At 38.4% G+C, this 144179-nt stretch overlaps 2 protein-coding genes, 1 long non-coding RNA gene, 4 other non-coding genes and 1 pseudogene across 9 annotated transcripts; 3 read left to right on the top strand and 5 right to left on the bottom strand.

Moving 5' to 3' along the window:
* Window positions 1-1956: 1956 nt before the first annotated feature.
* On the top strand, window positions 1957-2108 carry LOC119871045 (annotated as a pseudogene).
* An 81334-nt stretch (window positions 2109-83442) lies between these two features.
* LOC119869895 lies at window positions 83443-83545 on the bottom strand. Its single transcript, XR_005354882.1, has one exon. It is a non-coding gene; the product is annotated as a U6 spliceosomal RNA (small nuclear RNA).
* Window positions 83546-88313: 4768 nt separating this feature from the next.
* RPS12 (ribosomal protein S12) lies at window positions 88314-91036 on the bottom strand. The gene is made up of 6 exons (XM_038526046.1): window positions 90924-91036; window positions 90761-90811; window positions 90507-90623; window positions 89355-89457; window positions 88822-88923; window positions 88314-88406 (listed from the first exon to the last, which is right to left on the bottom strand). Exons 2-6 carry the CDS (start codon window positions 90772-90774, stop codon window positions 88344-88346), a joined length of 399 nt encoding a protein of 132 aa, XP_038381974.1. The 5' UTR covers window positions 90775-90811; window positions 90924-91036; the 3' UTR covers window positions 88314-88343.
* Window positions 88539-88668, bottom strand: LOC119869914. The gene has a single exon (XR_005354897.1). It is a non-coding gene; the product is annotated as a small nucleolar RNA SNORA33 (small nucleolar RNA).
* LOC119869922 lies at window positions 89009-89085 on the bottom strand. The gene has a single exon (XR_005354903.1). It is a non-coding gene; the product is annotated as a small nucleolar RNA SNORD100 (small nucleolar RNA).
* On the bottom strand, window positions 90203-90276 carry LOC119869906. Its single transcript, XR_005354891.1, has one exon. It is a non-coding gene; the product is annotated as a small nucleolar RNA SNORD101 (small nucleolar RNA).
* Window positions 91037-91224: 188 nt separating the features above from the next.
* Window positions 91225-92032, top strand: LOC111095265. The gene is made up of 2 exons (XR_005353504.1): window positions 91225-91469; window positions 91615-92032. It is a non-coding gene; the product is annotated as an uncharacterized LOC111095265 (long non-coding RNA).
* A 13535-nt stretch (window positions 92033-105567) lies between these two features.
* On the top strand, window positions 105568-129541 carry SLC18B1 (solute carrier family 18 member B1). 3 transcript variants are annotated; one of them, XM_038526044.1, is made up of 15 exons: window positions 105607-105718; window positions 105796-105982; window positions 106821-106960; window positions 111195-111290; window positions 111956-112029; window positions 113320-113467; window positions 116473-116629; window positions 120738-120874; window positions 122732-122833; window positions 123759-123850; window positions 125146-125241; window positions 126875-126949; window positions 128037-128130; window positions 128228-128277; window positions 128499-129541. In XM_038526044.1, exons 2-15 carry the CDS (start codon window positions 105967-105969, stop codon window positions 128569-128571), a joined length of 1350 nt encoding a protein of 449 aa, XP_038381972.1. In that variant the 5' UTR covers window positions 105607-105718; window positions 105796-105966; the 3' UTR covers window positions 128572-129541. The 3 variants fall into 3 exon arrangements, with proteins under 3 accessions (XP_038381971.1, XP_038381972.1, XP_038381973.1); XM_038526043.1 differs by lacking the exon at window positions 105796-105982 and having other exon boundaries at window positions 105568-105718; XM_038526045.1 differs by lacking the exon at window positions 106821-106960 and having other exon boundaries at window positions 105611-105718.
* Window positions 129542-144179: the final 14638 nt, after the last annotated feature.

Here is a 144179-nt window from a genome sequence, read left to right as displayed (position 1 = left end):
TGAATCCTCTTTGTTCTACTATTTAGTCTGAAGATACAGTCCTTCTTTGGTAGTTTGTTCTTCACATGTAGAGAAAGAAGAGTCGAGGGAAAGCCATGTGACAACAATTTCCACAATAACCATTATCTAATTTTAGGGCTAATTTTTCTTTTCTTCCTCATACTCCTATATATGTTACTTTTTTTCTGTAGTGAACACATATGTTACTTTTAAAAGCAGGGGAAAAGAATCACACACAAAAAGAAATCCATTGTATTATACCACATGGCTCACCTCCCGTTTTACTTCCTCCTGATTAAGTCGTATACTGTCGATCTATGATCAAGTGTGTCCTGATGTATCATTGGCTACAAGTGTTGTTGATCTGGTTGGTCTGTCATTCTTTCTCACTGAGTCATGTGTAGACTACCTGTAACACCTTATAACTCCATAAAGTAGGTCTATAAACAGTATCAATTATATTACTGAAGAGTGGCTATTGGTATGGCATATTGCCCAGTGGTTCTCAGCTGGAGATGATTCTGCTCCCCAGAGGTCATTTGGCAATGTCTGGAGACATCTTTGGCCATCACCGTTTGGTGGAGGAAGAGTTTGCTTCTGACACCTAAGTAGATAAAGGCCAGGAATGCTGCTAAGACAAGCTCCTCCCACCTCCCAAAAAATTATGCAGCTGAAAAGGTTAAAGGTACTAAGACTGAGAAACCATGTGGCTCCATGATCGTGTAATTCATACTTAAAAAGGGAACTAGGAATGGTGCAAGCGATTTGACACCTAAGTCTTACAAGCTCAGCCTTCAGACAAGGATGGTGTACTCACATCAATGTAACATGTAATTGAAGACAGTGCTGTTAACTGGCCTCATTGACCAATCAGAATATACATTCATGCATCTTACCATCAGGACTTATGGTCTAAGTTAAAATTTAAAATAATTTAGAAATAATGTCTGAATGATGACTTTGAGATTCAGTCTTGAGAGTGATTGGTCTGGGCTTTAGCACAGGAAATTGACCACATGAGGAGGAAGATTTGGAAAAAAGCAAGGAATGTTATGATGCTTTGTCAGTCTTGAGTAACTTCAATCCTGCAACCATTACCATCATTTGTGTCCATGTGTATCACTTCACCTTCATCATCACCACATATTTAGAAGCATCTTATAATATTTGTCTTACACATTCTATTGTCAAGGTTATTAACTGACTACAATCTTATTCTAAATTTCAAACAAATATTACCTGCATATTTCAATTTTAGAGATCATTTTGTAAAAGATTCCACTTCAAAAATTATTTTTAAATTTTTTTTTTTTAAAGATTTTATTTATTTATTCATGATAGTCACACAGAGAGAGATTGAGAGGCAGAGACATAGGCAGAGGGAGAAGCAGGCTCCATGCAGGGAGCCCGATGTGGGATTCGATCCCGGGTCTCCAGGATCGCGCCCTGGGCCAAAGGCAGGCGCCAAACCGCTGCGCCACCCAGGGATCCCCAAAAATTATTTTTAAATAATTAAAATGTGACCTGTGTTGTCTTTACTACTTGCTACATCTTTCCCTATTCCTTACTTAGAAACACCATCCCACCAAAACTCAAAGGCCTCTTTTGCCACTTGCTCTGTGCTGAAGTTCCACATCTTCACAAAACAGTACATCCTTCACCCCTAGTATGTAGATTAGCATCACACCCATGTAATATGCCCCATCACATCACTGCAGTGAAACCTGTCTCTTGGTGAAATTATGGACTTCAAAAAAAAAAAGAGACTCCTTATAATCTATCTTTGTAACCCCAGAGATTTACAGTATCCAGTCATGGCAGAGGTCAATAAATGATTATGGGTTATGAATTCCCTCAGTGACCAGGTTTAATTAGAGAGAAGGAAGAATGAATTAAAGCTGCTTTTTATTTTAAGGGGTGAATAGAGTAGCCTTTCAAAAGAGCACATATGTATATAGCTTTGCACAGTGGCAGTATTGTAGCCAATGAGGTTTATCTGAGGCACGATTATAGCTAATCAAAAGATATCTATCTATCTGTCTATCCATCTATCCATCTATGTCACGTATGTTGACACACAGGAATGAATATCTGCTGGTGAGATTTCATCAGGAAGACTATAGAATAGGAATCATATTTTGAAGCAAGAGAGGCTTTCTAGGTTCCTCAATTCATTAGGCAATGCCCTATGCCAACGTGACCAGGTCCTACCCTGCTCTAAAAAATAAAGCTACACCTAGGACACTGTTCTTTACTATGTGAGTTCTTCAAACTGAAAAATATTTTTCCTGAAATCATAGCTGATGAAATTCTAACACACATTGCAATGATATGGCTAAAAAATATTTGACTACATATTAACAATATGTAGTTTTGATGTAAGAAATCATTTTTGGTATTTTTTAACATATGCCTGTAGCTTTAGAATTTAAATATAGAACACTATGGTGAAAAGTTTTTAAATTTTACAGTTTATTGAGTTATATTTTTTAAATAAGTTATATTTTTTAAATACTATGATATATTCATTGTTTCTTTTTATTATTTTCAGGTTCAACTTTGATTTAACTTTTTTAAAAACACATACTCTGGCAATAATTGCTCTCTTTTTTCTGTGGTTGTCCTTAGATCCTAATGGCTACAACTTCATATTTGGAATTCTTGGTGACATTGAACTTAGTATTTTATTATATACCTTCTTCTGTTGATCACTAACATTTTCTTATAGATGCCGTATCTCCCACTGAAAGCTCCCTGCAAAGGGTGTTGCGTTGCACGCAGGTATTCTGAACTTAAAAATGGGTTGCATTTCCAAAGCCATGCATGTTTTCAATATATATTTATCAATTATCTATCCTATGCCAGACTCTGCTAAATGTTGGGAATAAATACAGCCTACTTGATTGGAAGTTGATTTTTTTTTTTTTTTTTTTTTTTTTTTTACTTAGAATGCGTTTTTCCATAAAGGCAGTGCTTCAAAATGAGGTTATGTTCCCAGAGGACACTCGTAAATCAATTGTATATACTACATGGTTTTATTGCGTTCATCCTTTGTTCTGAGTTCTGGATCCTAATTGCAAAGGTACTAACTTGCCAGTGCTTTATTCCCTCCAAGAAGAGTAAAATTTAAATTGTGGCACATAACAACGTTTTCCAAAAATGGCAGCAAACTGTACTTCAATACTGCAATGAACAAAACAGAGTCTATGCCCAGTTCCTAAGGTGGATCTTGACTACTTGTCCTCAATTAGCAGATGGTGTTCTTCTGACTACTCCCATGAATCCAAAGGTATAACCAGAATGAAGGGAAAAATTTCTTACATATTTGAAGGAAAGAATTTCTTTCCCCCTCTCCCATTGGGTATGATCCAGGAAGGGACTATCCCTGGCTATTCTCTCACATCCAGGAGAAGAAACAGCCGGGATAGTCCCAGGCCAACTGTGAGGGAAGCAAAAACTCTGGCCCTCAGTACTGCTGCCTCCAAGTTGCTAAATAATTACCCCTGAAGCCTTACTTCTAGGATTTCTAAGATGTGATATAATAATTTTTCTTTGCGTTAAACCAGTTTGTGTCAGGTTTGTATTACTACAGGTAAAACTATTCTGAACAATCCAATATCAAACCCTTTGGCATAGAGAACACTGTAATCTTCTATTCCTCCCATTCTAGTCCTAGCAATAAGAGTCTTTTTGTAATTTCCTAGACCTATTTTTACTAAGATATATTGGGTAGATATCCCTTGCTCATAGAGGAACCATTTTGGGTTACTGTTAGGATCCTTGGCCCCACTTTCTCCTAAACCAGAACAAAATTTCTTCTTCAGATACCAAAGGAAGAAAATGGCATGAAGCCCAAAGACAAGCTATTTTTCTTTTTCCACTTCAAATAATGTTCAAATCTCAGCCAGTTTCTTTTCAACAGTTCATCACCACATCTAAAAGTCTAAACTCATGCTACATTGGTAACTGCCCTGAATTCCAAATTACTCTGAACACCCGTTCCTAATCATAGAGATCTTGATTGGAACTAAATTTGTTCTCTGTGTAGAAATCACTCATGTTCCAAAAGCAGTTTCTCTCTGGTCAAATTAGCTGTACAAATATTACAAGTAAAAATATATGTAAGGGCAAGTGGATTACAAAAAGGTATTTCCTTATAAATGATCTATATGATCCCAAATTATAATGTGTCTTGAAAATAGGGAAAGCCTGGGAAAGATTAGTAGACCAAAATAACTGGTGCCCATAAACTGCCCAGACTCATACACCAAATTCTCATCGGTATAGAGCTTAAATGAATGAATGAATGAATGAATAAATAAATAAATAAATAAATAAATAAATAAATAAATAGTGGGAAGAAACATGGGAAAGAGGGACATTTTGCATATAATACTTTTAAATCCTAAAATACAAGCTGGATTTTGAAAAGCAAGTGGGGAGATAGGATGGGAAGAATGTACCGATTGAGGCTTTATTTGGCTTTTTCCAAATTTCTGCTTTTAGTGTGTTTCCATCCTATTGGAAATGATTTGTTCATTCTTTCAGATTTTTTAAAACAAATTGTGCAATTAAATTTATGTAGTACTTAGAAAGGAAATAAACAAAATATGCCTGACATATTTTATTATTACATAAAACCTAAGGAGATTCTTTAGTGTGGCGATCTTCTCTTCTGAAGAGAAGACTTAAAGACTTAAAAGACTTAAAGGCATAAACATGCACATTTGTAACACCATGACATTCTTCTGCTTTTCTTAAGAAAGTCCTATTTATTCTATGCATGAGTCAGGACCATGAGACACACTGTGAAATCTCTGGACATCACATCTCAATATGGGCAAAAGGTCAGGGATGGAATATAGTTGTTCATGTTCCCTTGTCTCCTTCTATTGCAGCATTCTTTTGGAGTTTGTTCATTTGATCTTAGTCTAAGGAGAAAAAGTATACAAATCTTGCTAAATGTTCAGCCTGTTTCAAACACAACTAGCGCACTGCTTATCTAGTGCTGGACTCTTCGGCTATGATGATTACACTTTTATAACATTCAGTAAGTCCCATGAGCCAAAGAAAGAATTATATATATTTAGACAGAGAAAGTTTCCTAATGGAAAAGTACCAAACATTTGCCTTCTGCCATTTATGTATTTTTAAGCTGAAACTATGACCACGAATGGTGTTTCTTATGGGTGACAAGTAGTGAGTTGATTGTGATTCAGGATGAACCCACCTATTAGAAATTTAAATGTAGATACAAATTTTACTTCAACACTTACCAAAAGAGTTCCTTAACAACACAGCTTGCTATTCCCCTGGGTTTAGCCATTATGCAAATCAGTGCTTTAGTCTTTGGATCAGCACCTAATGAATTATGTGAATTCAAGTTTAGACATTAATTATGGAAATAGCCACCTTATAAAACTAAATACTACTAAAAAATTACTCTTTTAATGAAACTGCTTGAAAAAGAAGGGCTCTGTGTGTGTGTGTGTTTGCTTTTCAAAAAAATAAAGTATCTGTTAGATAAATGTGAGGAAGGAAAGATGTTCCTTCATGTCCGTGTCACATAATGTTTTCATTTTTACTTTTATCCAAGTATTTTATGATATCATGTCTAAATTTCTTTGGCTTCATGTCAAATATACCCCCACTCCCCCACTAATCCAATGGATTTCCCACTAATCCCAAACATTCCCCTTCATTCCAGACCACTCTTTTAATTTACCCTTCCAGATGCCATGCTCAGCTCTGCTATTATTATTATTATGACTTTGTTCCTGCTTTAGAAAAGCTGAAAAGCTCAGCATCACCCCCCACCACTTCTTTTTTACGTGTCCTGATCCTTTGCATTTTAACTGCCTCCTCTCGTGAACAATTTTTTGGCAGTTGAGCCTTACTGATACCTCTCACATGTCTTCATTACAAAACCACACACAAAGTAGTCCCAGGCAATAGGATCTTAACTGCTCTGATTCACTAGTATTAGTGTGCTCTCCCTAACCACACTGTAGACCTACTGAGAGTAAACACTTGGTGCTCCTCAATAGAACATCACAAGCTATCAAACCTTGCACACTGAATTTTCAAAGATATATTTCCTGTAAATCCTAGTTACAGAAATTTGTCCCACAATATATTTTTGTGGAAAAAAACAAGTAGCAGAATAGTATGTAGGGTATAATTTAATTTGTATCTTTAAAAAAATGGAATATTTTTACGTGTTTCTATAGACTGGAACAGTTCTAGAAAGATGCACACTAAATTATTCATAGTAATTACCTCTGAAGAATAAATAACTATGCAGAGTTTTTGCAGGCTGGGGAGAAGTGGTGGGTCTTTTAAGAGACTTTAATTTTCCTTTGGAAAAAATGTTGTGATGTTTGTTTTCATTTATATCTACTGAGCATCATTATTTTTGTAATTTCAAAAAAAATTAGAAGGACGGCATTAATAGATATTGTGTGATTCACTTCAGTCTTTATGAATATTCCATGTTTCTAGAAGTGTTACTCAGCAATTAGAAAGCACAAGGTCAGACCTTGCAACTCAGCGGCCTCCCAGATTGCCACAAACTCAGTCACCACTAATACAACTCCAGTGGAATGCTCCTCAGAGCACAGCAAACTGTTACCTCTTTGAAGAAAAAGTACCATATGAAAAGAAATGTATTGATGATTCATAAAATTCAAATAATTTCTCTGTTTATTTGTTTGAATCATTACCTGTAATGCAGGGGAAAATATAAAATTGTTCAATGAGTGAGAGCCCTCATCGGGTCATTTTCTTTTCTTTTTCTTTTTTTAAGATTTATTTATAATAAATAGAGAGACAGGACGAGTTAGGGGAGGGGCAGAGGCAAAGAATCTTTAAGCAGACTCCCCTGCTGAGCACAGAGCCTCAGGGCTCAATCTCTCAACCCATGAGATTACAACCTGAGCTAAACCAAGAGTCTGACACTTAACCGACTGAGCCACCCAGGTACCCCATCAGGTCATTTTCTATGCTCTAGACTGGAGTGATTCCTTCTGAGACACTAGGCCTAGGACAATCAGTCTAGGTGAGAAAATGTTTGACTCCATATCATTACCATAGAATTCATAGAGTATTTTGATGTTTGCTCTATGGCAATGGTTTTCTAGCTTTTCACCATCAGGAGGATTTGCATTTACAAGTCCAAGGATGATGGTTGATGCTGAAGCCGAAGGTTCAGAACCACTTCCTGTGGGTACTGAGGCTAATTTTTGTCCTTTACTTCTCAAAAAAAATGAGTTTTTCCCAACTTAAAGTCTATACTTTTCAATTCAAATAAAAATTGATATATAGTAAATCAGCCAAGGAACATTTCAATATTTACAGTAAAATCTTACAGTACTATCAGTAAAATCTCTGGAGGCTTATAGTTCCTGAGACTTAATTTCTTTCTTTACCTGATAAATGTCTCTGTCTTGCCACAATGAGAATTTCCAAATTACCATGTACCTACCTTATCATCACCTGCTCTTTTTTATTAATTAACCCAAACCAAAACTTTGAAATTATATAAGTGGGTTAAAACAGGAAAAAAATAAAAAGAAAAACTCCTAAAAACAAATCATCATCATCATCACCATCCTCATCTACTTGGAGGCATCAGTATCACTTGTTAATGGGAATGCTTAAATCCAGACAATTTTCTCCAAGGCATGTCAGTACCTTGGCAGTTTTCATGATCAGCAATAGGACAATTTTATTTCAAATGAACTGTGGCCTGTGTGTTTGATGAAATAATTGGGCAGTAACATGAAAATTGTGTATACTGGCTATGTTCTTAAGATTTTATTTACTTGAATTTAGCTGTTATAAGATGCCTGGTGTCTGTAAGTTAGAAACATACCAGTGCCCAGGGAACGCAGCCCTGCCTGGCCTAGGCTTAACAGAAATGCTTCTGGCGGGACTCATAAAGAAGACTCTGATAAACAACATCTTAAGAACATCCTTTCAACAAAAACTGCAATCGACTCCTCTGCCTGGGTCTCCTTGCCTGCCCCACGCTCACTAAGGGCGTGATGCCAAATGCAGTTCAGTCAAAGTGATCCCACAAGGGGCCAGAGCAATTTGGTCAAAGTATGTAACTGCCTAGCAGATTGGCAAGTATTAGAAAAACTGGAGAAGTTGTTGGAATGCATATCCTTTGGCACCACTTTCCAAATATTATTTCTTGAGACAAAAATCTATGATGATAAGAGTTGGCCAGTTGAAAAGGAGAAGGGAAGGAAGCAAAAACCATGGTGTGCAAGTGTGTGAGTGTCCATCTGTACCCTGCCTTGTACTCTGCTGTCCTGGTTGTGGGAGTGGCCTTTGTTTGTCGCTGAAGGTGTTGGGGTAAGCAGCAGTTTGGGGTGAGAGAAGAAATTATTTCTTCCTTCACTTGTCACCATTTGAAAATGTGCAGACACCTTTGGCCTTGTTTGGAGTTGCCCTTGGTCTTCTGGCACAAGTGTGTATATTCTCCAAGAGAGAACAGTTACATTTCAAGCCTGTTTCGTGGGACTCCAGCTGATTAAATGGTTGCTTTCTGTTGACTGGCCTGCTAAGCCCACATCCTGCTCCTTGGGAAGAGTTTTGCTGTATAAACCCAACAAACTGTAAGGTACCAAAAAAGTACCTTGTAATGACCTTCCAGAGCACTTCCAAATCCTCTATATTGATCTTGTGTTGACAGAGAGGCCTAATAATGTGTTCCACACACATTTGGATATGATCTTATATACTCAGAAACATGAAAAGGAAAGAAAGAAATGCTATGCTGTACCACTGTTTACAAACAAAAAAACATTCTTAAATGTTTTGTGTGTTGTGGACTAGAGAGGTAAGAGAATGTCTAAAAAGGACTAGAAGTCTTGATAAATAGAGTAGAAATGGATCCAGAAATGTCTGTAAAGAAGGCTCAAGAACAAGGTGCTACTAATGGGGTATCCTAAGAATGGAACAACCTTTGCCACTCTCTCAATCCCTTCCCTGTCATCTATAGGGCAGCAAAGAGGAAAATGAAATTTTCCATAAATAGGGACCCACAGTTGTCAAGAATGCCAACCTAGTCTTTCTGCTGGCACATAGAAGAATCAGATGCCCAAACTGAGTGTAGATGTCTTAAATATCCCTTTTCTTTGGGGGGTGGGGTGGGGAATATATATATATCCCTTTCCTTTGGAAACTGGAGAGTTTCTTTAGGGTCTGATTCTCTTTCCAATTTCTACTTTCTTAATAGCTATCCTTTCTTTCCAAGAAAATAAACATATAGTAATTTCTTAATTTTTATTTGGGGAATTAAAAAATCTAACTTGAAATCGACAACTTTGGATTAGATTAACTGTAGTCCAGAAAGAAAGGAAGAAAAGAAAGAAAGAGAAAGAGAAATAAAGAGTAAGTTGTTGCTCAAAAAAAAGACCAAAGTGAGAATAGATTCTTAGCTTTTTAAAACTGTAGTCCTATTTCATTTTCATTTGACATGAAATGTACACATTTATTGTACACATCTATTTACACGAAAAGCAGACACCAGATTGAATTTTTAGGGATGCCTGAGTGGCTCAGTCAGTTAAGCTATGACTCTTGATATTGGCTAACCATGAAGCCTGCTTGGAATTCTCTCTCCCTCTCCCTTTGCTCCTCTCCCCTTGCTCTTACTCTCTCTCTCCAAAGGAAAAAAATATATATATATATATATTGAGGTTTTCAATATCAGAAAACTCTATCCAGAGAAAGTCAAACAAAAGTTAACTTTTGAGTTGATTTATCATGTCAGTCCCACTATATATTGTATGGCAAAAACATCAAGCAAAATAACAGAACATTTAGTATTAAGTGAACTTTGTATGGAACTTATTTCTCTTAAAGGTTTCAAATAAGACCTTGTTAACCAGAAAGTCTCTTTTAGCAGCATACATTTCTGGAAGTTAGGAAACTTAACCCATTCTTATTTGCACTTACACAAACCTTGTACAAAACACAGGCTTTAGCCAGACTGTCTATTATTTATTCCTGGCTATGCCATTGTCTCACTATTGTGGAAAATGAGCTAAATGCTTTGTGCCTTGGTTTCCTCCTCAATAAATGAAGATAGTAACAGTGACCACCTCACAGATCAGCCTGTGAGAGAATTAAATGTGTTAATTCATGGATGATAGCTGAACAACACCTAGCACATGTTCAAAAATTTTTTAAAGTAGTACTTTTTGAAATGTGTACTCCTTGGGTACTGCATCTGTCTGTAATGCACTTTGTATGAATATTTTGTTTGACCTCATAGTCTTCTTATTTAGACACAATTTTTATTATGCCTAAGACTATAATACTTAAGTCAGATAAAAAAAATAATTTATGAAAAAAACAAACAACAGGAGTCTGAAATTGATGGTGAAAAGTCTGTATTCCCCGGAGGGCCCAATCTTAGTCTTGGGCCCTGAGGACAAAACAAAGCTTTGACTCTTAACATGCAAAGACCCTTATGTATTGGTATAAACAGAGAAGGTAGACAAATGGACAGACTGTTCAATAATCTTGTTTTCCCAATCATGAAATGCTCTTAATTTGGCTTCACACACCCTAAAATAATGTCTGGTTGGACAGAAAAGAAATGCAAAACTAAAAAGGAGCCCAGCTGAAAAGTGAAGGGAAAAGAGGGAGACTCCTCTGATCACTTTCACTGCCTCACTGTCAGACATTCATTCCAATACCATGGCAATCCTCTGCTCCCTCACCCCGCCCCCCACTTTCAAAAGGGGAAAGGAAAAATTACCACAGGTGGAAAATTGCTTCTGGCACTAATCTCTCTAGCTCAGATCAAGAATATGGATATCAGTAATCTCCTCTGAAATAGCCATCGTTATTCATTTCAGTACCATAGTGAAAATTCAAGGGGAAAAAAAGGCTTTTTGGCCACTTTCAAAGAAACTCACAGAAGAAGTAAAATGAATGAGCATCTATGCATACTAAAACTTCAATTTCATCCAACTAGATTAAAAAGCAGAAGCAAGGCCTCTTTTTTTTTTTTTTAAGAGTATTTATTCCCTTGGGGGGTTTGCCAGAAGGCAGACTCCTGAGTTATCAAACTCAGAATTTTCTTCAATTCCTTCTTTTTCTAGTTTGCTTCTTGCGGTTAACTCCATTACTAACTTACAGCGATAAACACCTGGAGTCTATCAAAAACAAAGAGAGGCTTATTCAGTGGGTACAGCCCTGCCTGGTGAACACCCCGAGCAGAAACAAACTACATAATATAAGACTTGAGCAGGAATATGTTTTTTATGATGTGCCAGCATAAGGGGGATCAAAGGCTAAAGCCAAATAAATAGCAACTGGGCACCAGCAGAGGAAACATATTTAGACTTTAAAATAATCAAAAACAAACCCAAAGAACACTAACACCCTCCACATTCAGCAGTCATATTTTCCCTCTTTTTATACATGGCTTAAACCTGTCAAGAGTTTTTGAAGCTAATCACTGAAACTAAGAAGAATCCTGCCTTTCACTGAGGTTGTGACAATAACGGAAAGGACTGGGTGTAAATAGATAGACCCTCCCCCCACCCCTACCCCAGCCTCTTCCTGCCAATCCCCCACTCTTTCTCTATTGGCCTATTATTGAATTTACCTTGGCCACATTATGGAATTTGCCGGCTGACATTAACGCATTTATTGAGCTTGACTCCTCCTTATCTAAAACATCTCTAGACAAACTGAAACAATCTGTCTGCCATCTCCTGATTGGCAGGGCAAATTTTTCCAGGTGGTACAACTAGCTCCCCTCCAATGACTTGCCAACCTCCTCTCAGTCTGGGAGAATGAGCAAAGGAAGACCAGGGCAACCATTGTTCACCGCCACTTTTAGTACCTGCAGTGTATTTACATCATAAACAACTGAAAGATTAGTGATACTGAAATAAAAATTGAGAATGGGAGGCCCGGCCCCAGCGCCAAGGGGAGGAGGTAGATATGAGAGCAGAGAATTGACAGGCTCAACCCTGAGGGCAAAAAGCTACATCTGCATTTGATTTGTCAGGGATTTACATTAGTGAAACTTTAACTCTGCAGATGATACATAAGATTACACTTACAGAACAAGCTTATGCAAATCTAGTTTAAACACCATGGTATGTGGCCCAGACAGTGAATTTGGCAGATTTCATTGAGTCTGGTGGCTGGATCTAATAAATTCATTTACATGAAGGATTAGAACATCTGGAAAAGTAGCATGGCGGTTTATTGAAACATAAATAACATTAATTGAAAGGTTACAGGTATGCAAAACACTTCATGCAGGCGATGCAAAATGTTATAAATCAGCTTCCTGACTCTACTAAGGCAAAAGAGAAAAATATCTTGCTAACGTAAACAGAAAAGGTCATTCCCAGGATCTAATTTAAATGTCATTTTAGATACTAAGAGCGAAAGAGGCAGCCCATTCCTTCATCCCACCTTGGTAGTGAACCCTTTTTTCCAAATCTGCACTGTGCTGCCCTCCTGATACAGATCTTATGCACTAATTAGCAGCAGCAAGGTAGTGACATAATTAAATTTATTTTCAGTTACAAATCCCAAACTGTCATACCATTTTGCAGACAGAAAAGCACAGTTGAGGTCTCCAGCTATTTCTTCAATGAGTTTATTTTTATTTTAGTGCTGTAATGTATACTCGCTGGTAATGTGGATTGCCGGTTAATGTCTCATGGAGTTGGTTACCATAAGCATAATAACAAATTACCCAGAGGAAAACGAGCAAAGATTGATATCATATGATTTAAAAGCTGAGAGGAAAGCTCAGGTGGTTCACAATCATTTGAGTACCTCAAGATTAATTTATAACTTGGTAACCCATTCAAACTCCCCTTCATTATTTATCCTCTAATAAATAGATGACTTAAGCTGCTCAGTCATCCCAAATGCCTCCTGCCCATTGCAATGGCAAGTCATTCCTTTTTAAAAGGATCGTTTTCATTATAAGTCATTATCAAAATGCTGACTTTGAGAAGTCATGTAAATCAGGAAGCAGGAAATCTGGTATTCTCTCAGGTATGGAGACTGCATGGAGCCCACTTCAGAAACTCAATGTGGATTTGACATAAAGTAATCGAGTAAAGAGTTGTTTGACCAAAATTGAAAGAGGACCCCTGGCAATTATTTTATGAAAAACAAGATTTAATGTAATGATTGATATGCTTTGGAGAATAACAAGATAAAAAAGAAAAGACAAATATCCTAGATGATCTTGCTTCCCATAATAAGAAAGTAGACAACATGATTTTCTTTCCTTTTAATAGCAGCTAATAAAATCAGAAAATAAAAGTCTTTACTGACCTTACACATTTCAACCCTCGCCATCATAAATATAATTCACAGAATGTATAAAGTTGCAATACTACTCTTGATAGGGCTCCTTCTAGAAATTAAACAAACCCATAGCTGAAATTGGTCAAGTCAATCTATTGCCACAGTAAATTATTTTTCTATGTAGATGTTAAAAAAAAAAAAAAAAAAAGATATTTTAAAAGCAAATGTTGGGCAGCCCTCGTGGCGTAGCGGTTTAGCGCCGCCTGCAGCCCGGGGTGTGATCCTGGAGACTGGGGATCGAGTCCCGCCTTGGGCTCCCTGCATGGAGCCTGCTTGTGTCTCTGCCTCTCTGTGTGTGTCTCTCATGAATAAATAAATAAAATCTTAAAAAAAAAAAGCAAAAAATTTTAATACCTAAATATAATAGACACACTGCAAAAAGATTTAAGTCACAATTTTTAATTACCATGGCTCTCCAAAAAAATAGAATTTGATACTTCCAAATTTTCACACAGAAATGTCATTTCACTGCACAGTGATTAACTGTGAAATATTCATCAGGGAATATATTCTAGATTGTCTTTATCGAAGTAGTTCATTCAGTAGGATGTCTCACTGATGATCTTCACATGGAATAGCTGGCCAGCAGTACTACCAGAATACCGAGAAACACATCCTTATGTATTCTGATAGTGACTAGCCTGCAAATTTAGGGGGAAAAGTGTTGCCTGTAAATGGATCCAACGCTGAAAAGACAAGACGTGGTCCCTTGACAAAAAGTAGTGTGATCTTTACAATACTAACCAGGCTTCCATGGTCATAGTAACTTACATTGTAATGAGAATGACCAGTAAATAGATTAGCCACCCAATTAAATCCTCAATATTATTTAGAAGGGTAGTTTCTTTAGATACTTTTAGAAAAGCTAAAATTAGATCTCAGCCACCAAACATCACTTGATGCTCATCAGAGGTTTTGTATAGTTTTGACACTGAGAAGGCAGTGTTCCATAGGAAGTGCACATTGACTTCCACTAAATCACTGGGTGAAGTTCAGAGGAGAATTCCTCAGCCACAGGGAATTTTAGGAGGAAAAACCACAATGATGAGAGGTGATACAGGTGATACACAAGGCTCACAAAGGTCAAATTCAAGCTTATTTCCATGACGAGTCAACCATAGTATTTGTGAGTTTGATCTTAGTAAATAAAACGACCTTCTCATCTACATGCTTAGGACACTATCTAGATTTAAAGATGCCAAGCACTCTCCATGCTGAAAAACAGTGCTGCTTATTTGTATGACACTACAATTGAACAAGAACAACATACAGATACCAAAATGGTAGAGTGAACAGCTGATTCAGTGCACAGACAGGAATCTGGTTGATGACTTGACCATCTACTAGTTTGGAAACCTTAGGCAAGTTACTCAATGTGTCTTACTCTCCTCAGCCATAAAGTAAGAATAATAATAATGCCTACCTGATGGCACTGCAATACATATTGAATGATTTACTATATACATCATACCCTTAGAATCGTGTGTAGTGCAATTCAAGTCTTTGCTACTGCTGCTTTTGCTGCAGCAACTGAAGTGGCCAGCAGAGCACAGGTCATACTGTGAGCTACCACTCACAGTATGCTAGCTACCACTTACCAATCTCTTCTACTACCATTTCTTGGAGGAGCTAAAACATAACAATAGGTGGCAGAGAGTAATTCATCAATGAAAACTCACTCAATCACAAAACAAATAATAACCAGAGGCCTATGGGCAGCTCACCAATATGGGGAAACAAAAAAGAAGAAGCATTTCTTACAAGGAATTTTGAGATGATTAAGAGTAACTGGCTTATGACATACAACAGAGTGAGAAAAGCCGACTAATGATCAGTCACAAGAGTTAAGAAAAAGAAAGATAAAATTGAGGGAAAAAAGTTTGTCAAGAGGAAGAGGTAGGAATAGTTAAAGAAAGAAACATTAAATCTGATACCAAAAGTAGGGCATATAACCATTAGGGGGAAAAATGTGACTTCGCCAAAGCAGTCTTAAATAGAGTTTTTGGAAGCGTGGTTCTGAGAAATACTGATGGACTGTCAAATTTACCGGACTCTACAAAATCCATTTAAAGCTTGGTTGTTAAGTCCAGAAAGATATATAAAGTACACAAGTATCATCTTAAATAGAATGAAACAGGAGTTAACTTCAAGATATTTTTGAAGGAAAGGAATGTTAAAAGATATCTATTTCCATGACTTCCACAGATACTCCCTATATGTTCAAAAACCTCACCTTGACCTCATCTGAGCTTCAAACCCATCTCAACACCCAGATGTACTTCAGACTCCTCAGATATCACTTGCCCAAGGATGAACTCATCTCTTCCACCACCTCCACCTCCAAAAAACTCCCCCTGGTTTGTCAGCAAATGACATCAGTACATTACCAGGTACCCAAACTCAATGCCTCCCTTCATCTGTGTCATTCATCTCCTTAGCCAATGAAGCAGATGACTCTGCCTCATCCATTGCTCTTAAATCCATCCAGCCCATCTCCTCTTGGCCACTGCTCTAAGACTTGTGATCATTTCACCCCCGCCCCCCTTAAAGTCTCCACTAGCTCTCCTTTGCCTGTAAGTGAAAGTTCAAAGTTCCCAAGACAAACATGGGAGTACTTACAGGGCAGTGTTTTGTTAGTCTGTGAGGTACAATGCTTTGGCTATCTGGGATTTTTTTCTTACTTTAGCTCAGAGAAAAAGAAAAAAGAGCCCCTCACCCATCATATTGTTCCCCATTAAACAGCTCATTAAACTTCTCTCTACCATACAACATGCCACGAATTTTTCACAACTCTGGATATTTGAATATTTGATATTTCCTCTCTCTCCAACTAGCAGGCTCCCACTCATTCATCAAGGTTCAGCTCAAATGCCACCTGCTCAATGCAACTTTTCCCAACTTCTCAAAGCAAAACTGATTCCTCTCCAGTGTGTTCCCATTACATTTTTGTACTTCTCTCATGATGTATATATATTTCATTTAAAATCTCAATAGCCAGGATCTCAAGGGCTAAGCACAATTCAAAGGAGGTACTTAATAAATGTCTAGTGAACAACTATATCTAGAGGTGTCTAAAATGACAATTCCATCAGAAGCGGGTAACAGAGCAAATGGGTATCAATTAAAATAATTTCCTAAAGACAGATATATGGAGATCATTTAAGCAGAAAAGAATTCCCAAAAGATATGGTTGGCAAGAAAACACAAAAATAAGCTGGAAAAGTCTCAGAATAAAAATAATTTGTATTTATATTCATTATTTATTTGTGGTACTAACCTGGAGAACATGTTAGTTGGTCAAATATATTCAGACTTATGGAAAATCTAAATTTTTCATTGTCTGGTACAAGCAAAGCAGTATACCGACTATGCCTTTCCCAATTATTCTTTTAACCCTCAATCTTGTCCACAAAATGTGTCTATTGTCAACATTTCCATACTCAACCCCTCCCTACTTCCAAATCTCAATTCCAGATCGGGTTTTCATATAAGAAAACCATACTGAACTTTTAAGCTATTTTGCTGTATCTCCATGGTTTGGTTAAACAAGTTCCTCTGTCCCTTGTATTAGGGTGATTTGTATCCAGAAGCTCCGGTATATTCTGATTACATCTTTTCAATTCCTTGTTTTGCTAAAAACTGATGCTTTGATGGTTTTCTCAAGACTTTATGTTTAGGGCAAGAAAGGCACATTATATGTTTCTTCCACTCTTATTACCAAGGGGGCAATGACCCAGCTCAGACTTGGTTTCTGACAGTACAACGTCTTGGGCCTTGTGATAACAATGCAGTCTCATCAGACACAGATCAGATCTTCTAAATAACTCTGACTTCTGCTCTGCCTTCCACAAAACAAATAACATGAACTGTTCATTTTGCCAACAATAAAAAAATATGAATAAAGTAAAACAACTGTCTTCAAGAAGATCATACTGTAGTGGGACACAGAAGTGAACATAAAACTTATGGAATAACATGGCAACTACAACTGCAGGTGTACCCGCCTAGGGTTACTTCTCCTTTGACAGTGAATGAAGCTTTCCTTAAGTCATGTGCAGAGGGGCATAGGGTGGTAACTGCACACAGGGACTCTGATTCAAGCTAAGCTACTGTCTGTTCAAATCCCAGGAACTTCAGTTCAAATCACTCAACTTGTGTCTGCTTCAGTATCTTTATCTATGAAACAGAAATAATAAGATACCAGCAATAGATTATTGTAAGGATTAGCAAAATTAATCCATGCCAAACACATAAATCAGTGCCTAAGACACACTAGATATTTGCTTTAATGGATGTTACCATGAAAGTATATAGATCTAATAAAATGCTTTAAATCTCTGTTAAGATGATACAAAATTAGATCTGTACCAAAGAGGGGCGCCTGGGCGGCTAAGTCAGTTAAGCATCTGTCTTCAACTCAGGTCATGATTCCAGGGTCCTGGAATCGAGCCCCATGTCCAGCTCCCTGCTCAGTAGGGAGTCTGTTTCTCTGCTCACTCTGCCACTCCCCCTGCTTGTGCTCTCTCTCTCTCTCTCTTTCAAATAAATAAATAAAATAAAATATATAGACACAGGGCCAGAATAAGAAGTTTATTATTCAGAATTACTTTAGGAACTTGCCCCCACTGTAGTCAAATGATCTTCCCACTGGGCCATTGGAAATGCCTCAAAGTCAAGAATTTCAGGAAAGTCCTGTGGCTGTGGAGAGGTAATGCACCTAGATCATTACCTTGGAAGAGATTAATTTTTCAGATTAGTTGTTTCCTGTTACTCAAGACTCTCCTTGAGTAATCAGATGCTGAAGTCTGTTTGATGTTAGGAGGATGTTATGAATGTTCTAGAGTTTGAAATGTGCCACCAGAACAGATCTACGTGGGATACTGAAATAAAAAGCTATGGCCATCAATGAGTAGCTTGATGCCAGGTATCAAAGATAGGTGCGAACAGATGTACTGAAAATGACCTTCACTGTGTGGTTTACAACAGGTTCTTGCTTCCCTTCTCACCATCAACTTCACAAGTGCCCCATGTGTAGGTAATGTCCCTTTGTATAGTCAAAAACTTTTTCCTTAGCAAGTGCTATACTCAGGAAAGCATCTTGAAAGGATGCTTACACCTTAGTTTTGAAGACTTAAAAAAAAAATTAGAGCGAAAGTTCCAAGCATTTTGGAAGGAATTGGGCTTGTTTTCATCAGGAAATCTTTATCATGCCTTTGGTGGCACAGGCTGTGTTACTTGAGTTCCATTGGATATAGGACATGTACTTGGGTATTTAAATACTGAAGAAAAATCTCCAAACTTAAAAACAAATTGAAGATAGCCTTGTCTGCTGTAGGAGCTATACCTCAGTACAAAGGCTTGCTACTAGCTCTCTATTGCTGTTGCTTTGGGTTTCTCCTATATTAAATAGTTTCTCTAGAGAAAAATCATGTAACTAAAATTAATAACAGGAAACAACACGTGTTGGCGTGGATGTGGAGAAAGAGGAAACTGCATGCACTGTTGGTGGGAATGCAAGCTGGTGTAGCCACTGTGGAAAACATGTGGAGGTTCCTCAAAAAGTTAAAAATAGAGCTACCCTACGACCCAGCAATTGCACTACTGGGTATTTATCCAAAGCATACAAACATAGTGATTCAAAGGGACACCTGCACCTCAATGTTTATAACAGCAATGTCCACAATAGCCAAACTATGGAAAAAGCTCAGATGTCCCTGATGGAGAGGGGATAAAGAAGATGTGGCATATATATATATATTTAATGGGATATTACTCAGCCATCAAAAAGGATGGAATCTTGCCATTTGCAATGACATAGATGGAAATTGAGTGTATTATGCTAAGTGAAATAAGTTAGTCAGTGAACAACAAGTAACATATGATTTCACTCATATGTAGAATTTAGGAAACAAAACAGATGAACATAGGGAAAGGGAAGGAAAAATAAGACAAAAACAGAGATGGAAACAAACCATAAGAGACTCAACTATACGAAACAAACTGAGAGTTGCTGGAGGGGAGGTAGGTGGAGGTTTGGGGTAACTGGGCATTAAAGATGGGACATGATGGAATGAGCACTGGGTGTTATATGCAACTGATGAATCGCTAATAATACACTATATGTTATGAAACTAATAATACACTATGTGTTAATTAAATTAAATTTGAATTAAAAAACAAAAATCATAATGAATGAGCATTCTGATTTAGAGAGATCAAGAAAGAAAATTAGAGATACCTGGGTAGCTCAGTCATGATCAGATTTTGGTTCAGGTCATGATCTCAGAATTCTGGGATAGAGCACCATGTCAGGTTCCCCACTCAGCAGGGAGTCTGTTTGGGATTATCTCTTTCCCTCTACTGTTGCCTCTCTCCCCCTCTCTATAATAAATAAATAAACCTTTTTTTAAGAAAAAGAAATTAATCTAGCTTAGTTTAGTCTACCGCATTGGGTGGGGAGAGAGGTGGTTAGAGAACAGAGAATTGAGAGCAAGGAAGTAAACCATGCCTGGACAGAAAGTTTTCTGATCTGTTTTGTTTTTTAGAATATAAAATCTATTAAGGGAAAGAGATGTTGATGTGTCTGCCTTGGATTTCTTAACCTGGTTTAAACACTAATTTTTAAACACAGTTGTTAAATATTCTATTAAAATCTCCCTAGCCAGTCATTTTCATCACATCTTCTGTATATGGGGAAATAATACTACACCAATTAGGACACCTAACAATTCCTGAAATTATTTAAATGAGAATCTGCCATTCAAATATTAGTAGTTATCCACAAGGAACCTTGCTTAACACTTTCTTGCCTTGTCACAAGAAAATCACAATGTCTAACCCTTGACTGTCTGTATATTTTGTTTAAACTCTTTTTAAATAGGCAGGGCTTCTTCTTTAGGTCCCTGGCAACCTCTGCAGTTATGTTGAAATAGAGTATTTATTTTTCTTGCTTGTTTTTAGGTGTCTAAAATACTGCTGAAGAGAAGCAACATACCTGGAGCAAATAATTTTTAACACCCCCACTCAACAAAATTATCACCAGTAGTAATCATGGAAGGAAACAAATAATATAGCCAAAGAAGAAATTAAGTGGTAGATATTTTTCTTCTATTGAACTTTACGTATATATTCATGTTAGGTAAAAATATAAAAAATAAAATAAGTACAACATTACAAAATAGAATAAAAGGTAATGAATTAATATTTTACACATTAAAGGTATATTAATACATTACCATATCCTTTGAAGAAGAGAAAAAAGCTTATACCTGCATATTGGTCAACCATAGTACTAAATAAGAAACATTATATTTTTTGTTTAGAGGCTTCACATCTGCAAATAGGTAAATGACTTGATCAAAATTGACTGTTGTGTACTCATAGGCATTATGGTCAGATTTTTAAAACTCTACCTTTGCTTATAACTGATTACGGAACAGTTTTGTAATTTTAACTTTGAAAAGTTTCCTTCACATGAGGAAGCAGATGCACAAATAAGACAATTCTTAAACATAAGGGTGAGTATGACAAAGAATCAGAAAAAATACCACTTCACCAGAAATTCAAAATATTGCAATTCTGTTTTTGTTTCTTTGGAATCAAGACTAGATGTTTTCAAATGTCTCCACAAGTTGAAAAGTTTTAAATATAAATAAGAATTCTAAGTGAATACTCAGTACAACTAAATTGCAGCCACTAAAGTTCTGCTTTACCCAGACTTAGTCTTTGTAGACAGACTTCCTCCTGGTGTCTTAGCAACCACCATCCTATCATCCTTTATTTCAAATCCAGTACTTAGAAAACAAGAAAAATGTACTATCAGGATCCATGAATACGAACTGCCTGCAAAGGGAGCTAGAAGGATTTGGAGCCCTCAAGAACTTGCTCTAAAAATGAATCTGTATAGCTGAATCTCTGTGTGTTGAGGTCAAACCATTAAACTGGAAGTTTTTGGAATGAGTTTTCATATAAAAGTGATGTTTATTAAATGATAAACTTAAAAATATTCTAATTTGAAGCTTACACACACCCACACATGTGCTCATACGTAATTAAAACTGAACATAACCATATAAATTGTGTAAACTGAGATAGTTTTTTTTTAAATAGCTTATAACTAACTTTGTTTAGAATTGGCAGCACGTGGTGACAAAACAGATATACTAAAAGTTGGTTATATAATTGTTTTAAAATTCTCTAAGAGCAGCCAGCCCCTTACTGACTTCCCTCAAGGCAGACTGCTCCTGCCACTCTGACTTTAAAATGCTACCAAGGAAAGAATAAAAAGTAGAGATTCATTTAGATTCTTTTCTTACCATGTAAGAAATGAAAGGATATTTCATTGTGAAATGAAATATCCTATGTGAAAGGATAATTATTTAAAACTATAAAATGTTCAATAATATTACTATTGTCTCTATTTTTTTCATATTTGTGCTCATTGGACTTAATGTTAGTAGATTGATATCAGATCAAACAATATCTGGAAAAAATTCTGACACTTCTTGGAAATAACTGAATGTTACCACATCACCATTAGAAAGACTCTGAAAGAAGTAGCAAGGGTTGACAAATAAGAAAGCACTCAATGAATATGTTCCAGCAAATGAACAGATTATGCAAACACTGCCACCAATAGTGATGGGAAAAAGTGATGCATCTTACACAGGGTAAAGTTTCTCTTTCAACCCATCCTAATACCTTCCTTTCATTTCCTTTTTTCCAGTGAGCACAGGTAACCTTCTTCTTGGCTTGTATCACATACAAAAGTTCTGATCAAAAAATATATCTATTAAATGATGAATCTGTATGTATTACAACTTAATTTTCAATAACTCTTACATCATAACATATCCAGACTCAGTCAAGAAATATATTTTTTTGAAGTTGGAAAGGACACTGGATCCAAATGCTTCAGAGTGAGTTCTGTTCTCCTAAGAGCCTTATGAAAGCAAGCATTCTTATCATTCACAGGCTTTGCAAATAAATACTCTGAGCCTCTGAGATATTACCTGGCTTAAGGTCAATATCGAATAGGTGACGGAATTAGATTTGAACCTCTGGTCTTCAGATTTTAAATGAAAGAAGGAAGTCTGTCTACAAAGACTAAGTCTGGGTAATTTCAGACTCGCAAGTTTATACTTTTGGGAAATTAATTGCATTCTTATAGATGAAAAGCGGAGAAATATGTAAACTAAAGATGAAGACGAAGACGAAGACGAAGAAGAAGAAGATGAAGAAGAACCCTAAAGAGTTCTTTCTGCCATAAAGGACAACTATGTTTTGGAAGACAGAGCAGAGATAAGAACAGGTATTTCTAACTTTGGACTGTCTGGAATAGCCCCTTCAAAGAATATTTCACATGGTGTTGGCTGAGCTTATCTGAGTTGATAGATCTATTTTAATTGCCATATAAGAGTAAATATTTTTGTGGGAAACACTAAAGATAGTGATTGATCTTATTAAATCAAACTGGAGTAAGTAAAGAGTTAAGAGAAACCTAGTTAGCTTATCTGCCCTTCCTGGTCTCTTGGGTAATTGAATAAGGAACTAAAACACTTTTTGTAAGTCTAGGTTTAACTTAAAACTTTACCTTCTCAAACAAATTCATAGCTATAGTACTTGTCATATTACTTTATACTGAAAAAATTTTAATTAGTTTTTGTGTAAAAATCTTAGTTATGCCAAGGACAAGGTTTGCTAAATACTAATTTTTAGCTAAGTACTAATTTTAATTACTTTTTCTGATAAAATAAATTATCATTATAGAAAAAGCCATATTCATTAAATAACTTCTTTCCATCTTACATTTAAATTATAACTCTTCTTTGCTGTATTTGTGATTATAAAGGAGTATGTAAATCCCTGCAATTTAAATTTCCATTTTTTAGTCCTTTTGTTTAGCAATGTAGACTATAAAACATGACAATAGCATGTATATTATTGATAAAAAAAAAACACTGTAAGTCGTTTTAGTTCTTTAGATCTCAGTACTTCAATTCCATCTATTAAATCACTGTCTTAAGGGTTTCTATTTTTCGGCATGGGCTGATGCATTGTTAGCTTTCTTTCTTTTAGAGTTTAAAATCTGAGGACACAGAATTCATTTAAAAAAGCAATTCAAGAAAATCCCACAGCTTTGCCTATACTGTAAAGATAATTATATGTAGAGTTTCCACATAGGCTGAGGTTGTCTGGAAAATACTTAAAAGAGGAGGGAGAGATTGAAATCTGTAATCAAAGGAGGGTTGATGTGAAATGCTAGAGTGGTAATAAGAAGACAGAGGACATTCTACATGGAGAGAGAAGAATGATGTGTGAACAAATTAAAGATGTGGGCACAAAGAAGGGAATTCTGGAAGTAGTAAGAAAAGAGTGCTTTGCTCAAGTGGGGAAGAAAATGTAGAAGTGCAAAACAAGCCAGATTCTGGATATTTTGAACACCAGACTCAGAAGTTTGAGTCTGATATGAAAGGAGTCACAGATACTTGAAATCCAGGCTATAAGGAATCAGGCTAATCCAGGCTGTAAGGAATCAGGCTAAGATTGTGGCAGTGAGAAAAGGGAGGGAAGAGCAGCCCGGGTGACTCAGCAGTTTAGCGCTGCGTTCAGTCAGCCCAGGGTGTGATCCTGGAGACCCAGGATTGAGTCCCACGTCCGGCTCCCTGCACGGAGCCTGCTTCTTCCTCTGCCTGTGTCTCTGCCTCTCTCTCTCCCCGTGTCTCTCATAAATAAATAAATAAATAAATAAATAAATAAATAAATAAATAAAATCAAGAAAGAAAGAAAGAAAGAAAGAAAGAAAGAAAGAAAGAAAAGAAAGAAAGAAAGAAAGAGGAGGGAAATACATTTGAATGTCACATATATTAGTGACAGAAAGAATATTAAAAACAGAAGGGAGAAAAATAAAAATGATTCGATTTTCAAACTTGAATAACCATGAAAATGGTTAAAATACAACTAAAAGAAATCCTAGTCCTAAACATTCTAAACTATATGTAGAGTGGACTGGTTGATAGGAATTTGGTCGTTAAACATGGAATTTACCTTGGACTACTGGAATTAGATTTTAAGAGTTCCATTTTTTCATCATTAAATGCTCAAATAAATGCAGGAGACGCCTTTGAAATTACCATGAACTGTAGTAATCTGGGAATATTAGGCATAAATTATACTCATTTAAACAATGAACAGGGCCAAATGCCATGAATATGGAAAGATAGTGATGCTTCACTAAATCAACTCTGGGTGAGAATGAGCATATCAGAAAGCATCAAATATTGGGCGAAATCTTTCAGCAAACTTGTAGATTGTAACTATCTTGGGGTGATACACTAAAGTAAATGGTCAGTCTTATCCTCATAATCATAAAACCCACAATAAATGGACAAGAATTCATAAAACTGAATACAGGATGTTATCATTTATGATCACTTTGGATGTACCACATCGTATCTGAATACAATCGAAATCCATGTTTACAAAAATAAACATTTTAATCTGTATTTTACCTTTAATGACCAATTTCTATACACAATGATTTTCTGTAAAATTTATCAATTTAATCCCTTTCTAGTTTTCAAAGTAGTACAGTTAAATATTTCCATTTTTTTGTTTTTTTTTTTCAAGTTTAACTGAACTTATTTTCAATATCATTTTATAATATAAATCACCAGTGAAGATTTAGCTACTTTATGGGATCCATACAATATCAATTGTTACCTAAGCTGTTGTGGGTTTTTTGTTTTCTGGTAGTGTATGTGTCTGTTATTTGCTCAAGAACAATATCCCGGGCAGCCCCGGTGGCGCAGCGGTTTAGCGCTGCCTGCAGCCTGGGGTGTGATCCTGGGGACCTGGGATTGAGTGCCACGTCGGGATTCCTGCCTGGAGCCTGCTTCTTCCTCTGCCTGTGTCTCTGCCTCTCTCTCGCTCTCTCTGAATGAATAAATAAATAAATCTTAAAAAAAAAAAAAAAAAGAAACAATATCCCATTTGATCCCATTTCACGCATCTAAATTTCAGTTAGAAAAAGAATTGTGTGCAGATTAGATATTCATTCATTTTATTTTTGTTGATTACTTACCAAGACTACATTTTTTCTGAGTCAAAATGTCAGAGTAAAACCATCCTACAATGTTGAGACCAAAACTTTCTGCTTTGTATGATGAGACATCCAGAGAAGAGGCAACCAGCAACGGGAAACACTTTGTGAGTTATCTTGGACACAGGTAGTGTCTAGTGTAACAGCTTGCTTTTGCTAAAGTAACAGGAGTCATAATTCCTTCAGCAGCAAAAATCACCTCATTGGTCTGATTTTTAATTTTCAAATATTTTCTCATCATTTAAGAGCACCCAAACACTATTGATCTGGCAACAATATGAGAAGCAATAAACTCTCTTACAAATCTTGCTTCATGCTATAATTTCCATCAGAAACTTCATCCTAATCCTCTGTGATTGTGTTACATGCTTTCCATAAAGACTCATTTTCCCGGCCTAAATGCTTGATGACTTCTGGGACAACTCTACACTAATTATTGTATGAGCTCTGAATTCCACAGGACCAGGAAAAGTGCAAAAGTAAATTCATAGATTGCACTACTTAAGGATCAGCTGGGCATGGTTCATACTACAGTAAATTGTCTTAGAAATCTCTTTGCCCTACTTTCTAAACACCTCCTAGCAAGCATAATGCTCTCTATGACTTTCACCATCTCAATTATTCACTTGTCACTGGTAAAACTTCTTGAATGTATTTCTCGTCTTTGAGACATAACAAGAGAATATAATGTTTCCCTAGTATGAAGAAATTGGTAGCATGATGGATGAAACTTCAGGAACATTATACTAGCTGGTTGTTTAAGCTTTAATAAAAAACACACTTGGGTCTTCCTTGCTAGATTTGAAACTTACCATGAATTGGCCTGCAAGGAAATTTAAATACCATTTTTGGTACATTTGGATTTTTAACTGTATAATTTACTCAGAAAATTGGATATTTTCTAATGCTCACTGTTGTCGAATTTTTAAAAACCCTAGAATAAAAAACATAACTTGAGGGGCACCTGGCTTAGTCAGTGGAGTATGTGACTCTTAATCTCAAAGTTGTGAGTTTGAACCCTACATTGGGTGTAGAGATTATTTAAAAATAAAATCTTTAAAAAAATAACTTGTTTCTGAAGCTGTATACAGTATTTTTTTTAAAGGTTTTATTTATTTATTCATGAGAAACACAGAGAAAGAGAGAGAGAGAGACACAGACACAGCAGAGGGAGAAGCAGGCTCCATGCAGGGAGCCCGACATGGGACCGATCCCAGGTCTCCAGGATCACACCCTGGGCTGAAGGCAGCGCTAAACCGCTGAGCCACCCGGGCTGCCCTACAGTACTTTTTAAAATGTAGTCCATATTTAAATCATTTCTCATCTCTCTTTTTTAAAAGTTATTGATTATGGCATCAAATGCTATTTTTAAAAGTTATTTCACACATACAGCAAGTGTTACATTTTAATCCAGGTGAAACAGTCCTTCTATAACTCAATTTGGAATAAGTTCTTGAGCTGGTCAAAGCTTGGGAGTTGAGACAACCAAAATGAAATGTATTAAATTAAAAGAAGTGTTAGGTACAATTATAAGCAACTAAATGAAAAACAGTTTTTAAAAAACCAACCTGATAAAAATAAAAAAGGCCTTTAAAAAAGTATTTTTAAAATTTTCTTTTAAAGGCTTTACTTCTATTCTCCAAATCAAGCCTTTTGATCTGTGATGCAATTCTTGCTAGCTAAATGATACTACTTGTGATTTAGCCAATATTTGTAGTATTATGATGGGAACCCTGAAATGTTGTATCAAACACGATTCCAGAAGGCAGGAAGGATAATCATTTAGATGCCAAATCAGGGATGAGAACCAATCTTGGGCATTACAAATTCATTCTTTCCATGTTTAATCCCAAGAAACATTTGAACAATGACTCTTCTTTGTTTGGCAACCATTTACATTAATTAAACCTTATTTAAGTTTAATTAATGGTCCCACCTATTATTTTAGTTCATGCCTTTCATACAGAGATCATAAGCAATTTCAATAAGTAAAAGATCAAACAAAAGAGTTCATATAAAATTATTCACATTGGGTTCAAAATTATTAAAGATATTAGATGATCATTTTTTCCAAATGAATATACTTGTTCCCTTAAAATACTTTATTTTAATGTGTAAAGATAAAAGAAATTATGTTCAACTTGTTAGATGATAATGAACATGCTGTTCACCAGCTTAAGTCAGCTCAGATCTAAGACACTTGTGGTATTTTTCCCAATCAGCTCATACCCAAGAGGGATTGTCATGGCAGCAATTTGTTTCAGATTTACTCTGTCATATCAGCTATTGATGCTTGAGACCACCCTTATCTGAGGCAGAGAATGGAGCTTTTTGTTGAGAGGGGAAAAATGTTTATTATTTTTTAAACCATCTCATTTTTTTGTCTGACACAAGTAAGAGTACTGAATATACTTCTACCAAACTTGAGTGTATTTTAAAGTACTGTTCACATGCACCTGTTTTATGTATTTTGGGTTCTGAAGAATTTTGATTCCACTGATTAGACTGAAAAGGAAAAGCAAAATTTCAAAAACCTTAGTTCTCCCCACTCATCATGAGAGAAACTTGGGCTGAGAACCATGAAAAAATAATAAAGGAATGAGGTTTGGGATGAAATTTTTTTTAATTATATGACTGGATCTGCTGTGCCAGCATTTTGGGAATTTTTCTTTTTTTTTTTTTTTTTATTTTGGGAATTTTTCTACTCTCAATTTAAATGTCATTTTATTTCCAAAAGCTTTGTATAAGAGCAGTATTTAAGTGTTTACCATGTAACACGTTCTTCAATGATATTTTTACCTTTCATCTGATCAATAATCATTCTCAAAATTTTAATCTAAGATAGTCCATGTTATTGCATATTAGCATTTATTAACTAGATGAAATTATTCTACTTTGACTTTCTCTTCTCCCCACCTATGGATAATTGTTTAAATGTCTGAATGCAGTTTTCAAATATGCCAATTCTATATATTTGGTATCTATGTTTAGCCTAAAAGTCAGTGCATAGTGACTAAGTGGTCAGGCTCTTGGGCCATGTATTAACTAGGTGATCTTGGACACAAAAGTTAACCCCTCTAAGCCCCACATTCCTCACCCACTAAGGACAACAGATAATAATGCCTTCCCCATAATGCTGCGTGAGGATTATATATGATGCTATGATGATGTTTTTAAAGAGTTTAGCCTACTGCCAGGGGTGTGATAAACTCTCAATAAATGCAAGTTGCCTTTCTTACTTTTGTTTCATGTTGGTTTTACATCCACAGTTCAGAAATTTCTCTAAAGCTCCTTTGGCACATAGTAGGGAGTCTTAGATGATAATTAATTCATTGTTTCCAAAGAGAATGCTTGTTTTGATTAAAATTCCTTTGTTTGCAAACAACAGAGATCCATTTAAGGTAATTAGGCAAGAAAGAAAAGGAGGAGGAAGGGGAGAAAAGGGGAAAAGGAAAGAGAAGATTATAAGAAAGTACAGGAATGTCTCACAGAATCCAATTGCAGAAACGCAGCTATGCTTCCAGAAAGACTGAGTGGAGACTGGGAGGCTCCTGGGAGCCAGGGGATTGCTTTGTTTCCATTTCTTCACGTTGGTTCTCTCAGCACATCCACTTTCTTCTCTCTTCTCCTTTCTTCTGTTTGCAGTTATATACACCTGACAAAAGTGACTATATCACACCAAGATCACACCAACTGTATTCAGGAGACTAACCCAGACAGACACTGAGCTCTTTTGCATCCTAATGGATATTTCATCACAGCAACAATATGGTGATCCCAGCTTGGGAGCACATATCCATCTCTGAACGAATAAGTTGTGTCAGGGCCAGACTACCCAGGATATTCAAGCCTGCTTTGAGAGCACCTCTAGGAGTGCATGCCAGAGAAGAGGGACCAGGGGGGATGACCAGTGTCCACTACAGCATCAACTCTAATAACAGAAACCCAGTCTTGTATACTCTTATCTCCTCTAGAATGCACAGCCCTGTTGAGGGTTTGTAAAAATGTTCAGAAATGGTTGATTTTAATTTTCATCAGTTTTCTATCCAGTCTTTCTTTTCTGTTCCTAGTGGACTTGAGGACATATTTCATACTTGAGGACGGTGACTCAATCACGTCCATCAACCTGTGCTTCCTGTGTTCCTATTTGTGTCTTCCTTGTGTCTAAGAATAGTTTTTAAATTTTTGGTAATGGCTTTACTTGTTATTTCTTTCTTTTTTTTTAAAAAAAGATTTTATTTATTTATTTGAAAGAGAGAGAGCACGCAAGAGCACAAACAGGGGAAAGGGAAGAGGGAGAAGCAGACTCCTTCCCTGACGGAGCAGGGAGCCTGTCCCAGGACCCTGAGTTCATGACCTAAGCCAAAATCAGACACTTAACTGACTGAGCCACCCAGGCACTTGTCTTTTCACAAAAGAACTATGGAGTATGTTCTGACTACAACTAGTCAATGCAGAACAGAAAGAAATTGCCTTCACTACCTACTCCATTCCTCAAACTGTGCTTGTATTTGTAACCATCTGCTTTTTAAATGCTCTCCAGAGGATTTTCTCCTATATTTGGACAGTCCCTAATTCTATTTGTGTGGTCAACTAGTCATCATCTTTGAGTAACTGAAGAGGAATTAGGGTTTATATCTCAAGGATAAAAAGAATCACACACTTACACATAAACACACAAACACACAAACACACACACAAATCAAACAGTGCTCTGCGGTAATATTGCCAGAGATTGTTATTCTGGGGTTGTTATGTGGGTAATGTGTAAAAGCAAATTAGTAGCTGGCAAATTAGATGATATTCTAACAAACTTGAAAACCAGGATTCTCAGCATGAAGAAAGAGAGATGAAAATTCTGTAGTCCTGTGGAAACAAGCAGTATAAACTGAAATTTTATCATATATGTGTGTACATGAGTAGTGTGTAATGTGTAATGTCTAGAGTTTACTTAAGTAATGTGGGAAAAGGAAGGTAAATTGGAGTGTGGATGAAAAAAAATTGGCCATGAATTGATCATTATTTAATCTGGATGTTGAGTACAGAAGAGTTTCCATGCTGTGTTCAAATGTTAGATATATTTGGAATTAATAAATTCCATAATAAAACTTTTTAAAAGTGAAATTCACTATTCAACAAATTAAAATGCAGTGTGACGCAATGAATGAAACTCTACACAAAATGGTGAGAAACCTAACTGCATTCTAGTGTCCTATTTAAAATATAGAGGGCAGCCCCAGTGGCTCAGCAGTTTAGCCCCGTCTTCAGCCCAGGACGTGATCCTGGAGACCTGGGATCGGTCCCATGTCTGGCTCCCTGCATGGAGCCTGCTTCTCCCTCTGCTGTGTCTGTGCCTCTCTCTCTCTCGCTGTGTGTCTCAAATAAATAATCTTTAAAAATAATAAAAATAAATAAAGAAATAAAATAAAGAAACAAGATGCAAGGCCTAGAGCAACTCATTTAACTTCTTAAGGTTTTGTTGATTCGTTTGAAAATATGGAATATCATTTATCAGCCTCAGAGTAGAGAATAAGCCAAATTTTCCACAGAGTTCACTTAAAGCCTTCAGGACTATTATTTTATAAACATCTCCAAATTCAAAGCAATTTTTATGATTGACATTAGATTTTAACAGTACAAACTGAAGTGTAATGAGCCATTATCCACTGTATTCAAGTATTAGCCCAAATTATTCATACCAAAGATTGGAAAAGCTTATACTCTTAACTAAAAAATACGGTTAGGAAATAGCAAACCATTGTTACTTAATCACGAAATTAGGTTGCTGTTGGTATGTTCAGCTACAACCACTATTTCCACAAAGTCTAAGCCTAAATTAGTAATGTAGAAAAGAATTTCAACAATATCTGAGCAATCTTCATTCTAATCTTAGAGTAATATAGTAATCATGACCAAATCCAAATATAATATAAAATATAAAAAATACTACAATGTACTCTTTCAGAGTGGCATTTTCCAGATCAAATTTATAAACATATTTTTAAAAATCTCCATTTCATAAGATAATTATTAAAAATACTCTCTTAAGGGCAGCCCGGGTGGCTCAGTGGTTTAGCGCCGCCTTCGGCCCAGGACCTAATCCTGGAGACCCGGGATCCAGCTCCGCATCGGGCTCCCTGCCTGTGTCTCTGCCAATCTCTCTCTGTGTGTCTCTCATGAATAAATAAATAAAATCTTAAAAAAAAAAAAAAAAAAGATACTCTCTTAAATCAGGCCCAAACTCACCCATAGAATGTGGTAAATGCTTCACCTTTCAAATTTCTCAATGATATATTTCTGCATCTGCTTGGATGGGTCTATAGAGGAAGACTTAGGTTATTGGATTTTCTTCTACTTAGTACATTACATTTACAATAATCAGGAAAATTTGTACTTTTCCAGCCATCTGAATTAAACAAAACAAACCAAAAAAAAAAAAAATTAAGATTATCCCTCATTCACTTACACACTCATTCAGTAAGCACACACATGTGCAAACATACACATTTTAGTTGTACTAAATTTAATGTGAAATTTTAGATTACAGTCTCATTTATTGGCAATTCTGGGAAAGGGTTTTAGCTTAATCCTCAGTTAATGAAACCCTTGCCAGTGAATTTCCTTTGTCAACATTGCATTTAATGTATAGTGCTTCATACCTGCTAGATCATCAAAACCCACAAAGCGATTAGGCTCAATTGGAATGCAAAAGTTGGAAGGAAGGAAATTTTTCTAACATTTTATAAAATGATTATGCTCAGAAATTACACGGGCTGACTCTGTAAAAAAAAAAAAAAAAACTAAAACTATTTTTCAGGGATGCCTACATGGCTCAGCATCTACCTTTGGCTCAGGGCAAAATCCTGGGATCCAGGATCCAGTCCCTTATGGGGCTCCCTGCATGGAAATTGCTTCTACCTCGGCCTATGTCTCTGCTTTTCTCTGTGTGTCTCTCATAAATAAATAAATAAAATTAAAAAAAAAATAAAACAACTATTTTCCAGCTTCTATGTTTTGCTCTTAAAACTAATGAATCCTTATACTTCAAACAAAATAAAGCATTTCTTAGAAATCATGCCTGATTGATATATGGTTCCTTAAAGAAATGCAATCAGGTCAAATACTGGCTCAGAAAAATCTGGCACAGCCATTGTTCCTTCTTTTGCTTTTTCAACCTAGACTCATACATAGAAATGACTCCAAAAGTGTTACAGCAAATGCCTACTCAAAATTTGGGGAAAGCACATAGGATAACCAAATATTAAGGTTAAAGAAAGATATCATATATGATTTTTACATTACCCATTTTCAAATAGATGGGCTATTATAACATTCAGTAAATACAAAATGCATATCACAAGGTCTCTTTGGAGGTATAGGAGATATTTCCAGATTTAGCATTGTCCTTCAACATGATACCCCAGATTACAAAAGGAGAATTCCAGCTGAGGATGGTAACAATCACTGAAATAGGGATTACAGAGATCATCAAAAGCAACAACACATGGCTGTTGGTGTCAAAAACCTATGATGAAGCTGAAATTTAAAATCTTTAAAGAATTTATTTATTTATTTATTTATTTGAAAGAAAGAGAGCAAATAGGGGAAGGAGCAGAGGGAGCAGGACAAACAGACTCCACACTGAGTGCAGACCCCAACATGGGGCTTGATCTCATGACCCTGAGCTAATGACCTGAGCTGAAATCAAGAGTCAGATGCTTAACCAACTGAGCCACCCAGGCATCCCTGAAGTTTAATTTATTGAATAGTATACAATATAGCTGTTTAATCATTAAGTATCATGAGAATTCCACTCTGAACCCTTCAAGGAAATAAATCCATAATTTCTACAAGGTATCATTTCAAAACAGTAAATCTCAGTTTCTATTCAGAATAAACCAAGTACCTAGCTATAGGACCTAAAGTTTATAGGAAAGTGGTAAAATACTACCTATATTTGAATTTGGTCTGTTAGGGCAGCCCCAGTGGCCCAGCAGTTTAGCGCACCTTTGACCGGGGCCTGATCCTGGAGACCTGGTATCGAGTCCCACATCGGGCTCCCTGCATGGAGCCTGCTTCTCCCTCTGCCTGTGTCTTTGCCTCTCTCTCTCTCTCTCTCTCTCTGTACCTCTCATGAATAAATAAAATAAAGTCTTTAAAAAAAATTTGGTCTGTTAAAAACCTCTCTTTTTGTATTTCCATGAATGGTTTCCTTATTTGAAAGCTGTATGATATTAAAACACGAATTTTAAGTAGTCCAGCCAAGTACGTTTTAGAAATTATTGAGTCTCATCAGTTTTATTATTACCATTTTTATCAGAAGAAAAACTAAGCAACTGCATAATTATGACCTTAATCCAAAACACTGTATAATTTTAGAGATATGATTACCTTGAGTGAACTTCTTCAAAGCATGGCTACATATACACAAAATCCAAAACACTCAAAGAGCAGAAAATCCAGATGGAAGCCAAACCCCCAGATGTAGAAGAAAAATGTGAGCTCTTCACAGGAATTGGCTTAACCTCTTAGACAATGGTATTAGGTTTGACAACGCTATTCTGCCCCTTTAGAAATGAAACAAAATATTTATCTCTATGACCTCTGGTCTTGAACTTACCAGTTCAGCTTGTGAAGAAGGAATCTCTTTTATTTCCTCTAGCTGTACTAATATTAGTAAAAAACAAAACAAAAAAAAAACCCACAACTTTTTAGATTCATAAAAAGATGTCATGATAAATATGACTTTGACCTATTATATAATATCAATAAAAAGAAGAGGTTCATGTTCCTATGTTCACTACATATATTTATAGCAACTTATATTCCAATAAGGATATTAACTTTTAAAAAAAAAAACTATTCATCAAAAGAGAAAGCAGATGGAAAGTGAAAGCCCTTTCTCCTGAAATATGTGTGTAAATAGTCTGTCATCACCTGACTCTGTCTGAAGGTAGAACTGTCTGTGACATATCAGGAGACTTCCCAATGTAATTAGAATATTCTTTCCTTTCATGCAGCTGTTAAGAATGGAGTCAGAACTTTTTCCCTCCTTGAACTGGGAAAGAGGGAATGTGGCCCACTCCTTCTTTACAAGAATATTTTGGAATATATAATAATGCACTGATTTAAATCTTTGCAATAGGTGTTATAATATTAAGAGCCCCTGAAGAACCTTGAGATTTTGTGGAAATAAATCTCCATAAATTATAATGAGGTCAATTCTCTCATATTTTGAAGGGCATGAGTGAAGGTTTATAGAATGAGATGGAGCAAAGGGAGTCTAGGCCTGGAGGTAGTGATTTTCAAGTGTTTACAACACTTCTGCTCCATTGACAGAGCAAAGCTAAACTTACAGTCTCTTTAAAATATGAGACTTAAGGTCATTATTACCATAGTGGGTATTCTCCCCATTCTTTTACTGCTCCCTGAAACCATTCTTTCAGTTTATAGATAAATTTGCAATATTTTAAAGAGAAAGGGAAAAAGTCACAAATAGACCAATTAAAGCAGCAATTTCAACAGCACAAACACCATTTGGATGCAAGTATATACTCAGAGAAGAAAGTAAAAATTGGGATTTTGTAAAAGCATTTATTGGAGACCTGGAGGAGTGAATGAATGAATGAAGTTCACAAAATTGGCTCTAAGCTTTCAAATGACAGAAGTATAAATTCAAACATAATAAGTTATAAGATTCACCATCCATAAAATTAAAACATAACTTTTTGGGAAAAGCACTCATTAGAGTGAGGCTAGAGAGAAAAGTTTCTGATAGATTCTCATAAGCAAGACTCCTATAAACTGTAACAAACAGCATCTTTAATGTAGATGTAGGAACAAAGTTAATAAGGCCATCTTTTTAATAATCAAAGCTTCATGCCAAAGAACAATTCTATGAAAGCTATCAGGGTGGATCTGGGAAGAAGAGAGAGTAGCAATAAATGTTGAGCAACACTGTGGCCTTCTGTGGCTCCATCTTGGGATGATATTTAGAATATCTATAACTGGGTAGACAACACATATATCAAGCAATATTCCACTCATATTTATATAAACTCTGAAAATAATTAAGTGACATTAATATATAGATTAAAATGTCTACTGAGTGCCAAGAGTTATTAAGCAAGAAAAATATGTAACTTTAATAAAGAGAAGTTCAGAGGATGACTAGAATCTCAGTAAAAATATAATATGACATTCCTTATATAATAGGAGAAATTTAAGATATATCCTAGCATTTATATAAGAACAAAACTTGTGCAATGATTCCGAAATTAGACAACAGGAAATGAAGATAATGATGATTAGACTTGTCATCTATTAAAATCCATTACAAATCTATAATCATGAAATTTCTGTGGAACTCATACAAGATCAATGGAACAGAGACATATCTTGGAACAGATCCTAATTAGTATGTATAAGAACTTAAAAAATGTTGGACAAAATTTTTGAAGTAAAACTTTTAAAATAAGTAAGAAATTCAAGAAATGTTTATAAATATTACTGAAAGAAAATAAGCTATTTAGAAAGAAAAATGAGCTGAGATGGTTAGCAGTCACCATAACACAAATTCCAACTGGATATAAAAGTGTATCATTTTAAATAAAATGATACACTTTAAAAAGTAGAAAGTATAGGGGAAAGCCATTTAACTTCTTCATAAGAAAGGACTATTTAAAAGATCCCTGGATGGCGCAGCGGTTTGGCGCCTGCCTTTGGCCAAGGGCGCGATCCTGGAGACCCGGGATCGAGTCCCACGTCGGGCTCCCGGTGCATGGAGCCTGCTTCTCCCTCTGCCTGTCTCTGCCTCTCTCTCTCTCTCTGTAACTATCATAAATAAGTTTAAAAAAAAAAGACTATTTAAAGTTTTTTAATCTTTAATAACTGAAAAGACACAAAATAGATACACTATGGAATTTAATTGGATTTTTGGATTTAAAAAATTAAGGAATGTAACAGACATTTGAGGGATAGTAGAAATGCAAGTAAGAACTGGTTATTAGATATCATGGAACTGTTCATTGTCTTGGATGAATTAATAGTATTGCAGTTATGTAGGCAAGTGTCTTTATTCCAAGAAATCACACAATAAAGAATGTATCAGGGGGATCCCTGGGTGGCTCAGCGGTTTGGCGCCTGCCTTTGGCTCAGGGCATGATCCTGGAGTCCTGGAATGGAGTCCCGCATTGGTTCCCGGCATGGAGCCTGCTTCTCCCTCTGCCTGTATCTCTGCCTCTCTCTCTCTCTCTCTCTCTCTCTCTCTCTGTCTATCATAAATAAATAAGTAAATCTTTAAAAAAAAGATTGTAGCAGCCAAGTGTCTGAGTCATTCTGTCAAATAGTTCAACAATCATGAATAAATATCTCTCTCTTATACACACACACATATTCATGTACATGCACATATATGTATGTATCTTATTTATGAGAGAGAAAGAGAAGGAGAAAAAAAGGTGACAAAATACTATTAGCCAGTGAATCGAAGTGAAGAGTATAAAGGGCCCATTGGATTGTTCTTTAATTTTTACAAGCTTGTAAGTTTTTAAGTAGAAAGATGGAAGGAAAATTTTCTAGTAACAACAATAGACCTGAAGCTAAAAATGCATAGCATCTAAATGCAAAACAAGATAATGCTTCTGAATCATTTGACAAGTGGTTATACACTTAATAAATAAAAGATTCATAAAAATTAATAAGGAAAATATTAGGACCCTAAAATGAGCCAAGTATGTAAACAGATGCTCCTCAAAAGAATTCTAAGTCACTAATAATATGAGAAATATATGAGAAAAAATTGTCAACTTCACTAGTTACAAATGAAAACAGAATGCTATTTCCCCCACAAAAGTTAACAGGTGTTTTTTGGGTTTATTTTGTTTTTAATGATTATACTCAATACTATAAAGGTGCAAGGAGAGACATCTTTTTGGTCTATAGATTTGTAAAATGGAACATGTATTCTGGAAAGAAATTTAGAAATGGCTTTAAGAACATGAAAATGTACAACCTTTAACCTTTGACCAAGTAATTCTTTTTGTAGTAATTAATCCTATGGGAATAACAGAAATTGGGACAAATATTATATCGTTAAAATGTGCATTATTACATATTGCTGTTATAATAAAGTAAAATAAGAAACAACCTCAATGCCCCCTGTTAGGGTGAAAGTACACAAAATGTTTTACTACATAATACATCCATTTAGGACATTCTGACACTATTAGAGTGTTCATGAAGAGTTTAGTGACACAAGAAACTTCATATTATAACAATAAGTGGAAAACACAAGCCGCATATTCAGTAGCTAATTCTTTATTAGAAAAAAAAATGATGAAAAAACATTGAAAAAACGTTGAAACAGACAAAATATGAACAATTGGTACCTGTAGGTAGTGTGATTATCTATGTGGTTTTTTTCTATTTTTGTATATTATCCCATATTCTCCAAACTTTTCTCCATGAGCCATGTATGCTGCTAGTACAGTACAAATAAAGTTCATTTAGAAATGCTGGAAAAGACATTAATAAAAACAATGAAGAGAATCTTCAGAGTACTCAGGTAAACCCAAACCATGCTGGAATCTATTCAGTGCTAATTTGGTAATATAAATACATATTACATTAAAAGAAATGAAAACAAGCCACTTGGGATGGACCTTGGTACCTTGGGGACCAAACATAACTTACTGAAAACTTTCCAAGCAAGTTTCTTTTCCTGTGTTTTTATAAGAGTTTAAGTATTTCCTGGAGTTTTTTGCTTGCTTGTTTGTTATGTTTTATTTTCTTTTTAATTTTAGATAAAAGGAGTTGAAAGTTGAGTGTCACTGAGGTGGTAGGGGGAGTCTTGCACTGCTTTTACCTCAAATGAAGCCTTCTGAACACATAATTCCCCTCTGTATAACTCCGTACTTGTAAATTAGACACTTCTCTCAGCTAAACTCATCTTGATCAAATCATAATCAAGTCAATTGTTTTAACAATATAATTTTTTCACTTAAAAAATCAATATACTGGGGAAAACATAAAGATAATTAATTTAAACTTTTTACATGTTTTTATTTTTCATCTCCAAATAAATGTAAAGACTTGAAGTGGAAAAGTCAATCATTTTCTTTGAACATTATTTCCCCACGCTTTCTTACATTCTTTTCAAGAATCTGCCCATCCCCCATCTCAGAATATTCCCACAGAACCCACTAACGGGGCAACAATGGGGGATCCCTGGGTGGCTCAGCAGTTTAGCGCCTGCCTTTGGCCAGGGGCATGATCCTGGGGTTCCTGCATGGAGCCTGCTTCTCCCTCTGCCTGTGTCTCTGCCTCTCTCTCTATGTGTCTCTCATGAATAAATAAATAAATAAAACCTTAAAAAAAATCACAATCTTTGAATTAAAAAATAATAATAAAACAATAAAGGGGCAACAATGCATGTCACCCAAACTCAAGCCATAGTTGATTGGACCATGAGGACGTCTAACCTAAGCAAGGTCTCCTTGAAGACTCTTTTCTGGGAATTTGCAGTTAAAACACAGGAGATTTTCTGAGGTTCCTCTACCTGTTAAGTTACCAGACTGGTGGTCAAAACTACCAATTCAAGATTTTGTTTGTTAATGAACCAACCAACAGAGCTGTCTATGGGGGAAACCAAGATGATGAAGTAGAAACACAAAGCAACATAACGCAACTGGCACAAAGAAAAGGAGGTTGATTAAGGAGCTATGGTTTCTGATGGTTTTCTAGTTCTTTGTTCCAGCACTCACTCAGGCTTAGCTACACATCCTGTCCATGTTTCCATAAGATATACCCGATGTCTTATTAAAATCCTCTCTCTCTGACACCTAACTCTGGGAAATGAACAAAGGGTAGTGGTAGGGGAGGTGGGCAGGGGCTTGGGGTGACTGGGTGATGGGCACTGAGTGGGGCACTTGGCAAGATGAGCACTGGGTGTTATGCTATATGTTGGCAAATTGAACTCCAATTTAAAAAAATCCTCTCTCTCTTTATTTTTAAAAAATGTAAAACAAAAACGCACCCTCTTTATTTAAACTTTAGATGTTATTCTCTTGCTTGCAAACAAAGCATATGTACTTATCCTTTCTAAATTCCACTGAAAGGTGGGTAAGGGGGCAACCCTGTTGGTTCCCCTCCCTCTTCAGGAGCTTTGTACTATTGTTCAATAAACTTTACTATCACTCAATAAACTTTGCTGCCCACAGAAACGAAACAAACAACAACAAAAACAAAAGGTGGATACGAACTTTTTTTATCACCTTTAATAGATCAGGAGCTGTCAAATAATGGAACATTATATGACTGGTTACTAAAGCTCTGTAACTAGAACTTGGATCTGCTGATTTCAGTTCCTTTACTGCTAACTCTTCTCTATTCAGAGGTAAAGATAGCCAGGGCTGCCCTAACAGCCTTTGAACATAGAAGACGTCTATCTAACATGATGTGGCTGGGTAATTGCTACCTTTGGGTTCTGCTGTGGTGGCATCATATGCAAGGAGACTATAAGTGAACAGTTTAGGTGAAAACATCAGGACCATTTACTGGTCATTCTTCCATCACCTTTATACAAAAAAACTAAGGAAATTAAGTTTTGACATTAACTGTTAATCAAAGTGTAGTGCAGCTTCTATCTTAACTACAGCTCTAGTTTCAGTGTTGAATGGTACTTTTCATCAAGAGAAAAGCCAAAGAAAATGCTTTCTAATTGTAGTGTTATAAATATCCTGGAAGTTCTATTAAGCATCTTCGATTCTATCCAATAAGGAAAAAAACAGCTGAAGTCAGCTAGAACCTATTCTGTGTTCTTCAATTTCTAAGAGTTTTATATAATTAAAGAAATATAGTTAATTTACTAATAACTATTGTAATAGCTACTATTTATTAAGCGCCTATAATGTGCCAAGCACTAGTCTAGATGCCTTGCAAACATTATTCATTCATTTATTCATTCAACTAATATTTATCTTATTGAGTATAGTATCTGACACTCGCTGCTCACATGTAATATTCACTGAGATTATAGCAATGAACAAAACTGTCCCTGCTCAAAAAATTTCTCTGAATTAATCATCACAATCACCTCACTGTTGTTACCATTTTGTTAAGAGGAAAATACCTGGAAAGGTTACATAATTTAGCCAAGGTCACACAACTGGTGAGGAATAGCTTAGGTTTCTTAAAATCTCAGGCTCTTTCCATTTGATTACACTACCTTTCATTAAATAATTGACTATGGAAAGTGAGACATATTTATAGCCAGGATAACACTGCTGAGAAGCTGATAATCACTGATAATCCATGCCAGGACCTTCTCACATATATTAGTTCCTTGATGCATTTCCTATGAATGTAGATTACTTCCCAAAAAGTAATGCTACCATTGAAACCTATATTTCCTAAAAGACAAGCAATCTTTAAAATTTATCATTGGATTATCACTGCATTGGAATCCAAAATACTCCACAGTCAATACAAACAATTTTCTGGATGTTTAATATGAGATTAATGCAAATAATTTTATTAGATTAAATCAGGCTGATTTAGTTTTTAATTTAATTCATTTATATATATTGAGTGCCTGTTATATGCCAGACAAGCTTTAGGTGCTGGTATATAACAATGAAAAAAAATCACTACTCTAATGGCATTCACATATAAGATATATTTTGCCTAATGGTAGCAAGTGCAATAAAAATGATAATAATAAAGCTTAGAAGAAAGCTGGGGTGTAAAGGGCAAGAACTCATAACTTTAAATAAGCAGGCCTGGAAGACTTAATTTAAAAGGTGAAATATGAGAAGATTCCTAAAAGAATTGAGATAGTAAGCCACAGGAAGATACCAGCAAAGAACACATCAAGTTCAATGTCCCTGAGGCAGGCATGTCAAACCCATCAGGGGTGTCAGGATTAAAGAAGTGGCAGGCACCAGATTATGTAGGGCTCCTTGAGGCCATCATGAGGAGTTTGCCTTTTACTCTGAGTGACAAGGGAAGCCATTGGGGAATTTTGAACAAAGAAATAATATTACGTCTTAATTTCTTGGCTGTATCCCTGGCTGTTATACAGAGAATGGATCATAGGAAAAGATAGGGTGGAAACAGGGAGACAACTTGGAGGATGTAATAACCAAGGTAAGAGAAGATGGTGGCTTCCATCAGGAGTAGAATTAGCCAGATCCCTGGTTATATTTTTATTGTAAAGCCAGTAAGATGCCATCATATTGGATGTGGAGTTTGAGAGAAAAAAAGAAACCAAGGATGACACCAAGTTCTTCGGCCCACACGATGGGCAAGATGGAATTACCATTTACTGTGGGAGGAGCTGAGGTAAGGAGTTTAGTTTGGGACGCGTTAAGTTCACTTTGGGGCATGAAGAAAGTATTCCAAGGACGTGAGCAAGTGCATCAAATACTCCTGAGAGGGTGAGTGATATAAAGACCAGGAACTGACTGAATTCAACAATATGGAGGTCCTCAGTCTTCACTGACCTTGTCAGAACTGTTTCGGTGGAATGAAAGGAAGGGAGAAGTAGGGGAGGCCGATTAGTGTGGGCACACCAGGCATTGAGGCAGGATTGGAGGCCACGAGTAAAGTCAACTCTACTGAGAAATGTGTTTATAAGCAGAGACAATGAGCAAAACCTGAAGGAAAAGTGAGGTGGAGGAAGATTTTTCTTGTTAACAGGTTATGACTGAAGAAATAACGTGTCTGTGTCAATGGAAATGACTCATTAGAAAGCAAAGTACAGATGTTCTTGCATAAGGTGAGAGGATGAGATAGAGTGAAGAAGTGGGTCTTAGAAGAGTGAACAGAGCATCCACATCAGTATGCATGCTAACATGATTGCAGTCACTCAATATATTACATGATTTTTATAATTATTCCTATAATATTGTTATTGCAATTAAAAATTTTCAATTTGCCAAAGAAAAACTGTGCCTATTTTCTCACACAATATAAATTTAATTTGTCAATATTATTATTTATTATAATAATATGTATTATTCATATTAATAATAAAATAATAAATTTATTATAATAATATATATTATTCAATAATAAATAATTTGCATGTTTACACTAATGTTTGATGAAGTAGTGATGTATACAAGAATGCTGAGAGGCTCGCTGTAAATGAAAAAGGACATAGTATCCTCCTAGAATCTGCCCCCATGCTTCTCTGCTTGCTCCATGGCACATAGGTAATGAACGAGCTTTTAGGAAATCCTTGGATCTTATCTTCGGCCTCCTCCACCTCCTACCCCACTGATGTGTCCTCCTCTATCTTCAGTTAATTCTTGACCTGTTTCTATTCTGCAGAGGTGGAAGTCCATTCTTAGTTGTCTCTATCTCCTCTTTTTCAACCTACCTCATTGGAAACTTTATACGGTGATATATGTCAACTGCCACGTCCACAGTGTTGCCTCTCAATTGCACTTCTTGCCTTTCTTAATACTCAATTGATGACAAAACATCTATATCGAAAAGTTCTGGAATCACCTCAATGAAGCATATCTAAAAGTAAGCCAATAATCTCTTGGTTTTGCCAGTTGTGGCTATTCTGCTGGCCACTAGAGCTTGCATCTCTGGGGTCAGGGTGAATTTTTCTTTTTATTACCTCCTCAAATGCAAATAGACAACGAATGCTCTGATTTTTGTTGTTGTTGTTTTAATGCAATTGCTTTTCCTCTCTTATTTTGCCCTCCAGTACTGTGGCCACTTCTCAGGGCACCACTTCTTACCTCCCACCTACAGTGATGTGATCACAACTTCTAAATGGGTTTCATCATTATTTTTTTAAAATAAAAAGCAAAATTTCAGCAGTATGTTCAAATCCCTCCATCTTGTGGGATTTTATTAATTCAGCCTTACTGGTGCCATCGTATTTATCTTTCTCCATTCTATCCTATGCACAATCTACTCACAACAGGCCAGTCTCTTTACTTTTCTTAGTACACATCAGGTGTTCTTTCCTTGAGTATCTCCCTGCCCAGGAGCTATCCATGTCCAGCACCTTCTTTGTGGTCCAGGTTCAAACACATGCTCCATGAATTTGTGTTTCAATTTCCTTTCTCATGCTCTGACTCCCCTGAGTTTGGCAGCAGCTTCAACTTTGAGAATCAGGCCTTGAGTAAGCAAAAAAATTTGGGGCACCAGGATTTTGTCAATAACAGAAGCTACAATACAAGCAAAGCTATGGGAAAGACCCAACGTCCCAATTCTACATTCAAATTCTGTCTAGATTTCAGACCAAACCCATTTCAGAATTATTTTAAAAGATTTAGGATACATTAATTATGGCCAATAAGAATTCCTGAGTTTCATATTTCACACCTTACTGAAAACAATCTCATTATAATTACAAAGGTCATAGATTATTTTTGTTTTGAAGTTTTTTAACACAATCCCCCAAATCAAAGATAAATAAATACTTATTTTGAAAGCACAAGAATTTTATTGGGGGCTCTGTAAATACACATAATATTCTTAATTTTTTAAATCGGAAAACAAGTCACAGTTTTAGAAAGCAAAGGCTGAAGGATCCTATTTTGCAGGTTTTAAAGTTATATATTTTTTAATTAATCATTAATCTATCCTCTCAGCACTTTATCCTCAAGCTATGAATTTGACACTAAAGTGACATTTACTGTGTTATATTTTGACAGTAACCATAATGCACCAATTATTCTCTGTAAAACAGAAAATCTTGCTCTAACATTTATAATCTTAAAAGTATTATCATTTATTCTCATCGTATAGAAGAAGTTGAATAAATTGTCCATATCACACAGATAGAAGTTCTGGAATTCAGATCAAGTCTGTGTGATTTCAGAAGCCAGCTGGAAACCATTAACTCACATCACTACCCATAACATAGCACTCCTTACTCATTCCACCAATCCAAAATATAATTTTGAGACACTTTTCTACCCGACCTAGGAAAAATGTATCCACAAAAGACCTACATTTAAAAATCTATTTTTTTCCTTATAGTAAATATTGCTCTATATAAACATATGGATTATGTAGGATACACTATGGACTACCCAAAAGTTAATAATTATAATATCTGTACATGTTCACTAATTGAGGCCCTGAGTTATAAATTGGTATGGTTTAATTCGATAGAAGGAAATTCTTAGTAAAAACATATTTTGAATTTCAAAAAAGTAGATGGATCCAGTGGCTCAGTGGTTGAGTGTCTGCCTTCAGCCCACGGTGTGATCCTGGGATCCAAGATGGAGTCCCACATCGGGGTCCCTGCATGGGGCCTGCTTCTCCCTCTGTCTGTGTCTTTGCCTCTACCTGTGTCTCTCACAAATAAATAATTAAATCTTTAAAAAAATTAGATGGATCTAAAATAGTAATGGGACAAGATGAGGGGACAGAAGGACAGATGTGAAGAACATTAAGTAGAAAAGAAAGGACTTGATGCAAACCACAGAACAGGGGTTTTACTGGCCAAAGAAATGTCAGATTTGGTGGAGAGAGCATGAGCAGCTAGCTATGTGACCATAGAGACACATCTAGAGGAGTACCTGGGTGGCTCAGTGATTGAACATCTGCCTTTGGCTCACTCAGGTCTTGATCCGGGGTCCTGGGATCGAGTCTTGCATCAGGCTCCCTGCAGAGAGCCTACTTCTCCCTCTGCCTGTGTCTCTGCCTCTTTCTATGTCTCTCATGAATAAATAAATACAAAATCTTCAAAAACAAAAAAAGAGGTACATCTAGTGCCATCATGAGTCTTATAGTTACTCGAGTGAGACCTTTGTAAGGTGGTTTTTGAGAAACAAACTGCCCGTACATTTTCAATCAATTCTTATTTACATGAAGCAATGTGGCCTAGAACCTTGCTACTCAAAGTATGGTCTCGCAGGAAGCAGCAATAACAGAATCCCCTGGTAGAGTGTTAGGAATACAGAATCTCTGGCCACACCATTGACCCACTAAATCGGAATCTCCAGATGATTCTTAAGAAGCACTATTCCTGTGGTCTAACACTGATTTGCTTTGGTTATTTCCTTAGCATGTAACTCTAGGCAAATCCTCTCATTTCTAAACCTAAATTGTTCATCTCTAAAGTGGGAAGGAGATCCCTTTCACGAAGATGGGGCTGAAGGCGAAGAAGGAAGCCCCTGCCCCTCCCAAAGCCGAAGCCAAAGCAAAGGCTTTGAAAGGTAAGAAAGTGGTGCTGAAAGGCGTACACAGTCACAAAAAAAAAGAAGATCCGCACGTCACCTACATTCCAAGACCCAAGACCCTGCGTCTCCGAAGGCAGCCCAAATATCCTCGAAAGAGTGCCCCCAGGAGAAACAAGTTTGATCACTATGCCATCATCAAGTTCCCCTTAACTACTGAGTCAGCCATGAAGAAAATAGAAGACAACAACACACTTGTGTTCATTGTGGATGTCAAGGCCAATAAGCACCAGATCAAACAGGCTGTGAAGAAGCTCTATGACACTGATGTGGCCAAGATCAACACCTTGATCAGGCCTGATGGAGAGAAGAAAGCATACGTTCGACTGGCTCCTGACTATGATGCTTTGGGTGTTGCCAATAAAATTGGGATCATCAAAACTGAGTCCAGCCGGCTATAAATCTAAACATAAATTTTTTCACCATAAAAAATTAAAATAAAATAAAGTGGGAAGCATCCCCCCTACTAATTCTGTGGACTGATAGAAGGATCAAAAGCAATGAACTGCACGATAGCACTTTGGAATCTGTAAAGCACCACTAGAAGTCTCCCTCCCAACAAATGAGTAACGGTGTCCAAGGCAAGTCCAGGGCTCCTGGGCTGCTGCCTGGCTACCTTGGCCGCTTTCCTCACAGCTGCCTCTGCCATTTCTGTGTACAAAGCCTCGGGGAAATGTTTCATTTGGTAAAACAAATGCTCCATTTTATAAAAATGTCATGGACCTGATTTACCTCTGGAGATTGATGAGGTGGTGCCTGACCCAGCCTCTCCAAATCGGGCCAAGGGATTTGTCATTGCACCTGAGCACCTGCCCCCACTTTGTGACATTCCTGGTTACTCCCTGCATACTCTTCCTGTCCCTCTGGGTGGTAGACTTCAGGGAGGCTGAAGGAACCAGGAAAGGCAAGAGCTGGTATCTCCTGAGTATGGGCATGTCAGGTCAAAGGTTGACAGGCTCTCCATGCTCTCCAACAATGAATGCAAGCGGTTACCTAGTAGATCTTTCAGTCCCATTGAACACTGTCGCCTTGGAACTTTCTAGCCTGACAAGCCTCCTTTAAATACAGTTTTTAAGTGACTAAAAGTTAAGATATTTGTTAAAAATTGTGTTTCACAGGTCCTGCCCTGGGAATGTTTAAGAAAAGGGGTTCAGAGGGCCACTTGTTGGTTAAGCAACCAACACTTGATTTCAGCTCAGGTCGTGATCCCAGGGTCCTGGGATCAAGCCCGGAGTCAGCCTCCATGCTCATCATAGAATCTGCTTGAGATTCTCTCTCTCCTTCTTCCTCTGCCCCTCTCACTTTACTCTGTGTGTGTGTGTATGTGTGTGTCTCAAATAAATAAATAAATAATTTTTTTCAAAAAAGGGGGTTCTGAACTCAAGTAAGTTTGGGGTGCTGCACCCCACCCTTCCTCCTGAAGGATCACAAAAAGAATCATATTTAACTTTGCTTAACCATGCATTTTCCAAACTTATTTGACTATAAAATACTTGCTGTATTACCTACTAATATACAGCACTTTAAACAGTAGTTACATTAAGAATATACTTTGAATATTGCTGTATTTTTTTGGTTATAATATTTATAATGTAGTCTCAATAAGCACAGTCAACCATAGCCTTGTGCACTTTTATGGAAGTAAGCTATTCTAGACCAGAAGCTTCTCGACTACAGAAACTGTGTTTTTTTACTTTCTGGCATTTAGCATAGTACACAGCATTTAGCCAATTCTCAGTGAATATTTCTTAAATTTTACAAAATCAAATAGAACCCATTTTTTTTGCATGAGAAAATACACCCTCACTCTTCACCAAAATGTACATAAGAATACTGTCAACTTAGTCTTCTCCAACTGAGTTTCTCAACATTTGGAATATATCATGTTTCAAAATTTCTAAAGAACCAGAAAATACTTCTTTAAAAAGGCAGGAGCCAATGTTATACTCTATAAAATAGTGTGGAAGGTGAGCTATGAACAGGGCAGCCTCCAGGGACTTGGAATCACCACTAAAAGTTTATAGTCCTTAGTTATCAAACTGCTGGTAAAGCAGAAAATACATCCAGGGGGCCTCAATTGTTCTAAATCACAGCTGTTTTTCAGCATCACATCCCAGGCCTCTCTCTACTGTGTCCTGAGAGAGGTATTTTCAATCTGCAAAGCTACCAGAAAAAAGAGGAATGAGGGGGCTGGTGAGTGGAGAGGAGAAATGTGCATTCTAAACTAAAAACAGAAACATGGATGCTGATGCTAACAAAGTTTCTTCAAGGAGAGAGCCCTAGGTATGCACGCATAACTTTGAAGTGACCCACAAACATCTCCCTTTAAAGAACATTCTCTATCTCGCCCAGATTGTATTTCCCATAACGGCAAATAAAAGCCCTTCGGGCTCTGCTCAAGTGAATGATTTGCCACAGTCACAAAACCAAGTAGCTAAATATTCCTAGCAAGCTCAATGTATTTATTGAATCCTGCTTTTAGAGCTTTTTTCAAACCTTGGCCTTGAGAGGATGAGAGAAATACAACTTGGAAGCAAAAGTCCAGTTTTCTTGGGATCAGGAGGGGATTTGACATAAATTGTTCTAGTAACAAAATGTCCTTTGTTACAGGCCCAAGGAGAAGAAGAAATTGCTGTGAGCAAAAGCATTTTCTAAAGACTACCCCAAAGACCCTACTGGCTTCTCCTGACATCTCAGGGACTGCCACTCTATAACCTTCTCTCATTTCCTTAACCTTCTAGGACATTGCTTTCAAATGCTTCTCTGATGCTACTAATAATCGAACAATATTAACTTAAGTCTCAAACACCATATTTGGTATCTCTTTATTATCTTTACAGATTATATCTTTATTGTCTTTTATAGATTACATTTATATATATTATCCTTATATATTACATTATATCTTTATATATTACATCATCAAACAATGGTGTTTTGAACTGAGTTTACAGATATACCTATTCTCAATATAATATTCATGGAAGGCCAATTACCAAATGGTAAAGAAGAAAAGTCCAAAGGAAACTATTAAATATGCACTAAAAAAATGGAAGACCTGGAAAAGCTACCTCATCTCTTGAAACTTCAGTGTTTTGAGCTATAAAATGAAGACTAATAGAACCTACCATATAGATTATCATAAGGATTAAAGAGGATGTATTTGAAATACTTGACCTCAGGGTGCCTGGAAGCTCATTTGGTTGAGCATCTGACTCTTGGTTTCAGCTCAACGTCTTGATCTCAGAATCATGGGGTCAAGCCCACATCTGGCTCTGAGATTCTCTGTCCCTTTCTCTGCTCACACACTCTCTTTCTCTAAATAAATAGATAAAATATTTTTTTTAATGTTCTTGATTAAGCAGTAAAAAATATTTTAAAAATAAAATAAAATAAATAGAATATTTAGCCTCATGAATGTTAGCTATTACTATTAATGTTGTTTATTGTTTTTATTATCATTATTATTACAACTTTTACAATTAAAATTATTTTTAGTGGATCCCTGAAGACTGTTACTCAGTAGAGATGTACCTGTGTTATATATGGAGAAGTGAAGATATACAGCTAATGTCACAGCCTAAGCTAGAATGAGGGACAAGGTTTTCTGAGTTCTGGGCCTACTCTGAGTTCCATTCTGATCTCTTTTTCAAATTTAACCAACACTACCAAGTCAGCACCTCTGAAAGAAGAATATAAAGGAATCTACCAACAAGTTAGTCACACCAGTTTCCTGGTGACCAAAATTATGTGAGTCACTATTCATAAGAGAATTGGATTCATCCAAAACACTCAGCTTGAGTTTGAACATGTACATAAAAATTTATATAAAATACAAAATTATTAAATATATTATAAATTTATATTAAATATATATTACTATGACTCTAAGCAGGAAAAAGATTCTTTTAATTTTTTGAAGGTAGAAAGGAAAGATGTATATATTTCCCCCATACATGATCTTTGCTTTATTCTTCATTGTGTTAGGAAATTCAAATAAAAACAACAACTCTACATAGAAAACCCAAAAGACTCCACCCCAAGATTGCTAGAACTCATACAGCAATTCGGTAGCGTGGCAGGATACAAAATCAATGCCCAGAAGTCAGTGGCATTTCTATACACTAACAATGAGACTGAAGAAAGAGAAATTAAGGAGTCAATCCCATTTACAATTGCACCCAAAAGCATAAGATACCTAGGAATAAACCTCACCAAAGATGTAAAGGATCTATACCCTCAAAACTATAGAACACTTCTGAAAGAAATTGAAGAAGACACAAAGAGATGGAAAAATATTCCATGCTCATGGATTGGCAGAATTAATATTGTGAAAATGTCAATGTTACCCAGGGCAATATACACGTTTAATGCAATCCCTATCAAAATACCATGGACTTTCTTCAGAGAGTTAGAACAAATTATTTTAAGATTTGTGTGGAATCAGAAAAGACCCCGAATAGCCAGGGGAATTTTAAAAAAGAAAACCATATCTGGGGGCATCACAATGCCAGATTTCAGGTTGTACTACAAAGCTGTGGTCATCAAGACAGTGTGGTACTGGCACAAAAACAGACACATAGATCAGTGGAACAGAATAGAGAATCCAGAAGTGGACCCTGAACTTTATGGGCAACTAATATTCGATAAAGGAGGAAAGACTATCCATTGGAAGAAAGACAGTCTCTTCAATAAATGGTGCTGGGAAAATTGGACATCCACATGCAGAAGAATGAAACTAGACCACTCTCTTTCACCATACACAAAGATAAACTCAAAATGGATGAAAGATCTAAATGTGAGACAAGATTCCATCAAAATCCTAGAGAAGAACACAGGCAACACCCTTTTTGAACTCGGCCATAGTAACTTCTTGCAAGATACATCCACAAAGGCAAAAGAAACAAAAGCAAAAATGAACTATTGGGACTTCATCAAGATAAGAAGCTTTTGCGCAGCAAAGGATACAGTCAACAAAACTCAAAGACAACCTACAGAATGGGAGAAGATATTTGCAAATGACATATCAGATAAAGGGCTAGTTTCCAAGATCTATAAAGAACTTATTAAACTCAACACCAAAGAAACAAACAATCCAATCATGAAATGGGCAAAAGACATGAACAGAAATCTCACAGAGGAAGACATAGACATGGCCAACATGCATATGAGAAAATGCTCTGCATCACTTGCCATCAGGGAAATACAAATCAAAACTACAATGAGATACCACCTCACACCAGTGAGAATGGGGAAAATTAACAAGACAGGAAACCACAAATGTTGGAGAGGATGCGGAGAAAAGGGAACCCTCTTACACTGTTGGTGGGAATGTGAACTGGTGCAGCCACTCTGGAAAACTGTGTGGAGGTTCCTCAAACAGTTAAAAATATACCTGCCCTACGACCCAGCAATTGCACTGTTGGGGATTTACCCCAAAGATACAAATGCAATGAAACGCCGGGACACTTGCACCCCGATGTTTCTAGCAGCAATGGCCACTATAGCCAAACTGTGGAAGGAGCCTCGGTGTCCAACGAAAGATGAATGGATAAAGAAGATGTGGTTTATGTATACAATGGAATATTACTCAGCTATTAGAAATGACAAATACCCACCATTTGCTTCAACGTGGATGGAACTGGAGGGTATTATGCTGAGTGAAGTAAGTCAGTCGGAGAAGGACAAACATTATATGTTCTCATTCATTTGGGGAATATAAATAATAGTGAAAGGGAAAATAAGGGAAGGGAGAAGAAATGTGTGGGAAATATCAGAAAGGGAGACAGAACGTAAAGACTGCTAACTCTGGGAAACGAACTAGGGGTGGTAGAAGGGGAGGAGGGCGGGGGGTGGGAGTGAATGGGTGACGGGCACTGGGTGTTATTCTGTATGTTAGTAAATTGAACACCAATAAAAAATAAAAAAATAAAAAAAAATAAAAAAAATAAAAACAAAAAAAAAAACAAATAAAAACAACAATATTCTTTTTTTTTAAGATTTTTATTTGTTCATGAAAGACACAGAAAAATTGGCAGAGACATAGGCAGAGGGAGAAGCAGGCTCCATGTAAGGAGTACGATGCAGGAGTCGATCCTTGATCCCGAGATCATGCTCTGAGCTGAAGGCAGATATTCAACCGCTGAGCCACCCAGGTGTCCCAACAATATTCTTATAATAAGAGTTTCTTATTTTGTTTTGTTCATGTTCAGTATCTATAGACCCTGAAATATGGGAAACTTTTGCACAATTATTTTGGTAAAATAAACACAAAGAAGTTTCTGAGCTGCTTTATCTTTATATTTTATATTCACTGGGATTTTCCCTAGGATTGGAGACCAAATAGCAAATCTTCCACTTGGTACATAAATCTGGCTCATAATAAGTTCTCAATACATATACTTGTTAAAATAAAGAATAAACAATTTATTGTCAAAGTATCTGTAAGAGGACCTGTATATGATAGGTCCTTAATAATAAATAATTGTTGAATCAGAGTGTTACCACATCTGTACCAAATGATAGCACAGGGTTGTAATTAAAGACTTATAAAACACTTGACACTCAAGCAGAGACCTTCCCAGATTTTTACTTCTACGCTGTGATAGGAAGGACCATACATACTCTAGGTGGCCCTTGAAGAGCAAAACAGATATAGCACATTTAACAGTATTTCTTTCTTTCTTTTTTTTTTTTTTTTAGATTCTATTTATTTATTCATGAGAGACACAAAGAAAGAGACAGAGACACAGGCAGAGGGAGAAGCAGGCTTCATGCAAAGAGCCTGATATGGGACTCGATTCAGGACCCCGGGATCACACCCTGAGCCAAAGGCAGATGTTCAACCACTAGGCCACCCAGGCATCCCTGCATTTAACAGTATTTCTTTAGGGCAGGATGGTGATTAAAGACCTTCCCAAAAACTCCACTTAGAAATACTGCCTGACCATCCTTATAATAACATCGCATTTATTAGGCTTTGAGGTTATGGTGTAAATGATAATATTTCTTACCCTATATTACAAATGATATAATATCTTTGGGTTAGAGACAAAAGTTATCTTGGGTATAGTTAAAGCAAATGTGTGTATATGCAAATGCGAATGTATAATGATTGATAGATATCATGTCCAACACATGTATTAGACATCCTTACACATCTTTTGAAAGTATTAATGTTGGAATGAGCAAAAAATTGACTAAGGGCTGAATACTAGTGTGAAAATTGAGTAGCGCTGGATGGAACCAGAGGGCAGGGGTTCTGAAAGACTAGAGAAGAAAGGGTGGATGCAAAACACAAGCACACAATGGAATTTTCTAAAAACAAAATAACTAGTAAAAATATAATCAAACCCAGAAAAGAGAATGGTAAAGTCAGAAGGATATCTGACGAACTAGCCAGGGAATTAGAAGGCTTCAGGTATCATCCTAAACTTGAGAATTAAAGTTGCTCACTACAAGCTCCGCCTGTCTGAATTTGATAAGATTACTTGGTTGAAAGTATCCTAAATTAACTGTCATGGTGGATTTTGATTATAGAAAAACTCTTGATAATGTCTTCCAGGATAAATTTGGAATAAAAATCACAGATGGTGTTGTATCTATTTCCAAGACCTATCATATTGTCTGGCATATAGTAGGCACTTAATAAATGGAAAGAATGAGGAATGTCACCGGGGGAATAGCACATTAAATGCATTAATAGCTGACTGAAATATATCTATCAATCAATGCCTTACTATAGTGTCTGTTGAGAGTGCCTGAGGGCAGAAACCATGTAACATTCTTTGTCTTTGCATCCCAAGACTGAACAAGGGATACACAATAAATATTTTCAGATCAACCCAACCTGAAGGCATATGTCCAGGGGCTTACCACATTTTTAGCTATGATATGAATGAATACCTTAGAGGTTTAAGCTTATCAAATGTGTGGATGATACAAAGCTTGAAGGATAATTATCATCACAGGAGGTGCTGTAAATACTTAATTCATCAACCGAGAGCCACCATGCATCTTAAATTCAGCAGTTCATGGAAACTATCAGAGGAGTATTAACTGAGCAGAGTCAGAACCATCAGAAACAAGTAGATACAAAGTTCATTTGAGTGGAAACCATGTTGCCTGCTCTCAAGCAAGATCACTTGAGTTTTCCCCTCTGGATGCTATTTAAGCAGGTAATGAAAATTTGAAATAGAGTAAATGTGTAATGTATCTAAGTATGTCTGATTTAAAATTGTAGGCCAATTTGAAAAATACTGAAAAAAAGTTTTGACAACTTAATCTAAAGGCACATAAAGAAGCAGATTCATGACTGTGTCCAAAAAAATAACATTTGTTAAGTGGTCACCAAATAAAATGTGCTGAGGAACCACCTAATTAAAAAAAAAAAATTGATTGTCCTCCAGTGTTGTTGAAATTATAACATAAATAGGCTTTGAAAAGACCCTTGGCTGGGAATGTACCAGAGGGTCCATTTGGCACACTTGGAACCTGAGACAGGGACTCGAAAACTAAGAGACTCCACCTTGCATTTGGCAACCATTCTACTTCAAGCACGTACAGCCTGTCGGAAGGCGGGTTCCTGGGCCATGGTTCAGCAAAGATGCCCATTTTCATGTCACGTGAAGATCACAATAGTAAAGATGATGGCTTCAACTCCCACTTGTTTTTGGTTCAGTTCATTTCCTGCCATTTCCCCCAGAATATAAGGATGTATTCAGAGGTAAATTTCTCTGTTAGAAATAGAAATTTCTGACATAGGCAGAAATGTGCAGAGTTAGATTTCTGACTAAGTAATTTTATCCTCTGTTTTCTGAAAATTTTCAGGATTTTCTCCAAGCTCATAATTTTTCTTGTACATTGTCATCTCAATGTGACAGCAACACTTAGGAATACAAAATTTGAGGGAAGGAAAATTAAAATATTATTTTAAGAGAATAAGGATTGCTATGGAAGAGTTCTAAGGAGTTTAGAAAAATAGTTCAGTGACTAGCATTTGGTCAGATCATTTGCCAAAATGTTGACATGAGAGTTCCCTCAAAACTTTGTCTTAAGTTTCCAAAAATGTCAATGAGAAAATTGCTAAAAGAATAAACAATTAGTTCTATTGCATACTGTGAAGAATAAGGTCAACACCCACCATGCATATTCTCTGTTTATAGCTGGGTAGAATTTAAATTACTTTCCTAGCATTCCTTCCTTCTTTTCAAGTATAAACTAACTCAAAAAATTAGGTAAAAATTGATGAGCTAGCAATGTTTCTCTGGCTGCTATACAGTATGGGCAATGAGTTCTAGACTCCAATTTATTGGTTTGTCAGAAAGTTTGGTTATTTTCATCAATTTAGCTTTACATTTAACATTCCTCTGCTTAATTGAAACCATGCAGACACATTTGGTTAACATCCACATTCCTCCGAAAGTATAAAGGGCACTTTGTTTAAAATTCTGCACTGTGTACCAGTAAGTTATATTTTTCTTGCAGTAACAATTAAACACGCAGTTGGCACTTAATAGTGAATCCTCTCTAATCCCCATTATCAATAAGTACAACTCAGCTTTAACAAACATCCAGTCAGCTCATGGGGGAAAGAGCATTACCCATAACTTTGTTTTAATAAACACTTGAATAAATGGTTTTCTGGGGACTAATCCCAGGGTTTTAAAACATGGCCTTTAGAAAATTATGACCATTTTAGAAGCTTATTTAGCTCCTTTTTCTACCTCTTGCCCTCTGGGAAGCCTGCCCCAAAGAGCTGGCAGGAGGGTAAGATCTGAGGGGTAAGCTGACAAGTGCTACAGCTGATTACAGCCTGTCCTTTCCTTTTCAATCTCATTCTGGGAAATTATTATGGATGGGTTTCTGACATGAGTTTAGAGAGTGTCGCAGGTTTCTAGGATTTGTACTTTCTCTGCTTTGGCAATGTGATTCCAAGTAAGCCAAAGATACAATATAAGAATAGCTTGTAGAGCTAAAATACAACATGTTAAGGTTAACTAAAGAAAAAAAAATGATGTCCAATCCCTTATTCCTCTTAGGAAATATGCAAAGAATGAGGAAGGGGTGGGGAGAAGAAAGTGTGATCAAAAGGATGAATTAAAATGACTCCTGACTGGCAGTGCCAAGCTGGGTCATTAGAGATCAGTTCATAGCATCTGTGGAACGTAGAACTGCCCTCTGGTGTTTCTGGGTGGTCATCTTTTGGTATTTTTATTGAGCACCTACTGTAGACCACTCCGTTAGACACTGTTGCTACACCAGGTGCCATTTTCATAGCCACAAGAGAGCTCGACAAGACAGAGCCTTGCCTCCCCTATCTTACATTCCATGCACGCCACACTCCAAAGCTGCCTCCTCAGATGCCTGTGTGGCCCGTGTGGCCAAGCACTGGGGCCAGAACATCGTTGCTATTCCTGAAATCCCAGAGCCACAAGCAGGGAAGCCACACCTGATGTGAAAAAAGATACTAAAGCCTGAGGGGCTAAAGAAGTCAAGAGAGGTTCAGATGTCAAGTAGTGAGGGAAAGAGTCAGGGATGGTGCCAACTGCAAAGTTAGGAGACATGACAGGCCACCAAGGGAGCAGTTCTCACTACAGAAGTCATCGGTTGGCCTCCTGCCTCTGACTTGCTTGTGCTTCCTCCCTTTGCACAAAACCAGAGCTTTTCTAGCGTGTAAATGTGATCCTGTCACCAATCCTTAAAATAGTTTAAGTGACTTCCCATTCACTGTCAGGAAGATAAATAAAAAATAAATAAATAAATAAAATAAAAATAAATAAAAAAAAACAGGGCTTGCTGCTTTCTACCTCTGTACTCAATACTCCAGCCATCCCTAACGTCTCTCCCCTCACTTCTGTGCATTTGCCCATGCTATTCCCCTGAAAAGAATGATCTCCTGCTCCATCCTGCTCTTCCCACCTTCTTGCCTGAAGGTACTGGAATTTCAGGTCTTCATTTAAACATTACTTCTTCCAGATGACCTTCCCTGACTCTCTAAATCAGAGTTTCTCAGAGAGCAGACCTGCAAAGCTTGTTTAAAATATTTTGGGCCCACTCTATGTTAACTGAACTAATTCTCTGGCCTAGGGCCCAAGAAATTACATTTTTTAGCAAGCATTTTGCTATGATAATATATCATAATGTTTCAAAATCAGTGACTTAGACTCCGGGATGATAAAAAAAAAATAATAATAAACCATACAGCACAGTCACCAACCAATCAAAATGGACATAATGACCAACCAGAAATTTGCCATGACCAGTCTGAGTGGATTCTGGCTATCGATCTCTCATATTTGCTAAAATGTACTAACAATAATCAGCTGCCCCTATGCTATGTTTCACTGTGTCTGCCCTTCCCCTGGCCAGGAGTATACTGGCTGATATTTGCCGAGCACTTCCTTTGTGCCAGGTATTGTTTTAAATACTTGTCTTCTATTAACTTTCAAAATAATCCTCTAGGTTAGGTGTTACTATTATTCTCGTTCGCAAATGGCAGAACTGAGACCCCAGAGACATTAAGTAACTTGCCCAATGTCACATAGCCAGTAAGTAGCAGAGCTGCTTCAATGGTCTGGCTCCAGAGTCCCATCCTACATGGTACCAATCATGGTGTGTCTGAGGCTTTCTTTATTGCTAGTCTATCTGATTTCCTTACTACACTGTGATCCCCACAGGGGCTAATCTGATACATAATAGACTGTCAATAAATGTTGGTAAGTGAATGAAATCATGCTAATTTCACTTAAGATAAAGAGGAATGAGTGGGTATGAGGCTGAATGATTGCTTGGACTATGTCCTAGGGTTTTGAGGCATGCTTTCAAAGAACTTCCAGGACAAGGAGGTCCTTGGGAACTGGGAAGAATTAAGGTGTGGCAACCATCTGAAGCCACTGAAATTCCTGCACCTAAAAAGCACCAGACACCAAATTGGTTTTTCTGCTCTAAGCATTTTCATCCAAAGTGATGAAAATGAAATTGACATGCATGCTCTGTGCAGGTAAAATCACATCAGAAAGATTACAACCAACAGACAGGCCTCAATGTTCCATGGAGCTAATTTCTTTTTATTTTATTTTCTTTATTTATTCATGAGAGAGAGAGAGGCAGAGACACAGGCAGAGGGAGAAACAGGCTCCATGCAGGGAGCCCGATGTGGGACTCGATTCCAGGACTCCAGGATCACGCAGGTGCTAAACCACTGAGCCACTCAAGGATCCCCTGGAGCTAATTTCTTAGAAAAATCTTTACGGTATGCCTTGAGTGGAGCCAGTAGAAGCCCCCAGCCTTAGTAGGGAAACTAGTTGTGTCATGCAGATCTACCACATGAAATCAAGACACTAAGTCTCCTTCTCCAAAAGCAGAAGGCTGGGTTACTCTTCTCAAGTTGGAGCACTGTGACGTCACTTTCCATAGCCATGAGCATTCTTACCAGTGGCCCTGTCTTGGCTCTTCCCTAACTGCTACAATGCAGAGAGAATGCTGTCTTCCTTCAACCAGGTGCCCTTTCTACCTTTTCTGGGTCTCGCCAGCCCCACATAGAACTCTTGTTGCCTTTCCTATTTCCAGCTTTGCTACTCTCCAAGCCAAACGGCATTTCTGCTAAACAATTTTCCTAAAACCTTCCTTCCGTCAAAATGCCACACTTTAAAAATTAAACCATATGTCAATAGTTCACCCTTAGTATGAAGTTTATACTCCTCAAACTGACTTTCAAAGCCCTATGTAATGTTTACGCCTATTTTTGCCAAAGTTCCTCACCATCTTCCTGAATACTACTTTCCTGTCATCAGGAAACCTACAAATACCCCTGTTCTTCTTTCTGCATAATCTAGTCTAGCTAGTGACACTTTTTCCACACAGGTCTCTTCTCTCTCAAGTCTGTGTAGTTCTTCCTCTTTTCTGAACTTCCATACACTCATCATTTGAACCAATTCCATTTTCATATTGGATATACTCTGCATTGACTTGCAGTTGGAACACCAGCACTCAGCCCACAGCTCTCAGTCCTGTGTTACTCAAGGACTGTAAGACTTTGTGGGTGTAATTCCCACACTGGTAATGAATCTAAAACCATTCTCTTGGTGGCCTCTGGCTACCTTAAAATGTATTCATATAGTTGGGGAAAATATGACAATATTTATTTACTGTGATTCTTTTAATAAAAGTCATCATCATCTCAAGGACGAAGCCCAGAAATCAGTGCACAGAGTCATACTCTGGTAGACTTTTGGGATTGCAGTGAGATGTGCAAGGAGAGGTACTAACCATGGACCAGAATCAGAAGTTTTGGTAAAATTTAAAAGTTATCGTATGTTCTTCCAACTACCCAGGGAAACCACATTCTTTCCCTTTCCATCCAAAAGGCCCATGATTCCCACATTGGTATCCAAGTTGCAAATCTTTAGGATTAGGCTCTTGTCTCTTTTTCCTTCAGTTTCCAAAAGAAATGCTTGAAGGATCCAGCTCTGCCTCTCATACTCTGACTACATCTCACCTTAATCCTGGACACTTCCATCCTTGGCCTCTGAGATTTTCCACAGCTAGACTGGACCAGATAATACTATCTGGTTCCCATTTGGGCTTAGTCTCATATTGGCACCCTCCGTGGGTGGAGAAACAACTAGGGACAGGAGAGGTTTGCAGAAATAAAAGTTAGAGAATTCACTTTCCTCACTTCACTGTGACCTGTTAGCTTCCAGCTGGCCTGTATCAGCACCTCCACCCCCACCATTTGCTTGCACCGAGATTTGGCACCTGTGCCACCGAGAACTGAGGTCTAAGGCAGTGATGGGAAGGAATATAGTTCATCTGAATAGAGATCTAGAGACAACCCAAAAAACGGACCCTTAACTATAGAGAACAAACTGGTGGTTGCCAAAGGGGAGGTGGGGGGTGGGGAATGGGTGAAACAGGTGAAGGGGATTAAGAGTACACTTACCCTGACGAGCACTGAGTAATGCATAGAATTGCTGAATCACTAGATTGTATACTTGAAACTAATATAAAACTGCATGTTAACTTTATAGAAATTAAAATAAAATGTAAAATTTTTTAATTTAAAAAAGAATGAATAGAGATTCGGAATATTAGGAATATTAAAACTAGTGAATTAAACTGGCATAAGCAAATATCAAAATTACAGAAGTTTGTTTTGTTGTTTGGCATTTGTTTTAAGAATAGGTTGTATTGCTTTCAGAACTAAGAAAGTGTAGAGTTCCTATGAATGAAAAAACTAAGGGGAGACTTGTAAGTAGCACAGCGACTATCTGGAGAGGGTCACTTAGATTGCTACAATATTTTTTTCCTGATTCTAAAACGCACATTTCCATTATAATCCTATTCGCTGTTTTTAATCAGTTAGTTGCTCATAGGGAGAGTAAAGATTAGCTGAAATGTAGTCCATGTTTGAATTACCACAGATTTTCAACCTCTGCTCTAAATCAAAAACTTTCACTGTTACCCAATAAGCTGGAAGAAACCAAAAACTGGTTGGCAGAACAGCCAACGATAATCCCAAATGTCACTTTGGCTTTCTGGTGATTGGCCATTCCTGTAAGTCCTGTATCAACTGGAGTCTATGTCAACATTTTCCCTGGCCTACACTGCAGTATTTGCTTATCCCTTTTCAGAAGACAATTCTATTTCACATATACATTTAATATGAATATGCCTTTTAAAAGGCAAATTATTATAATGAAAAACACATACATTCAAGGAGTGCCTCCGTGACTTAAGTGTCAACCAGCTAGAGTGTAGTTGACATTGATAAGCCATGCAACTTTTGCCTTTCTCGTTTACAAGTCATTAGGGAAGTTCAGTGGAACTTTATCTGTGCAGGGGGCACATTTGAAGACTTACAGTTTGTCAATAATTACACTCCTCCAATGAAATATTTTACATATATTAATGAACTGAATCCCCAAAGACATTCCGATTATACTACTCACTATAAGAATAAAGCCTGGGCACTTTGTCATTGTCAATATTTTTTTTTCCTAAGAGAATAATCTTTATGGAAAATATTATTACATGTGCTCACTTCGGCAGCAAATACGCTAAAATTGGAAAATATTATCACACATTTATGTTAGTAACTTAGTTCTATTAAGGTAACAAATGAATCAGAATTTCTAGTTTCTAAATTACCCATGTTAGATAGAGGGGCAATTAAGACAGTTTTTGTCAATATGAAAACTAGAATGAGGGAAGAGGTTGAAATAGAAGACGAAATGTAAGACCACTTAAAATCTAAAATTAGTGCTCAGCTAATTCATTTTTAAAAAATGCAATATGCATGTTAAGTATCCAGTGTGGATACTTAAGTGGCAGTTTTTCAAAACTATTATTTTCTATTCTATATTTTTTGCTTGTATTTGTTGTCCACTCTCTATAATCAGGAAATCAGTTATAACATTTAAAAGGACCATACATAACACATTTAAAAGTTTACTGTCTTGAAAATGTAATTCCCTTTGGGAAGTTTAGTATGGCTTTCTTGGATTTCTGCCTTTATTTATATTTTATAAGGGTTACATCCATGAGTGAGGTCTTGGAAATCTGGTAACCAACCAATATTTCATGACACAGTGTAATTCCCTTAGCAATATGATGCTAAAACCAGGAAAGTGAAATTTCCTCCATTGTCTTTGGCTGTAGCTATGAGTTTCCTTTCAAAGAGACCACAAAGCAGGACTCAACCAGTTTAATAATCCTGATAGAACTAGAGTGAGTGAAAGTAATGAGCACAGACGGGGAAGCTGGGGAAAAGTAAAACAGTAAGGAAGTCGACACATGGAGGCAAAGACAATCAGTCACCAGCATCAATTTTATGTTGGTTTATAAACCAGGATATTGGGGAGAGTGGGGGCTGGGAGTAGGAGTGGGGAGGAGGGTTGTTTTTAATATAGTAATTTTCCTTTAGGTTTTCTCTTTTAACCCCGTGGTGTTGAAAGCACAGCTTTCTCAAAGACAATCTGACCTATAGTCAACATTATAAATCACTCCCCTAACCTCACAAGCTGAAGGTCTGCAATGAAGATCTGTAATCAAGACTGTAATTCATTCTTTTAACCACAAAAGTTAAACAACAACAAAAAAACTCTAACATCCTTATGGTCAATTTCTAGAATCCAAATACTAAGATGAAGTGTTTTTGAGTTTTTTTCTCCACAAACTTTATACACACCAACACTACTTGTTACTTCAGAGCTCATATCTTGAACATGAATCCCCACTGACATTTTCTGAAATTAGTAAATGTAAGGCACAAAGTTAATGAGACTATCATTAACAGTAAGATTAACAATTGACTTACCCCAGGACGCCGGGGTGGCTCAGTGGTTTAGAGCCTGCCTTTTGTGGGGTGTGATCCTGGGGTCCAGGATCAAGTGCCCTGCGTGGAGTCTGCTTCTCCCTCTGCCTGTGTCTCTGCCTCTATCTCTGTGTGTCTCTCATGAATAAATAAAATCTTTAAAAAAAACACTCACACACGATTGGATTATATCTCAAAATTTAAAACTAAATGAAAACTCTGCTTTTAAATCTCCAATTAATGTAATCAGAGATTTTCTAGTAATCTTGAACTATTCCCATGTGTAGTCTTCACCTCGACCTATCAATATAATAGTACATAGGCTGTTTCTGAGTATCACTTATATAACCAACTATGACCAAGGACAGTCTATGAAGATCTAAGATCCAGAGTTGCCCAAACAAAGTGTCAGAGACACTAGAAAAGTGATAACAGCTCTGAGTAAAATAAATAAATAAGAAGAAAGATATGATTGAATTGCAAAGTAACAGTATGGTTCCAGATTTAGGAGACTCTATTGTCGTCATATTCTATATCGGTCAGATTACCGTAACCAAATCTGGGTGTTACATTTATAAATGGACAATACAAAATAGGACTCTGTCTTCTGGAGACAATTTTGTCTAGAAACCATGAACTAATGATGAAATTTGCCAAAACTAACTGTTGTAACAATGTGGGAAAGAAAAGATGCAAGAAGACTTTGACAGTATATGTCAAAGATTGGGAGAGGAGACAAGTCTCTATAATTTCACAAAACATAATCAGCACTTGCTAATATTTTACTCCACATACAGCAAAAATGAAGCTGTAAAGACATGGAGGTGGCTGAGTATAACCACAAGCATGCAGAGACCATGTGATTGTGTGCCAACAGGAATGATGGGATGACTCTTAATTCTTCATCCAATACTGGTTTTGTAGATCACAATGTATGTTTCTTTGCCAAACATAACTTCTTATTTAAAAACTTTGGAGATCAAAAAGCCATAAATCACTTAAAAATGTAAATCTAGCATATGTCAAGGTACATATCCAGTCTTTGATGTTCATTAAGTTTATTCTGGGTTTATGAGACAGTTCAGTGCATACTAAATATTGTTACAAATTATACACATAAGATAAAATAATAAGGCAAAGAGTCAGACAATAGAGTCAGATACCACTTATATTTTTCAAATATGTTGACAGCAGGCTAGCAATAGTATTTCCTACCAGGTGAAGACTGTATTACAGGCAGCATGAGAAAAATAAATAAATATCAATAGCAGGACAGAATTTGAAGTTGACAAGACTGATGGTATCACTAACATGGCATAGAAAAGTTCCATATGCAATTCATGCTTGTATAAAGAGGCCATAAATTTGCTTAGGTTGAACCACACACAACAGATACATACAGAAGAAATAATTCAGATTCCCTTCCTCTTCATTCCCTCTTTGCCATGTCATTAATTAATCCATTTAGTCATTATTTTCTAAACATATATTTATGTCCTTATTATAGAAGGGCATGATTTAAATCCATTTCCTTAGACTCTACATGCTTTAAGAGCATTAATGTCCCCCCACATCAGGCCATAATGTTAAGATTTCATAATTTACTTAATACTTAATATATTTAAGGAATTACTTGGTGAGAATTGATTAGAAGTTTATAAATTACGTTTTTTGAATGATTTATTTGCAATAGTCCCTTTATCTTCTCCTGGTGATTACATTTCCTCATCCCTATGTGTTAGTGACTTTTTGCAGAGTTGAAAGCACGCTAAGAAGAATCATAGCAATCATTAGTGTTTAGAATCTGTATAGCATTTTCCATTTTCTCTATCCTCTTACCTTGAGTAACTTTTTCTCATAGCACTGGATTGGTCAATCCTTATTACAAGCCTGCAATCCTAACCAAAACCCTTAGGACTAGTTGTGTTTCAGAATTCAACTCTTAAAAACATTTTTATAAAGACTTTATGTCATCTTCCCATTAGGATCAGCTCCCCATAATCAAACATTAATATTTCTTCAATGCCGTGCATGGAGATTCACAGGAAGAGCCATAAACAAAGACTACAAATAGCTTCACCTTTCTCCAGGTCAGGTTTTGCTGCCAGTTAAGTTCAAGTCAAGTCAGGTTTTGCTGCCAACTGAGTTAGAAATACCTTTCAGTTCAAAAAGCATTTTGAATTTCAGAAGCACAGATAAGAGATTGTGGTCCTGTAAATATTATTCCTCATCTATTTTCTCTCCATCCTCCCAACTAGAATTTAAGAGCCACAGATATATAAATATTGTGTTATCTTCTTCACTCATGTCTCTACAGCCTAGAATAATAAAAGACCCAAAGAACCAACACATGGCTGTTGAGTGAATGAGTGAATGAGATGGTCTGATGTTAGAGTCCTGCCTAGCAGCAGAACTCCATATTTTATACCAGATCCTCTTTCATAGGGACTTTACAGAATAAGACACAGAGTGGGATACTGTGGATTGGTGCAGAGACTGAAAAACATGACAAAACAAAACTGCTAATGGAGAGAAAAGGCATTAAGTAAAAGCAAGGAAGCAATGAAAAGTGTAAGCAAGCAGAAGCCGTGAGGTAGGAGAGAAGACAAGGTCATCTGTCAGAAGTATTATAAATAACAAAGAGTGAAAGAGATATGGCTGTGTCCACATACTAATATCGCTGTTGCACCCTACAAACCCCTATAATAATTTTCCATAAACTAAATGGTCATTATTTGACTTTATTCCTTGCAACCTGGAACAAACTAACACCCAAGCAAATCATGGAACTTCTCTGAGCCTCAAATCTTTGTATTTTAAGCGGTAAGTTTGGAGAGATGATGGCAAAATTTCCTTCCAGCTAAAATAATTGTGTACAGTAGTGGTTCTCAAATATCAATGTACAGAATCACCTGGAGAGATTGTTTAAATCTAGATTGCCAGACCACATCCCCAGAGATTACAATTTAAGAAGATGGGGGTAGGGATTGAGAATTTGCCTCCCTTAGATGGAGGTGATGCTGCTGCTGCTGCTGCTGCTCTGAGGAGCACAGTTTGAGAACCATTTGTCTACAACACAAATAGCATTTATTTTAAAAGGCACGTGTGAGCCATTATCTATCTATCTAGTGCCCTCTGCAACTTATTTGAGTTTGTCCATCTATAAAGGCATGTCCAAGGATCCCATCCACTCTTGATATTCAATTTGATTTCCAATCCTAAAATGCAGACCTTCTGGCAAAAACCATGGAGAGAATCTCTTCTCATCAAGAAGCTGATTTCACCATAAAGCTAATTTTTTTTTTAAAGCTAACTTTTTTGAAGTGAAACAAAACTCACGTTTAGTATTGTTTCACAGACACCCAGAGAAAGGTCTCAAGTAAGAGAAATTTCATTCTCTTTGGACCTACTCATGGCCACTACTTCTTTTCTGGCAGCCAGACATCTTTAATTACAAGTGACACAGGACAGCCAATCTGTATCTCATTGAGTCACAGGCTTTAACAGAGTTGCTCACTTCCCTGGCAGCAAGTTTTTATGAACTGAAATTTTCACAGAATAATTTTGACTATTCTTACCATGGCAAAAGGGAAACTACACAGCTTGATTTTTTTTTTCTTTTTTACATTCAGATCAAAATAATCATTAGAAAAAAAGTGGTTCAAATGTGGCAGGCTTGAAAGTAAAGCCTTAGAAAATCTAGAACCACTAAATAAATAGAATGACTTTTTTGGACATAATTACAGTTCAAAGCAAATAAATGTCATTATTCATTCGCAAAGACAAGAAAATAGGTGTAAATCGCTGTAGCTCACTAGAAAACTTCTTGGAAAAACATTATATTACCAAATGACACGTTGGCAAAGCAGCTCACTCTCTTTCCTGAGGGAGGAAGATTATGGTGGGGTCAGAGATAGCCTGGGGCAGTATTTTAGGTACTTGATCCTTGGTTGATTAATTATCACATACAAATATGGGTGTGACAAAACATATAAAAGGCACTCAAAGTACACATCTGGGTCACTTGCTGCTCTTTTAGAAGTGAACAATGAATCCCTGAAGACTGAACTATTCATGGTACCATAGTCAGGAAAGAGAAGATGGAAAATGAAGGATTAAAAGGTTGACAATGATTTTTTTTTTCTTTTCTGAAGCCAATTTATTTTTCTTTGAGCTAAAAGGTCTCTGCCTCAAGGCTGGTGTAAAACAGCCTTTCCAGGAAGCCACATTCATCACACCAAGAAAAGCGCCCCAGAGGAGACAGCATGATAAATACCTGGTTTCGGGATCCCATAATAGAGTGTCCAGAAATGAGGATAAAAATTTATTTACCTCCTTGAAACCTGGGCCCTAGCTCAAATAATATTTTTAGCAAAGTTTGCTTCAAAACACTCAACTTATTCATTGGTTTAAGACATTAGATACATTAATTACATGATGCTTCCTCCTATTCTAAGAAGGTTTATAGAGTTGTCCTCTAATCTAGGACACACATGCAAGTTATTTGTTATGGTAATTGCTTGCTTTGCAGAGTGTCAAGACCCAGTCCCATAGATCAATGTCAGGCCAAGTGAGGTCTCCAGCAAAGGACAGCATGAACCCTCTCATCAAGGTTAGGCTTTTGAAACTAAAAGTTGGTCCCAGACACTTCCATCAGACTGACTTGGGTTTGAATTTTATTTCCAAACTTAAAATTGTGTGGCCTTAAGTGATTTAACCTCTGGACACTTCAATTTCCTCACACATAAAATGAAGCTAGTTATAAATCATGTCTCAAAGGATGTTTGTGGGTCAAATGAGAGGTATTATGCATAAAGTTTCTACGTCTGGCACATAGTAAATGTTCAATAAATATCAGTTACTATTACTACTGTTATGTTTTATAGTAGAGCTTCTCTTAATGACCTTCAATTAACTGATTTGCCAGATTAATTCACCATACTATCCATTCCTTCTGTTAAACATACATACTGATGCCCATGGCATTTTAAATGTTGTCAACAGCAGATGACGCCTGAGAAGCCCTACTCCAGCCAGTTGAGTATTATGCTTAACAGTAGTCAAATTGGTTTATTCCCGAACCTGATTGTAACAGTTGTAATTGTTATCAGTGTTTTGTATTTAATAAATAGTATGAAACGTAAGAGCAAAAACACACCATAGTTATCTCTGTGGAAACTAAGTTAAATGCTTCAGGATGATGGAAAGATGATTTCTGACAAATTAAGTGATAACACTACAGAATTTGAGACAAAATCACAATAAGCTAAGCAACACTGCACATGGATTGCCTTGTAAGTATATTTAAGATCATTCTTTAAAAAAAGATCATTCTACATTTTAAAGATATGGAAGATATGGAGGTGAAAATGGTAAAGGAAGCATTTTAGATCTTGCTTATGGAAAAAAGATACTAGACAACTCTAATCTGCAGACCGGTATATCAAGAAAACATGCTGGCCCTACATCAAAAGATTAATATTGGAGTTTATGTATATATTTTTCCAGTTCACATAAAATGTTTGACATATGAATATATCATTCCCCTTCCCCTTTATTTTTTTTAAAGATTTTATTTATTTATTTATTTATTTATTTATTTATTTATTTATGAGAGATACAGAGAGAGGCAGAGACACAGGCAGAGGGAGAAGCAGGCTCCATGCAGGGAGCCCAACGTGGGACTCGATCCCAGGTCTCTAGGATCAGGCCCTGGGCTGAAGGTGGTGCTAAACTGCTGAGCCACCGGGGCTGCCCTCCCCTTCCCCTTTAAATGGCATTTTTACAGTAAACAGTACAATACCAGAAGCAAATCTGAAAGTAAACTGTGCACCTAGATTATGATGATGTGTCAAATGTGATTGTAACAAATGTCTCATTCTAGAGGAAGATGCTGATAGTAGGAAGGCTATGCACATGTGGAGGCATGTATGGGGAAAATCCTCTCAATTCTGTTGTGAAGCTAAAACTACTCTTTTAATTAAACCCAAAAAGTCTAGAAAGAAAAGCAAATGGCCACTGCTGGTCCCATCTGAATCAGATAAAAGAGCTTCTATAGCATTATACAAATACCCTCGCTCATTAAGCCCCTTCCTGGAGGGTTCTAAATAAATAGGTTAAGGGAAGCAGTAGGGACTAATATTTTGTGATTTACCCACAACCATAGCCAGTCACATAAAAGAGCACTTCCTGTAGTACATTGGACCTACGACCAAAAAGTGTGGCATGAGGTATCAAAAGGGGCCACATCGAATAGAAGTTCTCAAGTGCGGGCAGCCCCGGTGGCGCAGCGGTTTAGCGCCGCCTGCAGCCCAGGGCGTGATCCTGGAGACCCTGGATTGAGTCCCATGTCAGGCTCTCATGTATGATGCCTGCTTCTCCCTCTGCCTGTGTCTCTCTCTCTCTCTCTCTGTCTCTCTGAATAAATGAATGAAATCTTAAAAAAAAAAAAAAAAAAAAAAAAAAAGAAGTTCTCAAATGCTGCTCTACCTACTGGCAGCCTCAAAATTATCAGGAGAGTTGTCTGAGTACAAATTCCCGTACAAATTCCCAGGACCCACGTCCAGTATCCAGATTTCATAAGTCTGGAATAATACTCAAGAAAATGTGGGGATTTTAAAAGTTTCCTAGATGCTTCTGATTGGCAACCAGATTTGAGAAAGACTGATGTTGAGCAGTACTGTCTAACCTATATATAATGCATGACACAAATGTGAGTCACATTTTCTGATAGTCCCACTTTTAAAAGAATTTTCTAGTAGCCTCAAACAAAAAAAAAAAATCTTAATAATACTTTCAAATCTCTTAAAAGATTTAAACACTTAAAACATTTTAATCAATAAGCCCCAGATATTACCATTCTAACACGTAATCAATATTGATAAGATACTTTACATCTTTTTTATTTCTATTAAGTGAAGTCCAGTGTTTTTCCCACTTACAGTGCATCTCGTTTTGGACTAGCCCCAGTGCAAGTGCTCCACAGCCACACATGGCTACTGGCTTCCATAACGGGAAGAGCAGATACGGAGCATATGTCTTAGTGACGTGGGGCTTGGGCCATCTTGAAGATGGCACTATATTTTGATGGCTCACAATTACAGAGTGCTGGAGGAAAAGAGGTGATTAGGAAGGTCAAAAAAAGAAAATGGAACAGCATGAAAAATACAGGACGGGGATGCCTGGTGGCTCAGTCGGCTGTGCATCTGACTGGATTTCTGCTCAGATCTTGAGCTCAGGGTGGTGGGATCAAATGCTCATGCTCAGTGGGAAGATTGTTAAGATTCTCTTTCCCTCTTCCTCTGCCCCTCCCCCTGCTCACTCTCTCCCTTTCTCTCTCTCAAATAAATAATCTTTAAAAAAAAAAAAAAAGAAAAGAAAGGAAGGAAGGAAGGAAGGAAGGAAGGAAGGAAGGAAGGAAGGAAGGAAGGAAGGGCAGACAGACAGACAGGATGAATATGACACCTAACTCTGGTTCTTGGAAGCTTTACATCCTATAAATCAAAGGAGGGTACATAAAATTCAAAGGGAAACTGGTGAAACTGATGTCCGTGTACTCAAGAAGGAAGAAAGGAGAAAGCACTCATCTAGACAATAGTGAAAACTGTCTACCATACAATGCAGGTGTTTTTTAAGTCCGAAAATAGAATTCCTACAGAGTCCATGTTCACATTTCAGAAACCTGTGGGACAGTAGAGTATGGAATAGAAATGCCTTTATAGAAAAAGTAAACTGCCCAGCATAAAGCAACTTGTAGAAGCCTTCCCAAATGTTTAAGCTGTACATATACTTTTTGTATTTACAGCACAATTATGTTAGTGAAAACACATTTTGGAGACTGAAATAATAAGTCCAAACAAAGAGCTTAACATAGAACTGATGCACATTACCCTTTGGGAATTCAACTAATTTTTTTTTTTAAGGATTTCAACAGTAAAATATTCTAACCAGGAATATCACAGCCCCACGTGTTGTAAATCAAACAAAACATTTGTGAAGGAAAGCTCCTTAATTCCTCACCAAACACTTGTATCAATGAAAAAACAATCAGGATAGAACAAATTCAATGTTAGAGGTTAATGGAGATGTGTGAGGTATCAGATTACAGACTTTTATTATACAGTATGTAAAAAAAATTCTACAGGAGCCCAGAGTTTCATCTCAAGCTTAAAGTTGCACCAAAATTTAAATGTATTTAAATCTAACATATGAAATACATTTCCTCATTTTCCTCTTATCTAATGACTCAGATGGCACAAAATTAGCTTTTAAGGCAAATATAGAGCATTGGTAAAATTATAATAATTTCATTTAAAACTTGAATTATTTAATATGCATTCACAAATGCATAAAGATGATGGTAGTGATGCTCCACTTGGGGACACATCTTTTACTCATTCATCCAGGAGGCACTTTGGGTTTTTGCTGCTCTGTCAGATTAATTATACTTTTGCTCAGGTTAAAAGTGGTCAAGGCAACTCAGGTTCTAATTAGAAATGAATGAGCAGGGGATTCCCCGGGTGGCTCAGCGGTTTGGTGCCTGCCTTCAGCCCAGGGCGCCATCCTAGAGTCCCAGGATCAAGTCCCACGTCGGGCTCCTAGCATGGAGCCTGCTTCTCCCTCTGCCTATGTCTCTGCCCCTCTCTCTGTGTGTCTATCATAAATAAATCTTAAAAAAAAAAAAAAATGAGCAGTAACTTGACAATATTAACATTTAGTTTTCATATTCACACACACACAAGTCACAATGGCTGTATGTTAATGATTTAAAAAGTAATAGATTCTTCTGTAACTCCTTTAGGGAGAGAGATCCAAAAGGTGTTTGAAATCACAGCAATTAGAGACACCTGGGTAGCTCAGCGGTTGAGTGTCTGCTTTCAGCTCAGGTCATGATCCCAGGGTCCTGAGATCGAGTTCCGCGTCAGGCTCCCTGCATGGAGCCTGCTTCTCCCTCTGCCTCTCTCTCTGTTTCTCATGAATAAATAAAATCTTAAAAAAAAAAGAAAGAAATCACAGCAATTAGCTTTCAGCCAAGTAAACAGATATTCGGTGTATTTATTTCTTTTTTCTTTTTTCTTTTTTTTTTTTATGTATGATAGTCACAGAGAGAGAGAGAGAGGCAGATACACAGGCAGAGGGAGAAGAAGCAGGCTCCATGCACCGGGAGCCGGACGTAGGACTTGATCCCAGGTCTCCAGGATGGCGCCCTGGGCCAAAGGCAGGCTCTAAACCGCTGTGCCACCCAGGGATCCCCAGTGTATTTATTTCTTTGATAGGTTTAATAGCTGGCTATTAATTGACAAGAGCCAATTAACATAATCAAATCCAACCAAAACAATAAACAGTTATGGGGGGATCCCTGGGTGGCTCAGTGGTTTGGTGCCTGCCTTTGGCCCAGGGCATGATACTGTAGTCCCGGGATGGAGTCCCGCATCGGGCTCCCTATGTGGAGCCTGCTTCTCCTTCTGCCTGTGTCTCTGCCTCTCTCTCTCTCTCTGTGTCTCTCATGAATAAATAAATAAATCTTTTCAAAAAAACAATAATCAGTTAAATAAGAAGAAAAGTTTTAATGTATTAATATTCTGGTGTTTTGGGCTCTCACTTTTCAGTAGATTAACATTTACTTAGTCATTTAACTAATGATTGCATGTTCAAAATACAAAGCTCTCTGTTGGGTGCTGCACTGAGTTACATAATAGAAAAAATAATAATCTGTTCTTTATGTTCAATTTATGAGCACTGTGCATACGCACAAATACAACTGCAGATCAGTCCACACACATAGGAAAAATTATGCTTATTGATCCCCTGAGAGCCCAGCCACCACTATCTCTGAGACAGATGAACATCAGATTTTCTCCCAGAAGTCCCTCTACCACTGCAGCATTGGTATATAAATTGTTTCCAAAATTCTGCATCATCTCAGGTTTATTTTATTTTTTTCCTTCTGTTTATTTTGGGTCCCTCTGTCCACCTAAGTGCCCTCTCACTTATCCTCCACAGATGTCTTTCCCTTCAGAGCTATTTTGACACTGGTGAACTGGTGATGGCCTGTTTGTTCATCTTATTTGGCAAATCAATATCACACAAGAATGACAGGACATGCTAAATAAATGTAACAATGAAGGAGACATTAAGGCTAGAGGGTATAGATGTCAAGGAAATAGAAAAAGTAAACTATTATCATCACCTTTCTCTGAACCTTTGGCTGGTGGGAGCTTAATATTGAGGAAAGAACATGTATCCAAATTCATTTCCCTGCCTTTGTGGGATTGGCAGGGACTTGGACCACTTGACATCAGGCTACTTGAGCCTCTATTTGCAAATGTAACTCAGTATTCTCTGCTGGGTGTTTTACATTGAACCTCAGTCTCCTCAGATGTTTTACATCTATGTACAAATTCCACACGACAGTTGGTAATCTCCTCAGTCCTCTTTAGCTCCCTAAAATTATTGCTAGAATATCTTGTGTCCCTGTATCAGTCCAAGTCCCAGTGGGAAGTAAGTGGCATACTCAGATTATTTGAGCCAAGTTTAATAAAGAGATTATTTAAAAAGTTAGCTCATTTGGAGGAACAGCAAGGAATGATATAGGATCCCAGGACTAGCAAGAGCAGAAAGCTGTCACTACCCCTAGAGAGAGTAGGGACAACCCTGATTGTCTTGTAGGATGGGGGTGAACCAACATGGAGCCTCAGTCTGAGCACCTGAACCTCACCTGCTTCCCACCCTGCTGGCGCCTCTCCTTGGTGTGGCTAAAGTGAAGTAAATGAGAAAAAAAAAAAAAAAAAAAAAAAGGAGAAAGATCATAGAGATAGCCAAGTCAGACAATGTAAAGACTTGTATGCATTTTAAGGACTTTTACTCTGAATGAGATGAAAATCCGTGAAGGAATTCAAGCAGAGAAGAAATTATATAACTTAAGTTGTCAAAGGCTCCCTTGGGTGCTGTTGGGGAGAATAGATTGTTGGGGTCAAGGGTAAATACAGGAACCCTGGTGAGAAGGCCACTGCAGCTGTCCAGGTGGGACATAATATTGACATGGATCAGAACGAAACAATGAAGGTGGAAAGAGATCACCTCTTATTGACTATATCTTGAAGGTAAAAACATCAGGATTGGCTGACAGAAGTGAACCAGAAAGAGAGAAAAAGAGAAAGAGAGAAGGCAAGGATGACTCCCAAGTTTTTGGCCTGAACAATTAAGAGGGTAGAGTTGTGATTTACTACAGTGGGGAGGAATCAGGAGTGGAATGAGTTTTTGAGGAAAGATGAGAAGCTTGGTTAGAGGAGCCTGTCAGACATCCAAGCAGAGATATCAGGTGAGCAGTCGGGTGTAGGCTATTTGGAGTTCAGGGGAAAGTTCTGTTAAAAAGGTAGAAATTTGAAGCCCTCCACAAAAGTATGGATGAGACCACCAAGATAGTAAGTGTGGATAGAGAAGAGACCCAGGGAATGAAACCTCTGTTCTCCAACATTTCGGTCAGAGACAGAATGAAGAATTGTAATGTAGACCAAGAAGGAGTCAAGGAAGCAACCAAAACCTGAAGACAAGTAAAGGAAGTGTTTCACAGGAGAGGGAGTGCTCAACTCTCAAATGCTACCGAGAAGTCAAGAAAAGGACTGAGAAGTGAACATTAAATTTAACAAGTGATTCACTGCTGATCCTGAGGAGAGAAGTTTCAGGGAAATTTTGAGTGGATACTGATTGGAGTGGTTTCAAAATGGACTGCAAGGAGAACTGAAAACAGGGAGGTTAGATACTCCTTTGGGTAGTTTTGCTCTACGTGAGAATTAAGAAAGGGTGACAGTAGCTAAAGTATGTGGGATCATATACTTTGCCTATTCACTCTCTCTCCTGGATTGTCTCCTCTACCTCAAATTTTCATCACCTCCTCCCTCATCTTGATTCTTCTGGTTGGTGACCTTGCTTTTTTATTTCATTGAAAGAAAACAGAAATAATCAGAGAGGAATGTCAACTTGCCACCACAATTTCTAACCTCCAGCCTGCAAGATGAACCCAGTTGGTTTGGTTGCATGCTTTTCTGCAATGGTGTTCAGTTGTATGAGTGTAGGAATGGACCAGATTCACTTGTATTAACCTGTATTGAATTAACAGTACTGTAATAAGCAGGGGTGGGGTTTTGCTATGTGAGCATGATGAAGGATATGAGGACAAGGATGAAATAATTATATAATTATAGCTGTGATACATTCCATTTTTATGGCCCCTCCGAGCATAAGAACTGCCTTACTCTCTGAATCTCTCATGAATAAATAAATGAAACCTGGGCAGCCCAGGCAGCTCAGCAGTTTAGCACCGCCTTCAGCCCAGGGCATGATCCTGGAGACCTGGGATCGAGTCCCACATTGGGCTCCCTGCGTGGAGCCTGCTTCTGTCTCTGCCTGTGTCTCTGCCTCTCTCTCTCTCTGTGTCTCTCATGAATAAATAAAATCTTTTAAATAAATAAATAAATAAATAAATAAATAAATAAATAAATAAATAAAATCTTAAAAAAAAAAAAGTAACACATTGTATTGAACATGCAGTACATTAAGTAGTATGCAAAAATGGATGTCCTGCTTTACAAATGCTGTTCAGAGGAATGGCTCCACATAGCTACAACCAATGCTCTTAACATGCATGGTATCTATGGAAGCACAAAGCCAGAGTTGAGAGCTGAATTCAAGAGCAGGAATCTGAAAGACATAAACTCCCATTAGGTAGAACAGTTTTCTATAATCTTACTAAATAATCTTTAGACCAGCTTCTATGAACCCCTTAGGACTGGGACCCTAATAAAGTCCATGGCCTTCGAAACTATTTATAAAACTTTTCTGAGAAGGTTACACAAATAAATTGTCTCAAGCAGTGTGTAACTAAAAGTTATAAACCTATTCCTTAAGGGATATCCAAATTTTTAACAGATTTTAAAACTATCTTTATATAGCCAAGGGCTTTGCAAAGAAAAAAGTAATCTAATTATATTGTATATATGCATATAATTTTCTGTGATAATTCTGTATCATCATCATACTAACCCACCACCATTTATGTTCTGAACACAGCTAAGCACTTTACACATATTATCTCATCTAATCTTAATTTTTAAAATCTGTAAGACATTATTAGTATTCCTATTTTAGAGAAAAAGAATTGGGGTTTATATAAGCTAAATGATTTCTCTAGGGTCTCACAATGACTCACTGGCAAAGCTAGGATTCACATGCAGGCCAATATGGGCTGAAACAACTAGTATGAGTGTACACGCGCACACACACACACACTTTAAGTGATTGTGTTCCCCTGAGTTCTCATTTTCAAATGAATTGATGATGAACACCATGTCAACTTCTACTATCCAATCTGATGCCCAGTGGTTGGTCCTACAAACACACCAAAAACCTCTGTCAAATCTCATCCTAAAGTTCTTAAGAACTAAATTCTTAGTACATCAAAAGGATGAAAACTAGCAGTATTTTTGTTCACAATTATTTAATGAGGAGGCTCAACATATTGAAAAAGGTGGCCTGGGTTTTAAGGTTAGATATTCCTTCCTACTACATAATTGAGGCTAGGATAAACCTCTTCCTGAGTTATGATTAAACATCTATGGTTTTCATTTATTCAAATTCACACTCAAGCCATTATTTCTGATATAGTAACCCTGTCAGTGACATAAGCTGCCAAGTGGTAGACTAAATTTCAAGTTCACCTTCGAGTCTCTGGTCAGCCCATAAAAGCTATATATATGTACTTGTTAACCTTGGATTTTAATGGAAAGAGAGTTAGCATATTAATAAAATGTTCTGTTTAGTACACACAGATCAAAATTTGCCATTGTGGAAGGGTTGCTTTCTAAAAACAAAACACAAAACAAACAAAACTAAATAACCACAACAACCAAGCATTGCCTAAAGCAGACCCTATGGAGACATGAGGAGAGTAAAGCTCACAGGTTAATGAAAATGAGCAATAGAAATCCATATTTAAAAGGTAGCATTTTTGAAAATATCTCCTAAATAAGACTCTTAAGAAACAAAATTTTATGTATGTATGTATGTATGTATGGAGAGGGAGCCAGAGAGAGCATGAGCAGGGGGAGGGGCAGAAGGAGAGGGAGAAACAGAATCCCAAGCAGGCTCTCTGCTCAGCATGGACCTGGCACGGGCTTGATCTCATGACCCTGAGATGATGACCAGAGACAAAATCAAAAGTCAGGTGGTCAACCAAGTGAGCCACCCAGGCACCCCTAAGTATAGAATTTTAAAATGAAGGTTAAAGCTGGAATTCAACTCTCCAATTTCCAATGATCCTTTGAATCTTTTCTTTCCTAACCAGAGTAAAAAGACCTACCGTAGGTAGCACAAAACCTTTTCTAGAGGCCTTTGTTTTTTCTTCTTTGTTCATAAAGCCAATAAATTTTGATTCTCCAGGTACTCTTCCAGTAGCTGGTTAAAAGAAATTCCTGAAGAGAGAAATTCCAAGTTCAATTATATATAGAATGTATGTAAATATATTTACAAATATGTATCATTTTAAGTATGTCAGTAAGATATATCCAGGTTGCACATTACATGTTTATATTCCTTGAAGTTGCCTCCTCCAGGAAAGGTACCAAACTGAATACTGAAAAGAAGCTGAGGTCTTGAGACCTGGAGACCCATGGGTTTACCAATCTAATGGCTTTTCTCCTACATTAACCTTGTAGCAAAACAGAGTAGCAGTTCCAGTTCTGTGCATTTATGTCTTTTTATGGACCTGAGATCCAGGTTCCTTGTCCATCATTATTAAAGTCTGTTTAGAAACTTGAGAAGAAATAAGGAAGATACATGTTTAGTGTTCTTAGAAAATTACTTCTCCATATGAAAAAAAAAAACAGAAATTAGAAATCTCACAGCTGTAGAGCCAAGTTCTTTGCTAGGCTTGTACAGCTTTCTAAATCCCATAAAAAGCTCAACATCTGACCCATTTCATTTTTACAAAGGAAGGGACTATTACACTGGAAAATATGCGTAAAAATCTGCAGCATTCAGGGGCATTAAACAGTTTTATTTCACATTTGTTTCCTATGTATCTTGCTTGATAGACACACTGTAGCACCTGCTGCTAGAACTCTGCTCTCCATCTTCCAACCTCCTCTTTTCAGAAGGGATTAGACGCCTCTTCTCGAACGTCTGAAGTCATGCTGCCATCTCCTGTTCACTGCATAGAATATGAATGAAATCACCCTCCAAAGGAACGCAAAGGCCTGCAAAGGACAAACCCAACCAACTAGAGAATGCTGGCTCTTTCATACATTTCTTCAGCCAGTAGATTAAGACCACTCTCATTCAAAGTGGTAATGCTACAGTAATCTTGTTTTAAACTTGGTATGTTTTAGATATAAGTTACTGTAGAGAAGTTTGGGAGTTTTTATCTACACATTAAATCAGTAGTTCTGAGTTTTCTAAATATTGCTTCCATATGACCTAAATTTTGATGTGCTTTTTTTTAAATAGTAATTCCTGTTACTACTTTTTTAAGAGTTTATTTATTTATTCATGAGAGACACAGAGAGAGAGAGAGGCAGAGACACAGGCAGAGGGAAAAGTAGGCTCCATGCAGGGAGCCGGATGCGGGACTCGATCCCGGGACTCCAGGATCACATACTTGGCCAAAGGCAGGCGCTAAACTGCTGAGCCACCCAGGGATCCCTTGATCTGTTTTTTCAATGCAAACACGAATAAAGCATTTTAAAACATTAAAAATAACAATCACATATGTTGAATTCTAATATTAACTAACGTGTTCTCAGGAAATTGATTTCTCTTCAATGATTCCAAATTCAGAAACCCTCATAGAGATGAGAGTAGGTGGAAGACAAGTTAACATTGACAAAAATTAGTTTTATTTTGGAGTTTTACCAAACTATAGAGACAAGTAGGTAAATAAACTTTGCAGATTTTCTTTTCATCACTAACCTTTAGAATCTGAAAACATACCTGGAGGGTTCCATATCTTCAAAAATTAGTTTTTCTTTCCCTCTTGTTATTGCCATGTAAACCATTAACACCTGATGTATTAGTGTACTTGTCTCCCCAGATTTGTGTGGGTGGGAACTGAATTCTGGTCTAGGATAAGAATCTAAGTCTCTGGACCATAACTTAAGGAGATCATTAAGAGGTAGGCTCTTCTCTACAAATATTAGCAACATTCTACCAACAGTATATTAGAAGAATGGACACCTAATCCAGGACCATTTTTAAAAAGAAAAGTCCAGTTCTCCTTACCAATCAATTATAGATGGCAGTCCTCCTCCTTTAAAGTTATTTATAACTGCTTCTGAAAATTAAAGCTTATTTCTTTATTTAATGACAAGGCAAAGACACTAGCTATAAACTTTTGTAAAAATACATTCTCATTATTCACTTTGAGATGGGTTTTATTCAAATCACTGTTTTCTGGACCAATAGCTCCCCTTCCCTTCTATCTTTTTTTAAAAGACACATCGTTGAACTTATTGGTTCACCTATGTTCTGAGGGCCCCACAAAGGTCTCTGCTGTAGATCTCTGGTTCCAGAGACATTGCCTCCTCTATATCATGTTGTTGGCCTGGATAATATGGAACAAGTGCAGATCAGGAAAAGAGTGCATGGACAAACTCAACGTGCTGAGCATTGCAAAAGGATGACTTGTGAAAGACTATGCATGTACATTTGTTTTGTATAAACACTCTTCCACATCTATACATTCCTCTTGTAGGAGCCGACTAATTGCCATCATTAACTGTTTTTTCAGGATCTAAGAAGTGTTTATGGATTTAGAGGATGTTTGTGGTTCTCATCACTGATAGTTTTCACTTACACATTGACAAACAATCCTATGTATATTAAATACAGAATATTTTAATCTTCAACAAACTGACAAATCTGATAATCTCTCAGTTTATACACATATCCAAAGGCTTCTTGGGGCATGTCCTAGGATTTGTGACTCTATCTTTTCCGTTGGAAAATGAGGGAATCAAACAAGACCATTTCTCAGGTCCTTCTATCTTAAAAGTTCAGATTCTAACTGCAAGTAGAGTCTGCAGTGGGAAAAATCTCATCACTTCAGGCCTGAACTCCAGACCCAATTCTTTCCGGGCAAGAGAACATCTTCTCCAGAAATATAAGGAGAAAGTAGCAAGGTCACATTTTGTTCAGCACACATAGTCACTTCAAAAAAGTAACACAACCAGTAAATGGTAACAGAGGCAAGGTAGCTATTGATAGTCAGAAAATAATGTACCACAATTGCCATTATGATTACTTTAGAGGACAGTATTAAAAAGATCACTTGTGTCATTGTGTAGACTACTAAACTTCCCTAAATTTTATATCATTTAGCAATAAGCTAACTCTAGGAAGTGATCGTGATAGGTATAATAGAAATATACTCTTTTTTTTTTTTTTTGCACTAAATTAGTCTTAAATAGAGCCCAGAATGATGTTAGAGTCCCTTGCTGGTAGACCCCCTTCAAAGGACTCATATCAGACACGAAGCAATTTGGGAATTGCCTACAATGACAAAATGATAGAATAAAAGGTCTGTTAACTCCTTGCACAGTTGTTTAACTCATATTATCAAGGTAACAGGCAATAATCAAAGAATCAGAATTACAGGGCTAAAAGGAACAGTTTATATACCCACACACTCAACCCTACACAGATGTTTTGCTTCTGTTCCATGTTATTTATTTATTTATTTTTTAATTTGAGAGAGAGAGAGAGAGAAAGAGAGCCCAAGGGAGGGGGATTGGGGCAGAGAGAGAGGGAGAAGCAGGTTCCCCACTGAGCAGGGAGCCTGGGTGTGGAGCTCAATCCCAGGACCCTGAGATCATGACCTGAGTCAAAGGCAGATGCTTAATGGCCTGAGCCACCGAGGTGCTCCTGTTTTTGTTACATGTTATTTGTATGTTGGGAGGATTTTGCTTGGTTATTTATGTTTCAATTTAGATAAAGCAATATAAATGTTATTAAATGTACTTTTTCCTTAAATAAGAAGAGTTGGCATCTTTCATCCAAACTGTCAACCTCCAAATTTCAATGCTTTGCAAGGAAGATACAGTTAACCTATATAGGTAGGATATAATTTTTTTTATTTTGCTGCTCAGAGAAAACATTTTTAGCACACAAGCACAAGTCTGAGGACTGGCAATGATTTGAGTACTTTCATTTCAATAAAACATAATTACAGTTGAGACTGTGAACACCAGGGAAAACAACTACTGGACTTCAAGCCAATGCAATAAAAGTGGAACTGGTCAGCTGATATTCAACTCACTTATATGTATTTTCAACTCATGATTTATAATGTTAAGTGATTACTGACCTTCCAAAAATCAAAGGCAAATGTTGATATTCTCTTTTTTTTAACTGAAGAAAATAATTTGTGGATAAATTAATAAATGCTTCCTACTGATTTATAATAACATAAGCATACTCTTCTCTCCCTCTCCAGCCCTCCTTCTCTGTCTTCTTCTCTCCCCAACCCATGCCCACCTCCTCCTTCTCTTTCTTTCCACCTACCTCCTCATTCACACTGTCTGGGAGGAAGAGTTTCCTCTGCCCTTCAAGATCCTTTCAGTTGGACTAGTAATCAAATTAACCAAAGACAGATTAACAAAATAAAATTTCATTTCATATGTACAGGGAATCCACACAGACATAAAAATTCCAAAGACCAGCAAAATTGGGTCTATATGTCATTCTGAACTAAGGAGAAGGGGGTAGCGGTCTGGGACTTCAAAGGGAAGGAATGCAATTCACAGAAAGATGGAAAAGAGTAAATGTTTGGTAAACGAATATTTGCTGGGCCACTGGGGAAGACACTGGGGAGGAGCTTGATCAGACAGGCCTTGCTGAACTCCTCCCTGTCCACCATAGCCAGTTCACATTATAGTGTAGTTATTTGTGGTGATGGCTCCCTCTCTGGAGCAGGTCCTCCATCTCAATCCTTCATGGGGGCACCTGGCTGGCTCAGTGGGTTGCCGGTTGCCCACCAGACCCTTGGTTTTGGCTCAGGTCACGATCTCAGGATCATGATGGGCTCCCTATAGGGCTCATGCTCAGTGCGGAGTCTGCTTCAGACTCTGTCTCCTACTTCATCCTGCTCTGCCCCTCCCTGCTCATGCTCTTTCTCCCTCTCTCTAAAATGAACGAAAATCTTTTTTAAAAAATAAATTTTTTCAGATGGCTGTGGAGGAAGTAAAGAGCTTCTCCTGAATCTACTAAGGTTTGGTGGTCTTTAACTCAAGTAATCCTCATGCTAAAATCTCCCATCTTGGGGCAGTCTGCCCTTGGCCCCCTACACCTCCCTCTTTCATTTCCTATCTCTATTTTTTCCCCATTCCGCCCCCTCCTTCCTCTTCTTCTCTATCCCCCAACCCCCAGAAATACAGCTTGCTTTTAAAATGTCACCTTCATTTGCCACAAATGAACAGAACACTTATTTCAAATTGTCATGATGCTAGAAAGTCCTGAGACGCATTTTTCAGGCAGATTTCTGCTTCATTAAAGGAACTGTTACCCATTGTTCTCAAGCTTTGAGAAGAGAAAAGCACTAAGTGGTTTTACTAAAACTGAGAAGCCTCTTTGAAGACCAACTCATTTCTTACCTGTTTGATTTTTACTGCTGCCCAAATATCACGTTGCCACTGAATGTCAGCCACACCTACCTCCGTCCTGCATTCTATTACCCAGCACTGCAGATGGCAGCCAGGCGCCCTGCAGTGCTTTGAATGAGCCCGCCTCTTATGACAATGGTAGGCCACAGTCAAGGTCATAACAAGGATGATCTTTATGCCTTGACCACAGTAACTTAAAATCTGAAAGATTTAATATACATTGATTCCTCTCTGTATAGGGCTCTGAATTCTGCTTCTGCACTTCAGCATGGCTCATGTTATACATGTCATCATTTTCATGTTTTAGAGTAAAGTTTCTAGATTCTTCATATATCAGAAATTTAGAATATAAAATTGTGAACTGGATATCACAATGCAGTTGGTGGTGTATTGTTGGCGGTATAGTGATCATAGCTGCCTTCCAAAATGCAACTTGTGGGCAGGGTTAGAAAAGATTCTAATTTCTTCTTAAAAATTATACATGTAATCCCTCCTGAAACAATGGCATAACTGCATCACTTTATAATCCATGTGTGGGCAAGTACCTCCCAGCAAGGCACAACATGCACCCACTTAGCAAAACACCTGCTGATCTCTGGAACTCACCAAGTATATCTGAACATCAAGTCCAAAAGTGAAAACAGTGCTTTTAATTTGTAGCCTTTTGTATGTTAATATTTTATTTTTGTTATGAATCTCATATTTATTTATGTGCATTTTGTTACTTTTAATCTGGTAGCAGCACTGTGAAATATCACAGGCCTTTCACGCAGTATTTCTCTAATAAGCCAATCAGGTACAAACAGGATTTTTATATCCATTTGTAAATTTTAGTTGGGGGCAGTTGAGAGAAGGAAAAATAAAAAGACAAATACTACATTTGTGTAAGGTTTAATTCACATCACTTGTACAATACTGTGCTGTTGGCATGTGTCTTAATAAACAGGCTTCAAAAAGAAATTATTGCAATGTAAAAATAGTTTCACTGAATTCAAGTACTTTTTACTGTTCCCAGGTCTCAAAGTGGCTTTTTAAATGATTTTTTCAGACTCTTAGAGCTCTGTACTCCATATTGTGATAGAATACACTTCTCTGCCCTGCTCCCAAGAGTGGAGCTGGAGTGAAGGGAGGCTGAGACAGCTTGGCACCGTTCTAGTCTAAAAGAGGCCCACCCTGAGAGATTCACTGTTGTTGCCAGAATAAAAGGAACATGAGAAATTGAAATAGCAAAAGAGGCTGTGGAGTTCAAGCCCGAAAAGAAAACCCACAAATTAACTAACCTACTAGACAGATAGGCAGGTCAAATCTGTTTATCCAAGAGAAAATATCCAAGTGCCTACCACACCAGTACTGTTCAAGGTCAGAGACACAGCACAGAACCAAGTCAATGCTTCCATGGAGCTATCATGTGAACTGTAATCTCCAAAATATATCTATTGCCGTGATACTCTCCAAATTCTGCCCATTTTCCACAATCGGCCTGCTCTGAAACCTTCTGGCCTTCAGGTGGCTCTAGACAAATCTCAGTGTAGTGGAAGAGGAGTTTAACAGAAGCATACAACTATGGACTCAAAACTTTCCTCCAGGAATGTGTTGCAGAGTTTCAATTTCTTAGTTGCATATAAAAATAACCACAGTCACCTCTACTGACAGCTTCCAGGGACATAAGGAAAACAACCTCCCTGGCCAGGGATCGCAGATTCTGCAATAGCAAGGCAAAAAGTGAATGCAGCCTAAGTAGTAAACTAAAGCCCAACAATATTAGAGCGGGAGCAGCTTTCCCTACGGGGAGCCTGCTATAGTTACTGCTGCTTCACGAATTTGGGTGTCATCCTTGTGCAGGGGCCACGCTAGTTTTGTCTCTGTTCGATGTTAGGGTAAGTGCTGTGGAAAGGAGCACTGTCCTTAGTACTTGTCTGACTGGTTTGCAGACAGGTCCCTCACCAGGCACCAGCTTCTTACTGCCCTCTGCTGGCTAAGTCTAAGTTCAGCCTTTTAAAGCTTGTGTTTTACCCAATTGCTATTTTACTGGACAAGTAAATAAATGCACTTGTTCACAAAGCATTATTCTCTTTAACTTGTGTATTAGTGGTACTTAATATTAACCCCAAGAGAGCCCTATACCATTATCTCATTTCCTTAAATAGGTTTTATTACAAAAGCAATACATGTTGAAGGAAAAAAAGCAAAAGGTAAACCAAAATATCCACCTTTTCAGAAACCACTAAAACCTCGTTGTATATCCTTATATATGTTATTGTTTTTACAAAATGTGGTCCTATTGTACATTTTGAATATTCTTTTAAAATACATTAACAAATGTCCTTCATATTGTCTATGTTTTAGGTACCATGATATCCCATTATATAATTATACATTTTACTTAATCATTATTATTATTAGACAATAAATGAGTGCTCTTACCTAAGGGCATTCTGAACTGATGCTGTACAATTTTTTTCCTTTATCATCAAAAATTGAGAAGTTGGGGCACCTGGGTGGCTCAGTCAGTTGAGCTCTGCCTTCGGCTCAGGTCCTAAGATCCTGGGATAGAGCCCCGCATCAGGCTCCCTGCTCAGCAGGGGGTCTGCTGCTCCCTCCCCACCTACTCATGCTGCCCAGTAAATAAAATCTTAATAAAAAAAAAAAAACCTGAGAAATTAACATACAACCTCTTGGGTTGTCAGGACTACAGGATGATCACTAGTGTCTCTACCTCTACATATTTCACATCCAGTTTAGTTCATAAAGAGACTTGAAAGAGATCGGTTTCCTACCTGTAATAGTACTTCTCTCTCCCCTCTTTGGCACTTTCTCTTTCCAAAGCCAATTTGCTGTGGAAATCAGCAAATTCGGAATGCAGTGATGATGGTCAAAGACCAAAAGCAAAGGCATACTGAAGGGATGCTTCATGCAAACCAGGAGAAAGCTGAGAAAATTGTCCCTTTTGTATAGATAAGGAATCCTCAAGATCACCTTCCTCATTTCTAAGTCTTTCCAAGCAAAGGCCAAATTGTAATGCAACTTCAATCAGCAGACTGTGGTTAGGTAATACAGGTTTCAGATAAAAAGCTGGCTGAGGGGCACCTGGGTGGCTCAGTGGTTGAGCATCTTGCCTTCAGCTCAGGGCATGGTCCCAGGGTTCTGGGATGGAGTCCTGCACCGGGCTCCCCATGGGGAGCCTGCTTCTCCTCTAAGACTCTGCCTCTCATAAGTAAATAAAATCTTAAAAAAAAAAAAAAAAGCTGGCTGAAACACCTTTCTTGTGATAAAGCAGTTTGAATTTAGGTGTGCTTGTGCTATTTGAAACATAATCCAGGTTTTAAAAGGACTCACAATCTTTTTCCCTTTGGGAGCAAGCACCAGTCCAAATCCTTGTGAACATTCTGAGGCAAGACTATGTAACCCAAGTCCCAAATACAACCCTTTGACAACCCTTGAAAGATTAATCTTCAATATTGACCTCCATGATCCCTCTGCCCCCCAGCACCTGGCCAGCCACCAGAAATTAGTCATACTTTAACCAATAGATTCTCTACAGGAAGGTGAGCCTAGTGGCTTCTCTCCTTAACCATCAGTGGAGCCATGATGCCTCCACTGCTCTTTCTGGAATTTACTGCCTACAAGTTCCTGTTCTGGCTTGTAGATTGAGGTGAGGACCCTGACTGGGAAGACAATGCCTCACCCCTCTAGGCCTGCCCCATCACCAGCCTGGAGTCATGAAAGCTGTCCCCTTATTTCCCCTCCTTAGCTAAATATCCTTATCTTCCTCCTCTAGGTCTCAAGAGTACAGCAAAAAGTATTAAATGCTTGAACATATCCCTTGAACAGAACCTAATTCTATATGTATACTCACCTAAAAAGAAAAATTCAAGCTCCATCTTAAGGGCTAGATTAGTCTTCAATCAAACTGATACTCCCACACTGTTCTAGGACTTCTATGCACTTCTGCCTGCATAATGGCTTCACTGCTTCCACAATCTAGTTAAAAATTACTAACAAATTCCTGTTTTTAACAGACATTGACTTAATACAGCCCTGTTAAGTCCTTTGCGGATGTCCTGGTTTTTTTAAAAGCACTTAAAAGTGGCTTACCAAAAATACATGTAATAGAACTTTTAATAAAACCAAGACCAAGCAAAAATAAAAACAGAGGTAAGGACAAAGAAAATGGGAGGATTTTGATTTGGAGGTTTCTTATAGCCTAAGTGAACAGGAATGTCCAGGTCTCACTGACTGACCATAGGAGCCAGTTAACAGTATAAAGTGCTTGGCTTAGGTCCATGAGAGGTCAAGATTCTGAGACCAACTGGTTTCACAGAAGTATTTTTCCCAGTAAAAAACGAAGACAGCTGCTTCTGCCTTGGTACTTCAGCATGGAGGAGCTCCACTGTGAATCCCATGAAAGCTGTAGACAGGTCACAATCATTAGGGATGAAGTTACATTTAAACTGGGTTTTGAAGTAGACTGCCAGATAGGGAAAACTATACTTCAAGCATAAAGCTCAAACTCCTGCTCTCCGAGCTGTGTGGATGTTACCTGAAGTGAGCAGTGATTCACAGCATCAGTTAGCGGAAAAGCTACTGCAGCAAAGAAAGAGCTTGAGGACCATACAAGGTAGAAGCAGGAGCAGAGGACCCCAGATGCCAATGCCTTGAAAATTGGAAGAAAATAGAGATGAACGCTTGGTAAAGAGCCTGATACGCTAGTTAACTCCTCTAACGAAAACATTTTAGGGTGATTACGTTCACTTTAATGTATACAAAACTTGTTCAAGTGGGTGTTCACAAGGCACTCCCTAGAATGTATCATTTGTCTACCATTGATCAAAAATAAAATGAGAACTGATTTAGAAATAGAAGGAATCTCAAGCTACAGGAATGTCCCAGGAAGGCTGCACAGAAATGGGCCAGAGCCCAACTCTGGTTCTAACACAGTGCAAAGGGAGAAACAAAAGACTGAAGGGGAAGTGTGGATGCACTCATTTATGGATGGCAAAGTTATAGGAGAAAATCCCAGCAAGAGGGAAGAGGAAAACACTGTGATGCAACTGGATTTGACCATATGAGGTCTTTTTGGTCACACGGACATTTAGAAGACAGAAGCCAACAGCAAACGAGAGCATGGTTATCATCCAGAGTAGCAGGATTTTGAGTAACAGCCACAGTAGGGTAGTACCTATTTTGAGAAAGATGGATCAAGGACAAGAGTATTCCTTGAAGAGACTGGGTTTTCTCCCAGGGGACAATGGAGATGCAAAGATCAAAAAACAATGTTGGGATGCCTGGGTGGCTCAGTGGCTGAGGGTCTGCCTTTGGCTCAGGGTGTGATCCTGGACCCCAGGATCTCACATCGGACTTCCTACATAAAGCCTGCTTCTCCTCTGCCTAGGTCTCATGAGTAACTAAAATCTTAAAAAAAAAAAAAAAAAAGGCTGCACTGCTTACCTTAGTGAGACAACAGAATACTGAGCAGTTGGTTTTCTCCATACTACCCCCCAAAAGGAGTCTAGTGAAAAAAATGAAGAGTGCTGTACTTGGCCATTCTCCCTAGCACGAGCTTCAGAATTCCCCACAAACCATTAAGCCTCAAAGTTGGTAAAGGTTCTTGCTATTCCCTCAACATCTTCCAACAGTGCCAGATAATAGAATAACTCAATGGTTTGCTTCAGATGTTGACATAAACCAGAACTCAAGAGCAACAGAAAGCTCTTTGCTTAGAAATTCGATATCTCAGGTTGACATTTAATGGTAGATGAACCCCTGGGTACATTATTTATGGCTTTAACTCTATACAGCTTTTGAGGCCATTCATTCCACCACAGTAAATCTACCAGGCAGAGAACAGCAGTTTTCAGGGATGGTAGAGGCTGCTACTTCTCCAAAGGCAGGCTTTAGAAAAGGGCTTATTCAACAAGTGAGCATTCAAAACCAGATCTGGCTCCAGTTCACACATGTGCCCCCTCCTTAACTAAACAGCAATACTGGGAAACTAGGGTAGAGATTCAAAGTGCCCCAGGCAGCAATTTGGCAGGGTTTAAGATTACACTAAAAAAAAAAAAAAGATTACAACACTATTCATCCTACATGGCTAATTCATGCTCACAGTAACTTGGTCCAGGCCTGAAATACGTGTGTAATCACCTTTCCCTGGGATTGAGACTTGAGCGTATCAAAGCACATCCTGCCTCTGTGCTTAATTAACATTTATCTAACACCAAGTGTTAACAAACCCCATGGACAGACCTTTTCTAATAGGCATGTCCGTTATTAATCACTTCTGGCCATCTTCTACTATGTCCCATACCCTAAATCCAATCCTGCCCATATCTGCAGTTTGACTTCAACTTTTTCAACCTGCTGCCAAATTGTAGGACTGCCAAGGTTAACCACACTGACCAGCCTCGGCCCATTTCCTCTAGGTCCTAGGCTGCCTAGCCTTAGTCTTGATCAATGACATCTAGGAAACCTTGGCAGTCACAATCACTGCAAGGCTATCTGTAAGTCATTGTTTTCAGTTACCCACACTTTAGTGGTTGGAGTAGGCTTTCCTTTAGAAATCAGGAGAAGTAGCAGGTTTCCAGTTAGTTACTTTGCTAATTCTACAAGGATTATCTTTTGTTCGTTGCTAACAGAGACCTTATGCCCCCAAAATAAACAAAGGCAGGTGAGGAACAAAAACCAAGTTTTTTATTTGTTCATTTCTTGCATTTGAAGTATTCCTCGATAACATCTTTCGCCTGAGATTCTTTGCCATAGTCCTAAAAAAATAAACAAAAACCATTTTTTAAACATTTAGAAACTCTACCAAGTTGTTAGCACTAGTTATGGTGAAGCTTTACAAAGTTAAAGTTAGCTTGTGTCTTAGGAAAATGTTTCACAACACTAAAATTTCTTATAGCCATTTTCAGGGACCTTAAGGACTTCAGTGTCTTTAAGGCTCGTAACATGGCATTACTATTGCCAGCAATTTTTAAATTTCTGCAGAAACATATTCAGGTAAGCAGATTCATTGGCTGGCTTAATTGCAGCCTATTTTCCTTTTCTGAAAGGTAGAAAAGGGATTTTAAATATTGAAAATAACAAATTTATGACTTTCCTGACTTTTAACAATTAAAACCCTACACACACAGCTTCCTAGCACAACATTCATCCCAGAGAGAAATACTGACTTACCTTAACCACCACACAACTGCAACCAACCACTTTACGGGGTTTTCCCTCTCTGTCAATTTTACAGAGGCCTACCCATTCCCCTAGTTTCTTATTGTCATCAACCTATTGAGTGGAATTAAAAAAAAAAAAAAATCACTGGATTAGTTACCAGACAGGAATACTGACAATAAATCAGACCCAAAAGGTAGCTGTAATCAGATAGGGTGACATGGCAGTTTCCTCACTGCAGTTCAGTAGAGGGAGCCAGTTGTCATCATGTACAGCACCAATATCACCTAGAATATGCTCACTCTGTACCAACACCCAAAATTAGCAATTCCACAGGAATATAACATTTCCGTAACTAGCTTCAGCACAGTCCAACATACCATGTTTATGTGATGTTCCACACCAGAAAGCAGGGACACGCTCTTTACGAAATTTACTGATAGGATAAAGTAGCATTAATCCAGACAACTCTAAGTGGTTCAATTTTTATTACACTAAGGTATCTCTTAACAATTCAGATAAATCAAATTAAATGGGTAACTTACCTTAATTAGGTTGATTTGGTGTTCAGCACAAAGGGCCTCCACCAACTTGACATACATAGGCTCATCACAGTTGGATGCAAGCACACAAAGATGGGCTTGGCGCCTGAAATGCAAAATCCAATAGGAGAAATCTCAATCTCAGGTCTGAATCTACTCTCTTGGCACTTTATAAGGGAGGTATGTATCTTTGCAAGGACTTCAGTGGCAAAACAAGCAACACCCACTGGAAGATACAACTCCTTCAGCTTGCGGAACCTGTTAAAGAGCCTATGTTCATCTACAGGATCAAGCTTTCAGTAACTCCCCAATACTAAGTTTATGTACCGTTAGTTCACAAACTTTTGTCATCCTTTCTTGCAAGCCAATTACGCGTTTAAAAGCTGTTGTATGAAACTAACCACGCTTAAGAGTTGTTACCGGTTACTGGCCCAGGAACACAATACCGAGCAGCACCATCACTGTACAAATACTGCAGGGGAGTCACACCAGGACTCGAAGGGCTTCCAACTGTTCTTTTCAGTGGATTCAAGTGGCCAGTCTACACCAAAGTGAGCTGAACAGCCTTAAAATTACTTAAGAACTTCTTAAAGTGCACTAAAATTCAGCTCAAATCGTTAATACATGCAGTTGTTTTGGCCAACGTCTCTAGCCCCAAAACTAAGCAGATCTATTTACAATTATTTCTCATGTGTTCACCTCTACAGCTACTACCTTCTGAATTCTCCCAACAATCCGGCTACTTCCACAATAGCTTGCAATTCCCTAACTTCATACTTCAATTTTTGCAAACTGCCAAATGAGGACTCCTAGCTGTCCTTTTCAAGTGTGATTCGTCCCACAACCTACAGGTTTGTCAGACTGTTCATGTTTCACTCATCGAGAGAGTGAAGGGGTATCCGACAATTTAAGTCATCATTCAAACGCTGTAGTCTTTGGTTAAGAAACATCAAATGCTTACTCCCACTGGAAACAGGAACCCACGAACTTTGTGGGGCTATACATATCTGAGTTCTGATACCTTTTCCTAGGTTTCCTGTAGGACGATGTCATTCAGAACTCTTGTGCTAACACCATGAACTTCACGCTTTCTTCCCTTGGCTGCAGTTTTGCTCCGGTTCCAACAACCCACAGTATTGAGACTGATACACGTACTTGTCTAAGGCTTTGGCAGCTTCGCGAATTCCACGTGCTAGGCCATCGTGGATGAGGGCGGTCTTCAGCACCTCTTGTAAAGCAGTATTAACGTCCATTACACCTCCAGCAGCAATGCTGAAATGCACCAAACCAAGTCAAAACCACCAGCAAATTCCGCGCAATCCTCTGCGAGGTGGCCTCGGGGCGCTGCGGCCCACCCTGAGCCCGCACCACGACCCCGGCACCCCGGAACCCCGGCACCCCGGCCTCACCCTTCCTCGGCCATGGCGGTGGATTACGAGTGTAGCCGAATCTTGACCGCACTATAACGTAGACACAAACAAAAACACCAGATGACTAAACAAATCAGCCGTAACCCAACCTTGGCCAGAAGCAGCAGGGGCAAGACTACTACCCCCGCCTCGTTCAACTCACCAGGAGCTTCCGCCTCCGCGCGACTCGGCGGCGGCAGAGAAAGAGGTCGCACGCGCGCGCATGACGGTATTTAAGGGCTGCCCAGGGCCCCCTGCGCGCATGTGCACTGCCTTTCCTGACGGAGGTGGCTCTGGTGGTGCCAGGCCGGAGAGTTTCTGTTTCCGGGTTGAGGCGGCTCTGAGGCCGGAGCACTCCTAGTCTTCCGACTCTGCGCGGCCGGTCGTTGACACGCGGAACAGGCACCAACGCGGGCAGCCTCGCCTCGGCCTCCCCGCCGGAGGCGTGGCCTACGGAGGCCCAGAGGGCTCGTCCTACGGAGCGCGAGGAGGCCCAGCGCGCTCCTGCGCCGCCTGCTTGGCTCCCGCGGCGCTCGAGCTCCGCAGTCAGTGTCAACCTAGGTCAGCAGCGCTGCGCTGTGACTTTCTGTCGCCCCTGCCAACTGGGCCTTCCTGCGCCGCATGCCCTCCCTTCTCGTTTCAGTCACTCTAAAGGTCGTTTTGGAGGCGATCCTGGTTTGTTGGGAAACGAAAAGCCAGCACCTTTTCGGTACGAAGCACTAGGCAAATTCCGCTTCACCGGTGATGTGTTTAGTAAAGCGGAACCTCAGGTGGTTGGTTACGGTTTCTAAAGGTAGTTGGTTCTAAATGAAGTTGTTTTTTTTTTTTTTTTTTTTTTCTTTTTTTCACGGTAGATCGTCCCCTAAATTCGTAATCCCGCGCGAATCAGGATTCAGGAGGTGCATTTAATACGCCCACGGTGTGCCCGACCCAGGACCGGAATGTAGTGGTGAGAACCGAGCCTTGGAGAAATCCCGCCTGATTTTGGCCTGCAGGACGGGCGGAGCTAGAGGGGGCATCCCAGAGCCCTGGAACCCGGCTTCAACCAGGGGCAGGCAACATTTTGAATTTTGCACATGTCAGCCAAACCCCTACTACCTCCATTTCAAAATGCAAATATATGGAATACGGCTGCGTATCATCAGTCTCTTTTTCTTAACTTCCTCTCCTGGCAAGTCTCCAAGCCATCAGCATTCAGGCATCTGATCGGCGCCCGGACGGTTCACTATGGATACGTAGTGAACAGATAATGTGAGAAGAGAGAGCGGGGGGGAAAAAAAACTGGGTAACATGAGGGCGGGGCAGAATTAACCAGGACAGCAGAGATGAACTGGAATTTTAACACATCTGTATGGTTCGTTTTTATCTTTTTGAATGCTTACAGATTTTTCATATTGAAAGTGTTGAGCTTCTAGTGTCTATTCATAACTCATCCTAAAAGGCTGCTCGCTTAGTTGTTGATTCAATTACCTTTTAAACGTTTGCTTTAAAAAAATGCTGCAGGATGGCCACGATAGCCAAACTGGAAGGAGCCTCGGTGTCCATGGAAAGATGAATGGATAAAGAAGATGTGGTTTATGTACACAATGGAATATTCCTCAGCCATTAGAAATGACAAATACCCACCATTTGCTTCCACGTGGATGGAACTGGAGGGTATTATGCTGAGTGAAGTAAGTCAGTCGGAGAAGGACAAACATTATATGTTCTCATTCATTTGGGGAATATAAATAATAGTGAAAGGGAATAAAGGGGAAAGGAGAAAAATAAGTGGGAAATATCAGAAAGGGAGACAGAACATGAAAGACTCCTAACTCTGGGAAACGAACTAGGGGTGGTGGAAGGGGGGGGGGGGGGCGGTGACTGGGTGATGGGCACTGAGGTGGGCACTTGATGGGATGAGCACTGGGTGTTATTCTATAAGTTGACAGCTTGAGCACCAATAAAAAAAAAATTTAAAAAAAAAAAAAAAGCTGCAGAGTTTACAAGAATGAGATTTATTTCTGCCACTCTCACTGTTGTGGGAGGGTTAAGATTTGAACCAAAGATTAGAATACCTAAAGGCCACAGGGAAGGTACAAAATGGCATGGGGCTTAAGGAATAGGGATGATGTGGAAAGATAAAGATGGATTTGAGGCTGTGGCAGCATTTGAAATGGGAAAACAACAAATGAAAGGGTTCTAAGGAAGGATGAGAGAAAAGGAGAGGGCATTCTAATACCCTCCTTGGCTTTTTTGGAAGTTATCATAGTACACTTGCATTTTCAAGAAAGAATTTGGTGGTTTCAGCAGTTTCTAATTATCTGAAGTTAATAAAAGTTAATGTGCTAAGCATTAGATTTCATCTTAGATTTCCTCCCCTCTCCTTCCCCCAAAACAAATCTTAGATAGAAGGCAGAGAATTTGGTAAATACTCAAGAAACATAAGGGGGAAAAAATAATCATTTCTAAGCAATGTATCTATATAGAGGGAAAACAATTAAGTGCATCTTACGTTGTTCTTATCTGTCTTCTAGCAGCTGGTAATCTTTTATGTAGACTCAGATATCATGGGCCTATACCTTAATATTTGGCCTTCTAAGTATCTTTTCTATCATTTGTAAATTTCTTTCCTTAGAACCAGACCTACATATTTTTTTGAAGTTCTAGCATATAGCTGTTTCTAATCCTAGGAATAAATGTAATGGACACTGAGGTGATTCAAGGATTCTTTAATATAAATTCTCCTTGTTCAGTTGTTTAAGGTTACCTCCTCTCAATTTTGGATATTGCCAAAAGTGGAAGACAATATTACATAGAGACTAAAGGCCAGAGTCACTCTTATACCAGCACATTATAATACTTATAGAAAGTACACAAATGTGCATCTGAAATACCCATGAAAGGTAAATTCTGAAGTTTGTTTTAGGAACAATAAATAATAATTTTTATTTTAAAATTATTATATTTTCTCCCTTGATTGTCCTTGAGACCCTATGTGTAGCGGTGGCATTAGCCCCCTTGAACAAAGTAAGGATATAAGCTTAGAGAGTTGTTCAAGGTCACACAGCTAATAAATGCAAAAACTGGTGTTTGAGCGCAGTGGACTTTAAATCTCATGGTTCCAACCCCTCTCCATTTGAATGGTTGCCCAAATGTGGATGATCACAGAGTTCAATAACTCTTCACATCTGAAGTTGGGAACAATGCAACTGGTTCTACTTCACTGTGCTAAAAAGTTGCATACATGGAGAAAGGGAGTATTGCAGTGTGAGGCAGAAAAAGAACGTAGACATTTGTGTTCCTGTCCTAAGTGTAGATGTTTTATTAGTTTGCTACAACTGCCATAACAAAGTATCAAAACCTGGGTGACTTAAACAACAGAAGTTATGGTCTTATAGTTGTGAAGGCAAGTGGTCTGCAATCATGGTGTCTGCAGAGTTAGTTCCTTCTAAGGCTGTGAGGGGGAATCTGTTTATTCCCTTCTCCTAGGTTCTGGAGGTTTGCCAGAAATCATGGTGTTCCTTGGCTGTGGCAGCATAATTCAGTCTTCATGTGATGTTCTCTCCCTCTGTAGCTGTGTCTAAATTTTTCTTTTTTTATAAGGATACTAATTATCTTTTTATAAAAGATTTTATTTATTTATTCATGAGAGACACAGAGAGAGGCAGAGACATAAGCTGAGGGAGAAGCAGGCTCCATGCAAGGAGCCTGATGTGGGACTCGATCCCGGATTCCAGGATCAAGCCCAGGGACAAAGGCAGATGCTCAAACCTGAGCCACCCAGGCATCCTGATACTAATTATCTTTTTTTAAAAAGATTTTATTTATTTATTTGAGAGAGTGAGTAAGAGAGAGCACAAGAGGTGTGTGGGGTGACCAGAGGAGGAGAGAAAAGAAGACTCCCCACTGAGCAGGGAGCCCATGGACTCGGAGATCATGATCTGAGCCAAAATCCAATGCTTAACTGACCCCAAGGATACCAGTTAACCTTGAATTAAGGGCTCACCCTACTCTGGTATGATCTCATCTTAACTAATTACATCTAGAACAACCCTATTTCCAAATAGGGTCTTGATATAACGTGCTAGGGGTTAGGACTTAAACATATGTGTTTTAGGTGAACACAATTCAGCCTAGAACAGATGTCAGAAGAGATGCAGGACAGATTAAATGACAGAAAAGATCTTTGAGTTGAATAGCAAGAAGACCAGAGCTGGGAAGAGAAGCTGGGCTAGGCCTCATTAAAGATTTTTTTATCTTCCAGTGGTGGGGAGCAGCTGAGCGAAGTTCAAATTTTAGCTCACTTTGTGGCCTTGGGCAAATTACTACTCTGAGCCAGCAAAATCTTGATAATAGTATAATATTTTGTGAGGATTAAATGTGATGGTTGTTTAAAGTGTTTACCACTGTGCCTGTAAATATAGTTATTTATCTTATAGAGAACTTCATATGAAAACACATAGAAAGGTTCTTAAATATTACTTTCTCTTGCCCTAAACTGCCCAGCACTTAGTACAGTGACTTGCATATTGGAATCACTAAACTATTGTGTATTAAGTGAACACATCGAAATAAGTTTAAAGGAGCAACTGAGTAGATGGCATACCTAAAAGAAAGCCATGTTGAGAACTACAGATAACTACAGAACTAGAGCTAGATAAATAAGCGTCTCTTGGGAATTAGTGGCAGGTTTCGGGCATCCCAGAAAACCACATTTAAAAGAAAAACACATTTACTTTGAAAATGTTTAAAATGTCCCTACCTTTTGGGATAGAAGATAAGCCTAATGGATGAAAATGGGAGCTAAGAAATAAGATAAAACTCAGGAAATATTCCTGCTGCAGCTCAGGAACGTATAGGTATATAGACACTAGGTCTAGTCTTGCCTTATGTAGTATGTGGCTTTAAATATACTGTAGAGAAAAAAAAAATATATACTGTAGAAAATTAGTTGTAGCTGAAGAAAGGTTTGGGCCAAAGAAGATAGAATTCTATTATTTCAAGGGAAGAATCAAAGGAGAAATAAAAGTTGGGAGGGAAGAAAATGGAAAAGAATATAAGAAACTAGATGAATAAGAATGGAATAAATTAATAAAGACAGCGGGTCATAGCTTGTAAAGTTCATATGTAAGGAAGGACTTTAATTGGAAAACCTAGCTTATTAAGGGGGAAATGGTTATAGGAGAGAATGGAGCTAGATGATTGAAAAACTAAATAAGAAGCCTATGTTGTTAACAGCTTACATATTTTGAGGATTTTGTGCGATGCTCATCTACCTTTTCATAAGTCTTACTAAGAATGTTTTCTAAGTCCTTGTTTTTATTGCTACCAGATGCTGCCCAGAGCCTTTTGGGTGCTGTGGCTGCTTGCTACGGGGCTGATTCAGAATTTGTGGGAACTAAACATACTGAGGAAGATAATTAGAGATAATACTTAAAATTTATTGATAAACTAATTATAAATCAGCAACATAGCTAATTTATAAATGAAAAAGAGTAGTGGCTAATAGAACAAATCCTAAATTCATGTTAAATGCATTCACTTGGGATATAAGGAGGACCTGAATTTGTAGGACTCCAGACTCCAATGTTACTTTCTCTAGACTAGTTCTGCTGCTGTGTAACATTTCTTTTGAAAAATGGATCCTGATGCTCTAAAATGTGTTTGATAACCGCAGTTTTTATTAGAGAACCACTGGAATAAAGCCAGGACCACTCCCGTCCTTAGAACTAGAGCTGCAATAAAGAGAGAAAAAACTCCCAGTCACCTAACCAGTTCTAACCCCAGCAATGAAGTTAAAGGGCAGATTGTTGATTCAAGAATTCTTTATGCTGATTTTCCTCTATCATTTTTCATTGTGTAGCTTTGGTCAAAACACTTCTAGTCTCTGATCCTCAAGTGCCTCATCTGCAAAATATAGTGGGGAATTGAATGAGATGCTCTTAAAGACTCTTTTTATTTGGACATTCTATGCTATCATTTTGCAACAAAAGTTTTAATAATAGTAAATGCTGAACACTTTGGCAGTCCGCCGTATCCATTTTCTGGTATCATATGACTTCAGCACATGACACTGAGTTATAACTGATGCCAACTTCCCTCTTGTGTATCCAAGTTATAGATGATCTCCTTATTTGTAAATGACAGTTGTTGCTTTTTTGTTGTTGTTGTTAAAGATTATATTTATTCATGAGACACAGAGAGAGAGAGAGGCAGAGACACAGGCAGAGGGAGAAGCAGGCTCTGTGAGAAGCCAGATGTGGGATTTGATCCAGGCATTCAGGGATCACGCCCTGAGCGGATCAGGCAGATGTTCAACTACTGAGCCACCCAGGCATCCCCAGTAGTTGCTTTCTTATATTGTATTAGGACAAGAAGGCATATTCATTGTAGAAAATCTGGGTAATACTGTATCATTTACAGTTCTTTGCATACAACTGAATGACCAACATTTTAAAATATGCATCTGCTAATAAAGTATTGAACGGCTCAGAGAATTAGAGGGTTTACTGAACAATCAGGTTTGAGGAATGGTAGAAAAAGGATAGTTTTAGGGATCTTGGTTATAGCAGCTCATGAAAAGTTTTATAAGGCAGTGCTTCTCAAACTCACTGACTATCTGGAGATTTCTCACCCAACCCAGCATAGGTTATTAGTTAAATAAAATACAACTACTAGGAACTTCTGTAAGACTAACTACCTTGCAGATAACAAAAGTAAGCCGAAAAAAGTTTTTCAAACAACTACCTAAAGATACTGAACAGTAACCAAAAGTATACAGGACTTGAGGGGGTGGCAGACAATGAGGATGATGATCAACACTTGAAAAAAAGAATGGCAGTGGCTAACCTCCCATTTTTGTGGCTTCTAGTATAAGGACAGACCCTAGTCAGTGCCACATGGGGTAACTAATTGTCAAAATTTTGTTTTACTTCTTGGAAAACTAGGGGGCAGAGTTTAGAGCAACCACAGCTACTGGAAATAGAGGGGAGGGGAAAAATCCTGGAAAAGAGAGACTCCAAAAAAGGAAGACCATCATTCCACATATTAACTCTGCCTAAATCTCTGGCTGGCTTTTGACCCACACTTTCATGGGGCAGAATCTTAGCAACCTTGCCAAGGCTAAATAAATGCACATAAATTTCAGCTACTTCCTATGAGGGAAACAGATACAAAGTTTAACTCTTGACATTTAAAAAAAAAATCCGTGTTGTTTGAAAGAAACCAACAGAATCCAAAGTCCCTGCAATGTATTACTCATGATGCCCTTGATATGATACAAAACTACTACATATAGTAAGAAGCAGAAAGGGCAGCCCCGGTGGCCCAGCGGTGGCCCAGCTGTTTAGCGCCGCCTGCAGCCCGGGGTGTGATCCTGGAGACCTGGGATTGAGTCCCACGTCGGGCTCCCTGCATGGAGCCTGCTTCTCCTTCTGCCTGTGTCTCTGCCTCTCTCTCGCTCTCTCTGAATAAATAAATCTTTAAAAAAAAAAAAAAAAAGAAAGAAACAGAAAAACATGACTCTTACACAAGAGAAAAGGCAATATTGAAACTGAGTCCAAAGTAATCAAAATGTTAAACTAATTTTAACATGCCTGGGTGGCTAAGTGGTTGAGCATCTGCCTTTAGCTCAGGGTGTGATCCTGGGGTCCTGGGATCCAGTCCTGCATTGAGCTCCCCACAGGGAGCCTGCTTCTCCCTCTGCTTGTGTCTCTCTCTGTCTCTCTCTGTGACTTTCATGAATAAATAAAATCTTTTAAGAAATGTTAAAATTGCAGACTAGAATTTTATGTACTCAAGAATGTAAAATAATAATTATCGGGGCAGCCCGGGGGGCTCAGCAGTTTAGCACTGCCTTTAGCTGAGGCCCTGATCCTGGAGACCCACATCAGGCTCTCCACAGGGAGTCTGCTTCTCCCTCTGCCTGTGTCTCTGCTTCTCTCTCTCTGTCTCTCATGAATAAATAAATAAAATCTTTAAAATAATAATAATTCTCATAATGAACGAGCAAATAGGAAAAGCATAAACTATAAAAGGATCAAAAGAAATTTTAGAATTGAAAAATAAAATGTGAGAAATTTATTGGAAGAGCTAGCAGTAGACTAAAGTTGACAAAAGAAGGATTCAGTGAATTTTAAGCTAGATCGGTCTAAAATTATCCAACTGACGAACAGAGAGAAAAACTATTGAATTGAAAAAGCTAAATAGAACTGCAATGACCTGCGGGACAAAATTTAAAAACCTAACATATGTATAATTAAATACGTATTTCTAACATACATGCAATTGGATTGCCAGAAGGAGACAAAAGAATGAGATAGAAAAATATTTGAAAAATGATGTCCAAAAGCTTCCAAAATTTGATGAATCACATACATTTACAAATTCAAGAAGTTCAGTGAACCCCAAGAAGTATAAATAAGAGAGAAGGAGGAGTTAAGATGGTGGAGAAGGATTTTATGCTTGCTTCAAACCTTGAACACAGCTAGATGATTATCAAATCATTCTGAACACCCAGGAAATCATTTGAGGACTGAGAGAATAAACTGCCAACTAGAGAGAGAGAAAAGAGGCCACACTGTGGAAGGTAGGAGGTGCAGTGATGTGATTTAGGGGAGAAAAGAATGATGGGCGCTTGGAGAAGCGAGAGCCCTGATCACAGAGGAGAGAGAGAGAAAGATAAAGCAGCATTCAGGGGATTGCATAAGAAAAACACTTTCCGAAAACCAATGGGTAAGTGAGAGGGGCTGATTATTGCAACTTTTTACAAGCAGTGGAGCTGAAGGGCTGAAGTTTTAGAAGTCCACATCATCACCAGCGTCAAGCCTGGTGGCCACAGCAGTGCTCCGGGAAGGAGAAGGAGGACAGAAACCGGGGAGTAGACAGCATCCTCTGAGGATCCCCTGGGTCATGCTGGGAGAGATAGCTCTCCCCTTCTTGGAGTGTGTCTGGGAGAAGCAGCATTGCCTCTCAGAGAACTAAAGAGTGGGAGGGCTCCACTGAACTGCCCCATTTAATAGCATACAGGAAGAGATGCCTGACGATAGCCAACCTGGAAGCCAGCTTTTTGCCATGCTTTAGCAGAAACTCCAAGTCCTGGAGCAGTCTGGCAACTGCTATTCTGCAGATAAACCAGTACCAACCACAGCAAGGAGAGACCATCCCCTAGAGGATTGGCCTGGGTCCACACCATGCTGGGTCCTTAAAATTTGGAGTTTTGAAATCCAGCCATGCACCTGAGATAAAACACAGGAGCACTGTGTGCCACCAGGCAGGGGTACAGTGTAGATACAGGGTGAAGGCAGGGATCTGATGGACTCCTGGGACACAGGAGAGGAGATTGTTTGCTTTTCTGTGGGGGTTTCCTGAACAGCAGTGATTGTGAACATCTGTCTCTGAGGAAGAGAGTGGGCCAACCCCATTTTTCACCCCTCCCATTAAGACAGATGGATTTCAGGGAGCAGCACAGTACACACAGTGGAGGCTCTGCAGGTGCCTTTTTTTTTAATAATAAATTTATTTTTTATTGGTGTTCAATTTGCCAACATACAGAATAACACCCAGTGCTCATCCCGTCAAGTGCCCCCCTCAGTGCCCGCCACCAAGTCACCCCCACTCCCCGCCCTCCTCCCCTTCCACCACCCCTAGTTCGTTTCCCAGAGTTAGGAGGTGCCTTTTTAAATAGGGCTAGGGTGGTTAAAAGCCAGAGCAGTAACAGCGCCCCCCACACACACACACACAACCAATGCCACAGAAAAACAAACAAATATAAGAGTATATTATGAAAAATCATACGCCGACAAACTGGGCAATCTGGAAGAAATAGACAAATTCCTAGAAACTTAAAAACTGCCAAAACTGAAACAAGAAGAAATAGAAAAATTGAACAGATCCATAACCAGCAAAGAAAGTGAATCAGTAATCAAATATCTCCAACAAACAAAATTCCAGGGCCAGATGGCTTCCCAGAGGAATTCTACCAGACATTTAAAGATGAGTTAATACTTATTCTTCTTAAACTGTTCCCAAAAAAAAAAAAAAAAAAAGAAAGGAAAGGAAAACTTCCAAACTCATTCTATGAAGCCAGCTTTTTTCCGAAACTAGGCAAAGACCCCCCTAAAGAGAATGCTAAGCCAACATCCTTGATGAATATGGATGTAAAAAATCCTCAAGAAGATACTAGCAAATCAAATCAAACAGTACATTAAAAGAATGATTCGCCATGATCAAGTAGGATTTATTCCGGGCTGCAGGGATGGTTCAATATTTGCAAATCAATCAGTGTGATACACCACGTTGATCAAAGAAAGGATAAGAACATGATCCTCTCAACAGATGCAGAAAAAGCATTTGATAAAATACAGCATCCATTCTTGACAAAAACACTTAACAAAGTAGGGATAGATGGAACATACCGCAACATTATAAAAGGTATATATGAAAGACCCATAGCTAATATTCTCAATGGGGAAAAACTGAGAGCTTTTCCCCTAAGGTCAGGAACATGGCAGGGATGTCCATTTCATCACTGTTGTTCAACAAAGGACTACTAGAAGTCCTAGCCTCAGCAATCAGACAACAAAAGGTCACCCAAATCAGAAGAAAGATGTCAAACTTTCACTATTTGCAGCTGACCTATGTAGAAAAGCCAAAAGACTCCACCAAAAAATTACCAGAATTGATACAAGAACTCAGCCAAGTTGCAGGATATAAAATCAACATGTGGAAATCTGTTGCATTTCTATACACCAAAAATAAACAGCAAGAAAAGGGCAGCCCGGGTGGCTCAGCGGTTTAGCGCCGCCTTCAGCCCAGGGCCTGATCCGGAAAACCTGGGATCGAGTCCCACATCAGGCTCCATGCGTGGAGCCTGCTTTTCTCCCTCTGCCTGTGTCTCTACTGCTCTCTCTCTGTGTCTCTCATGAATAAATAAAATTAAAAAAAAAAAAAGGCAGCAGGAAAAGAAGTCAAAGAATCAATCCCATTTATAACTGCACCAAAAACCCTAAGATACCTAGGGATTAGCCTAACCAAAAGAGGTACTCTGAAAACTATAGAATATTTATGAAATTGAAGAGGACACAAAGAAATGTAAAAGCATTCCATGCTCATGGATTGGAAGAATGAATATTGTTAAAATGTCCATACTACCCAAAGCAATCTACACATTTAATGCAAACCCTATCAAAATACCACTAGCATTTTTCACACAGCTAAAACAAACACTCTTAAAATTTGTATAGAACCACAAAAGACCCTGAACAGTTAAAGCAATCTTGAAAAAGAAAGCAAGGCTGGAAGCTTTACAATTCTGGACTTCAAGCTATATTACAAAGCTGTGGTCATCAAAACAATATGGCACTGGCACAAAACAGACACATAGGTCTGTGGAACAGAATAGAAAATCCAGAAATGGACACACAACTATACGGTCAACTAGTATTTGACAAAGTAGGAAAGAATATCCAATGGAAAAAAGACAGTCAGTCTCTTCAGCAAATGATGTTGGGAAAACTAGACAGCCACATGCAAAAGAATGAAACTGGATCACTTTTCTTACACCATACACAAAAATAAAATCAAAATGGATGAAACACCTAAATGTGAGACAGGAAACCATCAGAATCCTAGAGAAGAACACGGGCAGTAACCTCTTTGACCTTGTCTGTAGCAACTTCTTTCTAGTTATGTCTCCAAAGGCAAGGGAAATCAAAGCAAAAATGGACTGTTGGGACTTCATCAAGATAGAAATCTTCTGCACAGTGAAGGAAACAGTTAACAAAACTAAAAGACAACCTATGGAATGGGAGAAGATACTTGGAAATGACATATCTGATAAAGTGTTAGTATCCAAAATCTATAAAAAACTTATCAAACTCAACACTCCAAAAAACAAAGAATCCGGTTAAGAAATGGACAGAAGACATGAACAGACATTTTTCCAAAGAACACATCCAGAAGGCCAACAAGAACATGAAAAATGCTCAACATCACTCAAAATCAGGGAAATACACATCAAAACCACGGTAAGATACCACCTCACATCTATCAGGATGGCTAAAATTAACAACTCAGGAAAGAACGGATGTTGGTGAGGAGATGAAAAATGGGGAACCCTCTTACACTGTTAATGGGAATGCAAAATTTTTGAGGTTCCTCAAAAAGTTAAAAATAAAACTACCCTACATCCCAGCAATTGCACTATAAGGTATTTACTCATAGTATACAAACAATACTGATTCGAAGGGGCACATGCACCCCAATGTTTATAGCAGCATTATCAGCAATAGCCAAACCATAGAGCTGAAATATCTGTTGATCGATGAATGGATAAAGAAGGTATGATATATAGATACAATGGATTATTACTCAGCCATCAAAAAGAATGAAATCTTGCCATTTGCAATGATGTGGGTAGAGCTAGAGTGTATTATCTAAGTGAAATAAATCAGTCAGAGAAAGACAAATACAATATGATTTCACTATATGTGAAATTTAAGAAACAAAACAGATGAACACAAAGGAAGGGGTAAAAAGAGGGAAGCAAACCATAAAAGACCCTTAACTCTAGAGAACAAACTGAGGGTCGATGAAGAGGAGGTGGGCAGGGGATGGGCTAAGTGGGTGATGGCACTGGGTGTTGTACATAAGTGATGAATCACTGAATTCTACCCCTGCAACCAATATTACACCATATGTTAACTAACTAGAATTAAAATACAAATTTGAAAAAAAAATACATGCATACCTAGACACATACAAGTCAACCATTGAAACTCAAAGAGAAAATTCCAAAAAGCAGCCAGGAAAATAAAAAGGTATGTAACATGCAAAATTATACTGATTTCTCATGGAAATTATAGAGATCAAAATCAGTAGAATCATATCCCGAAGAAGCTGAAAGATAACAACTCTCTCCCCATATTCCTATATCCAATAAAAAGATCCTCCAAGAATAAACTTCCCTGAGGAAGTAGCATTTAAACAAAATATTCCATTATAGTTTATAAATAAAAGGGTTCCAAATGTGTTCATATGTCTATGATGAGTATATAAAATTATGAATGGATATTTGCAGTAGGCTAATAATGAATGGCTCCCAGAGATATGTCCACATCCTAATCTTTAGAACTCGTTATCTTATTTGAAAGAAAGGTCCATGCAGACATGATTAAGTTAAAGATCTTGAGATCCTTTTGGACTTTGTCTCAGTGAAATTGATGTTGAACTTCTGGCCTACAAGGCTGTGTTGTTTTAAGCCACCAACTTTGTGGCAATTGGTTACAACAACGCCAGAAAACTAATATAATAGTATTTTCAGCTGTAACACTGAACATGTAAATGGAAGATAGGAAGTAGAAAATGGAAGTGGAGAGAAAGTTAGGAATATGAATGTACACCACGGTACACTTTATATACATGAAAAATAGATGGGTGCAAAACAAGAATATACATCTTATGGAAATACATACAAAAAAAAGATTTGTTTTAAATATGCGAGATTGGGGCACCTGGCTGGCTCAGCCAGTGGAGAGTGTGACTTAATAACAGGGCTGTAAATCTGAGCCCTCTACACTGGGTGTAGAGATTACTTCAAAACAAAATCTTAAAAAAAAAACAAACAAACAAACAAACAAACCACTAAACCATGCAAGAATGACTGCCGATGGGGGAATGGGAATAGGGGTAGAGAGAATAAATGATAATAGAAATGAAAAATTCAGCTGTAGGACTTGGAAGATAAAGTTGGGAGAAATTCCTATAAGATGGAGCAAGAATAGGAAGAGTTGCAAAGTAGACGAGAAGAAGATGAATAAATAAGAGGTTCACTCTGGATGACCCAATATCTGCATAAGGAGCAGTCCAGAAAGCGAGAACAAAAAAGGAAATGTAATCATCAAAGAGATAATTAAAAAAAAAATTCTCCTTCATGGCTTGATATTAGATTGGAGAGGGAATGTAAAGTAAATAAAGTTGGAGAAGCTGGTGGAGGTAAGATCATAAAGATTCTGAAAAGATACTTGAAGGAACCTAACGCTAGAACTAATCCTTCTGTTTAGAATGGCTCTAACCTGCCCAAGCAATTTTTGCATAAGCTTTAAGACGCAAGGTAACACCTTTTCCTCTAGAAGCCATCCTGGACTCAGCCAAAGTGAAGAGTTCTTCCAATACATTTCTATTACAGAACTCATTGCATTATAATAAATTATTAACAGGTGTCTGTTTATTGGGGCGGAGGTACGCTACTAGAGGCTGGATGGGGCTTATGCATCTTTAAATTCACAATGCCTGAAACAAAGTGGTAACTCAATAGTTCTTTAAATTTTATGTTGATCTCAAATCAAAAATTTCCCAGGCCTCAAACATTAGTTGTTGCCAAATAGTAAATAAGGTGAGGTTAAGTGAAGCTTCTGTGTGTGTGTGCCAGCAGGTTGTGATGATGACAGTAAGGTGGCGGCCTCTTTTCTGTGTCTGTGTAAGTTTCCTTTCTCACCTTTAGTGGAAAAACATTTTATTCATTTTAAACGAGGGGGTTCACCTACTTAGAATGTAGACTAGTCCTCCCCCACCTCACCCTATACGGAATGAAAAGCACAGCCTATCCAAGGGCGTGGATTATGATAGTAGCCTGCGTCTTTAAAAAAAAAAAAAACAAAACAACCACCGGCAGCAGCGCGGCCCCACCCCCGGCCCGCCCGGCCCCGCCCCCGGCCCGCCCGGCCCCGCCCCCGGCCCGCTCAGGCCCCGCCCCCGGCCCGCTCAGGCCCCGCCCCCGGCCCGCCCCGCCCGGCCCCCGCCCCGCCCCGCGGAGGGTCCACGGTGCCGAGGTCCGGCTGAGCGGGCGCCGCCCGGCGGAGGGCTCCTGCGAGGCGGAGTCCGCGGGCTTGGACCCGGAGGAGCTGCGGCGCCGGAGCCCGTGCACCGAGCCGCGCATGGACGCGCCGGGGGGTCCAGAGGGCCCGCGCCCCCCCAGAGGTGACCGAGAGCGGTGCGGGGGGACACCCCTTAGTGGCGTGGGTCCTGACTCTCCCTAACGATTGAATTCGTTTTAGCTCGGTTTGTTTCAGAGAGATTCGACGAGGCAGGGGCCTGGCGGTGGGCTTCGGCTCTGAGCCTCTGCCCTCTCGGAAGGGGTTGAAGTTCGGAGGGCCGGGGCGAGGTCTCTCCTGACTTTTTTCCTCTGTAGCGCAGCTTTTATAAGTTGGGAATGCATTCAAATACGGATGTCATTAGACAAAGGTAAAGCACTGCGTTTGGAGCACCTACTGTTCCCCCTTAAACTTTCTCTTAGTTCCCTCCCCCCTTTACTCCAGAAGTTTTATAAAGGTTCTTGAGACTTCCTCATCTTGCACAGATTTTTTTTTTTTTTTTTTTCCTGGACTGCAGTGGCAACCTCTGAAAAGTAGAGCAAACCAAGTAAAGTTTTCATGCCTACATTTCTTTTTTCTCAAGCTGTTGAATTTAAAAATGAATATTTGAAATTGAGTAACTGACCTATTGTCTTTAAATTAAATGAGCACGTAGCCCTGGAAGTAAGTATGAAAATAATCAGTGCAAAAGGCTAGTTATTAGTGTAAAATATGTATCGATGTATGTATTAGTGAGACATGTCTTTCTAGGAGCATACCATTGTAAGTATTCATTCCCCAATTGAATGCTTTAGCTTGTTTTTTCCTCACACTTCACTTCACTTCAATACTACCCTAGAATGCTTAATGAACAGCTAACATGACATGCTTAGAACATTTTAAGCTCATGTAGCATATGAAGCTGGTGACTTGAGAAATTATACTGTAGAGATCTCCTTGTTGCCTCATCCTTCTTGAAGGAATTTATTAAAGGTGGAAGAAATAGAGAAGGCAAAACAGATCAGATGGTTTGATAAATTCTGCCCTGAAAATGTTTTCAAAATAGTAGTGATGTACAAGCTCTGTGTTACATTTGATCAAATGTGCTATGTTCAAAATAGCCTTTAGTTCTGCAGACATTATCTTCAGAGTGCACAGAAGTGACATTTGGAAACTTCAATCAAAAGTCCCAATTATATGCCTGTAATTATACCATGTTTGCATTTAAGGTGATGACTCTCTGGGAAATACAAGAGAGACACCCAGACAGCTTTCCAGAGAACAGTTCTTTGTACTGATATCAGCAGCTTCCATTAACCTGGGTTCTATGATGTGCTATTCTATCCTAGGACCCTTTTTTCCCAAGGAGGTGAGACATTTTTATGAACTTTAATTTTTTTTAAAAAGCCCTATGAATTATTTCATTTTATGGTGTGTAAAATATACAAATCTGCATTTAGTAAAGATGATGCATAGAACTTTGATAAGCAGAAAGACTTGTTTTTTTTAGAGATTTTATTTATTTATTCATGATAAACAGAGAGAGAGAAAAAGACAGAAACAGAGAGAGGCAGAAGCAGGCTCCATGCAAGGAGCCCAATGCGGGACTTGATCCCGGGACTCCAGGATCATGCCTCAAGGCCAAAGGCAGGCACCAAACTGCTGAGCCACCCAGGGATCCACAGCAGAAAGACTTCTGATGTAATACTTGATGCCAGAGGGAAAAAAAAAATCCAGTCAGAAAGAAAATCCTCTTGGGAGATAACTCACCTAAATATAATTGACCTTCTGAGGACTGCTTTGTCACCATGTAGTTTGATAAATCTTTGGTTTCTGCAACCAAAACAAAGGGGGTGGTCTAGTAACTGAGATTTTAGCATTATTGCAAAAGGTCTTTGCTAAGACGGGAAGTTTGTCTCCTGGAGTTTTTAACTTAGTAGTATTTTGGAATTAGGAAGGCATGGTCCCAGTAAATCCCTTTTTCCGGCTTGAATTTTTTATGGAATCTAGTAGCAGTGGTTGGTGCCAAGAAGGAATTCTGGTTAATATTGGCTAGCTCCTTCCAATCATTGCCTTTTATGTGGATTTGCAGGTCATGACACAGACTCAAGGGGGAATTAACTTGTAGAGAATCCACATGAACTCTGGATGTGGGTGGGATATAACATGGAAGAAATGGTCCTGGCTTGGCTGAGTTGAGTTTTACCTTGTACTCTTTGCCAAAGCCTCAGGTCTAATTGCACTGATCCCTCTGGGTCCTCTAACTGCCTTAATAATGTGTAGCCCTTCATTTTTTGTGTTACCAAGGAGGATGAAAATGGCTTCTTTGCTAGAGGAACAATGTGACTCCATACCCTTACAGTGCTCTTTAGTTTTCAGTGTTTTTTTGCACACATTTATAGCATTTGGTATCTGTAGCTAATCCAGAATGTAGGCAGAGTAGTGAGGATCTCATCACGTTCCTGATGAAGTTCAGTGACTAGTTTGATTTAGTTCTATTTACTGAATGGGAGTGGAAGGGTTAATGGCCTCCCCCTCCAGGGCATGCAGGCATTGGATGCAGTTAGGACAAAAAAAGAGATCTGGAAAACTTACCTCTCTTGTCAATCCACTGGGAGTGAGAAAATATGAAAAAAAAAAAATAAGTTGCAGAGTATTTGGGCACCCTTTACCAAAAGGCTGTTCAAATTGTTAGGAGACTCTTAAGAGAAAGGAATGGTTAATTTTGTCATGTGTGAGGGTGGTGAGGGAGGGAGAAAAAGGCTAGTGTTGAAAGAGACTTCACAGGATGAATCCAAGGTGAGTCTTGAGAAATGTGTTCTCGAGGTGAACAACAGAGGCAAAGTAAATAGCATGTTCTCTGTGAGGAAAGCAGACAACTTGATGTGGCTTGGGCCTGGGATGGAAGAGAAGTTCCACAGGAGCAAATCTGAGGAGGCAGGGGAAGCTAGAATGCAAGGGTCCTTCCATTTATGCCAAAGATGTCAGCGAGAAGCTATCAGAGATATTTGAACAAGGGACGCCTGGGTTGGTCAGTGGTTGAGCTGCCTTGGGCTCAGGGCGTGATCCCTGAGTGGCCGCCCCCCCCCCCCCCCCGCGCCCCCCGCCCCCCACGGAGAGCCTGCTTCTCCCTCTGCCTATGTCTCTGTCCCTATGTCTGTGTCTCATGAATAAATACATAAAAGCTTAAGAAAAGAAAACAGAGAGGTGTTTGAACAAGACTGAGTAGCCTGATCAGTTTTGGGTTTTGGAAAATATAATGATAGGTTGAGCCTCTGTAATTAGGACAGAGAGGACCTGGAGTAACTGGAGCAACCAGTGAGCAGGGTATTTCCTGGCTAGCAACTAACGTTAGCTTCTCCTTAGTGGAATACAAAGAAGAACAAGACTGTAGATTTGTGTTTTGTTATTTTGTTAATAATTTTTCCAATCTTTTAAAAAATTGACATGTACTTGACATACATTGTTACATTAGTTTTATGTCTACATCATAACAATTATACAATTCTCTTCATTATATAGTGGTCACCACAATAAATAGTTACCGTCTGTCACCCTACAGTTATTGAAGTATTTTTTACTATATTCCCTATGCTGTGCTTTTTAAGTTTTGATTTAGTTTTTTTTGCTTACAGGAGGGAAGGCTGAAGACAGAGGCAGGGAGAGAGCATTCTAACTTTAAAAGACCTAGATACAAAGAGTATCTAGGATCCTTTTTATTTTTTATTAAAATAAAGCCTTGTGGTTGCCAAATGTGCTGGTAAAACTTACCTTTCCTCCTGCATGTATCCTTTCTATTAGCTAGAGCTAATGAGACCAAGGAAAAATAGGGCTCTTTTTAAATTCTGGTGCAGGATTCCTATTTCTACTCATCCTTTTTCTGGCACCCTCCTTCTTTGTCACAGGATAACATGTGAACTAGAAATTGCTTTTAATAGCTATTCTTGCTTTTCTAATGTGAAGCAGGATCCACATTCCAAAAGTGATATTTGGCTGCTGCCATGGAATGTGATTCTAGGATATCTGAAGTCACCATCCTATCTCCATAGTGAGTGTGGGAACCTGCACAGGTTGGAAACCATCATGGTTTCCTGTGTAACTTTTGCAAGTCTGTGTCCTCATCTATAAAATGTAGCCAGCTAAAAATACATCCCTCATTTAACTGTTTTTAGAAAGCATGTAAAATAGCACTTAATAGAGATTCTGGCTCATAGTGAGAGTCCAAATAAATGTTAGTTGCAAAGCTATTATATAAATAATGCCAGACTCCAGGATTAAATACTTATTAGATCCATTAAGCAAAGAACGTGGATAATGTGACTTGACCAGTGCATCTTCTTTCCATGTCTTCATTGACTCCTTTGATGATATCTTCCCGTTGAGGTACCTGTTGTAGTTTGCTAGTGCTGCAATAACAAAAGTACCACATGCCAGGTGGCTTAAACAACAAATTCATTGTCTAACAGTTCTGGACGCTAGAAGTCTGGGATCAAGGTGTTGGGAAGGTTGGTTCTTTCTGAGGACTGTGGGGGAGGGGTCTGTTCAGGCCTCTCTCTTTGGTTTATCAGTTGATGACTTCTCATCTCATCTATCTACTTTTGGTTTGGTTGACTGAGCTTTTGGTGTCAAATCCAAGAAATCATTGCCATGACCAATGTCAAGAAGCATCCCCCTTTGAGGAGTCTGATAGTTTCAGGTCTGACATTTAAGTCTTTTTGAGTCAATTTTGTGAGTAGGTTAAGACAGGGGTCTGATTTCATTCTTTTATTTGTGGATATCTAGTTTTCCCAATGCCATTTGTTGAAGAGACTATCCTTTCTTCATTGTTTGTGGAACATCAATTGACTGTGTGGTTTATTTCTAGGCTCTCTAATTTGTTCCATAGGTTTATCTTTATGCCAGTACCATGCTGTTTTAGTTACTTCAGCTTCTTATTTATTTATTTATTTATTTATTTATTTATTTATTTATAGCATGCTAATAGGGGTGGGGGAAAGGGCAAAGGGAGAGAGAGAATCTTAAGCAGACTCTATGTCCTGTGCAGAGCCCCAGTGTGGGGCTTGATTTAATGACCATGAGAATATGACCTGAGCTGAAATCAACAGATGGTTACCTGACTATGCCACCAGGCACTCTTGTAATTTATTTTTGAAATCGTGAAATGCATTGCCTTCGGTTCTGTTTTTCTTTTCTCAAGATTATAAAGCTAACAATTTTTATGGGTGTGGTGAGTGAATAGCTTTCATGTCAGAAATGATTTTATTATAGCTTCCCTTCCTTCACCATTCTGCTTGTTTTAAAATGATAATATTTGGGGGTGCCTGGGTGGCTTGGCCGGTTGAGTGTCTGCCTTTGGCTGAGGTTCCTGGGATGGAGCCCCACACTGGGCTCCCTGCTAGGTGGGAATTTGCTCCTCCCTTCTGTTTGTGCTCTCTCTCTCAAATAAATAATAAATAAACTCTTAAAAAAATAAAATAACAATCTGTGAAATTGCTATGTAGATAAACGTTACCATAAAACAATGCTCTGATCTAATAGCTCCATCTTTCCACATGGATGAGAATTTGTCTTTTAAACTTTGTTCCTTTCCTGTTTCTTTAAAGGCTGAGAAGAAAGGAGTCAGCAATACAGTTACGGGTATGATCTTTGGATGTTATGCTTTGTTTGACTTGCTGGCATCTTTGGTATTTGGAAAATATGTAAGTATTAAAGAACATTTTAATTTTTATATGTTCATAATTAGTTATTCTAATTTATCAATCTAGAATTTCTATTGATACAGAAATAGCTATCATTATATTTTTTGAATTATGCTACTGTTGATTGTTCCATTCTTATGGTTGATTGATTTTTTTTTTTTAAGTTTTTGTTTGAATTCCAATTAGTTAACATTAGTGTAATGTTAGTTTCAGGGGCACAATACAGTGATTCAACACTTTGTACCACACCCGGTGCTCCTCACAAGTGCCCTCCATCATCCCCATCCCCATCTCACCCGTGTTCCCCACCCCCACCTCCCTCTGGGGACCATCAGTTTGTGCTCTAGAGTTAGGAGTCTGTTTCTTGGTTTGTGTCTCTGTCTCTTTTTTCCCCTTTGCTCATTTGTTTTGTTTCTTAAATTCCACATATGAGTGAGATTGTATGGGATTGGTCTTTCTCTGACCATAATAAGTTGATTGATTTTTCACTTCTTCCATGTTTGAAGAGATGTATGTTGTCATTCCTTTAAAGAATTATTATAATCTTATATTAATTGTATATATCTTTCCCAAATCTTGTATGTTCTGATACAGTGGATTTGTTTATGTGGATGTAGACTCATAACAGTCATCAATCTATCCCTCTTTTCTGACATTTCTTACAGCTTGTACAGATTGGAGCAAAATTTATGTTTGTAGCAGGAATGTTTGTCTCAGGAGGAGTTACAATTCTCTTTGGGTAAGTCATGTTCCAATACGTTTGGGAGCTTGAACAGATTTTATAATTTACCTTCAGTTTAAAATGTTAATGGATTTTTTAAATCCATCAGAACTGTTGATTGTTGCCTGCTCAGCATGTAGCTATGGGTGAAGGAAATTGGGTGCTTAGAGGATAGAACAAATAAAGGAAGGAGTCTTCTAAGGACTTAACATTAAGTGGCTTCTGAATCTGTTCATTAGGACTTCTGTCAGTGTGAGTGACAGAAACCTAATTCACTTTTTTGAGTCACGGATATGTTTTGGCTCAAGCACACAGTGCATTGAAGAATCAGCTGGAGCACATCAGGATACAGATGTTAAAATAATGTAATCAGAAATCTTTCTCAAGTTCCTGGTTTTGCTTTCCTCTTCTTGTGCTTTGTTCTTGGACAAACTGTCCCCTTGTGGTAGCAAGAATTCCCCAGCGGCATCCATAGGAAGAATTGCCCAGCAGCTCCTCACTTTTCCTAGCTTCCAGTAGATTCGCAGAATGGAGCCACTGGCCTGATCTTGGTGGTGACCCATCCCTGCCTCAAGGGCACTGGAGGTGGGGGATGCTCTGATTGGCCAGGCTTGAGTCATGTGCTCCCTTGTGTTGTGGTTCCCTCCACTGCTATTTCCTGGAAGAGAGAAAATAAGTGCCAGAGGCAAAATAGCTCACAAGTTCTTAAGGTTTAGCATCCTTTACCAGCCACGTAGTGGCAAATAGTATGGAAGAGCCAACACAACTTCATGGGAGAACATAGAGAAATGAAAAGAGTATGGTGGGATAATGATGAAGTAAGCCCAGGAAGTCTTCATATCAAACTTTTTTTTTCTTTTTGCTGACTTTCTCCCTCTCTCTCTCTCTCACTCTCTCTTTCTCTTTCTCTCTCTCTTTTTTTTTTTTTGCAGGGGAAGTAGGGATCATCTATTTTCTGCATTTTTTTTTTTTTTTTAAAGATTTGAGTTCCACCACTGGGGCATACCTGAGACCAAGAAGTCTTTCTTTTGTATATATTCTTGTCAGAGTGATTCTACATATTTCAAAAAGCCAATTTAGTGTTACTGTGTAGAGGGCCCATTATGTCAGCACAAAAGGGCAACTAAACTGTCATTATGACTCAGATTGCTACTAAAAAAAAAGAGAGAGATAATTCCCTTCTATTGAAAGTATAACAAAACAACTAAAAAAAAAAACCTTTTCTAAAGAGATTTATTGTAAGGACTATGGGTGAGATACTACTGTTTTTCCCACCATGCATTTGAAAATTGCCTTGTTTTCTTTCAGTGTATTGGATAAAGTTCCAGAAGGACCAATTTTTATTGCTATGTGTTTTCTGGTGAGAATGGCAGATGCAGTCAGCTTTGCGGCAGCAATAACTGCTTCCTTTTCCATTCTTGCAAAGGCTTTTCCAAATAGTGTGGCTACGGTGTTGGTATGTATTTCATACACATTTCCTATTTTCCTCTTAGTGTAGGCTAAAATATTTACCCTATCCAAGTTAATGCTGACATCCATTCTTCGAGATCTACTTTTTTTCTATTTTCTGTGTTTTGGTTACCTTTTTAACCCAATTACTACTTACAGCAGCAGGCTGTCGCCAAAGTATCATTAGTCTTCTTTAGATCTCTTCCTAAGCTTAGAATCCCCTGAATGAGCAGTTTGACAGGTAAATGTGGTTCAAGTATTCTTTTTGCCATTAAGAACAAAACAAAATGAGCTCCCCAGTAGTATTTTGTTGTCTCTCTGTAGCCCAGGCTGAAACTGAGCTGCCAGCATTTCTTGGCTTTAGAAGAGTTATCCCTAATGGTCAAACACTTGATTTACACGAGAGTCCTTCCCCTCCATTTTCCAGATTCATGGAAGGAATCATAGAGATCTTGAAGGCCTTGCATGCTCTCTTACTTTTTCCCCAATCACTTGATAACATTATACTGACACACATTCTCATAGATTGGCTAGATGCTAAATACCTAGGATTAGTGACATACCAGATTTCTGTCCCAGCTCTTGGCTACTGCCTCTGACCCAAGCAGGCTGTCTTCTGGCCTCTCCTCTGGACCCATGCATTCCTAAAGGGTCTGTGGCTTGTCTGTAAGACCAAATGCAGCCCTCAGAATAAATCATTGTCCTCTAGACTTTAGGACCTCATCAGCTTAGTACCAAGAATGCCCATATTTACTCAATATTATAGTTTTGGCCATTAAATACACTGCTGTTTAGATAATTATTTCTTCCCAATTTTGGTTAAATATCTGTATCTATAGCCAGCTAGCTGCTTAGGTTCATTTTGGGTTCCTGAGCCATTGGGCATGCAGGAATGGCCACTGTGACAGGTGTAATGCTTACATTTCCCAGAAACACATTTTACAAAAATGATTCAGAAGAACACTAGTTCATTGACATGCTCTGTAAAACAAGGTTTTGTGAGTGAAATGTTAGGAGTACACATCTGTTGTCCTCCAGCTTAGAGATGCCAGTTCACATGAGTGTATTAAGGCTCTGAGAAATCCTGTAGTAAAGATATTTTATATAATTTTCCACAACTCAGTTTGACTATGGAAACACTTTTTGACTCTTAAAGAACTGCTGTTCTGTGGGACGCTCTGGAAAGTGCTGCCCAAGAAATACCTGTGATGACAGCAATAGTCCATTTGATCAATTATCTGATTAACAGGGAATATTCATGTTACCGTACCACGTTTCTATATGAAAATTGCAGCCAAAAGCTGACCTGGATGGCTTCCCTATGCTTAAATGTAGACTTTTTTTTTTTTTTTTAAAGGTTTTACTCATTCATGAGAGACACAGAGAGAGAGACATACAGACAGACACACAGAGAGAGAGAAAGAGAGTCAGAGACACAGGCAGAGGGAGAAGCAGGCTTCCCACTGGGAGCCCAATGCGGGACTCAGGGATCCCAGGACCTGGGATCACACCCCGAGCCAAAGGCAGACACTCAGCCACTGAGCCACCCAGGCATCCCTAAATGTAGAATTCTTATATTCTTTATGAAATTGAAAGTTTTCAATGGACTACTTTTGTGTCCTCTGTAAAATCTGAGGATATACAGTTGTAAGCCACAGTCTGCTGAAGACTAGATTGATTTAAAATGGTGCAATTTTATAAGAATTTTTTTAATAGTAAAATATTTTCCATAGCACTGTTTTGTTTATTTTAATTTTAACAAAGAAGAATTTTATGCAGTACAAAATTCAGAAGTTGCAAAAGGAAATACAGAATATAATGAATGTATCCTGTATATTATTTGTCCTCACCTTCATAGACACACTTGTCCAGGCATGCAGTCCAAAATCATTCTCCCAGAAGGCACAGAGATTATAGGTTCCTTCTGGAGTGATTCCATGTATGTATGAACATGTACACACACATACACAGGCCATGATTCCTTCCTCCTTTGTTTTCTTTACACTAGTGCTAGCATACTCTCTACAATGTTGAGACTTTGCTGATATACTAACAGTGATCCTGAAGATCATTCTGTGCCTGTATGTGAAGAGTTTCTTACTCTTTACTTTCCTTTAGCAGCGATATGTGGTACTTCACTGTATGGAGGTGACATACATCCATAGTTTATTGAGATTGTTGATAAGTAGTCAGATTGTCTATATCTTTTGCTGATGCAAACAGTGTGCTACAACACATAAGCTTGCACATATGCCATGTCACATCTTTACAACTGTACCCATAAATTCAATCCTTAGAATAGCATTCTGGGTCAGAGAGTATATGCATTTGTAATATTAATAGATTTGACAAGTTACCTCTTCTGTTCACTCACCAGCAGTGTACGAGTGTGTTGCTTTCCTCATTTTCTTTGCAGCAGAGTGTTTAATAGGTGATTGGTAAGAACTGGTGTCTTGTAGTTTAACCGTTTGCTTCTTTTGAAAGTGAGAGTGAGCTTTCTTATACATGCCCAAGGGCTATTTGTATTTTGTTTTATGTGTCAAGAGTCTGCTTATAGCATTTTGCTCATTTTCTTGTTGAGTTATTCATTTTTCCCCCCGCTGATTAGTATTAGCTCTCTTGATATATTTGGGGAAATTAGTCCTTTGTTAGTATTTCTTCCCTGTTCATTTGTTTTTTGATGTACTTAACCATTGTTTTTCATATTTTCATGTAACCAGATTTATGAATTTTTTCTTTTGTGTCATCTGAGTTTTATGTTACAATTAGAAAAACTTCCTACCATAAGGATTAAAAAACAAACCAGAAAAAATCTGCCATATTTTATTTTTCTAGTATTTCTATATGTATATGTAAGTTTTTGGCTCATCTTGGGCTTGTGTGGGTTTGTGTGTGTATATTGTGAAGTGGATAGAATTTTTTTCAGATAGTGTCCATTAAATCTTTATTTGTTAAAAATTTTCAAACAAACTATATTGACTCAATTTTCTTTCCCCCCCTCCCCATTTTTAGGGAAGTCTTGAGATTTTTTCTGGACTGGGACTAGTGTTAGGGCCTCCTTTAGGTGGCTTCTTGTATCAATCCTTTGGCTATGAGGTGCCTTTTATTTTTCTGGGATGCATAGTTCTGCTGATGATACCACTCAACATGTACATTTTACCTAATTATGGTAAGACTGCATTTATTACTCACTTTAAGAATCTGAAATTTAAGTATTTTTATGCCTTTGTAGGAGGCCAATTTAACAAGTACTTTTACTTTATGTAATCAATAATAGATTTGTAGAACACCCTGAAGGAACTTATTGTCTTTTCAAAAATGTTGCTATAGGCAGTTTATATGAATTTCTTTATATCACAAATTCTAACCTTTAGAACTAAGCAGATATTTAATTCCTCATCATAAAACATCACCATATGAGGTGCTCACCAGATCTTCTTGGACTTAATTAACTATTCAAAATGACAAGTTATCAAATGCTGCACATGGTAATACCTTCTCAGAAGGCTGTTAGGCAGAAGGGCGAGGTCAGACCTTCTTCCCAGTGGTCGTCCCAGGTGGGAGGACACAGAGCTACATTGGGCAGTGATAGGGGTCACCCTGGCTTCAAACCTTCATGCCCCTTATGAGTCAACCTATCCTGTAACAGCTCCATGCACATAGCTGCCAAGGTCACTGTGAGGAACATGCCAGAGTCAGCACAGTCAGGAAGGCACAGAGCATGGTGTCCTCATCAGGTACATGTGGCTCATTGATAGTTCCTTCTCTGTGGATGAAATTTACCAGGCCAGGGCTATTCTTATTACAGTGAGATTGCCTAGTAACATCTTTGGCATTTGACCCTTATCAGGTGATGAAGGGAACGGAGCTAGAGAGTTAACGTGAAGGCTAGAGAGGAGAGAGCTAGAGAATATAGAGAGGCAATACCACCCTGAAACGCAGGGTGGTGCTTGTCATCTTTCTACATGTAAGACAGTGGTTTCTGTAGCTGAGCATCTTGGTTGTTTGGTTCACAGATGAACACTGGACTGATAATCAAGAAACTGGCCCCAGGCCAGAGTCTCACGCATTGGGGAAAAGAGTCATGTCAACCCTGTACTCTAGAGAAAAAGACTTACTAACTAATGGTAGGACAAGATATGTAGAATTTCTATGATTAGGTGCTGGACTGGCCCCAACATCTGTTACTCCTGGAGTCCTGGTCTGCTCTCCTCATCTCCTCCCTACCCAACCCCCCACAATGTGGTATGTTTTGCAGCCCCCTTTGACTGCCATCAGCCTGGGTACTTGGCAGTTATTTCTCTTCATTTTTGTTATTCCTCGATTAAAATCTCCTAGCATTTTCATTGAACTTAACAGAGTCCCAGGTAGCTATATTTTCAGGAACAATATGGTTTGGCAGAATTGCTGTTCATCTGTGGAAGGATCTTCTATTTAGATGGAAAACTGGTATTAAAAAAAATCTCCTAGGTTGTTAATGTTAAGACTGTGCATACAGATTTAGGTGTTCCTATTAAGGAATATTTGTTAAAATTAGTGTTTGGGGAGAGCTTATGGATAGAAGCTAGAGAATTAAATTTTTCTTGTATTTTGATGATATTGATAAATTTTGTGTCCTACAAGGTTCTATCCCACTCCTTTGCCTCCTTCTAGACTCATAGACAATGTGGCTCTAGCTTTGGGGGGTTGAAAGTCAACTTTAGTCCCTCCTGCTCTCTCATCCTTTGTATTTGCTCACCAAGTCCAGTCTTCTGTCCTGCTCTAAAGAAATATTTCTAAAACACAGTCATGGACATACCAATCCTCTTATTAAAAATCCCGAAATCCATGAAATGAGAGCTTTATCTTGAAAGCCATGAGGAGCTGTTGTGAGATTTCAGTAGAAGAATCACATGATCTGAAATCTCTCCCCATCCCATCTGCTCTGACCCCTCCCCATCCTTCAAAACTTACTTTGTATTGCCTTTTCTGGGAAGTGTTTCTGAACCCTCTCCATCACCCAACTAAATGCTGATTCGGTAGTGCTGCAGGGATCGGTGTTTTCGCTGCCCCCTCACACCTAATGGGCACTCCACTTCCTTCCCTGCTTCCCCACCTCTAACAGTAGCTGTTAGAGGTGGCAGTGTAGTCAACCAGGGGGGTCATGCCCCCCTAAAAGAGTGGATCGGAATTGTGGGGAGCAGAAAGAGAACCCAAGTAGCTTGGAAAAGCTCCCCAGGTGATTCTGTTATATGTATCTTGAAGTAGATATCACCATAGGTTTTCATTACTTGGGCTTCTTCCTCTGGTTAAACTCATTATTTGTTTCTTTGGATGTTCTTACATATTCCCGTTGTGATTTCTCAATTTTCCCAGTTTGGATTTAGAGAAGGTCACCATTTCTGCCATAATAGTTTATCGTATACCGTAAATCCATAGCCCCTTTTATATGCAAAAATATATAACTGATTAAAATTGATCTTCTATCATTTGTATCTCAAAGGTAACTAATGAACATCTTTAATAAGCTATTTAAAATCCACACCAAATGAAGTCTCCCTTCTGGCGCTATTGCACCAAGCCATATGGTGGTGTTTGTCCTCTTTCTGCGTCTAACTGCACACCTTCTGTAGTTGAGCATCCTGGACTGTGCTCACATTTAGTTCACTGTTCAATATTTGGCTGATGAGTGAGAAACTACCATCGTGGTTTAACTTTATCTGTTGTATCCTGACCAAGTCTAAATTTATCCTGACTCAAAATACTTGAACCATTCTTTGTGATTTTTTATGTTTTGATCCATACTGGATCATTATTCACCAAGAATTAAGTGATGAACCATGGCAGGTGTTTTGGAGAAATGAGGATATTCAAGTGCTGATCCTCGCCCTCGAAGAGCTTCCTTGTCCACACCTGGTCAATATCATCTCTGGCCTGCCTCTACAGACTGGTCCCCTTGTCTCCATTCTTCACAAGGCCACAGAGAGGTCTCTTTAAACCACAGCTCTGATTCTTACCCCTTGTTTGGAATCCCTAGCAGTTTCTCAGGTTTCCCTGTGTATTTTACAAAGTCTTGCATAAACATGCACCTACATTATGATCTCTCTCCACTCTGCTGGTGCCCCCTGCTCCAGTCTCCATCCTCCAGCTTTGCTTCTCTCCCTTCATTTCTTCAAACACAGAAAAGTTTTGTTGACTTCTGAGTCTTGGAATGTACCATTCCTGGAATAATCTGCCTGGCTTATTCTTTCTTCCTTCACTTGCTCATCTTAAGCTCATGCTTTGGGTACCAACGTAGATATTACTGCTTTAGGAAAGCCTTCTTTATATGGCTTTCCCTGTTGTTTGTTTGTTTTAAGACAGTCCTCTTATAGGCTACAAAAGGTTCCCTCCTAGTTCCATCCTAGCTCTCTCCAATCCTTTCTGAAATTTCTCTGAGAGGACAGGGGCTGAGTTTGTCTTCTTTGCCTTTCTTTGCCCCACATTTTGCATGGCACCTGACCCAGCAAAGATTTTGCTCAATAACTTAACTGGAAATCGGGAAAATCACCAGACAATAGTAAACAATGTAAAACGAAATGTAGTTTAGATGCTAAAATGTATGGTAGAGACTGGAAGTGTGGTAGGAAACAGAGGAAGGTAAAATTTGTGGGCCAGTGCCAAACCTTACAGAGTGAATAGAATTTGACAGATTAGCAGGAGAAAAAGAAAGGAGTCATGACATTCCTGTTGCTGGGAATAGTGAAGAAGCTGGGTTCCCGCAAGGGGAATGCTAGAAGTGAGGTCTGTGCTCCGTTGGCCATGAATTCCAATATAATTTATGCATGATTCAGTAGCACCCCCTTTCAATCTGGTGTTTTCTTTGCTATCAGAAAAAAAAACTGATGCTCTGTGATGAATTCAGATCCCTTCACAGCATACACGCATAGTTCCTCAGTAAAGCTTCTGGCTCTTCCCATGCACCAAATCTAACTTTATGTATTCTCTATCCCATCTAGGGAAGGCCTCACTTGCTTTTCAGGTATAACCTAATAACCTAAGATCCCCCTCTTCTCCTCTCATTCTGCTTCCAGTTGATTCTTTATGAATTTGAGAAACTGTTTTTAAGGAAACTCAATGTGGCTTCTAGGTTTAAATAATTTATATGCAAATATAGATAATATGCAGTTTGAGGCAAACTCAGAGGTGCGGTTATTTTGATTACCAGATAAAGATGGCCTTAGCAATTTTACTTTTCAAAATAGGTCAAAATTTTAATTACTCTGATTTTTTATTTTTTTTTAAATTTTTACCCAAAGACTCTGATCCAGGCGAACACTCATTCTGGAAACTCATCACTTTACCCAAGGTTGCACTCATAGCCTTTGTCATCAACTCACTCAGCTCATGTTTTGGCTTCCTTGATCCTACACTGTCTCTCTTTGTTCTGGAGAAGGTAGGTAGCCTGATTGTCAAAGAGCTCTCCACTGTAGAAGGTGGGTATAATTGCTTGCTTTTGGGCCCTTCTTGGTGGAAAGAGCTCTTGAGTGGCTGAGAAGGAGACATGATAAGAACTGCATACCTGGGTAGCATGTAACCTTCCCTCTGCTACATTACTGTGACTGGGGGTCTGATTCATGGTAAACAAAAGAAGCTTTTCACTAAGTGGCCTGAATACTGGTCTCCTTTTCAAAGTCTTGCTGGAGTGATCATAGGTCTGGCTTGGGCATCACCCTGGCTGCTGGACAAGAATACTTTCCTCTACTTGTTCAAATTCCAGTGAGACAGTTGGGGGACTCAGTAGCTCATTTAATGTTCCTCTCTAACAGATCCCCTCTGAGTCCACTTAGTTTTTCAGCTATTACATACAATTAAATGACTATGGAATATATTAATCTGGGATATTAGAAAGGAGTCAAGAGTCTGTCTCCATCTTTTTTTTTTTTTAATGCTGGAAAATGTTGAATTTAAAAGTTGGATGTTGTAGAAATTTGCTCTTAGATATTTCTGAAAAAAGATGATTAATAATGTGGTAAAGTACATTACCTGATAGTTATACTGAGGAATTAATATGTGTTTATAAAGGCAGAACTCTCATTGCAGCCCATACTGACTTTCTGTGAGGTACTGGTATTCCAAAAGCACAGTTACCAGAAACACAGCTCATTGAAGTCACTAGAGACAGTTTTGTGTATGTGAAATACCCAAAAAGATAAATCTGGAGACTATGAGTTTAGGGCCTGGCCCTAGATTTCATGGGCTTACTTAAGAAAATTAGTTAAGGAAATTATGGAAGGTGGGAACAACTCAGGCAAAGAAATGTGTTTGTATCATGCTGGCTGTAGTAACAGTATCAGAGTTGTGTGGTAGCTTACTGTTTGAAAAGCCTTTGTCATGTATATATCATCTTTAATTAGATATTAGCATTCCTTTGAAATGGATACTATACCAGTGCACTTCTGTCTGTGGACAGTCAGCATCACCTGGTTGCTTGTTAGAAATGCAAATTCCTTGGGCACCTGGGAGGCTCAGCCAGTCAGGTGTGTCCCACTCTTGATCTCAGCTCAGGTCTTGATCTCATGATCATGACTTAAGCCCCATGTTAGGCTCTATGCTGGGCATGGAGCCTACATAAAAAATGCAAATTATCTGGCCCCATCCCATACCTTTTTTTTTTTTTTTTTTTTTTATTTATGATAGTCACAGAGAGAGAGAGAGAGAGAGAGAGAGAGAGAGAGAGAGAGAGAGAGAGGCAGAGAGAGAAGCAGGCTCCATGCCCCGGGAGCCCGACGTGGGACTCGATCCCGGGTCTCCAGGATCGTGCCCTGGGCCAAAGGCAGGCGCCAAACCGCTGCGCCACCCAGGGATCCCCCATCCCATACCTTTTGACTCAGAAATTCTAGGCCTGAAGTCTAAGAACCTCTCTTTTTTTTTTTTTTCCATCCCTTGAACCAAGGCATGTTAGCACTTTGCTTCAAATAAGAACCTCTTTTAACAGGTTCTCCGGGTAATTCTAATGTGCCCTAAAGTTGATGAAGCACTGGTATACACGTAAAAAGTGCTATGATTCATAGAAGCAAAGTTGTACGTTCAAAATAAAATGTTACAAAGCAAGACATCTTGGACTTTTGACCTCTGGTAAGGTTTTTATTTCCCCTTATAGGAAAAGAAATCCATTTATAAAAGTAAGATCAAAATTAGGAAGTGTGGGCTCATGGTAGATAATAAGAACTGAAGAAGTGGCCAGAAAAGGTTTATGTTTATTTTAAAAATTACTTAATCACATAACTCTAACACAAAATTTCTTTTACAGTTTAACTTACCAGCTGGTTATGTGGGACTGGTATTCCTGGGTTTGGCATCATCCTACGCCATTTCTTCGCCATTGTTTGGTCTACTAAGTGATAAAATGCCAGTATGTACACTGAATCTACACTTAAGAATCACTCCTGTATATTTGGACCAATGGCTTTCTGGAACTGTACCTCTGGAACTCTAGAGGTCCATTGATTAGAATTGATATTCAATTAAAAAAATTTCAGCTTATTACCGTATAACTGAGAAATAAAATTATAAGGTATTCAAAACTTACACCATGGTGATTTGAGATCTAAATACATTGTGAAAAGGTGCTCTCCATCTAGTTAATTAACACAACCATCGCCTCTATGTTCTCTTTTTTTTTTTTTAAAGGGCAACAACATTTAATTCTATATTCAATTTTTGGAGTCAATAAAGAGGTTCCAGTGTCTTCCAACCTACCATCGCTCTGAGAAAATTCACTTTTAATTGCTTCTTCTGGGAAAAAAGGGGTCTGTGCTGAAGTTGCTGACAAACTATTGGATTAGACTTTTTGAACAGAAAAACTCCCATTTAAGACCATCTTCTGTCACTGAACAGATATCTTGCCCCTAGAATTTTCAGCCTGCATTTAAGTAGTTTAAAAGGAATAATTTTATTGGGTACTTTTTAAATAATGTGAATGTTTCAGGTATTGCATCTACCAGGTGGTTCCTTGTGACTGCTTTTTAAATTGTTATTTTTGGAATTGTTCATCATATGCAAAATCTACAGTACATTCCCTTCCCAAGGAATGCCTTGTTCTTAGAAACTCCCTATCTTGGGGTATATTGTCCTTGCTTTTTTATTTGTCATGTACCTATTGTCTCTTAAATGTAAAGTTTTGTTTTTTTTCAGTGTATTTGGATTTTTTCATGTCATGGCTTGTGTTCTTCAGTGATTTTTTTGCATGTGCTTTGTTTATGGAGGTGCTTTACTCCAAGAGGTTTTTTTGTTTGTTTGTTTGTTTGTTTGTTTTTGACTGTCCTTTTCTTTACCAGCATCTAAGGAAATGGTTTCTGGTTTGGGGAAACATAATCACAGCAGGATGCTACATGCTCTTAGGACCTATACCAGTCTTGCACATTAAAAGGTAATGTTTTTCCTTCTGTATTTTTGGCTGAATAGCATTAAGAGGTATTAAAGAAATTTTTGGTGTGATGCTGCCATGGCTCTGTATTTTGAACCTTATTACTTCAGTAAATTACCTTGATTTAGGACTACAGTTGTCTGTTAGACTGGCAGTATTTTACCTTACTAGGAGGTAGTGGTACAAGCAAATAGAAATGTCTAAAATCTGTATCAAATGAAAAGAATGATGCTTCTCCCTCTGTGTTTCAATTGCACGATTGTTTGTACTTTATTTTAAAAATAGCATTTGTTGCTACTTTTAGCTGACAGTTCTTATGATATGTTTTTGTTTTTTCTATTCCTTCTTTATCCTTGAGACTGGGATCAAATCTTTTTTTTTTTTTTAAGACTTTATTTATTCATGAGAGACACACATAGAGAGAAAGAGAGAGAGAGGCAGAGACACAGGCAGAGGGAGAAGCAGGCTTTATTCCGGGACTCCAGGATCATGCCCTGAGCCAAAAGCAGGTGCTAAACTGCTGAGCCACCTGGGCGACCCTCTTTTCTGTCTATATCATTCTTAGCATGTAGTCACTGCTTGTTAGAGCTTGTTAAATGTAATTTATTTGCTAAAATAAAAGGTGCTTAAAGCTTTTCAGGTAGTTCTGGGATGGAGTGTAACACGGAAACAGCAAGGATTTCAGGATCCTTCAGATTTGGGTTTGCATCCTGCCTTTGCCACTTACTAGATATGGGAACTTGGGCAAATCATTTACTTTCCAGCAGCCTGCATTGTCTTCCCTACAAAAAAGGAGGTGATCATAGTTTTTAGTTGGCAGGATATTGCTGTTCAGTGGGGAAATGGATGTTAAGTATGTGGCACAGTGCAGGAAATGGAGCAAAATTTGTTTCCTGCCACTTCCCTTTATGCCATTTTTTTTTTTTTTTTAGTCAATTGAATTTCAAAGCCAAGTGATTGAAGGAGCAACATTAATATTTAGCCAGTTTTGGGAAGATGTCGTATGGTGGTAACCTCTTATGTTGACTCTAGGCATGTGATATGTGTGACCAAAGGAACTGAGATATTGTGGTGAATTGATTCCCACTCCTCCCCCCATACCACCACCAAACTGTAAGGAGCTCGAGGGCACTGTCACTGAATGAAGTGGGGTCAGATGGAAATGAGGCAGACCAGTCATGTGCTCTATGAAACAAGCTGCCCTGGGATTCAGCCTGCCTGCCTTAATATGAAGCTTGTATCTTGTCAGCATGCTAATGTTGTTTTGTTTTGTTCCTTTCTCCAAAACTCTTTTGCAGTCAGCTCTGGCTGCTGGTGCTAATATTAGTCCTAAATGGCATCTCTGCTGGGATGAGTATAATTCCAACTATCCCGGAGATCCTCAGTTGTGCATAGTAAGTTACTTCTGTGCTTGAGGAACTGTGTTGTGAATAGCAGGGGGCATCACACACTTTCTTGAATTTCTCAGTTTTGTAGAATGCTGGATTTTTTTTTCACAAGACCAAATCTTCATGATTTTATATCACACAATATTGTGATATAAATAGTATATACAGTAGTACTATATCAATGACAGTATATGGTAATAATAATCCAGTGATGGGTAAAATGAGTTGTGGATAGAGGCTTGGCTTGGCTTATGCCTAGGAACACGTCTACTTTTGAAAAGCCAAAGCACAATGGAAAGGCCTGAGCAATGTTTCCTTCTCATGGAGAAGGTCCATACGAGGGCATACAATGACCAGGCGAAATGATTCTTGTACCATTTCCAGTGTGTTGGGGGATGAGGGTGGTTCCAACACCACCAAGCAACTCTCCAGAACCAGTAGATGTCCTACAATGTAATTCAGTTCTGATACTATCTACCTGGAGAGAATAGCAGATCCCTCATGTGAAGGGCTCTGTCCCCTAGACTGCCCTATGCCTCAGGTGTTAATTGCAAGTCCAGGTTATTACATGTGCTTCTGACTGAGTGGCCTGGAAATCAGAGGTTCCCATGACAACCTCCTCAGATTCAATTAATTTGCTAGTGTGATTCACTGAGCTCACAAAACCAGTGTACTCATTAGATTTACTGGTTTACTACAAAAGAGATAAAAGCATATGAATCAACAGCCAGATGAAAAGAGACAAAGGGTGAAGTCCTGATCAAAGGAACTTCTGTCCTTGTGGGGTTTGGGGCTCCTGCATACTGGCATGTATGTGAAAGGGTTCTGATTCACCACCCTGGAAGCTTTCTTATTCCATCCTTTTGGGTTTTTATAGACACTTCATTACATACTCACGATTGATTCAGTCAATGACCATTGGCCATGGATTCAACCTCCAGCCCCTGTTTCCTCCTCAGAGGGAGGAATGGGTTCTCACCTTCTAATCACATGGTTGACTCTTCTGGCAAGGAGCCCCTATAACTCACTTCACAAACATAACCACAGGCACTTGAAATTGCTTTCATCACTTAGGAAATTCCAAGGGTGTTGGGGGCTCCTGGCTAGAAATAGGAAGGAAGACCAAATATATATTTTTCATTATAAATCACAGTATCATACCAGGCATTTGTCAGGTGGCCACCAGTCTTTTGTTTAGTAGGCATGACAATGAAGAACACCAAGTGAACTGGAGCGGGAAGAATGGCGCTAGCTCTGCTGGCTCAAGGCAACAATTCTCCGAGCCATAAGGAGCTGCCTCTGTGTTTTCCAGAAGTTTCTCCTTATTCTCTTTGCATGTTCATCTCATTTTAAGAATTTATTCATTAATTATATATTTTTATGAGACTTCATGCAAATGGGTCATGACTCTTAATATCATGCTTTATATATGCAATAAATTTTTTTTAGAAAACCATGAAGGAAACACAACTATGAAAATTCCTTCGAGTTAGATTAGCTTTTCATATTAGAAATGGAGTGTCCTGGCTGTTGGTTTTGTTCAGATCGTTTCCAATCTATTTTAACTTCTCTGTCACATACTCTTTGCTTTCATGTAGGTTTCCCCTTTCATAACAGATCTACTCTTGTGTCTCTGCAGTGAAAATGGTTTTGAAGAAGGATTAAGTACCTTGGGACTTGTGTCAGGTCTCTTCAGCGCAATGTGGTCAGTTGGGTGAGTAGACATTTGATTCATACCTGCGAGATGGAAAATACTATCTTCATTTCCATGAGGAAATTGATACTGAGAAGTCCAATGGGTTGCCCAAAGGCACCTAATTCATTTAGGGCAGAGTTGGAGTCCTAACCCATACCCTCCAGCTCCCAGGTCGATGGTTATACCAGTGGTCTTAAAACATCATCAACATGGTCTTCTATGTTTCTCTTTCTTTTTAAATTTTTTTAACAGATTTTATTTGTTTATTCATGAGAGACACAGAGAGAGAGGCAGAGACACAGGCAGAGGAAGAAGCAGGCCCCCCTCAGGGAGCCCAATATGAGGCTCAATCCCAGGACCCCAGGATTACTACCTGAGCCAAAGGCAGACGCTCAACCACTGAGCCATCCAGGCGTCCCTGTTTTGTCTTTTTAAAGTTCTCTTTCTAAATCTTTTTAATAGGATCATGTCTCAAGTTTTAAAAATGTATTCACTTCTTCATTCATTTACTTTTTTTTACTCTTTGCTGTACCTGAGGGATAGCTGTGTACTGGCACTGTATAGTATATCTCAATATATATGTACTGAATTAAGTTATTTTAAATACGAATGTGGAGAAGCAGAGAGAGAATAGTATAAAGATTCTTTTGAGGGTGTGTCACTTTTAAAAATTTTTGTGAAAATTTTCAGAAACAGTTATTATAATTTTAGAATTGTTTATTTTTTATGAGATTTTATTTTATTTATTCATGAGAGACACACAGAGAGGCAGAGACACAGGAAGAGGGAGAAGCAGGCTCCCTGTGGGGATCCCGATACAGGACTTGATCCCTGGACCCGGGATCTTGCCCTGAGCCGAAGGCAGATGCTCAACCACGAAGTCACCCAGGCATCCTTAGAATTGTTTAAAAACTTTGGACATCTTTATTTTCAGATACAGTTTTTTTCTCCACCCAGTGCTCTGTCCAGGAATTGGCTTTTGTCCTTAGTACGTCCACTTCCAGTTTAATGAAGATCATGATTCAGGGATCATTGCAGACTTTAGGAAGTAGTTATTATTATTTTTTTAATGCTATTTAATATTCTTCCTCCTTTTCATTGTTAGTGCTTTCTTAGGACCAACCCTGGGTGGATTTCTGTATGAGAAAATTGGTTTTGAATGGGCAGCTGCTGTACAGGGTCTTTGGGCTATGACAAGCGTGAGTAGTCAGTCTTTTATTTTTATCTTCCTTACATTTGTGGAGAAATGTGACTTGGAGAATTGACATTAACTAGTCTTCTTCACTTGTGTTAAAGGGAGTGACAATGGGCTTGTTTTATCTGTGGGAGCACTCACAGAGAAGAAGGTATGGTCAATTCCTTTTACCCTTTAAAAATCAGCCTATGGGAGTGGAAAAGAAATAACCATTTCCTACCCATTCTTCCAGTCAGGAGATTTCTGGGCATTCTAAGCCTCATTACTTTGTAGATACATTTGAGGGGGAAGGTAGAGTGTAGTACTGGGTTTTTGTTTTGTTTTTTTAAGATGAGGAATATTGAGGTTCTGTGCTTTTTTCCTTCAATGTAGATCTAAGCTCGAAAATATCCTGGGCACAGAGGAGGAACGGACTGCCCTCTTACCTGATGAAATCCAGCCTTAAGAATCCTGGGTCGATACCCATTGGGAGACGGATGCTCCTGGGGTGAACGTCAAAGTTGAAAGGGTTTTCTTAACATTACACACAAAATTCCATGGACTCTATAACAGCATCCTGAAAGTCTCAGCATATTTTTGGATGATCCTGTGTTAAGCTGCCCTAAAAAGCCTGGCCTGCTAAACCAGCCATATTTGCAACATGAAGAATGAGAACAGTTGTAAAATCAGCAAAAGTTTGTTTTTTTAGGTGATCAAACTTGGCCTTAAAGAGGTTATGGACTGTAGGTCTCCTGTTTTCTCTGTTTACTTTTTATTTTAAGTGCACTAATTCTGTGAATGTACCTTTTCTTTATTAACAGGGAAATAAATGAATTAATTTGATATACTTAAAAGTAATATAAAGATTACTAAAAATGGATAGAATAATTACTGTGAAAATCAGTTTTTAAAAGACATGCTTTCTGTGTGTCCTTAGATTTTTGTTCTCGTTCAAAAGATAAAATTCCTGCCTCTTGTGCAAAAGCTTTAAAATTCCTAGGCTCTCAGCTCTTCTAGAAGTTTTGTTTGTGTGAGAGGTATAAAAATAACATTAGTTTTGACTTCCCTTTTGTAACATACTTTGGATTAGGACTTGGATTTATAAACAATGATTAGTATAACATTATTCATTTCCTTGAATGTCCCTATTTCAGTTCTACTATCTTTTTGTTGTTGTTGTTGTTGTTTTTATAAAAAACATACTCCTCATAGATGTATACTATTCCCAGAGCAAGTGAGCCCACAGGAATGCTCATTATATTTGAGGGAAGGTGTTCATCTGACTTCGTGTGAAATTCATGTCATTGCTTGAAATGAGTGAATCCTTATCATGTCATTCTCATACCTTCTGGGGTGTTTTCATGCTGTGGTAGCCACATTTACACTTTTTTTAAAAAAAATAAAGAAATGGTTTTATCTATGTATTAATTCAAAAACTTTTATTGAATGACTTCTCTGACGCTCTGCGAGGTACTGGGAACTTAGCTGTGATAAAAATAACACAATGTCTGCCTTATGTCTACTTATATTCTGGTGGAATGGACAAACTATAAATGAACACCAGAATCTCCCATTATCTTACAGAGTTGCTGTGAAGGGAAAAACACAGTGATACTCAAGAGTAAGTGGCTGCAGTAATTAGGTGTGGGGTCCTAACATAGATAAGACCTCTCTATGGAGGTGAGACTTTTGAACTGAGTCCTAAAAGGATAGAGTGAGGCAGTCATCCTGAGGGAAAGCCTTCCTTTGCGTATGCAGAAGGGATTGACATGGTCAAAGATGACACCGATGCTCATGTGGCTGAAATCTAGTAAACAGGAGGTTTGGGAGGTAGAGAGGAGCCAGCTTCTCAGCAGGGGATGCCAGAATTTGACTTATGTCTCAGGAAGGTCATGGTCTCTGCTTGTGCACTTGAGTGGGGATGCAAATTAGCAGGGATAGAGGGAGATCTGTGAGAGCCTTGAGAGAACACACGGTAGTTTGGACCATGGAGGCGGTGGTGGAGATGGAGTGTAAAAGATGTGTTTTGGAAGTGGAACCAACAGGACCTACTCATGTGAACGGAGGGAAGAGGAATTCAGGATGACTGGAGATTTTGGCTTGAAGCTGTGGGTGGAAGATGGTGCCTCATAGTGAAATGGGGAAGAATAGGAGTAAAAAATCCTGAAGGGGCAAAATAACCCGAGATGGGATGCCCTTTCACACCACCAGAATAAAAAGAAATTCAAAGGGTGATGGAGGTGGTAATGACAAGGCAACCATAACTGTTTTGGAAAACTGTTCAACATTCATTGCCAGAATTGAACCTTCACAAATCCATGAACTCTTATTGCCCTCCTCCCTCGAAATCTCTTTGTTGTGAGCACTCCAGAGGGTGGTCCAGTGCCTGCGTGCATGAGTAGCCGGTCACCCAGCCCTCTGCTCACCCACTTCCCAGGACAGAACCAGGACTGGGGGTGACCCTGACCTGCTGCACCAGCCCTCAGACCAGTGGCCAACCTGCCAGGGAACACCTGGAGTTCTCACCGCTGCTGCATGGGCCTCTGCTACAGCAGGGTGGTGGTGGGTGCTGCTGCTCCCAGCTGGGGCACAGCACTGAGCTCCCCAGGATCCAGCCCGAGCCCTGATATAGCTCAGACCACCAGTGCTGTTGACTGTCAGAGATCAAGGTCAACGTGAAGATTCAAGGCTTTCTGGTGAGAGGGTTTTGCCTCCATTCCTGAACACAGGAATGTGTTCTTTTAATACATGCCGACAGACAACTTTGTACAAAGTCAACTTTGCCCCTTCCTCATTTTATGATTTTATAAGTACTAAAATAGATGACAAAATTAAAAATATGAGTAAAGATAGAGGAACTTTGAAAAGGTAGGTCAAAACTACCAGGGGAAATCACCATGTGTTTATATTTGTATATATTCGTATTCTTCTAAATGTAACAAAGGTACCCAGCTTAAAGGAATCCTTTTTTAAAAAAATGAGACAATGTAGAATTATAATAATAAATAAAAGGTATAATATATATAATATGCAAAGTAATCCAGATGGAAAATAAAATAAAAAGGGCAAATAAAAATTCACAAATAGTTTTCCAGAAACTTTTTTTCCTGATAACTGCTGATTCACATCCAGTTGACAGAAGACACAGAAATAATAAAGAGACCAAGTTTACTCTATACTCAGGTTCCCCCAGTGGTAACATTGCAACACTCCGGTATAATATCAAAACCAGGATAGAGTCAAGATACAGAACATCCCAGCCTTCATACTGCTCTTTCTTTTTTTTTCTTTTTTTTTTTTTTTAAGATTTTATTTATTTATTCATGAGAGTCACACAGAGAGAGGCAGAGACACAGGTAGAGGGAGAAGCAGGCTCCTCAAGGAAAGCCCGATGCAGGACTCGATCCTGGGACCCCAGGATCATGCCCTAACCTGAAGGCAGACACTCAAGCACTGAGCCACCCAGGTGCCCCCTTCATACTGCTCTTTTATGGCCATGCCCACTCCCCTCTCACCCTCACTCCCTCCTAGGCAAGCACTGATTTGTTCCTGTGTTCTATAATTTCATCATTTCAAGAATATTGTATAAATGGAATCTTTAGTATATTCCCTTTTGGGGTTGTTTTTTCTCATTCGGCCTAATGCTCTTTAGATCCATGTTGCATGTACTGATAGTTAATTTCTATATAGTGATGAGTAGTATTCCATGGTATGGATATACAGCTTGTTTATTCATCCTTTTAAGGACATCTGGGTTGTTTCCATTTTACGGTTGTAACAAATAAATCTGCTATGCACATTCATGTACAGGTTTTTTGCAAACATAAGTCTTTACTTCTCTGGGATAAATGCCCAGGAATACAACTGCTGGATTGCTTGATACTTAGTTTCCCTCTGCTCCTAAATAACCCATTTCTTTTCTTTCTTTGTTTCTTTTCTTTTCTTTTTTAAAGATTTTACTTATTTGAGAGTGCCAGAGACCATGAACAGGGGGGAGAAGTAGTGGGAGAAGCAGACTCCCCACTGAGCAGGGTCCCTGCTGTGGGACTGCATCCCAGGAACCTGGGATCATAACCTCAGCCAAAGGCAGATGCTTAACCAACTGAGCCACCCAGGTGTCCTAAATAAATGAAACCTTAAAAAAAAAAAAAATACATGGGCTCTTGGAGACCTTGCTAGAGTATTTATTAAAAAGAGAGAGAGAGATGAGACAAGAAAGACTTTGTGGAAAGAGACAGAACAACAAGAAAATAGAGAATGTGGATTTATTGACATTCTTTTAACTAGTTATTAGTCAGGAACAAGTAGACCTCTGATCAGCAAGAGTTAAAGATGAAGTTCAGAGATGCACTGGGCATTTCCTTCATAATGGGGTCTCTGTCTTGTGGACCTGAGGCAATAATAATAGAGCAAAAATCAGCACACATTATCCCCATTTGGCAGGTGAGGAAAACCAGCACATAACCTGCTCACAGTCGCACAGCTGGAAGGTTGCTCAAACCCAGACATTCTGGCTTCAGGGTCTATGTCCTTAACCATGACCCCAAACCATCATGACTCATAACTATAGTGAGAAAAAACTCATGTCACTTAACATTAATTAGAGGCAGGACCGTAGAGAACTTAGTTATTTCTCCCTTGAGGAAAGTTCTAGAGTAGATCTGTGTAACAATAAAAAAAATGTACTAAATAGGAAGACTACATGAATTTAAGATTCCTTGAATTTAGGCCTTGAGAAATAGAAAACACCCAGCTTCCACTGCTCTGTGACTTCTGGCTATTTGGTCATCATTCAGTAGAAACCATGCAATCTCACCCTGCCAGTGTCAACCCAGCTTCTATGACTGCTTGAAAGAAAACTCCAGAAGTCAGATTTGTCTGGTGAAGATAAAACAAATACTCCTTTTCCTGGTGCTTGACTAAGGGAGAAGAATTCTCTGCCCAGCTGCTGCTCACAGAAAAAGTAAAACGAAACTGTAAGTCGAGGGTGACTGGAGGAACCTCAGGCTTTGACAAAAAAACAGCAGATGGGATCCAGGAGAATGGAGGGCTTCACTTAGAACGTATGGCCTTAGGCCTCAGACATGCTTTTCTATGTCCCTGTTCACTGAAAACAAACAAGGTGAATTATGGTGAGTTCTTGTGCCACCTTCATATTGCTCAACAAAACAGTAGGTGCGCCATAGCTTGACACTTCTATTTTTTTCTTTATCCTCTGTAAGTTTCTGAGCTTTCAGTTTCATTTTTGTATCATATCCTTTCAAATGGACGTTTCTTCAACTGCCTCATGAATTAAACAACTGATTTTGATCCATTGCTTTTGGATTTGTTTTAGTCGTGGCAGTCATCCTGAGTTTGAATCCAATTGTGTTGGTCCATTCAGGCTGCTGTAACAGAATGCCATAGACTAGATGGCATAGAAGCAATAGAAATTTATTGCTCATAGTTCTGGAGGCTAGGAAGTCCAAGAAGAGGGCCCCTGCAGATTCTATGTCCAGTGAGAACCTGGCTGCAAACTGCCAAGTTGTCAGTTTGCCCTCACCAGGCAGAAGGGACAAGGGAGCTCTTTGGGGTCTATTATAAGCACAGGCGTCCCATTGGTCAGGACTGCACCCTCCGGACTTAATCACCTCCCAAAGGCTTCACTTCCAAATATCATCATACTAGGAATCAAGGTTCTGCATATGAATTTGGGGGGGAGGAGTACACAGATGTTCTGTCCTTAGCACCAACCGAAAGAATATTTAAAAGATCCTGTTGGTGGATGCAATGAATTTTTGGCAGAGTTGGATCAGAATGAAAGTTAACAATTTGCAGATGAAATCAATAAGAGAGCCCATTTCTGCTTTTCCTTTGTGCAAGTGGGGGCCCTTGGTGTGGGAGCATGCTCCCTGCTCCTGGCAGTGCAGCAGCATCCCATGGGCCTAAACTTCTGAGCGCAGGAAGCACCAGGGCAGATTGAGCCAAATGAAATGGCCAAAAGCAGCTAGCTAGTAGCAACTTCCTGTGGCATAGCTCTGTCCGTCCAGCAGGCATTCGAGGAGCCCTGGGCCAACATGGGTCATTATGATCTGATCCTCTCTTGACTTCGATTGCATTATCGCTCTGAAGAGGTGAATGCTCACACACGTCCAGAGCCAGAGGTGCACTGGTTGAAGTTCAGACTGGCTCTGCTCACACAGACATTTCCTTTCACAGAGGCTTGCAAAAGGACACATGCAAAAATCTGGTGTGGGTGCAGGACAGAAACGTTCTTTATCGCCATGCCCTTTTTTGGGGGTACAGTATCTTCTTTTTTTCTGGCACACAGTATCAAGAGAAACAGTTTTAAAAGAAGGGCCTGGAGATCTCTGGGTGGCTCAGCGGTATGGCGCCTGCCTTTGGCCCAGGGTGTGATCCTGGGGTCCTGGGATCGAGTCCTGCATCGGGCTCCCGGCATGGAGCCTGCTTCTCCCTCTGCCTGTGTCTCTGCCTCTTTCTCTCTTTATATCTATCATGAATAAATAAATAAATAAATCTTAAAAAACAAACAAACAAACAGAAGGGCCTGATTTTTCTGTTTCTTCTTTTTATTTTGACGGGTCATCCTCGCTGCCTATGAGGAAATGCTGGCAATAAGCATACATGCTATTTCTAACACTTTATTTCTGAACTCTTTTATTATCATTTCATACTTGGGAGAGAGACCAGACGCAGAGGTCCTGCAGCTTGTGTCAGAGCCTGGAGCTGCTCCTTGCCTTCCTGTGGCTGAGCTCCTTTGCTGTACCTTTGCTGTACCTCCACCGCCTCGTGAATGTGCACCTGCCGGGGGGCTTGGCATGCCATCCTGTTCATTCCTTCCCCATCAGTTCTCCAGCACAGTACCCCAAGCGGACTAGGTTTGTTTAACCGAACAAGAGTGGTTTTGCGAGCTTATCAAATAACATTAAGCAGTCAGGATCATTACATTACTCAGTTGTTGCCTCTTTGTGTAACTACTGTGATCCCGTCGTAATCTTACCGAGGACTTTGATTTGTCTTTGCCTTTCAGAGTAACTTTGTGAAGGCGATAGAACAGGCATGATTACCTGAGCTCTTAGGTGAGAAATCGGGGCTCAAAGAAGGAGAGTGCAAAGCAAAAACTACCCTTCTATTCTTCTTCCTTATTACCGAGGTAAAACCTATCCCAGTTGAACACTGTTCTAAGAGACCATCAGATGCACAAATATTTGAGGTATGACCATTTTTTATAGTGAATATTTGACCAAATAATTATCAATCATTTGTAAGTTTCACCCTCGTAACAAAATCCCTTAACCACAAAATGGTAAACTAGAAAGTAGGCACTATTTGCAGTGAATTATGATTAATCAATGTTCCTTGTGACAAGGCAATGTTTTATAACCGAGCTAAACTAAAACAGTTAACGCTTACTTAATCAACCACTTTTATGAACATGAAAATGTAAACTCTGGAAGTTCTAAGGTTGTTTTTTTGTTTTTGTGCAAAGAAAAAAAGCACTGGGACAGGACCCATGGAAGGAACAGCTGTCTGGAAGTTCTAGTTCTTGAATTGAATCTTTTACTTCTAAAGATTTAAAACACTCTCAACTGCCTCTATAGCAAATGTTTGTAAAGATGATTCCCTTTATCTTTATATTTCAAGGATCTTTCTATATTTAAGTTACTGTTTTCCATGCTTTTATTTTTGTTACTCATGTCTCAATTTCAATGAGACAATTTTGAAATGCTGCAGAGAAGGGGTCATCATTTTGACTTCACATCAAAAGCCATTGCCTTTTTCTCCCTGCAGTCAAAAAACCCTATTTAACATAATTTCTCTCTTTTATAGCCACAAAGAGAGGAAAATCATCCAGGAAATTTGGGAATGCTAAGACATGAAAGACAAATATGACTGTTTCTGCTCCTACCTTCAAAAAGAAAAGACTGTAGCTCATCTTCACCATCTTACCTGACTGTTTCCAAGCAGTATTCCAAGAAGTATTATTAATTGATGAGTTAAGTCACATGGAAGTAGGTCATGATCCAAATAATGTTTGGAGAGATGGAAGAACTTGAGAGTCCTTAGGGTGGTCATTTTACTCTATTTTTTTAAAGATATGTTTATTTATTTTGGGGGGAAAGGGAGCAGAGAGAGAAGGAAAGAGAGAATATCAAGCAGACTCCCTAGTGAATATGAAGCCCAACTCAGGGCTCTATCCCATGACCCTGAGATCATAACCTGAGCTAAAATCGAGAGTCCAATGATTGACTGAGCCACCCAGGTGCCCTAAGGTGGTCACTGTAAATTGTGTTCTTTAAAAGACTCCACGTCCAGACACTTGGATGCAGACATTGAATCAGAGCACAGACACATGCATGATAGCTTGGATATAAAGGAGAGATTCTGGAATCAGGAGTGAGAAGTTGCACACCATTCACTAATTACCTCAGGTTCCTGTCTTATAAAGTGTGGGCATCTTATTTATAGGCTCTCTAAACTCTAAAGGCATTCATAATCTGCTATATAGGAATAGATTATACCAATGACCTATATTAATATAATAACTATATATAATATATAATCACATACTAATAATCTATTGTACCATCTGCTAAAAATTCATAAAAATATCTATTCCCTTATGTTTTTCACTAAAGGGCTTGACCATTTTTCTCAAAATTATTTTTACTGTTCTATATTATAGAGGTAAGAAGTTATTTCTTAAATGGAAAATCCTAGTCAAAGCAGAAAATACGAGTAGACCTGTTTATAATCCTTACCTTTACCAAAAACTTTATCTCAGTGTGACGGAAAGCACGGAATAATTTTATTTACTTGTTGTTACTCTACTGTGCTCTCTAAAAAGTATTTGAATGACTTTTACTAAAAGGCCCAAATTAAAACAACAACAACAACAAAAACAACAACAACCCACAACCTGAAAAGCAACTAGAAAAATCTCTTCCATTGTAGGATTGGAATCAGGGAAGGGACAATATGGATGTCCTAGGAAGGTATCTGAGGTCACATAATGTATGTGTATTCTTCAAACAGTTTTATGTGATGAATTTGCCTTTAACAAAATGAAAATTATATCTTATCTGGGTTATAACAGAGGTTATCTTTATGATCATTAGCCTGACATACTTCTTCCTTGTATCTGCTTGGGAAAGAAAGAAGAGAAAGAAAGGCAGGCTTGCGGGGAGGGGCGGGAGGTAAGGAGGAAGAAGTAGTCTAGTTCCCTGAGGGCTGGGGCTGGCTAAGCCACGGCCTTGATGCCTCCTGTGGCCTACCACCAGAGAGCAGCACCTGCACAATCTGTGCGTTGGGTGCTAAGGATTCAGCAGTGAATAAACTAAACACAAAATCATGCTTCTATGGAGCACATGTTCTTAGTCTTTATTAGCTAAGTTGGAGCATCAATTTGGGTGAATTTTGTTCCGGATATTATATTGTAGTGTATTTTCCTAGTAGCAGATATTATAAAATCGTTCTTTTCTAAAAATAAACATGATGTAAATCATTTAATAGAATAGAAAAAAATTTGTTACTTAGTTATGGTAACTTAATAAATGAAATGCTTATTGTATTATGATGTTCCTCAGAGTTAATTTATTTTCTTTCTATCAGTAGAAGGGTACAATTGCATCATATTTGAATTTTTGTTTTTTTTGGAATTTGATCAAATCTTATCAATAGTACGTGTAGTACAATCCTCGTAATACTTTCTGATTGTATTCATTGAACTGCAACATTCTTTTCCACAATAGTGCTCAGACATAATATGCATAAGATTATAAAATAAAAGCCTGTTGGCTGGCAGCTAGTTTTATGTTATATAAATGCTTCCTGCTCTAGAAATACTAAATTAATGTACGTTCACTTTCAAAATTCAGACTTTGGCCATGATCACTTTCTCTCTCCAAATCTTTGGGCCAAGTTTTGCCCTAATCACTCTGCATGTCAGTGCTCTGGATACTTTTATGGCTGCAGTATATGAACATGCTGTTGTATTGCCAAATAAAACAGAAACACTTATGGGGTGCTTGGGTGCTTCAGTCGGTTGAGTGTCTCTTAATTTTGGCTCAGATCATGAGATGGAGCCCTGCCTTGGCTCCGTGCTGAGTGGGGAATCTGCTTGAGATTCTCTCTCTCCCTCTGCCTCTGCAAACTATCTGTCCTGCTGTGCACGCACTCTCTCTCTCTCTCTAAATAAATAAATAAAATCTAAACAACAACACAGAAACACTTCTTTTTCAGGACAATTTCCTGCTCTTTATAAAGAAGAATATGGATTTCCTTTTTTTTTTTTTAAAGATTTTATTTATGTATTCATGAGAGACACATAGAGAGAGGCAGAGACACAGGCAGAGGGAGAAGCAGGCTGCCTGCAAGGAGCCTGAAGTGGGACTGGATCCCAGAACCCTGGGATCATGCCCTGACCCAAAGGCAGATGCTAAACCGCTGAGCCACTCAGGTGTCCCAAAGAATATAGATTTCTAAAGAGAGTGATTAAGCAGGTAGCTTGACAGGTATTCTTTTTTTTTTCCTGCTAATCATAATTCATGGGATGGAAAGGAGAACTAGCAGAAATATGGAATGTTGAATTGTCTATGTTACATATGAAGAAATAATTTTGATTTCACCACAAGTGATTGATTTCACTTGTTTTGAATAGAATGCTCAAATTATTGTGATTCTGGAAGATGTACTTTATGGATGGAAATTTACCAGGGAAACAAATCCTTTTTCCTAATCTGGAGGATATCCCAGACCCTCAGGTGAATTGGATTCCATGTCGGGACCTCACAGATATGTTAACTATCCTCGTTGTTTGTTCAAAAATGCTATAGTTCTCTAAAATGTGCATGTTCACCACAGCAAGATGATGAAAGCTGAATTATCTCATATGCAGCATATAATATTGTTATATATATTTGGCATTTGTGGAAAAGATTTGTGCTTTGATACCATTTAACAATAATTTATAATTGAAAATTTTTATTAAATTTGGAGAACATATGTGAACAAGATATGTGAGGCTAGGATTAGAAGCTAAGGAGAAGAGAATCTCATGGAGTTAAGTAATAAATTAATTTCTGAAGTGGATGGACAGTGAGTTGTGTCTGGAAAATATTCCAAGGTTTCCACTGATGGTACCACACTTCAACCTCATGGAGTCTCTCTGTTCCAGAATCTACCTCCTAGGGAGAAAGACATTCTTGTAAAGCATAAGACCTCATGCTTTGAAATTTTGTGTCTTTCTTGGCTTGTAAAGGTAATTTTCCTGAGGAAAAATAATCTAGAAACTTTCTAATACAAAATATTTAATATATTTAAGTGCATATCGGCATGCTCTCTCTACTGTCAAATCCTTTCTTACTCTCTCATACTTTCTCTCATTCTTTTACCATGTTCTTTCTGTTTTGTTAGAGGACTATGAATACCATATTTTTTATGGCATACCTGGTTATTCTGACATTTATATAAGGGTTATCAGAAAACAGCTTTTCTTAGCTCTGGAGAGACACAAAGAGGAAAACATTGGGTGATGTGATAGTAGACAGCTAATTTTCCCATCGTTCTTGTCCCGAGTTGATGCTTTCTATGGTGTTTGTAAATTTTCTTTTGTGCCAGAAAAGAGGTCAATAGCTGGATAGTCTTCCTCATAGAAGTTTTGAGAATTGGGACAACTCATTTGTTTTTCAACTTATGGTAGGATTGAGTTCGGAATTTCTGATTAAAAACAACATATGTTGGGATCCCTGGGTGGTGCAGCGGTTTAGCGCCTACCTTTGGCCCAGGGCGCGATCCTGGAGACCTGGAATCGAATCCCACGTCAGGCTCCTGGTGCATGGAGCCTGCTTCTCCCTCTGCCTGTGTCTCTGCCTCTCTCTCTCTCTCTCTCTCTCTCTCTCTCTGTGACTATCATAAAAAAATAATTTAAAAAAATATTTAAAAAAAAACAAAAAACAACATATGTTATAAATTTATGGACTAGTGAAAGGTCACAGTAGCTATGGAAACTAGTGAAGGTTGAGGGACAGGTTTTTTTTTTTTTTAAGATTTTATTTATTTATTCATGAAAGACACAGAAGGCAAAGACAGGATCAGGCCCTGGGCTGAAAGTGGTGCCAAACCACTGAGCAACCTGGGCTGCCCTAGGGACAGGTTTTTACATATGGTTAGTAAAGAGCTCCGTCACAGTCCTATAGTAGAAGGAATGAATTTTGACAGAAAATAAACTTATATCATCACCCAAGATAGTCACATTTAATTCACTTACCTTTTCATTCATTCAGCCATTATTTATTAAGCACCTATAATGTGCCAGATACTATTCTAGAAATAGGAGATATATGCTTAATAAAATGAAGTTTATGCACCCCCCCCCATGGCTTATGAATATTTAGTGAGAGAAGATAGAGGTAAATAAACCCACTTATATAGAATGTTGTACGGTGATCCGAATAGATATGTTTTAGACGTTAAGGTGACAAGATTTGTTGCCAGATTGCGGGAGTATGAGAGAAAGACAAGCATCAGGACTGACTCCTGTTTTTGGCCTGAGCAACTGGAGACATGAAATTGCAGAGAGCACTGAAGGAATAGCGAGTCTGGGATGCAAATTAGGAAACCAATTTTGTGCATCTTTAGTGTAAGCTGCCCTTTAGACATCCAACATTATTCCATGTTTTCCTTGGAAATTTACTTCCAATTACCAGATTCATATACTTCCTGTAGAGTTCCTGCTGTTAACTACAGCCAAATCTACTACTAACTTTGGAGGGCTTCTATGAGTTATGTCTTCAATAAACAAAACTTTTCTGATTTTATCCTATGCATTTGTTACAGTACCACCTCTGTTCTGAACCTCAGTTTGATGAATGCCCCTGAAAAGCCAGAGTTATTGACTTTCAAAACTGTCTTTGGAAGGTTGGTATATTTCCCTTAATAGCCTCTTCCATGATTCTGCTGTGACTCTGGTGGAAAATTTTCTTGTGGATACCATACTGTTTTCCATAGCTCGGATAAATGGCTTGTTCCTTTTGAAATCTATTGAATTCATTTGGCTTGGGCTGTAGGAATGTGTCCAATAAAAATCATGTCAGCCTACTTTTCAAGAACTACCAAATATAAAGATTTTTATATTTTGTTTAATTATTCATAATGCTAACAAATAATTCTATTATATTCAGTTTATTTGAAATGAGACCATTAAACATCTGTTTTAATTTTCTCCAGTAGAGCATAGGAAAAGTACTTAAGTGTTCGGTGTAATTAGAAGCTTACCTACTTTCTCAATGTGACTAATATGGTGACATAACCACATACTCAATTCTGTTGGGAAAATGGCAGTACTGGTTTTGGTTTTATTTTTAAAAGACTTCTATTCACTGGCAGCAGTATCTATGCACCACACTCTCCCAAAATTTACCCTTATGATATGGAAACAGAGCTGGGAAATATCCTCCTTTTGGAAGTGATAAATTTTAAAGAAAAGAATGTGAGACCTAAAATTGTTTATACCTACAAGACTTTATTTATATCCATTATAAATTCGTATAGCCCTTATGATATTGGTAAGTATAATAATGTCATTTTACAGATAGGGACACAGAAGTTCAGGAGTTAGATAAGTTCTTCAAAGTTGATACAATTAATAGAGAACTCCCGATTAGCTAATTATTTGCCCCCAGTCCAGCTGACTCAAAAAACTTGACCCTTATCCAAGACAAAGTACTGCTTATAGAAAAGTGGAAAACAGCTAACTTTTTACTCCTGTGGAATACCACCTCATATTATAAAAACCATCACATTTGATATACTTACCACTAAAATGAGCTTCTCAGGACAGAAATCATGCTTACTCATCCCGTATGTATTTCTACTGTAGCACAGTGCCTAGAACAAAGAAGCTGAATGAATTGCAAAATCTCTAAGAACAGAGAGAATGAATGCCCACAATTCTCTGTATTTGGGACCCAATCGATCTATGGATCCTAATGAAAATATTTCATGGATCAGATCACACCTCCAATACAGCCATATCTGAGTTGAGATTTAAGAATTTTAGCAATGTATAGAACATATTAGTGAATTAGTGAGTGCACCATCATTGGAGATGACGTAAAAGCAATTGCTTATAATTGACCCCTGCTGGGAGGCAGGTGATATAAATATCCCCTCGACTAGTGAAAATACCAGCAGGAAGCATGAGGTTGGAGAGCAGCAGTGTGCCTTGCTGTCAAGTCCTAACTCGTGCCTCATGGCTAGGAGACTATTCGTCATTTGAACATCTCACGGATTTGAAAGGAATCCAAATGTATTGGAAATGATGACAAAGTGATAGTATAAGAAGTTCAGTGGGAGGGTAAAATGTCTAAGAAGGAATGAAAAAGGCATAAGTGAAATAGATGCCAGGGAGCTTGTGGGCCTTCAGAAGTGCCACTTGTTCTGCTTTCATTGCAGTCTGAGGCTTGGATTCACCCAGAGAGAGGAGCCCAACATAATCAAGGGAATCAGGCATTATCCTCAGAAGTTTTTTGTTTCCTAGGGTGAATATTTCTGTCAGACCTCATGTCTCCCCTGGTTTTGTTGTGATTATTGTTGTTTGTGGTTTTTTTTCTTCCCTGTTTGTTTTTTTAAAAGGAACTTTTTACATGTAGTTTGGGTTGGAGATTACCTTAGCTCCAAGGTGTACAGTATATCACCCAGGCCTAGACAGTCACAGACTCCATCCACTGCACTAGGAGGCTATATAGGGCTGAGCACATGATTAAAGCCAGGATTATGAGTGTGGTCCCTAGGACTTTTGATAGAATGGCTGGAAAGGAAGCACTCTCTTCCATGATCAGGGGCACAAAGAACATATGAACCTGGGAACCATCTTCTCTGCAAATGAAGAACATTTCCAAGGATGAGGACAAGGAAGAGCTAAACCAGAGAACTATGAAGACATCATTTAAGCACCGGTATCGAGCCATACAGCCGGGTGAAACCAATATTCCACTAGACCTTCCAGTACGTGAGCCAAATAGTGTCTCTTCTTTTTTGTTCAGTGTTTGGACTTGGATTACTATCAACTGGATCAGATAATCTAATCAATTGGATTACTATCAACTAATTTTTGTGACTTTAACTCTGCATAATGAGTTATGCAAAACGTCTAAATGCAAAAACCCTGTGCAATGGTACTATTCTTCTGCTGGTCTTGGATATAATAACCTCAAAACACAGTGGGTAGCAGGAGCTCCATAGAAGACAGTGTTTGGCTTTAGTCCTGTGGAAGATAAGAGAGACAGGAAGCCACACTGGGCTAAAGAGCCTACTTGGAACTTAGAAATATCAAAGCCCTGTTTGAATTTCCTTATGATACATTCACTTATTAAAAAACAAATGCATATTCCAAGTTATTTAAAAAATTACTATGGGGCATGGGGGTGGCTCAGTGGGTTAAGCCTCTGACTCTTTTTTTTTTTTTAAGATTTTATTTATTCATGAGAGACACAGAGAGAGATTGAGGCAGAGACACAGGCAGAGGGAGAAGCAGACTCCATGCAGGGAGCCCACTGTGGGACTCGATCCTGGGACTCCAGGATCACACCCTGTGCAGAAGGCAGGCGCTAAACGGCTGAGCCACCCAGGGATCCCAAGCTTCTGACTCTTGATTTCAGTTCAAGGTTGCAGGATCCAGCGCTCTGCACTCAGAGGGGAGTCTGCTAAGATTCTCTCCCTCCCTTTCCCTCTGCCCCCACACTCCCCACACTGCTTTCTCATGCAGGTGAGCACACATTCTCTCTCTCAAAAAAATTATTATGAAAATATTTCAGATACACAGAAATTATAAAGGACTGCATAACAATCACCTGTGTACCCACTGGCCAGTTTATGAAATGAAGCAGATTCCCCCTGTATCCCCTTCCAATCACATTCTCCTCCTTTCCCTGGTCACTTCTCTGGAGGAAATCGCTATCCTAAGATTTTTCTAGATCATTCCCATGACTTCTTGGTAGTTTATTAAATATGCATATATTCCTACTTATTATTGTTTTGCAACTTTTTAAACTTTGCATATATGCATATTTATCA

The sequence above is a fragment of the Canis lupus genome, chromosome 1, assembly GCF_011100685.1.
Source record: "Canis lupus familiaris isolate Mischka breed German Shepherd chromosome 1, alternate assembly UU_Cfam_GSD_1.0, whole genome shotgun sequence".
Taxonomy (NCBI): domain Eukaryota; kingdom Metazoa; phylum Chordata; class Mammalia; order Carnivora; family Canidae; genus Canis; species Canis lupus.
Note: the sequence above shows the minus strand (reverse complement) of the source record. Positions and strands in the feature narration are given on the sequence as shown.

Bases quoted from the DNA above. Each gene is read 5' to 3' on its own strand.
- SLC18B1 (XM_038526043.1), top strand. From the start codon at position 105,676: ATGGACGCGCCGGGGGGTCCAGAGGGCCCGCGCCCCCCCAGAG. The intron at 106,961-111,194 runs GTGAGACATTTT...GTTTCTTTAAAG, and splicing joins GACCCTTTTTTCCCAAGGAG to GCTGAGAAGAAAGGAGTCAG. The intron at 126,950-128,036 runs GTGAGTAGACAT...TTTCATTGTTAG, and splicing joins AGCGCAATGTGGTCAGTTGG to TGCTTTCTTAGGACCAACCC.
- RPS12 (XM_038526046.1), bottom strand. The intron at 88,924-89,354 runs GTAAGTTACCCA...TCCACTCAATAG, and splicing joins ACCAAATCAACCTAATTAAG to GTTGATGACAATAAGAAACT. The intron at 88,407-88,821 runs GTAAGTCAGTAT...TTATTTTTTTAG, and splicing joins GCAGTTGTGTGGTGGTTAAG to GACTATGGCAAAGAATCTCA.